Source organism: Uloborus diversus, chromosome 3, assembly GCF_026930045.1.
Source record: "Uloborus diversus isolate 005 chromosome 3, Udiv.v.3.1, whole genome shotgun sequence".
Lineage (NCBI taxonomy): Eukaryota > Metazoa > Arthropoda > Arachnida > Araneae > Uloboridae > Uloborus > Uloborus diversus.
The window spans coordinates 212,283,129-212,427,307 of NC_072733.1; the positions used below are offsets into that span (position 1 = coordinate 212,283,129).

Sequence of the window (144,179 nt, forward strand, 5' to 3'; positions counted from 1 at the left end):
TCCGTGAAACGGAATGTTTACGCCTATTAATTACAATAACCGGATTTTCGAAATTAAAAAAAAAAAAAAAAGTCCACCGCGAATTTAAATTTTGAGTCATAAAATTGTTCTTTTTTATACGTTGACGGGAAATTTTATATTATTTCCTTTTTAAACCTGATTGTTGAACATGCGTCACTTGACACAACTTTTATTTTCGAGGTAGATCGTGCAACTCAACTAGTATAAACATTGAATATAAAAAAGACTTCCCCCATTAACAATTTTGAACTTTCGTATAAATGCTTTTAATGCATCAAAACGAGTAAAAAAATATATATATATATGACAGATGTCAAAGTTCTGTAACACTATTAATTACAAAGTCGATCTCAATTGACAGTACAACATCCTCTACCCTGATTACTTCATTTGCGCAATCTGAGCCATGAATCCCTAGCCCCTGTCGTGGCCACCTCTGATTCGACAACAAAAAAGTTAAAACTAAATCTCTAAAGTCACGGATATTTAATAACAAAAGTTATTAAAAATATAACTAGGACGAGACTTTCCCGCACGAAACAATAAATGCCCCCCCCCCCCTCCAAAAAAAATGATTTTAAAGTATCAACAGTATTGTTCGGATAGCGAGACTACAGAAATTGGACGAGTTTGTTTTTGATCATGGAGAAAAGGGAGGGGTTGTTACATTGACACAGGGGCAATAACTGTCGCAGTACGTTTTTGACGAAGGAAACAGACTTTCGATACTCACCCCTATTTTAATTAATGAAATCGTTTAATCCCTCGATCACCGGAGCTCAATTTTTTTATTTCATTTCACAAATACCGGGTTAATTGGCCATTAGGTCATTAAACCACGGGCTCTCCAATATTTCTCAACAACGCAATTTAAAGTGAAATCTCAAGGAGAACGGTAGACGCTGTAGCAGATTTAGCTTTATCCAGGGTGCACCACGAGGAGGCCTGCTACGTTACACTCCTAGAGCTCAAAAAATCAGAGCTAAACTTTTCATTCAATTATCATATAGACGTCTTTAAAAACAACATGGCTTACAAGGCATTGATTATTTCTTTTTATTTTTTTATTTATTTCTTTTCCTTTTTTTAGAATCCACAGTAGCGAAAGAATCATCTCGATATTGAGTGGGCTAGCAGCATTTTCTAATATTTTTCACCGTAGAAATAATCATAACTTTATCAGTCTTAACTTTATCAGTCTAAACTTTTAAATCCTTAAACCAAGGGGGATACAATAATCTCAAAAGTTTGCTTTCTATAATTTTGCATCGCCATTTTTGAAGTCAAAATCAAACGCGTAAGCAGAAACAGTTGATGGATTTCGCGTCATTTACTCAGTTTCCTCTGTAATTCTTGACCCTGGCGAACACGCGTTTTCGGTTTCTTATTATTTCATATAATCTATTTTTAATCTATGAAAATAATTACTTGAAAGCAGCACATATTTAAAAAGAAACTGCTAGTAGTTGTGTAAATGCGTTATCAAATCTATTTTTCACCTCGTTACGCGTCATATTTCAGGATGTAACTTTTATCAGAGAGAGACTATGTTACTATTTTTGAATATACAATGTATTTATTCTGAAAACGCCAAAAAGATTTCTTAACTTAGTATGAATAAAAAACAGCGATTGCGTCCAATAATTTTTTTAATTACTTTGTTGTGTGTGTGTGTGTGTGTGAGAGTGTTTTACTTTTATTTATTTATTTACATAAAACAATATTCGCTCCTAACCTTTTCGAATAAGCATGTGATTCCATGCCGCATTTGCCGCAGCGATTTTCATACTGAAGTAATAATTCAATTCTTTGCGTTCATCTGTATATAGCTAGCAATACATATATTTCTTTTTGAATATTTCCTCCTGTGAATACGTACGTCAAAGTATACAGCGGAAAATGATCTTAATATGATTCTTAAATACGTAAGGTAACAATAGAATGCAGCTTTGAAATGGATTAAATACGAATGTAAAATGCATGAAGGCAAAAGCTCATGTTCTTCTAGATTTGTTGTACAATATGTTTCATTTATTTTTTTCCGATTACTAGAAATAATTTACATCTCAGTATAAAAATATCTCTAGCAATGATACTGAAAGAAACCTTATATATAATAATTCATCGGATGGGGGTTCATAGATTCATAGAGATTTTACTTAATGTTAGACGCCCCAACGATGAAATAAAACCAATAAAAACATAAATCCTTTGGATCGGTTTTTAACAGATTAAAGTTTGGTAATCAAATTGTAATTAGGATTATTTATTTGTCCATTAAAAGTCCATTGATGTAAGCGATGCCGTATGTAGCGAATAGGGATTGCAATACCGGACCAAAAATGCAATACCCGTATGCGGTATTTTTAAAACGTGATACCGGAATACCGGTATTAATACCGGAATAAAAAAATTCTCAAAGAAAGGACAGAAAACATAATGTTTCGTTTCCATTGTCTCTAATTTTGTGCTAAAATTGTATTACTTATGAAAACGTATTGCGAACAAACATAAAATGAATGAACAGATGTCATAATAAAAATTAATTAATAATAATAAGATTCTTAATGCATCTATTAAATTGTCTCTAAAGCTGGAACTCATTTTAGGACACAAAGTTTCTGCAGTTGGAAATAGTTTTTCTATATTTACGCAGGCCGGTGGTACTGTTAACAATGCGCGATACGCCTCCTCTAACTGCCTCAAGTTCTTCATCTTCAAATAAGGTCTCTCTTGCTAGTTATTTTTCTTTAAATCCTTGTGTGTGAGTGTGTGTTTCTTTTGCATTGAGTGTAGTGTTAAAATTGTTATTATTATTATTTGAATTTATTTCCTGTTGACCAGGACAAGTTTGTGTGCGTGTGTGTGTGTGTTTTTAGCCCTTGGGTTTGTAATTTAAGATGAACATAACTAAATTTGATCCTGTTAGTGTTTTCTATTCGTTTTCGTTTCAAAATTCTTTACAATTATTGTGATGTAAATAGTTGAAAATATGTTGCAGTTGATTATGCACCACCTCTGTGCAGATTTTCAATGCACTATATAATTTCTATATAGTATCTTGCTAAATATAAAACTAAATACCGAGACAGGAGAACAAACCGATACTGGCGTCAACAAATTACTATTTGTTATACTAACAATAGGGCTCCTCCGACTTCACTGTAAACTCTCGATACTGCATATTCAGGAGTGCCCACCTAGGAAGAGTCACGGCGCAGACTGCGCCATTGAAATTTTTAGGGAGAGGGTGTTTTGAGGGGTATTTTTCTCATTTTTTGGGGGGGGGGGGCTCTTTTGGAGGGATCTCCACGATATTGAAGGGGGTGCGCCCTTGCCCTTATGGGGGGCACCCCTGGCATAGTTTTTAAATAGAAATTTGCTAAGATTGCACCCAGAGCAGCGTTTCTTTTCTGGCGAAGAAGGCTGGCTACTGATGAAACTTCCGATTTCTCCTACGATATTAACACTTGCAAAACTCCTCTCCTTGAAAAAGTGAAACTGTCTAAAAAAACTTATATTTCAATACAAATAATGGTGTGATATAAATGTAAGATCTTTAAAAAATACTAATATTTCATTTTGAAAAACTCTATGGAAGTATCGAAGCAGGTAAGGCAAGCCCGGATCTATAAATTTTGGGCCCCCTGCAACAGAATCTGTTGGGTCTCAGAGGCCAGCAGTGTATATTTGCAACGTTAATAAGTCTTAGCGCTAGTTTTTTTCATTTTTCTAAAATTTCTTGGACCGTTGGGTGATTTAAGGACGTGCCCCCCCCCCCCCTGCACTGCGGATATGCAAATCCGGGCCTGAGGTAAGGTGAGAAGATCATAAGGGATTTAATCAAGTTTTTTTGATGATAATAACTTAAGAGTTGAGTTGAGTAGCTATGGTAACTTGATGCTTTTCTTTTTCATACCTGCTGTAATGTAAACTCGATAAATTTAGGGCAGCAAAAAATAAAACTGACATTATCTGTATCTTAATTAGGAATTTTAAAAATAAAGAAGGAAACAAATCAAGCTCACAAATAAAACAAATACACTCCTGTTTGTGAAAATTGCAACACCATGGAGGAAGCATCATAGTTGAATGAAATTTAATACACAGTTGAGTGGTAATGGTACAAATAAATGATTACATTTCCAAACCAAACAAACAATAAAAAGAGATAGAAATTAGTATTTTGTGTGGCCACCACGCGCCGCAATAGCAGCTGCTACACGACTCGGCATGGAGTGAAACAAAGTTTGAATTTCTGTCTGCGGAAGTGTATTCCATATTGTTCGTAAGCGCAACCAAAGTTCGTCTGTCGAAGCAGCAGGACGAGGATCACGAGCGAGACGTCGCCCAACGAAATCCCACACATGTTCAGTCGGTGACGTATCAGGGGAATATGCAAGCCAAGGAAGAAGCTGTACCTGCTGCGAACCAAGGTAGGATTTGACAGTCCTGGCGACATGTGGACGGGCATTATCCTGCTGGAATACAGCCCCTGGCAATCCTTCCAGGAAAGGAATAGCTTGGGGCTGCGAAACTTCGTTTATGTATCGGGTACTGTTCAAATTGCACACAATTCGTAGCAATTGTGATCATCCATGATATGCTATGGCACCCCAGACCATAACTTCGGGCATTCGTCCACTGTGGCATTCGATAATGCACTCCGGAATGTGTCGTTCACCGGCATAGGGCCTGACACGAACTCGGCCATCATAGTGCCACAAATTGCAGCTGGATTCGTCAAAAAAGACGACCTGCTGCCAATCAGCACGCCAGCTCTTATGCGCATTTGGCTATGCAAGGAATCCGTGCGCGCAGCCCACACTGCAGCAGACGTCTCAGAATTGATGAAGCACACAATGAAACACCTGTAGCTGTTGACCACTGTGCTGCCAATTATCTAGAAGAAGCTGTGTGGTCCGTCAGCGCCATACGCACCAGGTGTCTGTCATCGCGAGCTGACGTCACATTTCGGGTTCCACTAAGGATTTCTGAGCTGTCTGACTCTCGTCCGTCCACTGCTTCCAAACACACATGATTGTGCTGCTGTTACGCTGCACATGAGCGGCTACTGCACGATAAGACAATCCAGCCTCACGAAGGCCGACGATTCTGCCCCGTTCCAACTCCGAAATTTGCTCAAATTTCGCTTTCTTTCGTCGAAGAAGCATAGTAAAGATCCAGTTAACATTTACTCTAGCATATAACCACCGATAATCATACACGCCTTGCTACAGCCGTCTATTTATATTCGGTTCGATCCACCGTTCCGAGGGCGCTGCTCAGCATACGCATGCGCTACCGGTCTGCAATTCTAATCATTTGCATTTCATGCCCTACTTTACATTTACTGCAATTTTCAGCTCACTCGCGTAAGTCCTTCGTGGTGTTGCAATTTTCACAAACAGGAGTGTAAGTTTGTTGCTTTTCTATGTATGTATATATATTTTTTAATTATGCCTAAAAATTTAGAATGGAAACCCACACACATAGGGGAAAGGGGGGCACATGGTGAACAATGTTTTTCATTTTTTTTATTTTTCCAAAAAATTATCAATTTCTCAGAGCAGTCCTCACTCAATTCGTCTCTGCTCCTGAAAAGGGGTCAATAGAAGATACTAACAAAATTGTTTTTCAGGAACCTCCTGTAAAATATATGGAGTCTGAAATACCTGACCCATCCGGTACCTCCATGAAGCTTACCAGCCGGCAGCGTTGGAATCGCCAGTGTGCTGTCAAGTTCCAGCAGAGCAAGGAACAGGGTCTGCAAGGCACCCCTCCTTCAAAGAGTGTCATATCGGAATGTTCAACCCCTTCTCCATCATCTGCAGCCCAAGGAAAGAGGCCTAGAGTCTCCTACAACCAGGCTGCATCAGCCATTAAGTTGACCATTACCAAAAAAGGCTACCCGGTGGATCAACTTTCTCCGGATGATGCCATTGATATTCAAAGGGACATCGATGCTATCATTCATGACATCCCCCCCCCCCAATGACAATGTACCCCAATTTGCAGCTGTCAGTCTATCAAATGGTGCGCTGGTTATCCATTGCACCAAAGACTACACTACAGAATGGGTACACCCCACAATGGGAAAATCACACTTCAATGGGCGCACTATGGGTGACTCTTAACTTGCAGTGTTGCCCTTTAAGGATCTCCTAAAACCGGTGAAGATTGCCTTCAAAACTACGGACGTCTACACTTTAGAACAGGACAAAATCCTTAAACGACTCGCTCGTTTAAATCCTATGTCAGGTGAATCTTTGGGGTGGACTCCGGTTCAGCTGAGTTCATCAAGAAGTCTAACCTTGAATTGTTTGTTGGGGGCTTTGTCAAGATCTGTGTAAGATCCTGCACGATCCCAACACTCAAACAACACCTTGCGCTAAAGCTACCTCATCCAAGGACCCCGATGTTTCATTGGAGCCCAAGGATAATGAAGAGGCAACTAAAACTCCTGCTGGCGGCAATGATCCGGATCCCGGAGCGATGGAAAGGGTGGAAACATCGGTTGGAACAACATCCGAATCCACTCCTGCTGTAAGTATTGAGAGAAAAGAATGTTCTTAACTCTCCTAAATCCACTACCAGTTCGATTTCGAACTTTTTGGAAAACCTTGACGTTTCAGATGTAGATTCCGAAGTCACGCTAACTTATTAGACCACCTTTCAGGATACTCATCCAAACAAGGAAGCTGCCCCTTAGCGGGTCCCCGCTCTCTGTGATTGCGGTGCCTGGCATTATTGTTGCGCAACTGAACTTCATAATTGCTAGTCTGCTACTGCTCTTCTCAGTAAAGACTTGACCGAAGAAAGGATTGATATTGCCCTAGTACAAGAACCCTGGGTCAACTATGGGAAAATCCCCGGTCTAGGTAGCTGTGGAAATCTTTCCTACGATCTAACTTGTAGGAGACTGAGAGACTTCTTAATAGTTAACAAGCGTTTGAATGCTATCTGCCAACCGGAGTTTCTTGATAGGGACAATGTCACCATCAGAGTCTTTAATGAAGAAGGTACTTCGGTATGTTTCATGTCGGCTTATCTACCCTGTGAGGATGAGATTCCTTTAGCTACCTCAGCCAGGAATTTTGTGAAATTTTCTGTGCATGCCAGGCTGAAGTTCATTATTGGCTGTGACGCTAACGCTCACCACATTGTGTGAGGAGGCAGTGATTGCAGCAAGAGAGGTGAGGACCTTTTAGAGCACTTGTTGTGTAACAACCTAAATATCCTCAACAGAGGTAATAAACCTACCTGTATTACCCGTAACCGGTGTGAAGTTATTGATATAACAATCTGTAATGACAGAGTACTAAACTGCGTAAGTGACTGGCAGGTGTCGAACCGGACTACCCTATGTGACCATAAACTAATCTTTATGAATTTTTCAGGTCCTGCACTAGGCAAACTGACGGAGGAACGGAATCTCAAACGAACATATTGGGATTCCTATCGAGAGGATCTGAGGGTATCCCTCGCAGGTAAGAAATTTAAACTTACTTTGTTGATAGACTTGTAACTAGCTGTTAATTCACTTCAACATCCTATACTCCAATCTTATCAACATAATTGCAATGCAATCACCACTAGTTTAATAAGACGAGTTTCTTGGTGATGTAAAAATCTTAGTGGATTAAGAAAGAATTGCAGAAGACTTTTTAATAAGGCCAAGAAAACGGGCGATTGGTCTTTGTACCATGAAGCTCGCAATAATTACAATAAGGCTATAAGAACCAGTAAACAGGAAACCTGGAGACAGTTCTTTAGCCATTTGTACAGTGTTTCTAGTGTAGCTAAACTCACGAAAATACTCTATAGAGACAATTTTTGTCAACTGGGTGCCATCGAAAAGGAAGATGGTTCTTTTGCAGAAGACAGAGAAAGCACATTAACAGAAATGTTTAAGGTACACTTTCCTGGTTTTATTATTAAAGATGAAGAAAATCATCCCGATATTCCTCTATACTCCTTACATGGAAGTAAGGAAAGGTGGAAACTGGCGGGTGAAATGTGACTCCTGGCAGGATTGCGTGAGTCATTAATTCATTCAATTTAAATTCATTTAATATTAATTATATTTCACATATTTTCTCCTAAAAACTCTAGAAAAACTAATTGATGGGCACATCAGGGATAGTGTTTTGAAAATCAATCCTCTTTCTAAGTGCCAGCATGCTTATCAGCCTGGAAAGTCCATAGAGACTGCACTCTATGAGCTGAAAACAGCTCTGGATAGTGCAGTAAATGGACAGGAAGTGGCATTTGCTGCTTTCTTCGACATTGAAGGAGCCTTTGATAAGATTCCCACTGAGACTATAAGTAACTCACTCGCACGCTAGGGAATTAATCCCATGGTTTTTACCTGGGTTAATAATTTGTTAACTACCCGTATGGCAAAAGCTTGTATGCTGGGTAAAACCATGATGGTGGGTAATTGCCGTGGGTGCTCCTTTCTCCTCTCTTTTGGAGCCTGGTGGTGGATGAACTTCTGAAAAGAATTCGTCGAAAAGGTCTGCACTTTATTGGATATGCAGACGACATAGCTCTGGTTGTGAGGGGCAGTTCCATGATACTGTTACAAATCTCATGAAGTCTGCCTTTAAAGAAATTGAAAAATGTTGTATGGAGGCAGGTCTTACTGACAATTCAAATAAGACCGCTTTGGTTCTCTTCACTCGGAAACGTCTAAAAGTCTTGTAGATAATTGAGTTCTTCAATTTTCCTCATGCCTACTCTATGAGGTCAAATACCTGGGTGTGATATTTGACAAAATTTGACATGGAATCCTCCCCCTAAGCTTATTACCGATAAGGCCAATAGGATCTTATGGTCTTGCTGGCGTGCCATTGGTAATAACTGAGGTTTTTCACAAAAAATCGCTCACTGGGTTTATACTAGAGTAATTGTACCTACGGTTAAGTATGGGGCAGATGCGTGGTGGGGTAAAACCTGTACTGTAACTGCTGAAGGTTGCCTCCCCAAAGTACAAAGGATGGCCACTATTGCAATCACTAGTGCCATGAGAATGCCTCCTTCCCATAGCCTTGAACTTCTTCTAGCCCTTCTCCCTCTACATAACAAGTGGAAAGGGAGGCGATCCTGTGTGCCTCAAGCTCATGGGTGTTTAGAAGTCCCCTCATTACCTGTCTCTGTATGATAAACATTGTGCAAAGACTATTAAGCATCCTTACTTCATGATGCCTTCAGACTTGCCCTTCAGTTTTAATGCCAATTATAACATTGTGTCTCCGTCCAGAGAGCAACGGCAGGATGTGCAAGAAATCATTGGCAAACCACATGAAATCTGGTTTACAGATGGTTCCAAGACAGCATCTATAACTGGTTCTAGTGCATACTGCAGCAGCAACAACATAAATCTGTGCTTATCATTAGGGAAGCTTGCTACTGCTTACCAGGCGGAAACTTTAGATATATTGGCATCTGTAAATAACTGCCTAGAGCGAGGCATAAGCGGTAAAGTTATTAGAATTTCCTCTGATAGCCAAGTTGTATTAAAAGCTCTCAATCGAGACTGCCTCTCTACCAAGAATGTTTGGGGGTGCCATAATGCAATGGTAAGACTAGTTGGCAGTAATAAGGTTTCCCTAATATACTGGGTTCCTGGTCACCGTGGCATTGTAGGCAATGAATTGGCTGATCAATTAGCTAAGCAGGGTTCCAATGTACCATTTGTGGGACCCGAGCCTGTCTTCTGTCTGCCCTACAATGCAGTAAGGATTACTGCAAAAAACCTACTAACGGGTGAATCCAGTAGCGGATTTTAAGGGGGGCCTAGGGGGCCCGTGCCCCCCTAAAAGGATGAATTAATTTCACTACTTTATTTATTACTTTTTGATTGACTTTTCTTTTCCATTTTTTTAAGTAGTTATTTGAAAAGAACACAAAACACAGACAGCATATTTTGAATAAAAGCATTTCCGTTTGCTAAAGAAGTATTACTGGAGTCAGAGGCCCAGAATTGCAGAATACATTTAACTTTTTGGTTTCGAATACAAGGGACCGTATTATCGCGATTCGTCCACTAATTCTTCTTTGATTGAATCAATAATAAACATTTTTTTTATAAAAGATTCATTTTGATTCAAGAACCTATTTGCGAAATAATATATTTCTTTTTCAGCTTATAAAAAATTGCAAATGATTATATGGTAGTTTCTTGGTAAAACCATGATTTTTAATGGAAACGGCGTGTAGTATCAATATGTTATCTCAACTGTATCATTTCTTTGAGAACAAATCAGCAACTGTTTTGAAATTCACACAGAAATAGTTTCTGAATTTTTCAGTAAAACTTATATGTTATGAAGTGTTATGATTTTCTTTATAAATTAATTAAAAAAATTCAAGTGAAGTACGAATTTATTTAATAACCTTGTCCTCGTGTTATAATCCTTATGACAATGTTCCTATGTAAAGCCGTGCATTGTCTAGCATCTCGGTGACATTATATTGGGTTTAGTATTTAAATGATTTGAAACGTTAAAGATGTTTTCCGTCCACGTTAAAAGTGCATAATATTCATGTACTTAGAAGTAGATTCATAGACCTGAAAGAATCCTTTAAAAAAAGTTAAAAAACACGCGCATTTAAAAATAAAGTCATTAAAACTTTGTTATGAAACACCGAAGGCGGGTGGGGGGAGAGCTATTCAATTTCCCGTGCCCCCTCCAAAAGATTTTTCTGTATCCGCCCCTGGGTGAATCGTATAGTCAGTGGCTTTAGTCCGACTCTAAAAACAAGCCAAGACTCTCAGCCAGCAGCCTCCCTGGTTTAGATCCAGGGAACTGCTCAATTTGAGTAGGAATGAGATCAAAACGTCTGTTGGGTTACTAACTGGACACTGCTCTCTTAATAGCCATCTTAATCTGATGGGTGTTACTGACGATCCATCGTGTAGAGGATGCCATATGGTAGATCAAGGCTCAATGTGATGAGCTGTGTGATTGCGACTTCTACTAGAATACCAGTACGTTGATTCCTGGGAACTGCCTAAAATATCGGTCAGGCAACTGCTGAAATTTGTTTCCGTTATTAGGCTGTATTAGTGGTCGGAGCGAGGACAGTACAATAGACCAGTGGTCTCTGTGCTCGCGCTCGTTTCAAGCACCCCCCCCCCCCCTTTTCTCTTCATAGTTCAACGTTTGGTCAATGAATTCCCATCTTTGTCCCTATCAGCAAAAATATACTCAAGGTAAAGTCACGTTATTGTTATTTTTTTAGCCCCATTTAAATCACTCACTGTCCGATAAAAGATTTTGAAAGAAAAGATTTTTTTTTTCTCCAGTTGAAACGTTTTCAACTTCCATGTAAAATAATTCGTTGTCAAAAAATAGTCAAAATTTTGAAATGTAGCCTGTTTCAAAAATATTAAACTGATTCATTTTTTTTTCTTTTCCATGAGGCAACAAAACAGTGTTTCGTTTAAGCATAATTTTTTATTGATGAAAGGAAAAATGTATATTTGAAGAGAAAAATTATATTTTTACAGATTTTGTATGAATATTTTCTCTTTGATTTTTTTTTTTTTTTTTTTTTTTTTTGTGAAAATGATCGTAACGGCTATCTTAAGCCCTTTCATGAATGATTCATGAACAATTTCATTGTGAACCAAAAATAAACGAAATCTTAAAAACATAAATTTTCAATTTGATTTTTTTTTTCTAATTTCCACTTTTGAAGTGTGATAGCTCAAAATTATTGTTATTATGTTTTTATATCTGAAATACGTGCTAACTTAAATACCTTTCTTGCTCACAAAAAACTGCCTCTTAAATTTTGCTGCGAAGATTTTACAAAATTTTCTAAAAGAGACCATGACTCTACGCACACACATATAAAGTGAAATATATTTCAGATTTCGTACGTTTTGTACTCAGTTGGAATCATTTCTTCAGATACTTCTAGTTTCAGTCAGACGGACAGAATGGATTCAATTAGAAAATCAAATAACAATGACAGATAAATAATAATTGAACAAACTGTAGCTTGTTACAGCTTATGTTTTTAGTTTTCTTTTCTGCTTCGACCACTTTGTTTTGAATAACTTCAACGCTCGGTGAGAATAATTTAAATTGAATTCATGTAAGTTTTTTTTTTCATTCAAGAAGTTTATGTTTCAATTTTGAACATGAAGATATTTTAAATATTATCAAACACAATTAGATTTGCTTATAAGCGTTTACTACATTAAATCTTATTGTATTAAATCCCAACGTTCGTTTAAAATTAACTATTTGTAAAAGCTCATGCAGTAGTTCAATGGGTGAGTATTAAGTATCTTATTTAAAGGGTGTTTAATGGAAAATTACCAAATGTTTTGCGTTTTGATACGAATGAAAAAAAAACATCTTCAAGGCATTTAAAAATGTTTATCATTGCAAAATGGTATCTATCTGGAAAAAAAAAAGAAAAAAAAAGATATACTATGTTGTTTTATTCTATTAGTGATACGTAGCAATAAAGCGACGAAATTTTCCATTAAATTAGTTCAAATTCTAGTCCTGCGGCTACCGAGGCGCCCCGATGGGAGGTCACGGGAGATTAACGTGACCTCCGAAAAATATCCTTATTCGGCAAATTTTGTCTGACAGTTCGTTAAAAATATCATCATTCGGCCAAATTTGGAGTTCCATTCGGCAAATTGAGAATTTCCGCCCTCTCAAATTTTTGAGTTCGGAGCGCCCCAGCCTGGCTAATGTGGCGACATTATAATGTTTTTAATGTGATAGCTCGTTACTTTTTGCTTTGAATAATGCTTCAAGCCCGCATTGTGCCGATGTAGCAGTATCAGCGTTGCCTAGGAAACCGCTTGGCATTAACGAAAAGGCAAAGCAGAACGCTAACAAAATAAAAACTCCAGCATATTGCGTGGCATTCAAAGGTCTGTTTTCCATCGCTAGGCAGTTTCTCTCGTCGTTGGGTGTTCACGAGTGTCACACCCAATGTGCGTGGAAGGGGGGGGGGGTCTTAGAAGTTCTTCCGAAACTCTTCGTGGTCATTTCTTTCCCGTTATATTCTCCAGCTATAAAGTAAACAAGAAGAATTTTTTTTTGCAAGTGTTGCTTTTTTTTTTTTTTAATTAAAATATTCTATTTTAAAAAGATATTTTTGTGGTTTTTCAGAGATAAATAAATAACAAAAAATAATAAATAAATAAATAAATAAGAAAGAAAGAAAGATGTCTTGCCACTCAAAACAAATCTACGCAATGACATGCCATAGCATTTTACTCTGGTTTCAGAGTTTTTCTTCCCTTTTGAATCATGAGATGAATCAGAGTCAATCAAAAAAGTGCTTTTTATTGATAATTTCTAACGATTGGATTCGACTTCAGTGGCGTAAAGATATAAAAGTACGCACGTAACACTAAGATTTTTCTTCTTGAAATGTGTCCGGGTAATTCTTTAATTGTACTGTTATAGACAGCTGTGCTAAATTGTGGAGATCAGTGAAAATGCTAAGAAGCTGCAAACGTGGGAAAGAGGGTTAAATTTCAGAAAGTAACCCTCATGAAACTGCGCTCCAGGCACGGAAGTAACCAGGATTCCCGCTAGGGAGGGGCAAGAATAGATAGTGCCCCCCCCCCCCTCGTGATGGATTTTTCCGAGGAGGGGCATTTACTGATGCTGCATTTACTGATCTTCTTTCAAATTCCAAAAACTACATTTTTTTTAAATAGTACCTTAAAAAAACTAATACGAGTTCAGTGCAGGAAAATTATTTATGTACAATTTATTGCTTTGAAAAAAATATGGATACCAAACAGGGCCGTCGCTAGGTCAAAAAACTTGGGGGGGGGGGACGCATTTGGCTGCCCCTTAATTCTTTGAAACGCATGTTCCAATATGCAGAGAGGGAGAGAAAAGGTTTAGCTTCTGGTTAAGCAGGGACAGTCATATTACTAGACCTTAGTACTACAGTATAAATTAATAAGAAGGATAATATTCAGTCAGAAGGAGGGATATCGGAGGGCTTCCTCCTCGCATTTTTTCGTAATTTAAGATATAAAAACGCATTTTTAGACTATATCTGAGTTTGAGGAGGAAGGTGAGAGGAGGTCCGGTAGCCTCTCCCGATAATCCCGCACCCCCCACCCCCCGGTCAAATTTAAGTTCCCAAAACACAATCATACGTTACGTTTGATTATGTATTAAAGGGGGGGGGGGGTCCCCAGACCTAGTTAGCCTGTGCGGTAATCCGGCCCTATATAACAAGTATAAATTAAAATTCATATCAAAATTCGCAGTTTTTGGCAGTTATAGTACAGTTAAGGAAAAGGCGGGTTGGGGTTTCTTGTCCGATATTTTGTTTAAATTAATGTCAATTTGGGTTTTCTTGTGCAGCATCAAAGAGTCTACCCTATTCACGGTTTGGCAACGGTGCAACGGTTGGCAATCAGCTGTTAGTCTGCGGGTATTTTGACCAACTACGCAGTGTTAGTAGTGCTAAAAAACTAGTTTTATTTAAGGATTACTGGACTTCATACGCATCATGAACATGATTAGGGCTTATACAGATTTATCACTGTATGAAAAATGCCTAGAAAAAGGAAAAGTAAAAAGGGAATTCGAGATTTCACCATGTTTCTGACGAGGAACCAAAAAAGGCTTAAACCCATGAAAATACGATAATAAAGAGAGTATTTCGATTTAAATGATTCGTTCATCATTCTTTTACAACGTTTCTTAGTTAAAAACCTCTCATTTTTAAATAGAAAGAAGAGTTTATAAGCCGCATAAATGCAAGAGTTATTATACGCTGTAGTACCGGATTTTCGTCTGCTGCAGTTCCCACAATCTCCCCGAAGATTTTCCAAAACTGAAGTTTCATAAACGTATTATCTTTGGTGACGTTACACAAAGGAAGTGGGGGAGGTGTTCTGACCCAGGAAATCGTTTGCAATTAAAGTCTCAAAACCCACCGCTTTAGGCTATTTTTAATCAAGAGGGAGAAATGCAGTTAAGCGGCGCTCTGCAGAAATTTTTTGAAATTGAAGTCCTAAAAATGCAGTTTAAACTTCTCCTTGGTGACAGTAAGGCGGAGTTGTCCCTCCCTTCCCCTCTCTGGCTATGTCCATGGCTTCAGGTATTTTGTAGTGAGAAATACTTGATGGAAACTTTCAAATATTGTAATATTCGGTGCATTTTTTACAGTACTGACTGAGCACGAAAAAAAAAAAAAAAAAAGAACGAAAGAAAACATCCCCACATAAAGCAGCATTGTTTTCTAATCTGGAAATTGTTGGTTTCTTCTCAGCACCCCATAAGGGTCATTCCAAGTCAACTGAATCATCCAGCAAAAACATCATTTGACACCAAAGGTTCTCAGATCTCGATGAAACTTTGTGAGGTTCTTCTATACTTTGATATAAGAATAATTGGAAAATTTTACCTTAATACATCAATTACGTTTTGAATGTCAGCACTTTAATTTTTTTCCAAAAACTTGTCGTTTAGCAAAAGCCGCATATCCAACAACCGTATGTAATTATACAGTTTTCACTAGAAGAGATTTATTTTTCGAGATAGAAAATGTTTTTTTTTTTTTTTTTGCATTTTGATCGGTATTATATTGTACAGTCAGATTTAAAGATTTAAGTCTATTAAAAAATAGCTAAAAAAAAACACGAAAACAGCAAAGTTGCGTTGAATTTCAGATGTTAACTTGTGCTAAGGAAGTGCTAAATAGGATTTTTATCCCCCCCAAAACCCAATATATTCCCAAAAACTAGATTCAAAATAGTACAAACTTATGCAATAAAATTGGAGGGATTTTGAGCTTTAATCAAGTTAGAGATGATCAAAATTGTACTTATGAAATGTGCAAAAATCAACCAAAGGTGTCCTCTACTAGATCAAAGAAAGCTCTAATAAATAAAATCGGACTTTTAGCACCATTATAGCATGTTTATTAGATAAACTAAAATGAAGAAAAAAATATTAATTTTAATATGAGCTTTTTTTTTTCTTTCTTCCTTTTTTTTTATTTGTTAATGTTTAGAACAACTGCTGAATTTGAGAACTCTCAACTTCTAAACAAGACGAATGTTCTTATGAAAAAGTTTGAAATGGTAGCATTCGGAAGAGTATATAGAAACATTTTTCGACCCATAAATTATGTGCCCTCGTCCCTCTGTTTTCGAGATATAGGGTCTCAAAGTCTGTGAACTCTTAAGGAAAGTCGCCAAATTTAAAGACTTGGAAAGAAATTGAAATCGTCTGCATCTTTCAAGGCGTCTCATTTCCATATTTGATCATCTGCAAAGCATTTGAAAGATGTTTTGGATAAATCCTTTGTTTGTGTGTGTTAAATTAAAGAATCTCAATCAAGTCTACGAAGTGAAAAGTAGAAAGCTTTATCATCCAGGGGAACGAAAACTTTACAACAAAATTTAACGTACATTTTATCATTTCATTCGTGATGATAATACGTTTCAGAATTTTGCCATATTTCAAGTGTGTTTTTCTTAACAAATTTAAGTGAAGTATCTTATTAATGAAATATGTTGTAAGTATTTCTTAATAATCTAGGAGAATTAATATGAATAAGTACAAGAAGCAGGCTAATATGAGCTCATAAATAGAAAATAAAATGGATAGTATTTGATGTTGAAATAAAGTAGTCTTTAATTATGGTATCAGTTCTTATTTCTTAAAAAAAGTTATTATCTATACATGTAGTTTTATTGTCTGACCACTGTTTGGATAAATATTTAGTTTTAATTTAAAATCGCAAAAAAAAAAAAAAAAAAAAAACACATTTTAAAAAGAAAACAACGGATTGTAAATGTCAATAATTTGCACTTCAAAGTTATGTATAGCGGGAATTACATCATGGATAGAGGAAAGTAGCTATTTTCATTTTTAAAAAATATTAATACAGTTGAAGTTCGTTTTAATAAACCTTACCGTCCGAACAAAATCGGTCACTACAGCTAAAAATGACTATGCGCAATGGAGTAAATGCACAACGTATTGCATGATTTTTTTTTATTCATTTTTAAAAATACTGGAATTATGTTTAAAAGTTGTGCTTCAATAAAACTACAATTACATATTCATTTCCAGGTTAGTGCACCACAATGGGACACACTCGGACATGATACAACATGCCTGGTACAAGTCTGGGTTATTGCAAACTCGGCCACCTCCATCTGATACGCCTTTGCAATTTTGTTTTTCCCAGGAGGTAAACCGTTGCAATATCTGTAAAAGGTTTAAGTTCATAAAATGTACCTGGTGCCACAATATTTTAATTACTCTTTTGTTCAGTATTATATTTGTCAGAGTTAGCATATGCAGGGTCTGTTCAATTAGTATCGGGACTAATTCCAAAAGATCAAAATGTATTGCAGGTATCATTACAATCACTTAATAATATTCAAAATACATTCCTCCTGCATCGATACACTTGTTCGGCGCGTCTGCCACTCGTCAAAAGCCCACTGGAAGTTTGCTTCCGGAGTACTGTTGAAAACCTTTGTCATCACCTCTTGAACCGTCTCGATGGAGTCAAACTGATGTCCTCTGAGCTCCATTTTCATCCACGGAAACAAGGAAAAGTCTGGTGGAACCTGGTCTTGGCTGTAGGAGAGGTGAGGCGAAATTTTCAACTGCAAGAGTTTTTGTTCCTCGCTCTATACTTTCGGCACCAGCTTCGCGCACACTTTCCTCATCGAAAGATCCTTTACTACAATGGTGTGGACAGTTCCGACTGAAAGGCCGGTCTCCTCACTATTGCGGGCAATGGTTAAATGTCTGTCAGAGTGCAAGACGTTTTTCACTTTGGCCACCTGAGCATCGGTTCGAACGGTTGACGGGCGTCCGACGGGGTGATCGTCTTCGACGAGCTCTCGGCCTTCCTTAAACCTTTTATGCCACTCAAAAACTCTTGTGCGTTTTAAGGCACCATCCTCATAAGCCTGTTTAATGAGCTCAAGGGTCTGCTGGCGTAATGACACCATAAAAATCACACGTCACAAAAATCCACATCCTGTCTTTACGCATGCCCACAGGCGACTGAATTCAAGTGCGCCTGAATGGTGGAGGGCCCCTCTACCGGGAGGCCGACCTGTCAAAGCGCCCTCTACCGCTCCGCTGAGGATACAGAGAACCAGTCCCGATACTTATTGAACAAACCCTGAATATCGTCGCCTCAGAGCAACAGGAAGATATCTTAGTGTTATACACGGCAGGGAGGCTAAAAGGAAGGAGGCTCATCTCCTTTGGCAGCGGGACGAAAAAGTGACCGGATTATTCCATCGCCACTGGTGGCGCTAGTGTTCAATCTCTCGCAGTTCGCTCGCCTGATTTAAAGGGAAAGGAGATTTCGCTTGATCGACCCCGAGTATTCGACTGGGTGGATGCCGGCAGTTAGCTAGTTTGGGGCCATTGATGCGAAAAATTTGTTGGAACTCAATAACATCGCGCGGTCATCACGATGGACCTAAAATTACTTTCTTTCTTATATTTGTTCTAGAATTTAGACATTAATTCTGTGTTTTAGCAATTAGAATTATTTTTTTTTTAATTTTATGAATTTCATTAAGTTAGATTTCACGTACCATAGTTGCTTAGTTCTTTTACTCCAATTACTTTATTGTGTTACCTCGATCTTCTTTCTCCTTAGTTCTTTTACTCCAATAAATTTATTCTGTTACTTCGATCAACCTTCTCCCCCTCCCCATAAATTTTGCGTGATATAAGCTCATTTAAAATTAAATATTTTACAGTAATATGTGCAACAATATTTAGTTTCTTTTTTTGTTTACTTCTGCTGAAAAATAAGTTTTTTTTTCCTTTTTTTCTGTTGGATTTATTTTTTAAAAGCGATAAGAAAAAAAATCATTAATACTTTGAACATTGAAAAAAACTGCTTTTTCGTTAGTTAATTGTGAACAATTAAAAAAGAATCTTACAAGAAAGTGCTATTCAATTCAAGCGCTAATCTAGTTTATTGCTTATATTTATCAAGCTAAAATTCGTTTTCACTTACCATAATTACTTGCTTCTTTTATTCCAATATTTTGTTCTGTTTCACCGAGTTTCTTTATCCTGCACCTCCCCCCCCCACACACACACAAATTTCGTGCGATATTAGCTCATATAACTTAATATATTTCACCGTATTATGTGCACCAATATTTAGTTTCGTTTTTGTTTAATTAATTACTTTTGCTGAAATAACCTTTTTTTTTCTTTTTTATTTCGTTGGATTTATCTTTAAAAACGATTAGAAAAAATATTAATACTCTGTATGTTGAAAAAAAAATTGTTTATCGTTAGTTATTAGTGAACAGTTACAAATAATGTTACAAGAAAGTGCTATTTATTACAAGCGTTGATCTAGTTTTTTTAGCTTATATTTATCACATTGTGTTTCGTTTTCACTTACCATAGATACTTTCTTTCTCCTCCTCCCATACATAAATTTCGTGTGATATAAGCTTACATAAAACTTTATGTATTACATTTAGTTTGGAATTGTTGCTCTGCGCTCGATTTAAGTGAAATTTGAAGAAAAAAAAAGCAAAACATAAATATTTTGATGAAAATTATATGTTAAACAGTTCAATCTTAATTTCAATTGAATTCTCTACATGAGTGCGTTCCTGAGTTTTTCTACTACAGTGGAGTTTCTATTATTCAAGTTAAGCATATGTGAAATTTAATAAATAAGAAGAAAAAGGACATGGAAATATAACTAGAAGAAAACAAAATTAGTGATTTAAATTCCAAAACTTTAGTTGTTCATTGCTACTCTCTTTCTATTTTTTTTAAATGAATAACTTTAAAATCAAGTCCTCTCATTTAATCTTAAAATTAAATGCATAGTACTCAGAGAAATTACGAAAACCGGATCGTAATTTACGGGTTTTATTGGGAGAAAATGTTTTTAAAAACCAGCTAAAATCATTTTTAGTTTCATGGCAAATGAGCAGAACAGCCATATCAAAAACAATATACAAAATAGAACACAAATTGCACAACACATAACAAGAATGAATGCTCGCTAAAGTCGTAGCAGAAACACAAATTAAACACATCGAATGCAAAATATGCCAAAAACCTAGGGTGGAGTAAAGTATTCTATGCTTCTCTGAACAGCTTTCATGGCGAAAGTAGTTTAATACTTCCAAATATACAGGTGATAGTTTTTAAAACACACTTGTTTACAATGCTTCGCTACGAGCGAAAAGATATAAACAGTGCGAGAGATGACACTGTAGCGGCCTCTGGCGGAAGTGGAATTTTGTTGCCAAACTGCTAACATGGAGATTCGTCTCCTTCCTTTTACTCCCTGATACACGGAGTAGGAAGAAGGAGAGAAATGTCCTACGGGTTTGCTAGTGTAAAAGTGGCAACGATTGTTCACTTTTTCCAGAGCGCGCTGTCGGCGAACCGCTCCCGTCAATCGCAGCAGATCAATGTAAATGATGCTAAGTTTCTCATTTTTTTAGAGGCAGCTATTAAAGCAAAAAAAGAAAAAAACTTCTGAAAATTGGTTGTAATAAGGGGCCAATACAGTGGACGATGTACGGCTTTCGTACACAGGAAGTTAGCGCAGTATTTTGATGGAAAAATTTATTTTGTTTTTCATCACCAACTTGCCGAATTCGTCTGCTATTAATATTGCGCTGTGCGATGTTTTATTTATTACGAGTTAGAATTTTTCTTTTCCTGTAAATGATTGCTAAAATGAGAATTCAGTACAATTATTTACGTAAATACATTTTTTTAAATTAGTTGTAAATTTCGTGACATGTTTCGAGAACTAATTAAAGCGAAATAATTTTTTGCTTTCACGACCTTTAACAGATAAAAATAAATGTTAATGTTCTATTTACTTAACTTCAAGCTGATATTGATTATAAAAATTTTATTCATGTATTTACTCACTGCTTAGACATAATTATTATCATTGCTTTTTTTTATTATTGCATTTTTTTCGACAACCAAATGAAAAAAAATCGAGAAACCTTATTCATTTAGAAAATACATGTAAAATAAGAGTAAATCTTAATTTTTGAAAACTTGATTAATTTCAACAGAAAATCCCACAAATATCTCAAAAAAGCGTTCCAAGGTATAATTTTTTTAATGAATAAGGTTTCTCGATTTTTTTTTCCATTTGGTTGTCGAAATAAATGCAATAATAATAAAAAGCAATGATAATAACTATGTCTAAGCAGTGAGTAAATACATGAATAAAATTTTTATAATCAATATCAGCTTGAAGTTAAGTAAATAGAACATTAACATTAATTTTTATCTGTTAAAGGTCGTAAAAGCAAAAAATTATTTCGTTTTAATTAGTTCTCAAAACATGTTACGAAATTTACAAATAATTAAAAAAAATGTATTTACGTAAATAATTGTACTACATTCTCATTTTGTTGATTATTTACATTAATAGAAAAATTCCAACTCGTAATAAATAAAACATCGCACAGCGCAATATTAATAGCAGACGAATTCGGCAAGTTGGTGATGAAAAATAAAATTAATTTTTCCATCAAAATACTGTGCAAACTTCCTGTGGACGAAAGCCGTACATCGTCCACTATGTTAGCCCCTTACTACAACAAATTTCCAGTAGTATTTTTCTGTTTTTGCTTTAATAGCTGCCTCTAAAAAAATGAGAAACTTAGCATCATTTACATTGATCTGCTGCGATTGTCGGGAGCGGTGCACATACAGCGCCCTCTGGAAAAAGTGAACGATCGTTGCCACTTCTACATAGTAAAGATTTATCTCCTCCCCTTTAACCTCCCTGGTGTTATATCTGGGATTAGATATCTTACTCTCCCCCTGAGGTGAAGATATATATACATATTAGTAGCATATATCTTCTTTTTCGACAGGCTTCTTTCATTTTGATTTTACTATGTCTCTCATTTGTATTTAATAATAATCTGCTAATTAAAATTTCTGAATTAGAGGGTTTTTTGTTAAATTTATGTAGCCTAAAAAGTAAACAAATTGACTTTGCACAGAAAATAAAGAAATACTCAAAATTAATACTTTTTCAGAACTATATTAAGAAATATGTAAAATATATATTCCATTATTAATAACACTTAAAGTAGTGAAGTAAAATCTACTTAAAATTCACTAAAATGCTTACTTTTATCCTTTTCGTCCTTCAACATTTTAGAGCAGAAAATGTCAAATTTTTGTGGGAAGTTAAAGCGCAGTATCTGCAGAGAGAAATGAATTTTTGGGATACTTGAAGAAACGCGGTTTGGATTCTATAGAGGGAAACGTAGGACTTTCTCTTCGTGATTAAATTTCAACAGAAACCAAATAGTCAAGCCTGTACACTAAAGCTAAAATACAAGGGAGAGAGGATGTCAAAATAGCAAAAAAAAAGGAAAATTTGCAGATACTTACGCTTTACCTTTTCGCGGCGGAATTATACTTACTGCTTATTAAACCGAAAAGCAACAAAAACCACACCTACATACACATTGCTGTAGTTGGAGAATAAGTTTGAGGGAATTCATTTCAGGGTTTAGGGAACTTGCCAAAAAAGAAAAAGAAAATGGTGATTTGAAATCAATTTACGTCATGTTTGCATTGTTTTTACTTTTACAATAAAAAACCAAGCATTTCGAGTAACGGTTCCCGCGTCCCCCTCCTCTACCATTCTTCACCATTGCATGTAAATGTGAATACTCTTTTTTAAATACCAGGTGGGATCAATTGCGACCTCCTGACCCCCTTAAGTAGTGGGCTTGCTTTTATCACTAATAATAAGGTACCATTTAAGTTTAATCTCGTTTTTGAAATTGTCGTTCCTCTGGAGAAAGTCTTCTTCTTTCCACTTCTTGAGCTTGATTGTGGTTCTTACATTTAGCACACACAAGTAAAGCAGGGATGGCTACTTCGTCCTAGTCTGATAACGCAACCCCCTTCCCCACTCCCAATACTACAAAGCCGATACAAAAATGAAAGCCCCCACCCCAGGAGAGAGAAAAGTGCCCCTGAAAACAACCACCTAAAAATTTCAATGGCGCAGTCTGTGCCACGACTCCCTATCACCCTGGTAGTCACCCTCGAGTAAGAATTAACGTGAAAAATCTTTCACGCGCTTTCGTGACGACTAAAAATGGCAATGTGTTGTCCTGTCAGATGCAGATGTTGAATTCGCGCCGTATCTCCCATTTCTCAACGAAACTCGCTAAATTTGACGATTTTACATAAAATTTCGCCATATTTCGATAATGGGGCCACGAGGGCACATAATACGAGGCCCGTAAACGTGGATTACTATGCTCTTTCAAATGCACCTATTTGGATTTTTTTTTTTCCAAATTTCTTTGATCGTGTGGTTTCCTGGTGAGAAACTTTTGTTTACTTGCTGCCGTAGCTGCTGCATAACTTTGACATAAATAAAACGAGTATCCAAAAATCAGGATTAAAAGCCCTAAATCATTGGCGGCTCATTTAGGACGGGGGGAGGGGGTAAGGGGGGGACTGCCCCCTCACTCCCAAAAGTAAAGGACCCTATTAGCAAAATTTCTTGCTTCAACCTTGACAGATCTTGATATTATACTGACGGCGTCAATATGAGCGTGTTTCATATATTGCACAAAGGTTGCATAAATATTAAGAAACAATATTGCAATAACAACACTTATGCAACATTTTATTCATCTTAAAATATCAATATTGATTAATTCCTTACATTTTTAGCATAGCATCTATGCTGACGCCGTTAGGATAGTTACTGATTTCATACTGTCGCCGTCGGGGTAATTAGTAGACAATAGGAAGAGGTGAACTTTCGTTAATAGTCGCGCACGCGCAGAGTTCATTATACCCAGTGTCCCTTGTATTGCTGGTCTGTTACCTTCCTTCTTCGACAGCAGTCGGTCGAGTTCCGCATGCTGCACGTGGCAATGCAATTTTTAGGCTTCGCCATTACTCGGTTGCTTAACTATTAGTGCGGAACATTGTAGTTTTACGAATTATTTATGAATGACTCATAACTGCATTTATTTATCAATATAGTACTAGTCAAGTCATATCGCAGACGATATGCAATCAATGATGGAAATGGCCGAAAAAAAAAACGTTTTTCGTTGCTAGACTTGACTACAACAAAGGACATGCAGCACATAATGTCTAATAATCACTTCAAGCTCACGAGTAAGATTAAATTTATTCAATTACTTATGCTTTCTTAAAGATTAATTCATGCTTTGTCCATGTGATATTTTCAAAGCTGACATCTACTCAGAAATGGTCTTTAATTAATTAATTTTTTTTTGTTGCCTTTACTCTTTAATTGTTACTTAATTAATAAAAACTTGCTTAATAATTCTTAATAACCCATTTTATGTCTTGATAATACAATGAGAAGCATGAATTTAAAAATAAATGAAGTATCCCGCAATTAACGAAGACATTTTCATTCTATACAAATAAATCGTGAGTACTACAAACAAAATATCTTTATATGAATTTCCGATCAATTATATGAATTTCCGATCAATATTCTTAGGCTAGAAAATTAATCAGTCTTGAAGAATAACATGAATAATCAAGGAATGAAATTTAATTCTTGAGTTTGAAATGAAAATAACACAAATAAATAAATAAAACATCTTGCCTAGGTGCTGATTTCATACTGTCACGACAATATATCTTGTCCTTTTCCTGGCATGACAATATGTATATAACATTACAAAAGCAAGCTCATCTTGCATAGAGATTGATTTCACACTATCTTCAATATTCTGACATTTTCTTATCATAAAAATATGTGTGCAGCATTACAAACGCAGCCTACCTTGATATTTTCCTGACATTATGCTGCATACACCTTGACAGTCAGTATTGTGGCAGTTCGCTGACAGCATAAAATACTGAGACAGCATTGAGGATAGATGATTTTTTCTGATATGTCAACCTTATGCAGGCCCGGATCCACGGGAGGGGTACTGGGGGAACGTCCCCCCCCAAACCCAAGTGTACCGAAAAATTTTCAGAAATGTATACAGCAAAATTCTTCCGTTTTTTAAAACTTGAACTTCAAGAAAGGCATCAGGAAAAGCGAAGAGAGAGAGTTGCAAAAGCAGATACAAAGAGGGAACTGTGGGAATGCCTCCCCCCCCCCTCCTCAAAAAATCCAAAGTGTACCTAAAACCGTTCAGAAAACAGGAGTACAGGATTTTTTTTTTTTTTTTCCCATTTTTTAGCACGTGAACTAAGGCATCAGGAAAAGAAATTAGACAATAGCGAAAGCAGATTCAAGGAGGGAAAATGAGGAAATGTCCTCCCCCCCCCGAATCCCATACATACCTAAAACAGAGAGATTTAACATTTTTCTATTTATAGAACTTGAACTTGAAGAAAAGATCCAGGAAAAGCGATTAGAAAATAGCAGAAGCGGATCCACCGCAGGTGAACTGTAAGAACGCTCACCTCCCCCCAAAACATCATGTGTACCTAAAAATTTTATAACAGAGAGCAGGAAAATTCTGCTTTATAGAACTTGAACTTGAAAATAGGCTCCAGGAAAAGCGATCAGGCAAATAGCAGAGGCGGATCCAGGCCCGGATCTTCGTACCCGCAGACATCGCTGTGCAGGGGGCCCCACCTCTTTAAGAGGCCCAACGTCCCAAAAAATTGAAAAAAAAAAAAAAAAAACTAGCACTAAGACTTATTAACGTTGCAAATATACACTGTTGGCCTCTGGTGAGAGGCAATACAGATTTTGCCCCTCAGGCTCATACAGGCTCAAAATTTATACATCCGGGCCTGGGCGGACTCGTGGAGGGGAACTGGAGGAATGGTTCCCTCCCCCTAAAATCTCACGTGTACCTCAAAAATTTCACAAGAGAGTACAGCAAAATTCTTCTGTTATATAGAACTTGAACTTGAAGAAAGGCGCAGGGAAAAGCGAAGAGAGAATTGCAAAAGCGGATCCAAGGAGGGGAACTGGGGAATGTTCTCCTCTACCGTCAAAAAAAAAATAAATAAATAAATAAATAAATAAATAAATAAAATAAAATGAAATAAAATAAAATAAAATAAATAAACAAATAAAAATAAAATAAAACAAGTGATGTTAAAACTGTTCAGAAAATAAAGTACAGGATTTTTTTTCTTCTGATTTTTAGAACTTGACGAAAGCTCCAGGAAAAGCGATCAAACAATAGCAAAAGCGGATCCACGGAGGGGAACTGGATGAATATTCCCCTCCCCCCAAAATCTCATGTGTACCTAAAAAGTTTTAGAACAAGAGAGCAGGAAAATTCTGTTTTATACAACTTGCACTTGAAAAAAAGGCTCCAGGAAAGCGATCAGACAAATAGCAGAGGCGGATTCATAGAGGGGGACTGGGGGAATGTTTTCCCTCCAAAAATACCACGTATACCTAAAAACTTTTAGAACAGAACAGAGTGCGGGAAAATTCTTTTGTTTTATTGAACTTGAACTTGAAGAAAGACGCAGTGAAAAGCGAGGAGAGAATTGCAAAAGCGGAGTCGAAGAGGGGAACTGGGAAATGTCCTTTTCCAAAACACAAAATCCCAAGTAAACCAAAACCTGTTCTGAAAATAGGGTAAGGTAAAACCACCAGTAGTTGGCACTTTAAAGATTAATTTTTTTATATTTCTTAACATAGATTGGAAGGAATTTATCTTAGGAGAAACTTTTAATAAGTGATAGCTGTACGAATTAGTCCCCTATTATAATGCAACAAAAAAATTAGATTTTATTTGAATGCACATTTTTTTAAATAAAAAAAGACATTGGGTTTTGGAGTTGACAATAAACTGAAACAAGAACATCTAATTGTTGACACACTTTATTTTGAATAGTGGATACATGCTTTGATATAGAAAAACAGGAATTGCTTAATAAATGAATTCGTGCCTACTTGTGTGAATATAAGAATCACACTGCCGGATCTAGGCAGCTGCAAGCCAATACCCTTGACTTACCTTTTGTACATAGTCGATACACTTTGCCCTCCCCCCCCCCCAGTTGCCCGGCCGGATAGCAACTTCTAAGAGGAAGCAAATTTACACTATTTCTGTTGTGTTTTCGTTGAACCTCGATATAAAATTTCAAGGAAGGGGGTGGGGTAAGGATGACAGGATTTATTTTTTGCTCCGGTTCTGAAAAATTGAAGATCCGGCATACAGGAATGTAAAGATTGTAAGAGTAAAATATAAAAATTAAATGCTTCCGTCATAGGTTATAAGTTATGCTAAGTTATAGGACTATGAGAAGTTCACATAAAAATTCGATTACGGGGACTGAGTAAATATTTTTCATCGTACTAAAAGGCTCATCGAAATGGCACGATACAGCTTCTCAGTAGTAGTTCAATTTATCCACTATAGGGCCATTTTCAGTCTTCCAAATTTTTACAATTGCTTTTTGCATCTGTTTTTCAGTAATCTTTCAAAATAAGTCTTTTTGAACACAAAACTGTTTACGCTGTCTTTTGTAGTCATTTGGTGTAGAGTTGGTTATAAAATTTAAAGCTTCTGCAATTCAGTGGCGCAACCAGAGGGGGTGCGGGGAGGGGAGCACAGGACCCGTGCCCTGTGCCCTTCACCCCAAAATGCTGATTAGAATGTTTCTTAAAAACATTTCTTATAATTAAAGAGAATAATAGAACGAACCTTGGAAAAACGAAGTAATAAATTGAAAAAAAAGAATGTCGCGAAAAAAATCTAAATTTCTTTTGAAAAGAACCTTGAAATAAAATTTTTCAATCGTGGTGGTTTATTTATCAGTTAATTACATCCCCTCCAATTTTTTTCTTTACCCTAGTAGGTCTAAAAATAAGAAAGTCTTCATAATGCTACGCTTTGGAAGCTACCTTTTCCCCACCGAAACCTTTGAAGAATGTCTCAAATCTCGTTTTCAGGGCTTGAATTTCGAAAATATTCCTGGGGAGAACTACCAAACACCTCGCATTCTAAAAACATCAAGAATCGTTTGCTATCGAGAATATTGCTTTTTTGGAGCTTGAAATTTGAAAAATTACCGAAACTCTAACGTTACTAAATACAGTCTACAGTCACGTTTTTAAGAAGTCCATTACTAAAAATTTCCGAACAAGGGCCCGAATGCTCTAGTAGGAAATCTAATACTGAAAAAATTAGAATTTCGAAAAATTTAAGGGGGAGAGCATTTAAATCCTTCGTCACTGAATATCGTTTAAAAACTTCGTTTCCTAGGATTTCAATTTCGAAAAATTTTTTTGCGAAGAGCCCCAGAACCCCACCGCTCGTTAACATCAAAGTCTGTACCTGCGTTTTAGGAACTTCAACTTCGAAAGATTGGGCGGAGGGCTGATCGATTTAGATCTATTCTACAAAAAATTCGGTCCGGGGCAGCACCCAAAAGTCTCGTCTTTTACCTTACCGTCAAGAAATATCGCCTATAATCGCGTTTTTAAAACTTTAATTTCTATAAATTTCCCCAGAAAACCCCTCGAACCTTTCCTCCCCGTAACATCATCATAGACCGTCTAAAACTACGTTCTTAGGGCTATAATTTCAAAAAAATTTCGGGGGAGAACCGCCGGACCCCCCGTTATCAGTTGTCGAAAATTTTAGGATTCAAATCTATAATTACAACAATAAAAATACAAAAATGAACAACACAGTTTTTAATTTTTTTTCTGAGAACTATACTTGCAGAATATGTGAAGGAAAAAAAAAATGTTTATAAGAAGCGTTAAGATGCAGAAGATAAGTTGTAAAACTCAATTTTCATAGTAACTTTTTTGATAAGTAATTTCATATCCCCCCCTCCCCATAAACATAAATGTTTATGGGGAGGGGTTACAATAACAGTTCCCCTCTCAAATTCATAGTCTGGATCCGCCTCTGACCTTATGCAATACGGCACAGCATATTTTGCTTATTAGGGGGTCTTGCCCCATCAATTTTCAGTGTTAAAAATTAAAAATTGATTAAAAAAGGATTTTTTTATAGAATGGAATGATTCACTTCACGGGAGTAAAAACTAAAAATTCCAAATAAATGAACTTTTCTCATCATATTTCTTAAGAATAGAACTTTTAAATGGAGAAGGGGAAAGTGCTGTAGCCATCCGTCCCGTCTTTTGATGTCATTTTCCACATTTTAGAAGTTATTATGCCAGTAATATTAAAAGACAATAATCTAGCCCAATTTTACAAAAAAAAAAAAAAAAAAATCATCCTCAGGGACTACGCTCCTTAACCCCCTCACTTCTTTTGACCTACTACTTTTTTATGAAGCAGCAAAAAACATACAACAATCCCCACAAATTAGTTATTAGGGGCCCGTTTGATTTTGAACTGGGGTGCTCAACATTTATAGATCCGGACCTGCATGAAAATATACAATTTAAGCAGAATGTAAACAGAAATTTTCGAAAGAATTCCCAATTTATTCATTACCAGAAATCCATAACGTTATCTAAAATTCAATTCAATCCGATTTCAGGCTCACGTAAAATTAAACAACCATCACACGAAGAGCAGCGGCAAATCACCCCTCCAGTATTAGGGCTTGTTCTGTGGAAAATAGGAATTAGCTGATTTCCTGTTGTATAGCTGTGTTTGGTGACTGCCATTTCACAAAATTAAATGACGCTCGACATACAAGGACTTGGGGAAACGGCCTTTGGGATAAATTTTTGAATTAAAAATTGCAGGTAATAGCAGTTTTTTTTAAACCAGCGGTAGATTAACTGTAACTTCAAGTTGTGACTCTAGACGTGGCCCGGCATATGAAAGATGGCGGCACCCAGTGCGAAAGCAAACACGAGAGTTTCTTCTCAAATTTCTGTCTGGCATTCTTTAGGAGGGGCCAGTTTATTAAAATTTACAATTTTAGCTTTAGCGTGGGTGCTAGCTTTTAGCTCAAGACTCTTTGCAGTGATCCGTTTTGAAAGTATCATACATGAGTTCGACCCATGGTTAGTAGTTTCGGTTTGTTTAATTTTTGTTATTTCTGGGGGAAAATAAATGTATATTGTGTAAAAATCAATTTTTTTGACAGTAATGTGTTGTTCCGAAACCGTTGTTTTCTTAATTCTTGTGTCTTTTCTGTTCTCTACATGATTTGTTTTGTAATATTCCTTCTGAACTGAAGTAATATCAGTAACCAAATTTGCTTTCAATGTTGAATTTTTGGTTGATTTTACGCTGTTGCATTAATTAGTAAAAAAGATAAATGGAGAAAAGATTTAATTCTTATGTATGTATTATTTCCGATATTCATTTATTTACATTGTAATTATTATTTACACAACATTTTGACTTGGAGAATAATTCTCCATTAATTATTGAAGTTGTCCTCCCCATTTTTTTATGTAGTTTTTAAAACTTATCTGATGCTATCAGTATTCAAGATTTTCCCCCAAGTCCAACAAATTGGAGTCCAACCAACAACCCAAGTCCAAGTCCAACAAGATTGTTCCCCAAGTTAGAGGGGGGGGGGTCACGAAGGGGAAATTGAACTCTCCCCCCCCCTTTTCCGCAGCTTTGAGAAATTAAGGTACTTACTTAAATGTGGTTTTGGTTATTTTTTGGTATAATTGGCATTGGGTATACACCCACCAACATTCCCCCTTGGAAAACATCAGAATGACGGGCCTTATTGTACCCTCTACCTTATGGTTCTTACTTACAGCCATAGGATGATTTAAGGCATCACACTTCTCCAATTGGAAAACACAAAGAACACTCTGAATTTTATTTTACGAAATAGCTTTTGGATTTGTCTCAATGCTCATTTAAAGTTGTCGTGTTTGACATTTTCTTGCATTTAAAGTATTTCCTTTGGTTTGATGGCTAATGATTGTTGCCGTTGGCCTGCCCATAGTTAGAGTGCACCGATTCATCCCATTTTCTAAAGTAACAGAATTTAATAACTGAATGTTTTGACGAACAGTCGTTGGGGAGTATTATTCTAGCATTTTCTTTCCAACTGAATTATGCACATTTTTCGTTAATATTAAATATAAGTATTTGATGTTTGCATGACCCCAATTAGTGGATGTTTCAAAATATCGTTGTATATTAAAAACATACATGGTATCAAAACATTGACCAAATATCATCAATGTTTTGAAACATCAAGTTTGTTACACATAACACTAGTAACATCTAGCAAGTAATTTTATGACAAGAATGAATAAATGGCATTGTCTATTTATTAATTTGTAATTGAAGCACGTGAGCTGTCAAATCAACTTCAGTAGAAATTTAAATTATATTTTCTGATGAATTAAAAGTTTATGCTGTCAAGTATTGCAAAAAGGTTCTGTATTTCTAAAAGTTTTCATTCTGCATTCATTTGAGTATCTTTTTAGATTCGTACTAAATGTCATCCTCAAAGAACAATCATTCGTAACTCGGGGCTTCCCCCTCCCCCCTCACTATTCTAAACAACAGCCCCCCAAGGCAGAATACTACTGAATTTGAGACTTACGTCGCAGAACAGATGCCAGAACTGCAGAACAATTCTATTCAAATTAGGGGGAACCTGGACAAATTTTCTGCAGAAATTCAGCAAATTTTCTATAAATATCTTCGGACCAATTATAAGACTGAGTACTGAAGAAATAAATAAAATGCTCCTTTCATACTCCAGAATGAAACAGATTTTAATTTTGGAGTCGCGATTTTTAAAAATACAATCGGACCCCGATTTAACAAATCTCTTTTTAACGAATTTCGCGATTTAGCGAACTTTTCTTTTCCTCCAACTAAAATAAAGACAAAAACCCATATTTATCGAATATTAAACAACGAATTAACGAATTATTTTAACAGCCCCAAAAAAACTACTTTTTTAATTTAAGTTAGGAAATGTTGGATTGTTTTCCAGTTGACTAAACTCATATTGTCCGAAGCAGAAAAAGTCTCGGAATCAGCCATTTTTGACGGGCGAAGGGGAAATCAAAGAATAGCGATTCTGATGCAGAAAGCGATAATGAAACTCCCATTAAGAGTTGAAAGTCTACACTTTCTAATTATGGATATTTTTGCGCAGTTGCTTATTAGCGCTTTTAGATAAGCTAAGTGTAATTTTTAAATTTTTTTTTCACACCCCGATATTATGAATAATCCCAAATAACGCATAAAAGTTTCGGTCCCGATGAAATCTTTAAACCGGGGTCCAACTGTAGTCATGTTTCTCTGTATAATTATGTTTTTCATTAATGGTTAAATTTTATAATGTTCTGAAGGCAAATTTATAAGGTATGAATTTATCTTGCAGAACAATTGTGGTTTATTGCTTTTACGTTGCAGAACATCATAAAGTACTCTGCTTCGGGGCAACAGCCAACAGCACCCACATTGGCGCAATGCCACTGCGGCTGGTGAAGTTATTATTTAGAGGGGGTGTAACAGAGCATAGTGGCTTGCCCGGGATGTGCTGAATCCAATGGTACTGGTATTAACCTTGTAGACCTTCAGAATCAGGAGACATAGGGTCATATCACACACACACACGTAGACAAATATACACAGGTTTTGATAATAGACATTTTAAATGTATTATACATGCAATGATCAAAAAGTAAATTATCAATGCAATCGGAAATGTACGTACAGGGCGGTCATTCCAAACTCGTCAGCTTGCGAGATCGAGATTCTCGCTCACGTGATTGGTTGTGGACCTAGCTTGCGGTTAGGTTCGAGTAGATTAGACTTCTAGTTTGTGGCATTTCTACATCACAACCAATCACGTCGGCTAGGTTCGAGTAGATTAGACTACTAGTTTGTGGCATTTCTAAATCACAACCAATCACGTCGGCTAGGTTCGAGTAGATTAGACTACTAGTTTGTGGCATTTCTACATCACAACCAATCACGTGAGCGAGAATCTCGATCTCGCAAGCTGACGAGCTTGAAATGACCCTCCAGGTGTATCCCTCGTATAACACGGTTAATTCGTTCCGTGCCGTTTCAAAATCGTGTTATACAAGACCTTTTTAGTTTTAGTTTTTTATTTATTTTTTAAATTTAATGAATCATTTATGTATCATAAATCATATTAATATGTTTTGTGTTATATCAAAACCATGTTTTGTGTTATATAGAAACTGTTAACGAAACTTTGAAATAATGTGAATCGAGGAATGTGTACCGTCTTATATCGAAACCAAGTCTTAAGGTACAAATTTTATAACAGCTGATATTTCGACTCGATAGAACATACAAATGAAAACTAGCAACCAGAACATATAACCGCCCTCTAATCTAAAATTAAGAGTCGTTATAACTGATACAACTTAATTATTCTACATACCTCAAATTAAAACTATTATGTACAACAAGAAAAACCTTTTTCAACTTTCTGTACTAAGTACAAAAGGCATTCTATCGAAAAAAAATCTGAGCTTTTCTGCAGCAATAAAGTTCGTCTGAGCAACAACAATAAAACAAAATAAAAAATAAAATATTTAAATAGAAATGTTAGAATACAAATTGAAATCTAGGGCTCATTTAAAAGAAAGGCTATAAGAGTTTTAATAACATTTTATTGATTTTAATTTGTAAAAGCAATACTTAACAAAAATTGGGAATCGGGAAAACAAACCCTTCATAAAAGTAATGTTCGCTAAAATGAAATGTTTTCGCATACAAATATAAAAATCTCAAATTCCCCCTCTTACAAATAATGCGTACATTCTTTTCTTTTTTTTAATTTGTGAAATATTTATTACCGAAAAGAATTCGGTGAAAAACATCTTTATTGATCATATGTGAATGTTTTAAACTTATAGGCTTTTAATAGTTTTTTTTATTTTTTAATGCTGAATTTTAGAGTTTATAATTTTGCTCGCACAGTGGTATTTGTCGACAAACTGTTGGCAAGACAGCGGAAAAAATTTGACAAAACCGGCAAATATGGTCACAACTGGAAAATTGCTGGATTTTTCAAAAATGTACAAAAGAACAATATACTTTTGTGCACAATCCAATTGAGACTTAAAACAAAGCAGACAATTAAAATTCAATTATGTTTTTCATCCTAACATTTCTTTGATGATTAAAATAATTTTAAGTAATATTCGAGCAAAATTTGAAAAACGTTAGAAATATACATAAAACATAAAATGTGTTAGATATAAAGAACTTCAATTAAGTATGAATCAGCTTGAACTATTTTATGTGTAATTTTAATCTACAATATTATGAGTTTTTCTTTTTGATATTTGTGTTACGTATTAACAGGGGCATGTAGGGGGAGGATAACACCTGTTGGCCCGGGCCTGAGATTTTCAAAATGAGGGGGGAAGTATATGTAGAGACGTAGGGGTAAGCAATATGGAGGGAGGTGGAGGCGTAAAAGTCATTTGTGATGGGCTCCAAAATTTCTGCGCACAAACAGCTTCCAATCGCATCCCACACGTGTTTCATTGGTGATGGATAAAGAGGGTACAGTGGCCACAGAAGCATCTGAGGACCTAGTAGAGCATGTTAGGAGATACGAGCACTGTGTGGTTGGGCGTTATTGTGCTGAAAAATGCATTGGGCACTCCTTGAAGGTAAGGGATTGCCACCGGCCGCAGCACATTCTGCATATACTGTTCTGCCATCATAGTGCCTTGAATATCAACTAGAGGTTATGTGCAATAGCGCCTCAAACCATGATGCTGCGTTGTCTAGAGGTGGGCGCTCCACAGTTTCTGTTATATTAGACCTGTTTCCATGTCGTCTCCAGTGATAATCACTGGAGAAATAGGAACAGGATTCATCTGAGAATATGACATTATGCCATTTAGTCATCCAAGTCGATTTAGCACAGCACCATTCCAAGCGTTGACGATTTTGCTTGGAGGTCAGCGGCAATCTTCTTAATGGACGCCGCGAGTGCAGGCTGCTTGCAACCAATCTACGGGAAATTGTTCTGGTCGATATGGGAACATCCAGAGTGTCTTGCTCATGCGTCAGAATGGAGGTTCATGTGGCTTGCTTGACTGCCATCGATTGTTGGCGGATGTGTCGATCTATGCATGCTGACGTCACTCTGGCTAGCCCTCGGTTCGAAAATATCCAATATTTTTATACATGGATGCCCCCTCAAACTTCCCATATTTCCTTGCTCTAACCATCTTTGCCATAGGAGATGCACCATGGATGCATCCATGCTGGTATCAGTCTGTGAATTGAGGTAAGGACCAACCTGCCCTTCTCGGCCCAATCACCATACCCCTTGTAAAATCATCTGTCTGCTGGAAGTGCCCCTGTTAATGGAGGCCTGTCATTCCCCTCCGTTTAACGTATCCTTCTAGACAAAAACGACATTTCTTTAATGAATCGTCTGGCAGAAAAATTGGCACGAATATTGCCCATTCTACAAGTTTCTTCTTTTATCTTACTTCATATGCGTTGGAGAGCTGTGCATTTCACATCATTTGCATAACTCAGTGACGTGCGTCCAGGGTTTGAAAATATTCGATATTTTGATACATGGATGCCTCAGTTTCCAAATCGATTAACTCCACTTTTGAAAAAAATCCTTATTTCTGCTTTAATAGTGCTTAAATCAATGCTTAGAACGTGAATTTATATTAAAGTTTTGGTTCAGTACATTTCTGATCCTGCGATGACCGAAAATGTAACACAAGTGACTATTCACTCCTATGGATAACACTTATCTTCTTCATCACTTTTCTCGACTTTTTGTTTTATGGAGTTAATCGATTTGTCAAGTAAAGCATCCATATATCGGATATTTTGATATGTATCCGATGTTTTCAATCAGCTCAAACTAAAGTCTTGAATGTAGTAATCTTAAATGTAGCAAATTGCTCTTTATTTTCTTGTACTGTCATTACAACATGTCGACTTAAAATTAAAGCTTCTTTCATTATTTATACCTAATATTTCATTTAACATTTTTATCGATTTTAGTGGAGTTGATTTGGCATTAGTTGTTTTACTTATTTTTCTTCTGTTAGCTGCTTTTACACAGAAAAAGTGATTCAGAAATAAAAAATATACATTAGTTGGTGCTCAATCATAAGACATTTTCTTTTTTTCTGACCGATGTTTAATATTTTTTAGGCACTTTTAATATTAATTAAAATTGTTACATTACTAATAATTTTATTAATATAAAATACAAAAAGGAATATTAATTACTTTGTTATATTAATGATGTATTAATACATCATAAAAATATGGTACATTACTTTTGGGTTAATTTTAATAATAAATGAACAATATTACTATGATTCATATACTTTTTATCCAGTCAATGCTCTTTAGACCGACCTCCTATTACTGACACCCTTCAGTTGCAGCGTCCAATCCGAACTGAATATAACGCCCAAAATTAAGTTTCTTTTCTTTTTTTTTCGTTATCCTGAGGTCTAACTATTCGAAAACTAATATTTAAACATTTTATATTTTTTAATTCAAAATATTTCAGATAAATATAATTACAGGTAGGGTGAAAGAAAAAATAAATGATGAAAATCGTACACAAAGAGCAGACGTTACGAATTAGATTTTTTATAAAAAGTCCGGGAAGTGGAAAGCTTGTATAATATCTATGTAATAGGAGAAAATATATAGCCTTAAGTTCTCCTGGGTGTGCCTTATTTTGTTCTGATTATAAGCAAATCTTGGAACAAATCTCAAAAAAAAAAAAAACCCCGTAATATCCAATTGTTTAAATAACTGATTTTCAATGTATTTTGTCATTAAACGTATTACCTTTAAGTTATGGATGTAATTTATGAATAGTATTTCAGCATAAAATTTAAAACGAGAAAGAAACACGTAAAATATTTTTTTAATATAGTTATTTTATTATTTTGTTAGTTTTTTGATTATCTTTCGAGACAAAGCATAACTTTGAAAAACTCTTCCTACATTAAAAAAAAAAACTAAATAACATGCAATACATTATAATGACCTCTCATTACATTGACCAATTTCGTGTGGACCACAGAGGTCTTTATAACGAGCGTTGACTGTATTGAAAATACCGTAGTTGGAAAAATAAATATCGAAAATATCATATTTTCAAAAGAAATATCCGATATAAATCATGATATATATCGGCGAACCCTGCGTGCATCTACCCTGAAATTGCCGTAAATTTCTGACCAAGCCTTCTTGGTGTTGCATTTTCAATGTCAAACAGTGCATAGTTTTATAATTATCAGATTCAAGATAAAATTGCTAAAAATGAAGACGGCTGCATTCGATGGCCGGAAATAAAGCACATCCATTTTTGCCGTGACAATTTTTATTCTTTTTTTCCTCCCTAACAAATATATGCCAAACCTACCAAATATTTAAAGTGCTTCTTTATTGTTTCTTCTAAGTAGAGACGTACCGAGTACTCGGTAACTACTCGGTACTCGGCCTACTCGGCCAATTTGCCGAGTACTCGGTACTCGGCCAATACCGAGTAGTTGCAAAAAATTGAATATTGTCCAAGGCAGATACTAAAATTTATAGAAAAAGAGCTAACACTATATTCTGCAAACATTTACAATTAAAATTTATAAGTCAAATTTTAAATTTTGAGAATAATGAAGTTTGTAATGCTTCAATGGAATAAATCTTTATTTTAATGTCCCCAAAGTTGATAAAAATTATTTATGTAAAATTATGCAAAAAAAAAAAGTATAGAAAATATGGAATTTTTATGTTAAAAATGGATTTTTGTTACAAACAAAATTAATTATGAAAAATTATGAAAATACCTTTGCTTAAAAAATAAAAGGAAATAAAACAACATTAAAAGCACAGTGCAGGAACACTGCAGACATGTGTTTTGGCATTGCAAGGAATTCCTTTTTCAATGCACAACATGGGAGCTCGTGGATTTAAAGGCATCCGACAAAAGTCAGATTTTTTTGTCGAATGTCTTAACATTCTTTAGCTCACATGTTATGCACTGAAAAAGACGTTCCTTGTAACGGGGGGGGGGGGGGGGGGGGGGGGAGGGGGAGCAGAAACACATGTCTGCAGTGTTCCTGCACATTTGTTGTATTAAAATTATTTATGTTTTGCAGACTAAAACTATAATTGATTGGTATAAATTTATTTTAGTTCCAACTTGATTAATCATACCTTTTATTTATTTATTTTTAATTTTAAAAATAATTTTTTTGTAAAATTTTTGACACAAACAAAATTGTTTATATAATGCGTAAATTGAATTTCAGCAGGAATTTAGTTTTAAAACTATTATATGGACAAGGAGGTCTATACTACTATTCCAATAAGTTCAAAATTCATCACATGTGTGTCGGTGGTTCTTCATAAAACATAATTGGTACTTGGTAACTCGGCCGAGTAGTAAAAGGCCGAGTAGTAAAAGGCCGAGTACTCGGTACTCGGCTACTCGGCGAAAGTGCTACTCGGTACGTCTCTACTTCTAAGTTTGAATTGCGTTACTATTTATTATTAAGTTTAATAAACTATCAGAAAACTATGGGATAGCAATAGTCTAAAATATTCCGCAGCTGATCAGTTTTCTACTGTACTCTCCTTCCTAGCTAATATTCCTCACCGAACAGTGAGCTATAATAGGAAGTGGAGAGAGAACTTCTCACCCTTCAGCAATGAAGCGTGTGGTCTGCTTTTCGTACGAGTAATGGAAAACATTTTGCATTATAAAATATACTGTTCAATGGGAAAAGGTTGCTTCTTTTGCTACCTGGACTTACAAGTGAAGGATCCAAAAAGTGCACAGTAAAAAGCTCAGCACGCCACAAGGAAACCTGGGGAAAAACAGGAAAATATGGGAAATGCAAAAATTAAAAAAAAAAAAAAAATGTCAAATGCAGGAAATTTTGAAGATTTCTTTAAGTTCCTTTTTTTTTCAGTTGAAGTTGTAAAAGTGGGCTAAATATATAAAATATTAAAATAATAATAATAGAAGTTAAAGTAACACAAAATAAAAAAATGGGAATTTTACTTTATTTGTTTTTAGTTTAAGTGAAAATTAAATATGTCATAAAAGTAAAAACTATTTATTGTTTATTTGACGTGCATCTTGAATTATATGATAATTTAATTTTGAGCATGAAATTAGTGATCAACATTTATTATTCTGTTTAACTTTTGCATTTATATCTTTTAAGGGCCAAGTAATGTGTGGTAAAGAGAAGTTTTTTTTTTTAACCCGTAACAGGGGAAGTGCAGTCTCACGGTCTGCTTAAAAGTTAATCCTACCACCCCTATTCTGTTTTTAGTCCAATTGAAAGGTTTTCCCAATAGCTTTTTGTTTTGTGTCCTTGAACACATCCCCTTGCTTATCAGTATCTTTTGGGGAGTGCGTCTAGTTTAAATTTCAGTGCATTCTTTAGGAGCGGTCTGTGAGACCTCCCTTTCAGTATTACAATTTTCGGCAGTAGTAGACATGACTCTTTACCTTAGCACCGCAGAGATGGATTTATTTATCTTATCCGCGTTATGCGGAAGAGATGCAATTATATTCTGTATGATGTCAAGAGTTGTGTAAAGTGTTCGCAAACGTTGCGGGATGAATGTTCTAGGGATAATGAGGGTTGTATTATTCTCAGAAATACGGCAATATATATAACAAATACAAATACAAATACAAATGTGACGACCAGCAACAGGCTCTGGGCCCAGCTAGGCTGGTCCTAGTCAATTAATTAGACCCCAATGAAGATCAATGGCCCTCTTAAAGCTATCCACCCCCTTGCTCATTACCGTCTCTTCCGGTAAGCTATTCCAAGTGCCCACGACCCTGCTAAAGTAGTAGTTTTTCCTGATTTCCAAGTTAGCCTGAGATTTAAATAGCTTAAAACAATGACCCCTTGTCCTGCTTTCCCCACAAAAATTTAATCCATTTACATCTTTCATTTTGATAAATTTAAATAACTGAATCATGTCCCCTCTGACTCTCCTTTGCTCCAGGCTATACATGTTAAGCCTATTAAGTCTGGTATCATAATCTAAATCTGAGAGTCCCCTTACTAATTTAGTTACCCTTCTTTGAACCCTTTCCAATACAAAAATATCTTTCTTCAGATAAGGCGACCAAAACTGAACAGCGTACTCCAAATGAGGTCTTACTAAACTCCTATATAAAGGCAGAAGAACTTTCTTAGATTTGTTTGAAATAGATCTATTGATAAACCCAAGCATTCTGTTGGCTTTGTTACTAGCAATACTGCACTGTTGACTAAACTTGAAGTCCTGATTTATTAAGATACCTAGATCCATAACATTTTCTGCCTGATTTATGACTGAACCCTGTAAATTATATCTCATACACTTATTTCCATGACCTAAGTGTAGCACTTGACATTTCCCTACATTAACTGCCATACCCCATTTATCTGCCCACTTCGTAATATGATTTAAATCCTCTTGAAGCTGATTTACTTGTTCTTCATTTTCGACAATCCCCATAACTTTTACATCATCAGCAAAACAATTCATGCTTCCAGAAATATTTTCATTGATGTCATTCATAAATATAATAAACAAAAGAGGCCCTAAAACTGATCCCTGAGGAACCCCACTTAAAACATCACTCCAATTAGAATGATTTCCTCTCACAACTACTCTTTGCTTCCTACCAGTGAGCCAATTTCTAACCCAAAGTAAAGTTTTTCCTCCTATTCCTATGTCAGCTAACTTGCTGAGAAGAGCAACATGCGGTACCTTGTCAAAAGCTTTTTGAAAATCAATATAAACAACATCCACACATTTTTTGTTATCTAAAGCTGAGGTAACCTTGTCGTAGAAATGCAATAAATTAGTAGTACAGGATTTACCTTTCCTGAAACCATACTGCAAACTAGTCAACAGACTATTAGTCTCTAAGAACTTCATGATCTTAATTTTGATCAAAGTTTCGAAAATCTTACAAATCACCGAAGTCAAACTTACAGGTCTATAATTCCCAGCAATACCTTTAGACCCCTTCCTTGAAGAGTGGCGTTATGTTAGCCAGCTTCCAGTCCTCTGGCACCGTCCCCGAGTTATAAGAAGCATTGAAAATAATCAAAATCACATCCACTAATTCATCTGCACATTCAACTAAAATTTTTGGATAAATATTATCTGGTCCCGGAGCTTTAGTTGCTTTAATCTTTTTCAAATGAAATAAGACCCCCCTCCCTGGAAAATACAAAATCCTCAAGCTGTATAATAGCTTGTGTCTTGTTAGTGTCAACTGTTGAGATACAGTTATCGTTAAACACACTGGAAAAAAAAGTTATTTAGAACATTTGCAATATCCCTATCGTTTTGGATTAAATTTCCATACTCATCAACCAAAGGCCCAATTTGACTGTTTCGAGCTTTCCCAGATATTAGCGTAAGCAAAAAACCTCTTAGGGTTCCCATCAATGTCATCTGCCAGCCTTTGCTCCAATTCCCTTTTCTGAATCCGTACCAAATACTTAAAATTTCGCCTTGCCTTACCATACTGGAGCCTCTCTGCACTCTGACCAGTTTCTTTAAACTTACGAAAAGTGGCTTGCTTATAATTAAGTCTATATACTAATAGTCAAAATTTTCCTGTAATGTGATATAATCAATTTTCTGGTATTAAAATGTCCTCTATATATATTGAATAACTAAAATCATTTATAAATAATAGATTCGTTTTTATTACAAGTAGTAAATTATTTACTGCAGCATATGAATTTTCTTGAAAAAATCTTATGGTTTTAGTAAAATATCCCCAGAAAAGGGATATTTCAATTAAAAATTAAAAACTATATTTTTTCTGTGCTAAGAAAAGTTCAAAGAACATCTAAGGGAAATTACAAGAATGTAGCTTAAATACTGATTTAAAAAAAAAAACAGAGTGGTCTCTGAGACCTCACGTCCCCTGTAACGTCCTGGTTTTTCACCTTCTTTGTTACGGGTTAATTAAATAAATTTAATCACCGTGCTGTTATTTCAGTTATGATGAATTATTTATTTCTTATTATGTTTTCATAATTCTCCCTGCCCCCCTTGCCCAGCGATAAAACTGTTAGAATATTAATGTTCTTTTTCAATGTCAGTGTTCGCTCCTTTAGTTTCTGCAAATTCAAACAGGAAAACACAGGCATTTTCCCCCCAAGAATTGAGTAGCAACCCTGGTGCCACCAAGTTCTCTTTCCTCTTAGTAGTATAGCTCCATGTTGTCAAATAATCAGAAACATACGACATCTCATGCAGAAGAATCGTTGATGTGTCAAATTTTCAATCATTGTGTCAGATTTTCAATGGCAATTTTTATAGGGGGGGGGGGGTGTTGTAATTTTTTTTGAATTGTACATTGTTACAGCTTTACTTTTTAATTTCTTGGAGAGCTACAGTGGCTTCCAAAAGTGTTTATGGGTGGAGTTGGACATTTGCAACTGGGGGCTAAGCCCCCAACCAACCAAAAAAAAAAAAAGCCAAAATTACAAGATGAAATGTGTTTTCTGAGCAGTTCAAAAACCTTCGATAAAAACAACTTGACTGTGGACTCATCTTCTGATATTGATGAAAATACAGAAGATATAACTCTTGGACCTTCAATTTCTACTCTAAAGGCAGAAATCAATGTTAATACCAATGTCGATGATTTGAACATTTTTTTTTAAACTGAAGTTATATAGATCAACATGTTAAGGATTTGTTTGCAGAAGTTGGCTAAAAAATTGGCTAAATGCATAAAAAATTCATAGAAATGATTAAAAATTGAAGTCCCAAAGTGAAGTTTAAGACCTTCAGCGACATTGATTGTGGTGGAGATTCAGGACGTGTTCCTGAATCTGAAAATCTGAATGAATCTTCCTGAATCTTCCAAAATTGAAGTCTTAAAAGTGCAATTATAGTCTTGCTTGATTGTAGACCCAGCTCTATAGTGAAAGAAGAAGCAGTTTTAGGTACTTGAAGTTCTAGAAACACTGTTTTAGAATATTTTTGATGGTAAGGTCAGACGGGGCAATTATGGGTCAAAATACCATAACATCTTAATATTTTCTTAACTATAAAAGATAAAATGATTTGATTTGGCATGCAGTAAGCTTGCACAATTTAAAAATTATTCAAATAATCCCTTTACCTAAAATTACATTATTATTTATTTTATTTAAATTAAATGAGTGACCAGGAATTACCTCGGATCGGGGCAATTATGGGTCACACATGACGCAAATATGGGTCACCCTCTTTTTTCAAAGTAATCCATGTCAAAAGTAACTAACTACTCTCAATTATCATTTCTTAGCCCACTAAGAGACTTTTTATGACAAAAAGTTTTATGTTTAAGAAATAACACATTATAATTGAAATGATTTGATGTTACTCTTATTAGTCGACTACAATTGGCTATTGCTCTTTGTTCTAAGCTCACAATTCGATGAAGAATTTTCTTTAATAGTTGTATGCTATCTTCACCATTCATGTTTCTATCAATTGCAAGGATTTTCTTTTCAATTTCAACTAACTAGACTGAAAAAAATACTTATTTCAAATTACTTCTAGAAATGTCTCGCTTGAACAAACTAAAATTTTCGACATCTTGTTCCAGAAAATTCATTTCTGCTTTTTTTTTGTCTGAAATTTAAGTTACTTTCCCATTGTAGAATATGTTGCTTATCATCATACACAACAAAGTATATCTGATTTTCATGTACAGAATGAATTCGGTTATAGCGTTCATCTTTTTAACATTTTTAAAACATTATTGTTTTTGCAATTGTGTTATTGCAAATTCTTCCCTCTTTTTTGTCGTTGTCATAAACAATTCCAAAATAAGCTCATTTTGTGCTTAAATGCCATCTATATCAGCTTGTTGAGGTACTTTTATTTTTTTGCAAGCAGGGTTTATCTCATTGGCTACATTTGTGAATTCGATTTCTCTTGCAGTTACAAGATAGATAAGCGAGTTTGATTTGTTATAACTATCGAACTTGTTTCCTTATTTGATATTAAAATGATTTGCATTAATTTGTTGCTTATTTTGCTTCTTTATTATTCTTTGCATTCTTAATTGCATGCTGACATAAATTATCTTCAAAGCTGAAATTGATTTGCTAGCCAAAAGGGCATGATACTTAAGCAGCAATTGAAGATGATAAAATATCTAATGTTGCACTTGGAGCACTAAAATTTTCTTTTAAGAGAGAATTTGGCATAGAAAAGGATAAGTTGAAGTTAATACTTGTATTATTCACTTAGAAATAAATAAGAAAAACATTTAAAATATCAGAAAATATACTGACCCAGAATTAACCCGTTAAACTGGGGTATAAATCAGCATAATTTTATGCTATCTTTTTAAAAAAAAAAAAAAGAAAAATTGTATGTAGGTGTGAAAAGCAGTGGCGGATCCAGAGGCCTGTTTTGGGGGGGGGGGGGGGCGATTTTATCCATGGGCGATTGGTCCATAAAAAATTTGGGGGGGGGGGGGTCAGAGAAGTCACGGGAGGGGGGATGTGGGCAGCGCCCTTATTTATTTATTTATTATTTTATTTTAAATTTTATAAAATTGGGCTATGGTATTTTTGTTGTTGGTTAAATGATCGTCTCAAAAAAAAAAAAAAAAAACCTAGGGACACAACTTGAAATCTCGAGACAAATATCAACAGTAGACTTCCTTCTTTCGATTCAAAGCTCCAATTTAATCTTCATCAAAAAACGTGACAAACATTTAAAGTACCCTTATTAAGTCAATTCTTCTTTCTTTAAACACGTGAATCGATCAGCACCAGCATTTTCCAGTCGATCTATAACTTTGAAGTTAGAAAAACGGAGGGGCAGTGCCCCTTTGTTTTTGAAAAGGAGGGGCAGTTGCCCCCACGAGCCGCCTATGATTCCATCCCATCCGTTCTCACATGCGCTCAAAAGTATCGGACGCACAAAAGCTATTTCGTTGCGAAGATCATTCATGAGCTTTTAAATTGAGTCTTACAAATAAAGGAAATACATTCCCTTATATCGCCATTTTTTATATATTTTCTCTCATCCTATTATGGAATGAAAAAAAATACCATTCTAATGTAACGTGGGATTTTCAGAGATCGATATGACATGGATTTATGAGGCATTTCTATGAATCTCCTCGGTAATACATTTTTGAATAAAAATAATGTCTAATGATTGCAGAAAAAATGAAAACAAGCAACTACCAAAGTTCACTATAACTACAAATAGCGGCAGTAAAAAACGCGAAACAAAAGTTTAAATAAAGATATATCGAAATAAATCTTGTAACAAAAATTGCTTTTATGATAGAACCAGAAGCAAATAAAGCGGTTAATTTTCGTTATACAAAACATAATTTTCCACTACTTAACCAGTATTAAAATAAATTTAGGATCAAAATAAAACGTTTTAAGTGTAGTTTACTTTTGTTTGAATAAGATTTTACTAGGAAATGCGAAATACAAGAGACAGAAAAGATCTTTTAACAATTAAAAAAAAATTGATCTGTTAAAAAACCATATTCTGTTACAGCATTGTTAAATTACACTTAATCAGTGGCGTAGCAAACTTGGATGTCAACCGGGATGGTAATCTGGGCTATCACCCCTCACCCCTCCCCATCAACCGAAGGCGTAAAAAAAACTTATTCAATGTTCGATGAAAGAAACGAAGTTCATACAATATTCATAAACAAAACGAAATTGTGTCCCCCCCCCCCCCCCGAGAGGGATATCATCCGAAATAAACGTTTCCCTCGTATTGATACCAATGCATTTGCGAGATTATAAAACATATGCGAATTTCTGTTGGTATTTACATTTTTCCGGAACTCTTACATGCGTTTTGGTTGCCTCCGACCCCCCCCCCCCCGCCCCACTCCATATGAGTACCAGCCGCCTCAAATGCCCTTCTAGTGAGACCAATATGTTTGATAGAAAAAATATATTTTTTTTTCATGTTGGCAATAAAATTCAGAATTGAAACATCGAAATTTCTCATATTCATTTTAGTGTCACACTCTAGGGGGTGTCACCCGGCTTAGCCCCGCCCTGCAAAATAATTTTTAATATAAATTGAAATGTTGGGGAATTTTTTTTAGAATTGAAGCATTTAAATTTTTCAAAAAAAGTTGAAGATCAATTTCAGGTGCCACCTGGGGCAAACCCATCCGCGCCACCGTAGCAATGCTAATGACTTCATCAACTCACATTTATATATAAAATAATTAAATTTATCAAATAGATAAAGGAGAAAAAAAACCCGTATTTTCATATCAATCAACTAAAAAACCGCAAATTAAGGGAATATGTAATACCCCCCCCCCCCTGGAGCAAAAATAAAACGTATGTATGGCACCAGTTATAAATATGCAGGAATGATTACACCTTCGAACGATATAAAACAAACGCTGAGAAGGAAATACGCTTTCAATTTTTAACATTTATCATTTAAATTTTGAGCATAAATGGAAAAAATTTAATGTATAAATTTTGAATTTGAAAAAAATTAGATTATTCTTCAGAAAGTGTTCAAACAAAAACGATTTATTTTGGTATGCAACCTAATAGTAAAAAAAAAAAAAAACACGAAGTCTGTTGGGGGGGGGGGGCGATCGCCCCAATCGCCCCCCCCTGTGGATCCGCCACTGGTGAAAAGCTTAGACCATTTGCTATTAAATCACGGCATCAACAAAATTATTCCTTCAACAGTGTTTCACCAACACAAATCCTGAAAAAAAATCATGATTTTCCGAGGCTATCTTTTTTGAAGATGTTTTAAAAGAAGTGAGAAAACTATTTTTTCTCTCTTATTTATTTCACTGTTGCATTGTTTTTGACCTTGGTATAAGAAAATTGAATGTATAAGGATGACTTAGCATAATTTAGTTTTTTTGCAAAAACATTTTTTTAACAGTAAAAAGTTGGTGACCATTATTTTCCCCAGAAAGAGAGTGACCCATAATTCCCCCGTGTGACCCTATTAGTAATTCTCTCCCTCCACAGGATGTTTTTCAAAATACAGTAGAACCTTTATTATCTGGGCTAAGGACTGCTAGCACCTCGGAAATTCTACTTCTTGGCTATTAGAAACTTTCTATGAAAGCTTAACGGGATCAGAAATGTAAAAAATCAGTTAATTAAAAATACAAAGGAATATTTTTAAAAGATGAAAATTAGCACATAAAAAGTAATGTTTTACAGTAAAAAAAACTAAAATATTAAAATAAATTGTACGTCGTAAGCTTAAAAAAGTCAATTGAATTTTTTTTTTTTTACAATGCTAAGTTAAATATTGAAGATTCATTTAGCACTAGAATTACAGGAGGTGTGATTTTTATCTGAAACATACTTATTTTGATGGCTTTTCCTTGGTATTTTCGTAAAAAGCTTAAGCCTTCCTTCACTTTTCCTAAATCATTATACTGTGTATAAACTGAACTGTAGGATTATGTCTAGAAGCGTGGGAAGGTGTCATTTGTACCACTTTAGGCAAAAAAAGATTTCCAAATACTGATGGATTGATGGGGCATTTCACAGTATTTAGCTGTTACGGACTCGACTCTTCAGAAGGATGTTTTAGTCTCCTGCTTATGATTAGTGCAGATAGTAAAATTAAATTTTCAGTTAATGTATCGTTCTATGTGTACTTAAGTCATAGCATTGAAAAAAGTTTAGATTTGTTTTTAAATCCTAAAATTATAGGAAGATATATAGCATGTTACAGACTCTTCACTCAAAAGACAAAGACATTTTGCTTAAACAACCTTTGTTTAAATTTTCTGTGAAAGTAATAACTATTTTTACCTATTGAAGGTATTTTACTGTGTCCCAGTTTATCTATAATACATTTACACACCAAAATAGTTATTAAAAAGGCAAGAGATATTTTTTAAGGAATTATTTACTAAAGAACTGCACATTTATAAACATGTTACGGACTCTACATATTTGTCACGTTTGAGTTTTGTTTGAATCATTGTTAACAGAGTCTAAACAACAGCAATACTACCTCATTGTTCAATAGTTTCAATAATAGAATCAACTATTATGTCTATTTCTTCATAATATATGTGAGGGTTGCTCACCTGGGGGGGGGGGGGAGTGAGTCATGGCAGACTATGCCATTGAAGTTTTTTAGGGGGATTGGTTTGAGGGGTAATTTTTTCATTTTTTGGGGCCAGGGGAAGCTTTTGTTATTAGGGGGGAGGGGTCTTTGGGATATTTAGAGGGATGCACCCTTCCTTTTACAGAGGGTGGGTACACCTGCATATGTAAAAAAACCAGATTGAACAGGTAGCTCTCCTGTTGGAACAGACCAAGTGATATGTTCATTTCTTCAGTCTGCTTTTTGTATTGTCTTGAATTTGTTATAAGAAATAATAGGTTTTAATTAAAAATTTTACTAGCAATTTAACTTTTACAGTAGAACCTTGATTATCTAGTGATAAATACCAGACCATCTTTGAAATCAAAATTTCTGGATAAACTTTAACCGGGATGGGATATGTTAGGAAAAAAATGTTTTTAAGCCAAAACTTTGAAAAATGCATTTTTAAAGGTAACTTAGATTTTCTGTTAATTCAATTAAAAAGGCAACATTTTTTGCTTCAGAAATCACCGGGGGTCTGTTCAGGGTTTTTTACAGGGTCTTTTTTTGTGAAAAATCAATTAATTTTGTGAAAATCAAATAATTTTGCAAAAAATAGAATTATAAAAAAAATTTCAGAGTTCTGATGGCGCAAATACTGCATCATTGGAACTTAAAGTTGAGTATTTTACTCTTTTCTGTTGAGAATATATTGAGTGTTTTTCTAGTATTTGGGGGTGGGGGTGGGGGATGCAGCATTGCTTTCTTGGAGATGGGCAACCCTCAAGTATCAATATTTATTTACCATTCTACATTGTGTTAAATTGTACTAGAAGTGTTTTTTGTATAGTATTTAAAATAATAATTACAAAAAAAAAAAAAAAAAAACAAATTCAGGCAGCTGTGCAACATTTGACTTTTTTGCCCAAGACACTTCTAAGAGCACAGAATTTTGTTTAAAGCTTATAAGTTCCGTGATTTTAACGAAAATAAAAAATGATTTTGTTTACCTTTTAACAAAGTGTACTAAACATCAAAAATTTGAAAAATCCGATTTCCAGAGCGGATGCAGAGAGGTTGCAATCCTCAAAGTGAAGGCATCAAAAGTATAAAAAAAAGTCTTGTAAAAGAAATATTTCGAAATTATTTCCGAATCCCATTTCAGAGGCCGATGATAAGCATATCATTAATATCTATCGACACAGTTGAAGCAAAAATGAAATTAAACCACGCTTCAGCATTTAAATTTTTGACGTTGTGACAAAAGTAAAGACTGTTCATTTATTGTATCCTAATAAAGCGAAGTTAGCTTGAAAAAAGAATAAAATATGATTCTCATATCGGATGTAAAAAGATTGCGCCTTTCAAAATGTAGGCATCTAAAGGAAAAAACGGTAAATAAAAGAGTTGATTTAAAGTTAAACGTCCGTGTTAGGATCAAAAAATCAAACCCATATAATTGTCTCCCAAAATAACCGTTACACATTGCACTGTAGAAACGTATTGCCAAGCTGGTAAAACACTAAGTGGCGATAATTTTGAAGTTGGTAACCTTATCTGAAGCTATCACATTTTTTCTCAACCCCTTTAATCCTTTTGGAGTTCTAAGTTCATTTATTGTTTATTAATTCATGGGAGCGGGGAGAAAAGTGCTTACTAGGCAAAGTGCTTACCAAGCCTTTTCAACGAATAAGAGGGCAACAGAATGCTCACTCTTGTCTCCTGGTAGCTAAGAAAGATCATCTTCACTCACCACTTGATGTTTGTATCTTTCTGATGCTGAAATTTTATTTCAATTTTAATACGTGTGATACTACATTCGTGAATTATATCGAAATTTTTGAAAATCATGTCAAAAAGAACAAATATTAGTTTATTTGTATGTTGGATGGATAACTATTTTTAATGACCTCGGCTATATCACACTCCTTCTTTGTACCCCGAAAGCGCAAAAAATGATGGATTACTGTACTATATTTCTCTTGTGTGCTGTCAAGTTTTTGGAAGTTTGGTACTTTTTGTCGGGAAAATTCTGCATTATGAGCCAAAAACCTGCTGATAAAACTAATATGTTTGAAAGAGATGTGCTGGTTCTACCCAAGTTTTTTTACTTTTGGGCTTTTTCTACTTATAATTTATTCAATTGAAAACAATCATTTTAATTAGATTTATATACATAATTTCATTTAATTTTAAGTATTTTAGTGCCAAAACTTATAAACTTCTTTGTATTTATGTATTATTTAAATGAATATTACCAATTTTGTTAATGTAATTATTTTGTAGGTTCAACTATAGAGCTACACACTACATGGTAGAACATGGATTTTACAACTTTCTAAATTGGTTCGATGAACGAGCTTGGTATCCGTTGGGGCGCATAGTCGGAGGAACTGTAAGTTTTTTACTTCTATGTTCATCAATTTTTAGAAATATTTTTGGTGGAATAAAAGCTTTAAAAAAATCTTTTTACTGCCACAAATAAATCTTTATTTCTCAAAATCAGAAGCATTTCGCTAAGGACTTTAATACATCTATATTAAAATCATCCACATTTTTAAAAGAAATTTGTAAAGGTCAAAACTTTATTTGGAACCCTTTTAAAGTTTATAAATCATTTGTAATGCATTTAAAAAATAATTTGTTTATTAATTACATTTATAATACAAATTAGGAATAGTGGTATCATTTTTTGTTGAATCTGTATCTCTAAAACCCAACATTGGTGAATTTCTATGCAACCTCTCTTGTCTGAAATTTTAAATTCTCTGACATTAACAATTACACAAAATAATTGAGTTTTTACTGTAGCTTATATTTGAAGTAGTTTATTTTCAATAAATTGGTGATTCTATTAATGTAATTCTCATGTTTTGATGATTATATAACTGTTTTCCCAAAGGTGTATCCAGGGTTGATGATCACATCTGGAACTATCCATTATATTTTGAGTTTATTGAACATCACAGTTCACATTAGAGATATTTGTGTGTTCCTTGCTCCTGTGATTAGGTAAACAAAATAATTTTTTCTATCTATTTTTGAAGGGGATAAACTTGCATCACTTATATTTAAAAAAAAATGATCTTTCATGCCCTTGAATATAAGAACATAGTAGTGTGAATGCAGCATTATTAAGGGTCTGTCCAGGTTTTTTCCAAGGGCCCTTTTTTTGTAAAAAAAATAATTTTGTAAAAAATAAAATCTTGCAAAAAAAAAAAAAAAAATTGTAAAAATGAAAATTTAATATTTATACATATTCATAGTAATGTATTGGGGAGGGGGGAGGTCATGGCACAAACTGAGCCATTGACATTTTTGTGGCATTTTTCTTTTTGGGGAAGAAGATCGTTCTTGAGAGTTTTCTATATATATATATATATATATATATATATATATATATATAATTAAGCAAACAGAATTACAAATATTAAACAAATTATAAATAACAAATGATGATAAAAAGGAAAAATGCAAACAGCTATTAAGTAGGAATGGAAAAAGAGTGAATCCAGAGCTCATCAGCCGTGGAGGATTCATTAATTATGGTCAAAAGACCAAAATTTTAACTATAAACTAGAAGAGAATGCTTAAGCTCCAGTACATGTAATATAGAGTAACAATGGGCAAACGCACCACTTGCTAAGCTAAAAACAATAAACTAGAGCTCAAACCTAAAACTAAAAGCAAGGGGTTTCGCCTCGACTAATTAGGAAAACAAGTTCCGATAATTAGGAAGTTTATTGTTTTTAGCTTAGCAAGTGGTGCGTTTGCCCATTGTTACTCTATATTACATGTACTGGAGCTTAAGCATTCTCTTCTAGTTTATAGTTAAAATTTTGGTCTTTTGACCATAATTAATGAATCCTCCACGGCTGATGAGCTCTGGATTCACTCTTTTTCTATTCCTACTTAATAGCTGTTTTGCATTTTTCCTTTTTATCATCATTTGTTATTTATAATTTGTTTAATATTTGTAATTCTGTTTGCTTAATTTTATATTTACTTGGCTTTTTAGTTTTGCTGCGTTGCGCATCTATGGGCTCTTGGTGTGGTCTTTTCAATATTTTTCACTTTTATTATTATATATATATATATATATATATATATATTCTTTTTGCTTTTTGGAAGGACATTGCTCTCTGGGAGGTGGGCGCTTCCGATGTATCACAATCTGTATACTATTTTGTGTTGCATTAAATTATACTAGAAAAGTAAAAACTTAAAATAATTGAAACAAAAATAAAATTTAGGTAGCTGCTCAGTATTTTAACTTAGTATTTAACCCACAACACTCGTAAAGAGCACAGAACTTCCTTTAAAACTTTTAAATTTTGTAATTTTATCAAAAAATAAAGAAAAATTTTATTTGTTTTTCTCTTAACAAAGCGTAGTAGAGTGATTTTCAAATCCATTGGCATATTAGGTTCAAAACAATTTGAAAATTTGTGTTGTTATAAACATTAAAACTTCCATAGGGATAAATTCCTTACAATTTATAGCTTTCTAACCAGGTGATTATTTTTGAGTTAATTTGCTTAGATTTTAGAAATTCCAAAAAACTTCTTGGGAAGTCACTGTTTTTCTCATGAGTTTTACCTTTATAAAGCATTCTGTAATTTATTTTCTAAAAATAAATAATCTAACAAATCTTGATTAAAATATCTTAAGTGCTCAGTAATAAGTAAAAATGGCAAAAATATTTACTTATTTAAGAAATTTTAAGAACAGTAAAACCCCTCCCAACACCCCTCTTATGCGAACAATTTTTAATTCCCCGATTCCTAGCAAATAACATTATTAAACCCCTGTCCAGTGTATACCCTTCTTTTGTGGACAAAAAAAAAAAAAAATGTCCCATTAGTGTCTGCATTAGAGGGGTTTTACTGTATTTGTATAACTGTTTTTCTCATGAGTGTTACTTTGTTTCCTAAATAAAGGGAATATTTATGATAAAAACATATTAAATTAAATGTGAAATGTTTTCATTGCTAATAACATGAATAGCTAAATATTTCAATATTGAAACCAATTTTTAAAGACTAAAAAGTTGATTAATACAAATGCTGAATTTTGACTCGAGTAACACTCACAAGAGACAGTAACACTCATGAAAGTTGGACTCATACAATAATTTATTGTACAGTTTTGGCTGTAATTCCTCTAAAATGTGTAGTTATTTGAATACCATATCTTCAGAATTAGTTTTTCCTAAACATCACACACAAATTTCATTTTTGGAAACATTAGCTTTGTATCAGTGTTCACTCTACAATTTTTAATAAATGTGAATTTATTATACATAAGCTCCGTCTCCGACTTTAGCGATGTCCGAAAATGTGCCGCGAATTTTTTCTTTCTTTTTTTAGGAAGAGGCTAATTAAAACTATAGAAATAAATTCCTGCTACTGCAAAGCTGGATTTTATGCAATGTTGCTATTAATGCCTTATCTAACCACATTATCTTAGGGTAGCCATGGCCATACTGAAGTGGTATCATTTTTTGCTGCGACTTTGGCAGTGATTGTTGTTTTTAAGGGGGACAATTCCCGCACTGCATTTTAAACTGTGCAGGATTTAACAACTTTGGGCATGATTCGTTCAATCCTGCGCCCTATTTCAAACCCTGGTAGTAAATTAATATGAATTTGTAAAAAGCATGCATTCACTGTCCTTTGAATTTAGTGCTGATGAATGTGATAATCTATGCATTATTGTCTGGCGAAATTTTAATGCAGCATTTAATGCTTTGTAATTATGTCTCTTTTTTTTAAGTAACTGTTTCTTCCAATAAATCATGAAATGCACTCAAAACCTTTGTTGTATGTTATAAAAAATATTTTAAAGTGTCCTATAGATATGTTATGTTTACTTGCATTATGACAGCCAATTTTATGATCTTCATTATAGTGGGTTAACTGCATTGTCAACTTATTTCTTAACAAAAGAACTATGGAATGCTGCAGCCGGACTCTTTGCTGCATGCTTTATTGCCATTGGTATGCTTTATGTTTGTCTTCTTCATATCTAATTTACTTTACATTGTTTTAAACTGAAAGCAGTTATGTAATGAATTTTTTTTTTTCATATTTTACACAGAAGTTTGATATTTTTAGTATGCTGTAAAGCTTTGGTCTTGTATCTTAAGAAAACTGTTAATTTATTTTATCCTTTGCAGTTCTTGGTCTTACTCTATCAAGCATTAAGAATTTACTCTTGTAGTCCTATGTTGGGCAGTGCCTGACACATGTTTAAACTGCTGTATAATGAATATTTGCTGCCTCGAAATGGCAAAATCTCCAAACAGGATCCTAGGATACTTGTACCATTTATAACACTATCTAGTTATTTTATAATGTCTTTAGATTTACCAGGAGGAAAATTAAAAAAAAAGGACCCCAACGAGTTAAATGTGGTTCAAAGGAGGAGTAGTAAATTAGCAAATGAATTTTCAGGTTTAAATTATGATTCTTTGTTTTAAATGTTTAATATGTATTTAATGAGCAAAGGTAATTTTCGAGGGGCATGATCCAATTATATAATTTAATTAAAGTGGCTGATGTTGATTGACTATATTTCTCAAAGATGGCTTTACCAGGGTTCATTTTTTAAGCTTTTCAAATTCCAAGCTAATCTTAAAATTAGGAAAAAATTACAACTTCAACATGGTTGAAAGCATTTGGAGTAGATTACCGAAAGCAACTGTTGCTAGCAATGGGGTGAATAGTCATAAGTAGACCCAGACTGACCAGATCGGCTAGGGGGTGATTGCTGAGGGCCTCTGAGCTAGAAGGCCCCCCAAGAAGAGGAGAAAAAAAGTTAATTTTTCTACAGATTTTTTTTTACAAATCTTTGGTTTCTTTGGTTTGTAACTATTTCAGCCTGCTTTATTGTACTTTTTTCAAGGATGCTTTAAATCAGTCTTTATATTTACTAATAGCACAAAGAGGCATAATTAAAGGGAGGTGGGACCCTGGAGCAAGCATTACTATTGAGGCCCCTCTTATCCTGTTTCTATCTCTCTGAATTTGATCCATACACTTTGTGTCAGTGAATTTTATTATAGGTAGACGATATATATTTGGGGGGGGGGGAGGTTGCGTAGCACATCCTAATAACCCACATAATAGTGAATTAAAAAACAATGGTTTATCTAAAGTTATATGTTTGAAACTTGTATGCAAAGTGTGTAGAAGACTAAAGCAGTCTGTGCTAAATATTTTGTGTGCGGAACATTTAGAGCTGGATTATTAAAGAGGAAAAGTTGGCAATTGTCTCCAAGGCTCTCAGGAGCCCCAGAGAAACCTTGGAAGTTTAAAATGTCTGAAAGAAGTTATCTTTTCCAGCAAAAAAATAATAAATAAACAATTAAAGGAGGCTCCTTCTGTTTTCTTTCTTTCTTTTTTTTTTTTTTTTTTTTTGTCCCATATTTTACAGCTGTCAAACAGGGACTGATCTAGACATGTGGACTTGAGCACAGATAACAACTATAGTGCGCATACCGAAAAGAGGTTTTGTGGTTACTTTTTTTCAAATTTCATGGAAGCCATTTTATTTTAGCTGTTAGAGGGCCCAGCATCGTTCAGATTATTATTTGTTGGTTAACAATAAACTACTTGACTACATGCACACTGTAATGAGACAAACAGTTAAAAAATGATCTTTCAATCAATGTGAGCGAAGATTAGTACAGTCGATCTCACTTATAACGAGTGTGAAGGGACTGCGATATTTGCTTGTTATAACAGAGTGCTCATAAAAAAACAGGTTTGTGAAAAAAATCATAAAAGTGAATCCTTGCATCCTTAAAGTATACCTTCTGCTTGCTTTGTTACTTTTATATTTCTATACAGAACCAAAGAATTTAGTTATCTGATTTGAACTGTCTTATTTTCACTTTCTTGTTTTTGCTTTTGAAGAAATTGGGGTCCAAAAAACATTCTCATTTACACAAGTGACTTCAAAATAGTTTGAACTTTTCTGCACTTTAGGAGCTAAGTATGTCAAGGACTGTTTAACTTCAAATTCTTCACATTTGTCGTCATAGTGGTTTCTTTCCTTGTTTCTTCTTTCTTGACTTTCAGCTACAATATCCTCAGACGTATGTCTCATAAATGATAACATTCTCTTCAACATATATATAATTTTTAAATACTCCTTTACTCCATGAATTTAAAAAAAAGGGCCGTGTCATCACATGTTCTCATAATTTATGTATCATCTTTAACTTTCGGTTGAATTCAAAATGTTAGAATTTTTTCTATATTAGAGTAATCTTTTCTGAGGAGGTAATAGCCGATATTTTATGAATTACAAAAATATTGCTCTCTTTAAGCGAGGTTTGTTCGGTAAAAATGAGTTTTGTTCCCATAGACTTAACATTGTACCAACCAAATCTATTTGATTTATCAGACTTCTCGTTAAAACAGGGCTCTCTATAAGCGAGTTGGACTGTATTAGTTGTGACAATTAAATGGTGAAAACTATTGTATACCAACATAACTAATATGAAAACAAAATGCGTAGGCGTTACTTCGTCTATTTTTTAGTTTATAATGTATGAAATTAAAATGCTGAATTCTTTACCCCCATTCTAATAGAAGATATTAATTACTTCAGTTAGTTTTTTAAGGAGCAAAACTTTTGGAAAAAACTAAATGCATAACATATGATGAGAAAATGATAAAATAATGAAAATATAAACTCTAATTGATGGGGCAACTTGATTACAAGTTGTCCAATTTGGAGTCTCTTTTTTAAAGACGGGGCTCAGGCAGTCACCATATTCACATCCCTAAATCAGTCTCTGCTGTCAAATATGTTTTTACTAAACCAAACATAAACGTCTTAACATCCTCAGGTTATGGGTCATTCCATACAGCATCAACAGATGGGCGCCCTCGACCATTTCTGGTTCTTTTGAAACTTATTTCCCCAAAAATTGCATATGAATGTTCAAAACCATTTTTAATTTTTCTCTAACCTTGACCTATGATTTTTTTATAGGTCATCAAAAGTCATTTTTGTAGTCAAAAATGGAACTTTTAGACCTTTGCATTTTGGCCCAAATCTAATTGAATATAAATCATGGCAGTAAATTTTACATTTTGATGTTAAAGTACATAAGATAAGTCTTGCACACTGAGTTATGTCGCAATAACTTAATAATTAAAGTAATAGCAGCAGGCCAAAGTTCAAGGTCAAATGTAATATTTTTACTCATATCAAAGTGTCATAACTCGCTTAGGAGATAAAAACACAAAGTGAAATATGATAAAAACTTATCACTGGAATAACACTAATGAGAAAATCTAACTGTAATTGTGTGTTTGTGTACCCTTTAATAAATTACAGCCCCTCAAAGATCAGAAAATTGACAAAAATGACATTTTTAGAACCCTGTAAATAAAATTTCTTAGCCAATTATATATTCTATTCAAGTACTATGCATGTTATATATATATTGTTTTGTGTATTTGGTTTAAAAAAGGTACATGTCTTTGAAATTTAGTAATTTTGCTAGTTAATTAACACACTGCAACAGAAATAAAAAGTGAAAATTTCATTCCACTTTCTTAAATTACGTTTAATATATACAAAATTTAAATTAAAAAAATTGTGTTTATTTCTTGTTTGAGTGTAGTTTTGAGAAAATGAACTCGCCTTTCACCTAGTAGTACTATAGTTATAATGGTGACACAGTATATGACGCATTGAAATGCTTTACCAAGACACATTCACAATTTGATTTTTTGAAATTGTGCCAGGACTAAGACAATGAGAGGAGTTCTAAATTTAGTGTTCAACACAAGCTATGTAATACCTTTTTTTTGGCAATAATGGACATTTTCTTTTGATAATCTTTTTAGTAACACATTATTCTTCATAACTATTGCTAGTTGACAATAATTTTACTATGAGAATATTTAAATAGGATGGCATAAAGCAGTGATTTGCTCTTGTATTGTGAATTTTATTTGCAGAGTCAACTTTCTTGCAGCATTTTTTCAGCTAGTTTAATATACTGAATGCTCACAAGGATACATGCTGTGTTTAATAGCAAAAAGACAGAAGGTATACATTTCTGTAGGCTGTACGAGTTTAAATACGACTTCTAGTAGTTCTTTGCAAACTGGTCTTAGAATCAATTCTTTTTTACGGTTCCTCTAATTCCGTCATTGTCCATTACCATGTGATATTGCATAGAAATGCCATTCAGCTCTCAAGTAGACATCCGTTTCGTGATTACATGTATTAACATCGTTCTTTCTATTTTTGTAGTGCATTTAAGTAAAGTATTTCAGTATGCCACATACTGTGTCACCACTAGAACTATAGTACTACTGTGTCTGTATGAGTTCATTTTCTCAAAACTACACTCAAGCAAGAAATGAAAAATGCACCTCCCCCCCCAATTATGTAGATAATGTTTTTGCATATGTTTAAGGCAAGTTACATAAGTTAATGGACAGAGAGTATGTTTGTATGTATTGAACATTTTTGTGTGTACCTTATCAGTATAGAAGCTGTCAATCAAGTATGAACTACTCATTCATGTCCAAATTTTTCTAAGTTATGAAATTAAAATAATTATTTTCATACTTACAGCATGTTTTTATATTATATACAGCACAATTTATGTATTTTAAGAAGGTCTAACGAAGTTTTCACACTTTTTACTTCTATTTAAGTGTGAATTAACTAGCAAAATTACCCAATTTCAAAGACCTGTATCTTTTTTACAAACAGAGTACACTAAACAATATACATAACATGCATAGTACTTGATTCAAATAGTCAATTGCCTAAGAAATTTTATTTTTAACTCCATCCCGTTTTGGTTTACAGGGGTTTAAAAATGTCATTTTTGTCAATTTTCTTTTTGCCGTTATTTTAACTATTAAGTTAAAGCTACATAACTCAAGTGTGTGAAACTATTATCTTATGTACTTTAACATCAAAATGTAAAAGTTACTTCAATGATTGTTACTCAATTAGATTTTGACCAAAATGCAAAGGTCTAAAAGTTCATTTTTGACTGCAAAAATGACTTTTGATGACCTCTGAAAAATCAAAGGTCAAGGTTAGGGAAAAAATGAAAGTTTTTTAAAATATAATTCATATGCAACTTTTTGGGACATGAGTTTAAAAAAAAAATAAAAACGGTCGAACGCACCCATCAGTCTAACTTGTATGGATTTACCCTTATTTGACATGGGACCAAGTCATCGCAAGTGAGAAAAAAGGTTGGAGATAATCAATCACACATTTCGTGGCCTTTAACTCTTTTATCTTGCTAAAAACCATTGGCGACACTCAATATAAGAGGTGTTATTGAGGATCAATTGATCGCACTGATGGTCAAGATGCCAGACATTTCATTACTTCTTCTGTCAACTTGGCTTAACTAAGGTTAGCTATAATTAATTCCTTCCAAAACAAGATTATTTTATGTTTTGACATTTCATAGTAGCGAGTTGGGTCTGCTTCTGTGAAACACCGTACACCAGATGAATAACAGCACTGCTGCATTTAAAATTATGTTTGTTTACGATAATATAGAACTCTATATAGCCATAAATTTTCTTCTTCGAAGAGGTATATCTAATGTCCATTATATGAACATTTGAATCGCCATTTATGAATATAATTTTGATTTTTACCACTAACTTTTTCACTTAGCACATTTTTAGCATTGCTATAATGACATTTGATTGTTATTTTTCAATGTATTGTTCTTTACATTTACAGTGAAGCACTGTTTAAACGTTTTTTAAGGGACTGTATGAAAAAAGCTTATAAATGAAAAAACATAGAATAGGTTTATGTTAACATATATTAGACTCCAAAGGGACAAATTAAAAAAAAAACGTATAATTGATTGAAACGTATAAATGGTGCTTCACTGTATTTACTTTCATTTTTATATGGTGGGGTATTAAATTCATTAATGCATTTTTATCTTTTAATTTTTAGTGCCTGGTTATATTTCCCGCTCAGTTGCTGGGTCCTATGATAATGAAGGAATTGCTATTTTTGCATTGATGCTGACATACTATTTATGGGTTTGTTTGTTTTTTCCATTATTTTTTAGTGTACAGAAATTTTTTTAACTAGACATTTTATGAACTAAAACTGTTAAGATGTAAAACTTTAACAGTTGCCTTAGACTACTTCTCATCTCTTGATTATCTGTTTTTCATTTTCTTTTCTTTTTTGAGTATTAGTAAATGAAGACAAATAATTAGAGCACAGGTCAGTGAGAAATGCACGCATCATTAGAATTACAGGAAGTGTTAAAGTAACCTCAAAATCAAGCTTATTATCCGTGCACATTTCTTTAAATGCACCTAAAATTATTCGCTTTCAGTTTTTACTTTATCAATCTGGCAGTAGCATATTTGGGGGGGGGGGCAAAGGGCCGTGCCACTCCCAAAAGGATAAATTAACCATTTCATTTATTTTTAATTGACTTCTCTATATCATTTTTAAAAAAGTTATTTAAAAAGAACACAAAACACACACACACACACACACAATATTTTGAATACTGGAGTCAAAGGCCGGAACTGAAAAATGCATTCAACTCACTAGTTTCTTCACTAGTTTCTTTGCTAAACCATAATATTAATGTAAATGGAAAATGGCATGTAGTATCAAATGTCACATCAACTGTGTCATGACTTTAAAAACAAATCTGTAACTGCTTTGAAATTCACAAAAAAATAATTTCTGAATTCTTCAGTAAAACTTGTGTTATGAAGCTATGATTTTCTTAAATACATACTATTTTATAATTAAAATATAAATTGGTTTATAAAAGCTCAAATGAGGTATGGATTTATTTAATAACCTCATGTCCCATGTTACAGTCATTAAGACACTGTTCTTAATTAAAACATTTCGCTTTATGGCTTCTTGGTGATATTATATTGGAATTAGTATTTAATACGATTGAATTGTTAAAGATATTTTACGTTCACATACGAACATATTAGTGCATAGTATTTATGTACCTAAAAGTAGATTAATTGGCTTCAAGTAATTCTTAAAAAAACACTTAAACATGAAGTCGTTAAAACTTTGGTATGAAACATTGTATGGGGGGAGGTTGCACAATTCAACTTCCTGACTTTCTTCAAAAGTTATTTCTGTATCCGACCCTGGCTACGGGTAGACAGCATGTAATATATAGGGTGAGCACAAATGTTGGACTCGGTTTCAAAGTCATATTTTCAAAACTACTACGCATATAGTACAGTAAAATTAGGCCAAAAAATGGCCAAACCCAAACATCCAAAAAAAAAAAGTTTAAACCTTTTGCAAATTACTTCTTACCCTACTGGCAAGAAGGGGTAAAAAAGTCCCAGCAGTTTGCGCGTCAGGTTTGGGGAAAAGGGGGGGGGGGGGGGGGGGACAAAATAATCCTCTTTTTAAAAAAAAAATTTCTTTTACTTAAAATAATTGCCCTTTTGAGAATTTGCAGCACTTTACCTGAGTTTTAGCTTGTCTCGTATTTAAAAACATTACCCTGCAAAATAATATTATTTTGCTATTAATAATTTTAAAAAAAGATCTTATTTTTCTGCAGTTGTTTTATGCGGTATTTTTACTTAAGTAATATACACAGTTTTAAACATAGCTCCCCCCCCCCTCCCTTAAATGGTAGAGGGTTAGGGAGAGTAAATTGAACCGTAGTAGAAAACTACATATTAACACTTGAAACTACACATTTTTTTGCTTCTTCCTACACATTTCTAACCTAAATAAGTTGGAAGCCCTGAATGTGGGAAATCTAGTGTCGTTTTTGATCAGTACTAAGAAGAAGAAAGCACCACAGAAATATCATCTGCGTCCTATTACAACTGCCAAGCCTTCTGCTCTAGAAGTTTTTCTGTGCCTCCTATGTTGTGCTTGCTGTGAGGGGTTCATTGGATATAGTGAATGTTTCATAAATCTGAAAGTAGACTGAAGTGCTCAACTATATGCACAAACTGTGTTTGACATAGCTGCAACAATAACGATTTCGCCGAATACCAAGAAAGATCATGATAACGAAGACTTTTTGTTACAAGTTTAGGAGAAATAATTTGAAAACTCCAGTTCGATGAAGAGTTAATCTCAATCAGATGAAGTATTTGAGGCATGCATGTATATATATAATGTAAACTAAAAACTTTATTTTAATACTTCACAAAAGCAATATAGTATAAATAAATTTAAAAAAAAAAGTTCAGCTTAATTTTTCTGACCATTTAACCAAATGTATAATAAATTTTTTAGGAAGCTATTGGAAAACGTTGATCTTTCAATGTAAAAGCTGGAGCTTTTTTTTAATGGAGAAAACAACCAACTCTAAAGCATCAATGGCTAAAATTATTATTAAAAATGGCCTTTTTCTGCATTTTAATATTCCTTTTCTACTGCAAAGGCGAAAATTTGCATTGGCAAAACAGTTAAGATTATTGCAAACAACTGTGTCATGTCATGACCAAAGTAAAATTAAGCATAGTTGTTAAAATAATTGCTGATGCAGAGTTGCCAACTGCTCTGCATTTTGTGGAGTTGCTTTGTAAATATAGCGAAACTCCGCCAAGAAAGCATTTCTTGCATCTACTATGCCATCGCTTTAGATATTAATTCTATTTTGTAGACTTATTTTCAACCCTTCTTTTATTTGATTTCATTGCTGAAGACTGCCATACACATTTAAAAATTGCTTATCCATTTCCATCTGAGTTAATTTAAGCCAACACCATTCGAGTTAATTTAAGCCAGCATCATTCACATTCACCAAATTTAGTCTTAATGCTTCCCAGACTTACTAAAGATATAGCTCATAACGATTTAGTACAATAAAATTCATTTTTATCATATTTTGGTATTAATGTATTGCAGACATGTAAATATGGGAAATTAAAGATGCTTATGCTCAAAGCATGACAACATAGTGTTTAAAGCTGTTTTACTAATTTATAAATGTTAATTTCTATTGCTAGTTCTTAAAAAATGATCATCCAAGCCTAAAAACAATTGAAGATAAATGTTTTTAGGTTCTTTTAAAATTGATTTTTATATAAAATACTGAGCTACTCCGCAAAATTTCAAAATGCTCCTCAAATTGTTTCTCCAAGGTTGATAACCCTGCTGATATTTTTTATTTGAACAAAATGTTCTGACAATCTACCAGAAATGTGAAACGAAATATATTGCCCAGCAGACAGTTTTGTATGTTTAAACAGGATTTAGATCATGTCATGTATAAGTTTCCTCTTTTTATTACATAATTCAATATCAATAAAATTTTGATTGAAATATTGAAATCAGTTTCAGCATATTTTAGAGAATCTGCCTCAGAAACTGGTATACTTACCATGTTATGTTTATTTAATCATAATTTGTACATTATCTATTTTATGATTGATCATTAAAAAAATAATTTCGAGTTGCCCATTTGTTTAAATGATGTTAACAACAATTTTCTGTTACAGGTAAAAGCTGTAAAAACAGGAGCAATATTTTGGTCACTGCTATCAGCACTATCTTATTTCTATATGGTAAGTAAATGTTCATAAATCTAGCAACAATAATAAATGTATATTTCTTTTAATGCAAAACTTTTTATTGTTTAGGTTTCAGCCTGGGGTGGATATGTGTTTATTATTAATCTCATTCCCTTACATGTTTTTGTGCTCATTTTGATGGGAAGGTTTTCTAATAGAATATATGTAGGTGAGTAAATTTTTATGTAAAATTTAAAATCCTGGAATTTCTGATGCTTTGAAATGTAATGTTCAATATACATTGGTTTTTTCTTTTCAATTTCAAGGATTGCTTTACATAATGATAAAATGATAGAGCTTTTGAATATAAAGAAATCAGCAGGATTAAAAAAAAAAAAGGAAAAACATTAGCTTATACAACTACATTGTTCATCATAAATTCAGAGAAAATCGCAAAAATGACGATTACTGAAAAAGTTACATGTAGAATTTTATGAAACTTACCCTCAATATACAACACGTAGAATGATATAAAATAACATAAAAAAAATTAGCCGACAATTATGGAAGTATAGGAATTAGCACATGTATAAAATGAACCAATTGAAAGTGTCAGTTTGCTTTTTGGAAGAGTGCCTTCAATATGGAATATGATCCACCTTAGAAACAATAGAACACATACATATATACACTCCCTGAGACCCCCCCATTACCGGTCACAGTTCAGACTTATACGGTTTGATGAGTTTTTGAGGAGATAACATACAGTGATAGAATACACACAGTGCTGTCAATTATGCAGACTATTGGTTTCATAGGAAACAGAGTTGTTACTCTTGCAGAGCAGTTGTTAGTGTGGCAAGGGTCTGAGAGGAGGCAGATTGAGATCAGCTATTCATCTCCCTAAAGCATCCCAAACATGCTTGCTAAGGATCAAGGCATCCTCGCACCTAGAAAGTCAAAGCTATGGATTTTTAACCATGATCAAAATTGATCATGGTGAGTCATAATTTTCAGCAAAAAATTCTCAAAAATCATGGAAATTAACAATTGGTCATAGATTTCGAGTTCTAGAACATTACGGTAGATATTAAAAGCCACAGTTTTTTTTTTCCAAATTTTTGCATCTTGCCCTTTAATTTTGTTCCATTTGCTTTTAGAATGTTACTTAAAAAAATCGTATCCTTTGAATCATGGAAAGGTAAAAGCAGAAGTCATGGAAAATCATAGAAAGTCATTTATTTGAAAACTCTAAATGTAGCAGATAGTCCAGATACACTATAGTATTCAAGTCTGGGGGGTCAAACTGGCCACACCAAGCTCATAATTGTTGCCTGTTAAAGATAATCATCTACAATGTAAGCCCTGTGTGTTCTTGTGTTGTTATCATATAATAAAAAAGCATCACCTATTGCCCCTGCATATGGGTGCACATAAGCATCAAGGATCTCATCTCTATAAGCTTGAGCATTCCGGGTTCCACTTGGAAGGACATGGAGGTATGTGCGTCCACCCAAAGAGGTGCCACCCCAAACACATACACTGCTTCTTCCGTATGCATCTGTTTACGGATGTTTGACTGATGATAATGTGTTCCGGGTTCTTTCCATATCAAATAACACCGACTATTGCTTTTTTGGCTAAACCTAGACTCATCTGTAAAGAGAAGTCTTCCACTGAATAGGCATCTAGTGGACATGCTGTTGTGGCCACTGCAAATAATTCCTCTCATGGGTGATGTGAGTGGCACACAAATGGCTGGTCGCCTTACATTCAATCTACCTTTGATTGGCGCAGCTCGCAGCATAGCCTATTAAGGCTCTTGTGGTAAAAAACCAATCAATCCAACTAGCCAACCACCTTTGTGAAACTTTCTATTCACAGTTGACGTCGACACCAACCTTCCGGTGGCTGCAGCAAGGGAGGATCAGAGATGAGTTGGCAATTCTATTCCTGCATGCACATAATGTCAAATGTCGGTCATTGACGCTCAACATAGCCGTTGGCCATCATCAGCTGAGTCTCTAATGAATCTGTGGTTTGAATTTCATTGAAAAGTCTATGAACTACAGAAAGGCTCACATTTAGCCGTCTTTGACTTTGTTCTTCCTCTAGTCTCCCAATTGCTCTTCTTCGTATTTCTGCTAGCAAATAGTGCCTGGTGGTCATTCTTATGAACTGGCTGTCTCAGATTTCTTATGTCAGTATCACAGTAAAATATGTAGTCTTGCTCTTAAAATGTCCTCCTCTAGCTTGAATGAGATCGTGTCTACACTTTGGCATGGTTGTCACTAAATTAAAGCATAAATTTTAAATCTTGTCCTCACCAAACAAAACTTTTATAGCATTATTAATCTTTATTTTCTTAGTTGAGCAGTCCATTTTACTCACACATCTCTTTGCAATGTTCACCCAAAACCGGTAATTTCTTGTTTCGATTTTTTTTTTGGAAGATCTTGTTGAGAGATTACATCCCCAGCTGCGATTATTTGCATCATACACAAAATTTTCTTTCTATTATTAAAAATGAGTTTTTTAGAGTTCATCTGCCCTACAGCTAGTACTTAGCTGCTACATCCTCCAGAAGTAAAATAACTCCAAACATCTCTTCCTCAGCATGCTTACCTGTGTGAGTAAGATGTTTTCTCCTCATGTTTTTCTCCATCAATTTGCTTGACAAATCTTGGTCAAAACCCTTGCATAATAAAATGCGTTTTGTCACTGAATACAACCTGCTTCTGGTCTGGTGCAGTCCAGGATTGATATTTCCTAACCCAATCAAAACATTTTCTCTTCATAGCAGGTGTTTACAGCTGTTTTTTGATTGGTGGTCTTGCAAATATTTCAGATTCAATAAATCTTCGTGGAATTGTCGATGAACCCATGCTCACACCAGTAGCTAATAATTCACTCTGAAGTTTGTACTTGTTTTTCAAGGATGCTATTTACTATTTCGTACAAAAAATTTGTTTGCTGGAGGTGTAGTCTTGCTTTGCGTTCACATTTACCCTTCTATTTTGGAGACACTGTCCCAAAATTCTTTTGCTGATTAATAATTCTAGAAATGCTGAATTTTCAAACTCCAACTACTTCAGCAATATCCCTTGCTGTTATAAAAGTAGTATATGCTAACTAAGGGTAACAATTCTAGTCCTTTTCCTTAAAGTGATATCAATTTTTTAAATACATGTCAGAAGCAGACAATTCCCACAATAGACCACTTCTAACAGTAACTAAAAGGAAATGTTTCGAAATGTCATGATAATGTAGTCAAGTAGGTTTAGATGAGTCAAGAGCAGTTACGCAGTCTAAGAAAAGGCAATTAAAACTGGTTTGAGGCAGAAAGCCCTTGAGAAAGGAACACTTTTCTTTAAAAAATTGTTTGTCCTAATTAATTTGCACAGTACTGTAGAGAAAAAATACAGATAAAACTATGATACAGGGATGCTTTTTTACTATTGATTATGTATTAGTTTGCCTTTCTCGGTAGTTTAAACCATAAAAACTCTTCATGTATTCATTCATGATGTCTACCAGCAAATGTTGTTCGAAAATTAACTTCTGAAACATGCTTTAAACTGAGAAGATAACAGTAAGAAACTAAGAAGTGACTCTTCTTTTTATTCCTCCTTCTATTCAATGTATCCATCTATTTTGTTCTCTCTTGTTCAATGTAATTTTAACTGAATTATTTTATTTGAATGTACTTTGAACTTAACATGCTAAATTTTAGCAGCTGCTTTTTTTTAAAAATAAAAGTTTTTTTAAAATGTTTGTTCATTTATATATTGTTTGAATTTCAATTGCAGTAATACATTTTGCTTCATATTATACAATGAAAAATAATTAATTATTTCTCTTTTGTGGTCTTATTTATAAATGTTAAAGTTACAGTAGTAATTCATATGTAAGACTTTTTGAAAGTTCTGTATCAATTGGCATTTTTTACAAAGTCTTAAAATTTTTAATGGAACTTGAGAAGTACCATTTATTTTATTATTTTCTATTTAGCATACTCAACATTTTTTATCTTGGGGCTCTTATTTTCCATGCAAGTTCCATTTGTTGGCTTTCAACCTGTAAGAACAAGTGAGCACATGGCTTCTGCGGGTATGTTGAGTGTCATTTTTTCTAAACAGTTTAGTTCCTCATTTGTAAAATAGCTGTTTTTTTTCTGACATAATATGCTTTTCTTATGAGGGTTGGCAAGATTTTGAACACTATGGTAAATCCCTTGTCTCCAAAAGTGTCCAAAACTAGTTTTAGAGAAACTATTTTGTGAAAAAATATCAAAAACAGAACAGAATGGGTCACATTTATGTTTTATATTGAATATTTATTCAATATGAACATTCAAGTATTATATATATATATATATATATATATATATATATATATATATATATATATATATATATATATATATATATATATATATATGTAACTTATTTATACAGATAGTATTACTGTATAGATTAGATTTACTATATTATACTAATCTAGTTATGTAGAAGTTGAATTCTTTCATTCTTTTTTTCTAGTATTATATTATATTTAGAACATAATATAGTAATACTAAATTAGTATTACTATATTGTACGAATTTAGTTACGTAGAAGTTGAATTCTTCATTAAAAATTTCAATTTGTATGCATGAGGTTTTTCCCCATAATACAATGAAATCCCATTGCAACGCATACCAATACAACGAAATTTTCATTTCATCGAAACAAATTTTCAGTTTTAATGTAATTGCTGTTACATTGTTTGAATTCCGTTACAATGAAATTCCCGTTACAGCGAACAAAATTTGTGATGCCTTGAAGTTCTTTGTAATGAGATTTCACTGTAGTAACAAAAATTTTCGACATTTAAATGCATGTATGCAGTGATGTGGATTGGGTAAATATACAGTAGGTAGGAAACCAGGTAATTACCCTAGGCCTGGTAAATACCTTAGAGCAGGAATTAAAAAGGGAGGAGGAGAGCAAGTCCAATCATTAGCTTAGCAAAAGCTGACCCAAAGACCCCAAGTCACGTGACTCAGCATTGATGGATGGTTGGCACGTCTTACATAAAATAAGTGAAAGAAATCTGATTACTTCCAATGCTTTGCTTTAAAATCTACCCTCTGACTTGGGGTTGTGGTTTCATTAATGAAAGTCTTTACTCCCTCCATTTTATTTCTCAATGGTAAATACCCAAAAACTGGGTACTTTGGAAAAAAAGTTAAAGGTGAATAAATGATAAATTTTATCTAAATATGAAACAAAATGTGTAAAATTGATGTATACATTGCAGTAAATATGCATTGATTAGATTACTCCCCTTTAGCTTTAGCATACTTTTAGACAGTTTAAGACATTTTTGGACAGTCCAAAATCCAACCCTGTTTCTTACATGTGTTGGTAGAGTTTCATATTATGACATCTCTCTCTCTCTCTCAGTATGATACATAAATAGGGAAGCTGCCTGTGTCTTTAGAAATACATTAGCCACTATGTAAAAAAGATTTTAATTTGCAGCCAAATACAGAAATTTGATTTTTTAAAAAAAATACAGAACAAACAGCATTACTATAGTTTGTCATAGGTAATGGTTAGATTTTTATTTGATATGTTGGTGCAGTTTTTTGCAGTGTTGTCAATAATTATAAAATGCATAATGCAGAAGGAAACAAGCATATGGGTGATTTTCCCAAATCCTAACAATATTATGTCCCTGGAGCCTTAAGCAAAAATTGTTTGACTAGATTTTTTTTTCCTTTTTTAATAGTTAGAAATAACTTTTCTGATGTTATTCCATCCTTATTAAAACAATAACGCACTCATTTTTTCCATCAAAATTTTTTGAATAACCAGAAAGTTGCTCTTTTGACGTGTCTCCATTAGTTTCTCAAATATACATAAATTATTTAAAAATTGTATGTCAACATTCCACAAATTTAATTTGTAGTACTAAATTACGCATACTTAAAGGTGTAAAATGACATCCTTTAAATAAATTTAATTATTTAAATAATCAAGGTACATCATTTTAAAGTTTGTCTCCAGTTTTCATGTCATTCTCCTGTCCGAGGAATGAGTTCAATAATTATAGATTAAAAAAGGAATTTTTAATTTGCTGTTCTACAACACTCTTTATTATCACCATTTTGTTGGATTCTTTGAGGGTTTTGTTAATATGATTTCTAGGCTGTGTTCTTGCTAAAACTTTGAACTTTAAAAATGGGTATGTAATATTTTTGCTATCATTCTCTTAGTCAATATTTTTGAGTTAAATAAAAGAAAAAAAATAATAATACTCATATAGTGTGTAGTTAAAATAAGAAGTTAGAATAGAAAAATAATTCTTTTACCTCAATTATATTCCTGAGCTTACCCAACAGCCAAATTACAAGGAAAATATCGTACTCCTATTGAAAAAAAAGTCCTACTCCTGGAGCAAAATGTCATACTCCCAACTCAAAAAAAGTCGATTCTCCTAGCATTATTTATTACACACTGGTAATACATTTAGTAGAATAGAATTTATTTTGAAAACAACTGTTAGAAAATTAGATTATGATTTTAAAAAAATGGAATTTGGCAAAAAATAAATAAAAAATGTTGCAGTAGAAAAAATTCTATATTTATCTTTTTTTTTTTTTTTTACATTTTTTTCTCGTTCAGACGAATCTTTCAAAAAGAGATTTGTTGGTTATTCATTTTGTTGTGCATTTAGTGTTAGTTGAAGTTACGCTGCTTGAGTTTAGTTTTGTAGTAAAATGAATATTGATGCACAGACTTTTTATTTTTAAATCATGCATCTTCTATCGTTTATTGCGTTCTTGATAAAGAAGACACTGAATGAAAGAAGCATGACATTTAACGACAGCAGAGGACTTAGGACTCCTTATTCAAAGCTTTAGAAGAAAGGTTTGAAAATGAGTAATAGTAGAAACGCATGTAAATTCAATTGTTAATAAAAATATTCATGCCCTTAAAATACTCAAATATGACAAAAATGGCTTGAGTCATGTTTTAATTTTAATGTTGCTCAAATAGGTAAATGAAGTTGCTTTAAATTTCTAACTTTTAGAGCCCAACTTTCTAGAACTAGGTAAATACTTTTTTAAATTAAAGAATTAGATATAACAAACAATAAAACTTAATGTGAAAATGTTTTTTTTTTTTTTGGTTTAGAATTTTACTATAGCAATTGAAAACATTTTTTTTTTTCGGAGTGTAAGATATTCAAAGTGAATAATGTGGAAAAACCTGTATAAAGAGATGGGGACTCGAAGAAATGTTTGTTATTTGGCAGTGTCGGTTAGGGAAGTTTTACATAGATTTTGTTTCGTCATGCAGTAACGTACATTTTGATTTAGGTTACAGTTATTTCTTTATTACCAGTGGGCACGATTCGGGGGCAAGCCGCACTTTTTACGGGAATTTTTTTCCCAAATAATTAACCAAAATTAGAAATTACAAAAACAGCAGAAATGTCGAAATTTTTTTAACATAATTATTTTTTTTACTTTGTACATCTGTTTACAAAAAATTTTGCCTCCCCCCCCCCAATTTTTATGGGAAATTTATTTTATTTTCCAATTAAGGAACCAAAACTAAAAAGTACAAAAAGCAGAAATTTCAAAATTTCAGAACATTATTTGTTTTATTTGTATATCTGTTTACAAAACATTATTTATTACAAGCAGTAACTTTATACTTTATGTATTCATTGTTTAGATATTAGCAAATCAATTTTTTTTATTTAAACAAGTTATACTTGGTTTAATGAAGGTATTACCAAGTGTTTGTCACATCTCAAATACTTCAGAATAAATAATGTAAGACTAATTCATGTCTTCGAGGGAAGTTATTGTGTATATAATTCTTCACAAAATCTTAGGAAAAGCGTGAGTTAGGTCGTTAGATTTACATCAATTTCAACTTATCTGCTCTGAAAACCAGCCCTAAAAAAATGTACTTTTATCTTTAAAAAAAAATTTTTTTGCTGCCCTTTTTTTTTCATTTTCCCCCATTTTTTGCCTTCCCCCTCGCCTCTGTTTATTACCATAACTAAATTTTTGATCACCTTTGATGAAACCCATTTTGTCACTCTCCTGGTGAGTGAAAATTTGACCCCCTGTGTTGAGGGGTGTAGCATAGTTAAAGTGAGTTCTCTCTATTTTTCCCTTAATAAGTTCCTAACAAACAGCAAAAACAATTTTTTTCAGATTTTTTCAAGCCTTTTTATTTAAAAAAAAATTGTGAGTGGAAAATGTCAGGTTTTTTAGAAAATCACCCATATGTTATTTCCTTAATGGAATGTTAAAAATAAAATCAGAGACACACATGGCTGCTGGTTAGGGTGGTTCAAAAATACATGTAAAAAAAGTTTCTCCTAGATAACGGGACAACCCTCAATATTTTTACACTTGTGGATAGTAATATACTGGAAGAATTTGAGCTTCCTATTTCAACCGAAAGAGGGTGCTCAATTCCCTCCCCGAAACTTCATTAGTATAGGAAGGGGGGGTTAAAAAAATATATTGAACTGAAAAAACAATGCTACATGTTATCATATGCACTAGTAATATGCATATACACTGCAATAAAATAATTATTTACAAAAAAACAGCTGGGGAAATTGAATTTTTCTAAACTTGTGACATTTTCTGTGCTACGGCTAATGTTGAATTAAGGGGTCATTGAGCACCCTCTTAAAATTTAAGTAAGAAGCTAAAACTTTTACAGCATAGTACTATTAGTAAGTCTTTAAAAAAAGAAAAAAGGAGGGGTGTCCAGGACTCTAGCTGAAAAAAGTTTTTTGAGCCACTTTACTGCTGGTATTGTATTTTCATTTGATTACTCTGACTTTATTATAAGCTAATAGTTTGTCTAGAATTTTTTTGGGAGCTATTTTAATCCAAATTTTGTGAAGAGGGGGGAAATAAAATAAGTTTTTATTTGTGAATTTAGGATTTTTTATAACTTTTTTCTGTAAGCTTTTATGGATTATTTGAACTAACTAGTATGCATTTCTTTTTCAGGTGTTTTCATTCTTTTGAATGCCTATGCTTTCCTGAAGTATTTGCAATCGTTTATGACTCAGTCAGAGTTAAAATCAATATTTGTTTTTTGTGTAGCGAGCTGTGGCGGATTAGTCTTTTTAGGAGTAGTAGTGTTGACTTATGCAGGTGCGTTTTCAAACATTTTCTTGTTTTGGCGTCATATGTATGTGTATAATTAGTACAACCTCAAAATCTCAAATCTCTTGGTAAGATGGAAAAAATTGAGATATTGAGTTTTCGAATTATCAAGGTTTTGAAAAAGTTACTCCATTATCTCACAATTGTACATACCCATGAGATATTTAAAAACAGTAAAGTCTCAAAAATCCAAGTTAATTGAGGCTCACCTCACCTCGGATTATCCGAAAAATTCATCCATATTTAAAATTTACTCTACTGGTACGGCGTAAGTAAGTTATTTCCTTGCATAAAGAAAAGTAACTATTGTCCTCATGAAAAATTTCACTCCATTTTCAACATAAATTTCCTTTTAATTGCGTCAAAACGAATTTTGACATGATTTTTTATCGATATTCGTACAGAATTGTATACAAAGCAACCAAAACACTGCACGAATCCATTTTGACGAGTTTTGTCATGCTGTCTGTAACAATACGTCAATGCATTTATTTGTACCTTGGATTACACAAAAAAAGTTTAGTTGTTCGAAGGTTTCAACTTATTTTTAACTTGCAACTTATATAGCGTAATGTTATGCACCTCTTTTTTTTATTACAAACGGATATTCCAAAGGGATGTTAACATGTTCTTTGTGGCAATCAATGTCAATTTTTCGTATCAAAGTTATGATCTCCGTGGCATGTCTTAATATATACCTTGTAGTCTATGAAAGTTTCGCGTTACTTAAGGAGTATTGTTGAAACCAACTTCTCAATGCATTTTAATTGTTTACTGCACGTAGATAATAAGTTTTGCAGTAACAACAGATTTCTATTTTCAGATTTTAATGAAAGTCGAATTTTTTTGCTACTAAAAAATATAACTAAAATATAAATGATGCACCTTGGATTAAGCGGAACCTCCAACTTTCAAGACTTGGATTTTCGATTCTCGACTGTATGTAATAAGCAACCATTTTGCATAACAGTTAACAAGTTATTCTTCAACATTTTACATACCAGATTTGGAATTTATTTGCTTCCCTGTTTTGATGTAACAATATCTAGTATTCAATATTTTGAATGGTTCATGTTTCAACAATTATTCGTAGTGTTTTAAAGAAAAAGGATGAAAAACTACAAGCAAATGCGTCCAGAATTCTTGTTATTATAAAAATTGCTAAGATAAATTGCAATTGAAACTTGCTTCAGTGCAAAAATTTCAACATGTCAAGGGTTTTGAAAAATAAATTTCGAGATAACTGTGGAAAATACATAGGAATTTTTATAGAAAATGCAGGAGAATTTCCTTTTTTCCTGAATCATCAAGGTTTTTGAGATAAAGAGTTCAAGATATCAAGTTTTGACTGTGTATGGAGACACATAATTATTGAGTTATATGAAGAAAAAAAAACTTAACTACTTTGAAGGATAAGCGAGATTCATTAAAAACTTGGTGTTTGAGTTCAAGGCATGTGGAGGGTTTTTTTTCAGCATGCAATGTTAATTTTTTTGTGAAAATGTTGAAATATAGTGTTTTTGTGCTTACTTTGGTTGACAGTTCCGTGCCTATTATGCAAGCAATAGCAGCCTCATAGTGACTCAAAGACTGCTGATCAAAGTGTGATACAAATAAAAAATTTGTTAAATGATAAGTCAAAATTGAAGAAAAAAAGTCATCTGCAGTTTTTCAAAGTGAAAGGATTTCAAAAGATGTGATTCATGTAGGATGTATTATGACCGCATCACACTGATAGTGTTATCAAAGGCCTGGGAAATTATTTTGGAGGGCCCAGTCTAGCTGTGAACCCTGATACTTCTGGAATGAAAAGCTCTTGGCTACCCTATTCATCTGTTCTCAACTTTTTTGTCTTATTTTTTTGAGCCATATTAAAGACTAATTTTTCTCAAAGGCAGAATTTTGCTTTTCATCTGCTACTCTTATAGTAAGTCATTGATGGTAAGCATATGAAACATGTTATAAATCAAATCCAAATATCTGTAGTTTTCATAATTGCATAAAATTTTTGAAAACGTACAGGGTGTGGCAAAAAAATTCGGACAAAGTTTGCATCATCTAATGGAAGTAAACTGATTTCTTTTTAATAAGTGTGTTTATTTCTTTTCTCTCTTTAACTAGAAAATAATGTATAATCTTATCTCCTAGTTTTTTTTTTTGTTTTTGTTTTTGACAATGTTCAGTAAAATATGTTATTTTAAAGTTGTTTAATGAAGGAGAAAGACTGTTTGCTTGATGTGACTCGGCAAACAGTGTTTGTTGCTTGGAAACTTGGAAATGATAGTCGATGTCCTGGAAGTGTACAAAAACATACAGTGAACACTTCTGTTAATTGTAAGGCCATCAAAAGGGAAGTTCAATGAAATTCTCGGGTTTCCATGCAAGATGCTGTTCATAAAAAGGGGGCATTATTTGACCAATCGGTGCAGCTAAGGGCAAACACAGAGCTGGGACAGAAGCTTTTCACGCTCCAAAAAGTTCAGCCTTTCTCAAAAGAAAACAAACTCCCGCGGCTCCATAGATGCTGAAAAAATTTTGAGACAGACAGCAAGTTAATGCTAGGAGAGATTCCTTTCACTGATGAGTTTCTCTTTACTGTTCAACCAGCTCATAACTCCCACAATGATAGGATTTGGTCTGTGAACATTCCAAGCACATTATCACATGTTGAACATCGCCAAAATTCAAAGTCGATCTTTGTCTGTGGAAGAATTTGCACAAGTAACAAAAAAACTCTTGCTTTTGATGATGAAGGTGTTAAAATGAATAAAATATTGTACCAGTGGGATATTTTAGAAGCTGTTGTTCTTCCATGGGGCAATAAGCTTTTCTGCAATGTAGACTGGATGTTTGAGTTAGACTCTGTACCACCCCACTTGGCTAAAAAGACAAGGGTGGTGTATAAGGTACATTTTCCTGTCCTGATTCCATCTGCAGATTAGACAGCCTACTTGCTAGACCTCAGTCCCATGGATTACTACGTGTGGCCTAATTTAGAGTCTCAAATCTGTCGTAAACTACTGTCTTAAAAGTTTGGACTCTCTAAAGAAATTGCTTTAGTGGGAATCAAATAGGTCAAAGGTAAAAGACTTGCAGCCCACTGCTGAAAATTTCAATAAGCGTTTCTGCATCTGTGTCACTGGAAAGGCACCAAATTGAAACCAATTACATTTTTTGATACTAAAGGTATTCTCATATTATTTGTTGTGTTTTGTTAATTTATTTAATTTCAATTAAGTTAATGAAAAATTGCTTGTCCGGTTTTTTTTGACGCATGTAGTATTTTTGAAAATCAAATTTTTATTTTATCTAGTCAAATAATTGTCTCTGTATGTATGTGTGTATGTTGATCAATTTACACTGTTTGACATTGAAACTGCAACACCAAGAAGGTTTGGTCAGAAATTTCATTACGCAAATTTCAGAGTTATGCAAATGATGTGAAATGCACAAATCTGCAACGCAGGTGATGTAAGATATAAAAGAAGGAACTTGTCAAATGGGCAATATGCATGCCATTATTTCTGCCAGACGAATCATAAAAGAAATTTTGTTTTTGTCTCTGAGCATATGTGTAATAAGAGAGAATACGAGGGTGTTGTCAACACAGGCACTCCCAGCAGACAGACAATTCCACAAGGAATATGTATGGTGATCGCGCTGTGAGGGGCAGGTTGGTCCTTACATGAAATTGCAACCGATACCAACATGGATGCATCCACGGGGCATTGGCTGTGGTGGAGATGGTTGGAGCAATTAAATGTGGCAAGCTTGAGGGGTGTAGGTGCAGTCAGAGTGACTTCAGCATGCGTGAATCAACGGTTCCGTCGACAAGCTGTGGTAGCTCCGCAAGCCACTTGTAGCTCCATTCTAATGCATGTGCAAAACACCCTGGATGTTCCCATACCAACCCTAACCATATCCTGTCGATTGGCTGTGAGTGGTCTGCACTCAAGTCTTCCGTTAAGAAGACATTGAACCCACAGCATAGGCATCAATGTTTGGAATGGTGCCATGCTAGAGTGACTTGGGTGACAGAATGGTAGAAAGTTGTGTTCTCAGATGAGCCGCTTTTCTATTTTTCCAGTGTTAGTAGCCACATACAAGTGTGGCATCAACATGGAAACATGTCTAATCTGGAAGCTGCTGTGGAACGCCCCACTGCTCGACAACATGGCATTATTGTTTTGGGGTGCTATTGCTTATGATACCAACTCACCTCTGGATTGTATTCGAGGCACTATAATGAACGAATGATAGGTACAGAATGTGCTGCGGCCTGTAGCAATATTTTACCTTCAGGGGTGCCTAATGCAATTTTTCAGCAAGATAGTGCCCGACCACACAGTGCTTGCTTCTCCCAACCTTCAAGGTGTACAGATGCTTCCATGACTATTGTACTCTCCTGAGCTGCCATCAATCAAACACACGTATGGGATGTGATGGGATGCCATTTGCAAACTATGTCCCCTTTATTCAGAGGAGAAACTTTGGCAAATGGCCGACATGGAATGGAGAGCCATCCTTCAAGACACCATCCTCCCTCTTATTGACTTTATACCTAGACGTGTTTCTCTGTGCATTGCCGTTCACGGTGGTCCTACTTCCTACTGAGTTCACTCCACTCGTTCTGTAATCTTAATATCGGTTCAAAATGAAGATCACTTATTGTTCCTTGCTGTCTTTGTCTTTTTGTCAAATTTCATGTAGCACTCCTTGGTGTTGCGTTTTCAATGTCAAGCAGTGTATTTTGTTTCTTATACATGTTTCTCTTTTTCAGGTTACATTGCCCCATGGTCAGGCCGATTTTATTCTTTATGGGATACTGGTTATGCTAAGATTCACATTCCTATTATTGCCTCTGTGTCAGAACATCAGCCAACAACTTGGTTTTCATTCTTTTTTGATTTGCATATTCTTGTAACTATTTTTCCTGTGGGTCTATGGAACTGCATTCAGAACATAAATGATGAACGTGTTTTTAGTATGTATTGGATGTACTTTGTTTTAAATTTGCTAGAAAATTAATTTAGTTTTTCTCTTATTTTGCTTGAAGAAACTGTTAACTTATTAAAAATATGCCATATAATTAATTTGCTTGTTTTTACCCTAATGATAAAAATGTTTTTCCTCTTCATTAATCTGAAAAAATTTACAGTATAAAAGTAAAATCCTAATCCAGTAACAACAGGACCTGCACCATTCTAAAATTTGGAAGTTGCTAAATTTGAAATTCTTTGACAAGTGTAACCAAACAGATATTAAATAAGGATGTATTATTATTTAATAATACATATATTTTTTTTAAATAAAGATTTTTATTTTCTATCTCAAATTATTTTAAACTCCTTTTAGAGAGGTAAGCTTATTGTAAGAAACTGTATTATTTTCTTTGTGTAGTTGTAAAATATTTTAATGTTACGGCTACAAATATTTGCTGCATTTTAATTAATTTTCCATACAATTATTCATAATCAATTATATTTTTCTTATTAGAATGATAAAAATGGTAGTTAATAGCTTAATGAAATTAAATCACTTATTAACTTTAATAAGATAATACCCTTTAACCCTGATTTTATGTTGTCCATTCCATACATTATTTCGCTTTTGATGTTATTTTCCACTAGTTTCTGAAAAGGCTGTACTGATAGTGGTATAATATTCCAAAAGTTACATTACTTTTTTTCAGATAGTCTGCTTAATCAAAATAATTTTTCATCCACAAGACTTGCACAAGCTTTTTTTTTTAGATTTTTATCTTTTCAAGATAAATTTGTTTTATAGCTCTTCAAAGCTACTCTGGCATTCTTTTTATTCTGTCTAATTGTGCTTTGTCTGTGAGAGGCATTTCCTGTGATCGTCCAATCTTCCTTAATGACTATTGAGGACTGGAGCCAGGGTTGGCATTTTTTCGGCAGTTGGTGTTTTCATTCAGTTTTTACCTTGATGTTTACTGGCATATCTAAAACCTCTTTTTAATGTGGTTTTTAACATTGTCATAAACCTAAAGTTCTGTCCAAAACCTGACTAAAATTTAGATTAACAATAAAATTTCCCAAACAAAGGATGTTTAATCTCATAAATTTAGATTCTATACACTGAAAGAAACTTTTCGACTGCTTTAGATTTTTAAATATTGCACAGTGAAAATCCCCAAACGTAATGTTGATTCAACAAGTTGCTTGTCTGTAGAATGAAAGATATAAGTAAAAGATTTGCTATCAGTGCAGAATAAGAAGTATAATATATAGGAGTATGTAAAATAATAATGACTTCTTTCTAAAATTTTTCAAAGCTGAAAGTGCAAGACATACATTTGTCTGGTTTAATTTGCAAACTAACATACTTAGCATTTTGTACACTAAGTCCATTTTTACGTTAGAAATGGATCAATCCAAAACTAGAGAAAGTTCTGTCATTGATGCTAAGCAGCATAACTGTTTTTTTATAATCCTTTCCACCATATTCTTACTGACAAACCCTGAACTGAGACATAACTTCCAGGCTATGGACATATTCGGCTTCAAAACCTATAAGAAACATGTGTAAATTTGGTTGCATTTCAAGCTAATAGTTCATTTATGAACAAGGAATTTTTATATTAGCTCCTAGAAAGAGTTAATCACAAAAGATAAAAAAATATAGTGTCATCTAAAGTATTTAGATAATTGATAATTAAACATTGAGTGCTGATCAACTTATTTTTACTTTTACTCAAAAAAAAAAAAAAAAAAGACAGTTTCTGATCTGACGTAGGAGGATTTTTAGGTTGAAAAAGTTACTTGTAACTAATTGTTTTAGTTATGTAAATGTTTGAACAGAACTACTTTGAAAACCAGACTTATCAGTTTTAATACCCGTAACTTTTTATAGCATAACAAATTAATGTATGGGAAAGTTTATAAATTTATTTTAGTTAAAATTAATAATTTAATTTTTATTTAATAATATTGATTTGATGTATAAATAATGGTTGAACAATTTTTCAGCATCAGTAAATCTTAAACAAGTACACAAATACAATACAAATATAGAATGTGACATCCAGCTACAGGCTCTGGACCTAGCTAGGCTGGTCCTAGTCAGTTTATTTGCCCCCAATGAAGGTCAATGGCCCTCCTAAAGCTATCCATCCCATTGCTCATTACAGCCTCTTCCGGTAAGCTGTTCGAAGTGACCCTACTAAAGTAGTAATTTTTCCTAATTTTCTGATTAGCCTGAGATTTGAATAGAATAAAACAATCACTCCTTGTCCTGCTTTCTGTGCAAAAATTTAAGCCATTAATGTCTTTCATTTTGATAAATTTAAACAACGGAATCATGTCTGCTCTGACTTTCCTTTGCTGCAGGCTATAAGTATTAAGCTTTTTAAGTCTAGTATCATAATCTAAATATGAAAGTCCCTTTACTAGTTTAGTAGCCCTTCTTCAAACCATTAGTAATATCTTCCTTGAGATAAGGAGATCAAAACTGAACAGCAAACTCCAAATGAGGTCTTACCAAACTTCTATATAGAGGCAGAACCTTCTTAGATTTGTTTGAAATAGATGTAGTGATAAACCAAGCATTCTGTTGGCTTTATTACCTGCAATGCTGCACTGTTGACTAAACTTGAAATCCTGATATATTAAGACGCCCAGATCAAGAAAATTTCCTGCCTAACTAATGACCCAACATTGTAAATGATAACTTGTACGCTTATTTCCATGACCTAAGTGTAGCGCTTGACATTTCCCTACATTAACTGCCATACCCCACTTATCCACCTGCTTAGTAATATGATCTAAATCTTCTTGAAGCTGTTTTACTTGTTCTTCATTTTGTACAATGCCCATAACTTTTACATCAGCATAACAATTCATGTTTCCAGAAACATTTTCATAAAAATCAACAAAAGAGGCTCTTAAACTGATCCCTGAAGAACCCCACTCAAAATATCACTTTATTTAGAACTAGCAGTACCCGCACAGCGCTAAGAATTTAAAGGAAGTCCGTTGAGTTAAAAAAATCCACGCCTCCACTATTTTTGTGCCAAGTTCGCCACCTACAGCGGCTGTTTAGATAAATTTGGCAGCGGTATTAATCAATCAAAATTATCTTTTTTGTATTTTCTATACCTATTTTCAGTTGCGTTTTGTGTCATTCTTCTTTTTACGTAAAAACTGCTGCCTTCTGCGGCTATCTACATATATGATGTATCGCTAATTATCTTATCCGTCTCGATTCATTATAACTCCCCGCCTATTTCCTAATCTAAACAAATATCATTCAAAAATGTGCTCTTTATTTATTTAACTAAATAGTGCAAAAAAACCTTCTCTCCATATTCCCCATAGTGTGCAAAAAAGAGCGTTTGCAAAAAAAAAAACGAGAGAAACACTACACTTTTAATTAAATTAAGTATGTAAATATGTAAGGTAAAATAGGTACAGCGAAACGTCCCATGCTAAGAATTTAAAGGAAGTCTGTTGAATTTATAAAATCCACCATCCTCCCCCCATGTGAAATGATCATTTTTCTCAAACTAAAATGCGTACTTAACAAAAAATCTTTTCAAGTTTTTTTTGAAATTTAAAACTCTTCGCCAAAACTTTAAGATTTACATTAGCGAGTGAAGCGGTTTGTTCTGCAATTTAAAATGTTTTGCCAAACAAACAAAAAAGACACCAAATAGTACCTTTCAAGTGTAAAATAATTCCTCAACTCTACTATTGTTTATCAATGAAAACAATCTGGGCATCAAATTGGAGAAGACACTTTATTCTTTTTAATATTTCATGGTTTACATAATTATTTTGGAAATTTTACCAAAAACAACGCTGAGACTTTCTTTTCATAGCAGACAAAAGCAAGCTTTAACACATAAGTTAAATGTCGCCGCAAGAGGATTAAACTACACCAGAGTCTTCTTTCTGCTCATGTGTACTGCCCAAGATGGCGAACACTTTAGCATACAAAAGTTAAAATTCAAAGAGTTGAGTTCCGACATAGACTTCTTTCAAAAGTTTCTAAGCATTGTTAAAAAGTCAATCTCAGCTTTAACTTAAAGGAAACATTTTATCTTTCTGTCTTTCATCATTTCGTAATTATTTTGAGAGGTTTTACCAAAAAAGTTAGGATAGTTGCATTTATTGCTGACAAATCGCAAGTGGTTACATCAAGCCGTAGTCTCCTTTTTGCAATGTTTCTAAGCGTGATAATTCATTGCACGAATTGAAGATTATATTTTTTACCTCCATAAGAATTCCCTGCGGTTTGCGAGTCGATTTGATTTTTTAAGCTGTTTGTTTCTGATTTAAAGCTAGAATTTGTTTGTCAGGGCTTCTGCACGGGAATTGATGGACATTTTCAACGATGTGTTTAAAAATTCATTTAAAGTATTCTAGTCCAAAATTCAGATTTTTGGATTCGGCGTTCAGACCCCCGGGGTTCCGTATGATTTTTGTATATCGCTGCAGAAATTTATTTCATCCGTTTTCCGTTAATGACGGCATAGCAGAAACACAAATCAAGTTTAGCCTTAAAAGTGGCTCAGTTAGAATCAATTATATTTCCCGTTCTAATTAATTGAGATAAATGGAACTAACATCTTGTTCGGAAAGAAAAACCCTTTCTAAGGATATGTAATGTTAGGAGGTGGTTTTTTTACCCCCTAATTGGGCGAAAAACGTGAAAAAAAAACTTGAAATTTGAGCTTAATTAGTCAATTGTGAAAAACTAATTAAAAATTTAGAATTTAGACTTCAAAGTGAACATCCCCAGGATACCAATGAATTTTGGGCCAAGTTTCAGGGCTGTAGGTGCTATGGGGTCTTCTGACCATTGGGTACAAACAGACAAAGAAAGAAGCAAAGAAACACCATAACCTTTATATATTTAAATGATTTCCCCTTACAACTACTCTCTGTTTTCTTCCAGTCAGCCAATTCCTAATCCAAAGTAAAATTTTCCTCCTATTCCTGTATCAGCTAGTTCTCGGAGAAGAGTAACATGCGGTACCTTATCGAAAGCTTTTTGAAAATCAATGTAAACATCCACACACTTTTTTGTTATCTAAAACACAGGTAACCTTGTCAAAGAAATGATATAAATTAGTAGCACACAATTTACCTTTCCTTAAACCATACTGCAAACTGGTTGACAAATTATTGTTCTCTAAGAAATTCAAAATATTGATTTTGATCAAAGCTTCAAAAATCCTACAAACCACTGAAATCAGACTTACAGGTCTATGATTCCCTGCATTACCTTTAGACCCTTTCTTAAAGAACAGAATTATGTCAGTCAGCTTCCAGTCCTTCGGCACTGTCCTTGAGTTATAAACAGCATTGAAAATATTTAAAATAACAACCACTAATTCCTCTGCTCATTCAACCTCCTCCCTGGAAAACATAAAATCCTCAAACTGTATAGGGTCTGGTGGGGGAAAGTGGTCAATGGGGTAAAGTGGTCATTCGTCAGATAAATGGCTATAGCTTGGAAATAAATGTTCGAATGAACGTGAAAATTTTATTTTAGGATAGGGCAGTTAGAAACTACATTTTGAATACAAAGTTTCACATCTGGCAAAATTTTATTTGATAAAATAAAATACTTTGTGTGAATATGAAAAATTTCAAAATCTGAACACCTCTTTTAACTTTCTTGGAAAATTTTGTTTCTTAGAATTATGAACATATTGACTGCACAGGGAACTTCCTACATATCTCAAGAACTCTTACTCATTAGCAGTTAACTGAATCTATTTTGGTTAATTTTTCAGAACAATTTAAGTAAGATGGGGTAAAGTGGTCATAATATTAGGCTTAACGAATATTGTCCTTCTAACGTCACGTAATCTTAAAATATGAGGCAGACACAAATGAAATATTAATTTTACTTAATATGTATTGTTTTTTCAGTAAACAGGGTTAAATATACGAGTATATGCGTATGCATGCGCATATACTCGTGTAGGCACGTATACATACGGTTTCACATAAATGCACCAATAAACGCGTAGTATATGGGTATCTGCAAGTATTTTTTGTCTATAAAGGTATACGTTCGACTATACACGTATATACTCGCTTATACTCGTATATATATACAAACACTTATTTTCTCAGGTAGACACGTATATCTGCGTACGTACTCGTAACTCGAGTAGACACTTACACACAAGCATATGATATACACGTACACATGGTAAGATTAAACTCTTGGGCATATTCTTAAAAGATGTAAGAAAGGAGTAGAAGAAACAAGAATCATAAGAAACATATGGTCACAAACAAAACGCTGACGCGCTACATGCACGCAAAGCCAGAAACTGAGGGATGCAAAACAGGTCACAAATTTATTACACAAAGACAATTTTACACAACATTTTAGATCTTAAGAAAGTGTTAAAGTGATTGATGAACTTTGTGGCCGGTTGCTGTAATACATGCGTCGTAATCACAAAGCACTCTCTGTTGCAATAATGAGACTTTTGAAAAACTTTTATCAGTCGCTGTGCCTTTGTTGCGATGCGTGGATTAGAGCTACTACAGGCCGTAACTTTAACATCTGCTCTAAATATTTCTTAAAAACTAAAATGTTGGTTAAAATCATCTTTTTTTTCTTTTTTTTCCAATTGGGCTGTACAAGAGACCCACCTGAAGAGGCGTCTGGGCCATAACCAGACCTAGTGCGCTCCCCTACAATGCATCAGTTTTTCATGTGTCACCATTAAGGCGCTGATGCATATGACACAGTAGTTTTTTTGACGCCCAGTTTCCACCAGGTGGAGGCACTTGGGCTCTCTTTGATGCGACATTGCACTAGGAATTTAATTTTTTCCTAGGGAGTTCTAAGCCAAACGTCCAAAAGTTCTAACTCTAGGGATCTTCTACATGCCGCATAATCATACGACATGTGCGCTGATGATTTTCTTCATGTCGAAAATCCACCGACGGGCATCCCCAGTTCAGAACCCGGGTCCACAGACCTGCAAGGCGAGCGTCTGACCATCACGCCACCAGCCGGTCAGGTAAATCATGCTTGTGTAACAAATTTTTGGCCTGTTTTGCATCCATCAGTTTCTGGCTCAGTGTGCATGTAGCGCGTCAGCGACCATAATTTCATTATGATTCTTTGCTTCGTATCCTCTCCTCTCCCACACCCCTTTGCTTTTTGCCCCAGACCTTGGATTCACTCTTTAAGCATATATGTATATTAGGGGATATACCTTTGTATACATACATGTACTTTTCTCCGCACACACCCCACCTCTTAGCCGTAAGCCTTAGGTTCCACCGCCCGGGGGGTCCGCGTAGCGGGCCCCCCGCACGGCTGGGTGCGGCGGTCGATAGTCGTATCATGCTACGGACGCGCTTGATGCTTATTGCGCCGGGGAAGGTCCCTGTGCTGGGCGTCAACCCAGCTGGGAGTTTACCCCTTAATGTTTGAACCTTGCTCACCATGAGATACGGTATGTCTCCCCGTACCTCGTTGGTGTGCCATGGTTCCCTATACATACATGTACTGATATAAACGTAAATGTACGTATATACGTCTATACTGGTACATAATCGTGTTTGCACGTAAACATACGTATATACTCGTTGCTTCCATATATATGTACGTGAGTAGACATGTACAAACACGCACTGGATATATCCACGAAATAACTGGTGTATACCCGTAAATGTATGTATGTATACCTATATATGCGTATATATGTCTACTATATACGCATATACTCAGGTATGCATGTATATACTCGAGAAAGAAGTGCATACACGCATATGATGTTCGTTTATACGCGTATATACTTGTATATACACGTGACAAGTATGTACTCGTTTAAACACGTATACTGTAGGTAATCACGTATAAATGCTTATGTATACCCGCATATACTCGTGCATATACTTGTAACTGTAATCGACTATAATCGAAATATACAAATATTACAGTTATTTATAACGGTTTTGCATCTATTTTAAACTGTGACCACTTTACCCCATGCTATGACCACTTTCCCCCACCCCATGGGGTAAAGTAGTCATAAATACATAGGGAAATGAAAGTGTTATAAAACTACTTAAAACAATATTTTTTTCCCTGAAATTCTATGTACCGTGTTCTTTAATAATGCAATGTAAAATAACAACAAAAAAATTTGAAGTGTTTAAAGAATTTATAGTATTTATTATCCACGTAAGTTGAAAACCTACGATTTTATGACCACTTTACCCCACCAGACCCTACCTAATAGCTTGTCTTGCTAATGTCAGCTGTTGCAATAGTTATCGTTAAACACACTGGGGAAAAAAATTATTAAGAAAATTCGAAGAATCTCTATCGTTTTGAATCAAATTTCAATGCTCATCAACCAGTGGCCCAATTTGACTGTTTCGAATTTTCCCAGAATTAGTGTAAGCAAAATACTTTTTAGGATTCCTGTCAATGTTACCTGCTAGTCTTTGTTCCAATTCCCTTTTCTGAATCCGTACTTAATACTTAAAATTACACCTTTCCTTACATGAACTTGGAACAGTTTCTTTGAAGCGAAAAAAAGCAGCTTACTTATAATTTAAAGCATATTTAATATCCCTGGCAAACCACATGGGCCAAATTTTAGTATTAACACCTTTTCTTTTAAAAGGAATATAATCCCTAACTGTTTTTGCTAGTTTTTCCTTAAATTCCGTCGATTGCAGATCTACATCGCTATTTACAAATTCTGAAGAAAATACCTCTTTAAAACCTTTCTAAGTGCAACAAAATCAGTATTTCTAAAACTGGGCACAAACCTAAAATTTTCATCTTTGTATGAATCAAACTTAATCCAGAACCTAATACTGTTATGACCACCATCTCCAATTGATTCCCTACACACAACTCCTGAACTAAACCATCATAGAAAACTAGATTCAAAATTGGATCCTCTCGAGTTCCCTGAGTTACAGCTTGATCTAAGAAACAGTCACTAGTTACTTAAAAAAATCCTCTTCTCTGCCATTACCAGGGTAAAAATTATTCCAATCAATGCCTGGAAAATTGAAATCCCATGATATGATGACGGATCCTTTACTGGACATTTGGGTGGTTCAAAAAAACTTTTTTTCAGCTAGAGTCCAGGACACCATCTAATTTTTTTTAGACTTACTAATAGTATTGTGCTGTAAGAGTTTTAGCTTCTCACGCAAATTTTAAGAGGGTGCTCCATGACACCTCAATTTAACATTAGCCATACCATAGAAAATGTAATGAATTTAGAAACTTTAATTTCCCTATACTAATGAAGTTTGGAAGAGGGGGTTCAGCACCATCTTTCAGTTGAAATAGGAAGCCAAAATTCTTCCAGTGTATTACTATCCACAAGTCTAAAAATATTGAGGGGTGTCCTGTTATCTAGGAGAAACTTTTTTTTTTGCATATATTTTGAACCACCTTACTGGAGATGTCCCTAATAATACAATACATCTGTTCATCTTGTCTCTGGTTTGAATTAGGTGGCCTATAAATGTTTCCTGAACGAAATTTTTTGCCTTTATTGCTCATCAACTCCAGCCAAACCATATCCAGATAAGTTAGGTTTATCATTTATGGACCAATTCATTGCAAATGAAAGTGTCTCTAACTTAAAATGAAACCCCACCACCTCTTTTGCCTACTCTATCTTGTCAAAACAAATTATACCCAGCAATACATAATAAATCTGCATCAAATTCTGTAGCCCATGCCTCTGCAATTCCAATAACATCCAGCTTCTCGTCTATAATTAGCTTTGTAAATCTGGTTGTAACTACTTCAAACAATAGTTTTACACTTAAAATTATCTATAAAAATCAAAACATTGGAAGACAATGCATCAGATGGAAAAAAATTGTTGTTTTGGCTCTTCTGGAAAGTGCCAATTTTCACATTCGTTAGTTTAGCATGGTGCCGAGGAATTATCTGTTAGGAAATGTATTTTTTAATAGTAAGAACAAGATTTAATTTTTATCTTCAAAAAATGAATAAGTCATACCTGCCAACTCTACTGGATTTTTCCGGAGACTCCCGGATTTTTGACATTTCTCCCGGCCTCCCGATTTTTATTGAAAATCACCCGGTTTTTATTAATCTCTAAAAAAAATCCTTCCATTTAGGGATTTTCTTGAAAATGAAAAAAATAAACCCTTTAAAATGAATTTTTACATCATTTTAGTGCTTTTACTCCATGGTTTGAAAGTTTCCTACTCAGTTTCAAACTTTAGCTCATTGGAATCTGGCAACATCAGTTCTTGTTTGCGTTTGCGATCTCTCTTTGCTCACTCATCGCTCAGCCTATGCTGCACAACATTTCTTCATTCACAAAACGACCTCTATTATCGAGCACTTTGTGGCCGAAAAAAGTGGATTAAATCTTGTTGAAGACCTGAAAAAACTTGTCTATGATTGAATTATCTTGACAGATAATTGAAATTCTTCTTTCCCCTAAATAACTTTTCATTGAAAAAGTATTACTTTAACTTTTATTCTTCCATTTAATACTTTCATTAATTAAACTCTGTGTATATGACTCAAGGAACTTGCATATGATTGTACTTTAAGAGATAATAAAAAATCCCTATTTTCCCCTCAATAACATGAAAAAAAGCGATATTGCGCTACATTGAAAAAATCTACTGGATTTTTTTCTTTGAATGTTGGCAGGTATGATAAGTAAATAAATAAAAAATTTAAAAAGTAAAACTAAATAATTTAGAAAATTACTACATTTTGACTCTAGACAAATTTTGGAGCGCAAAATATGGGTCCTGTATTTTGTTGATTTGAATAATAATTAAAACCTTTATCAACATTAAAATTCCAATTTAAGCAAAATTAGTTTTAATCATTTGTCATTTCAATCTTTTACTTTATAATTGCATTAAAATTCCAAAAAGTTATTTTTAAATTATGCTTGAACATATTCTTTTTTATTTCAGTTATTTTGTATGCTATTACTGCTGTATATTTTGCTGGAGTAATGGTTAGATTAATGCTGACTTTAACTCCTGTGGTATGTGTCCTAAGCGCAATAGCATTTTCAAAAACTATTGCAACATATCTTGAAGATGATGAGTGTCCTAAAACATCATTGAGTCCTATTGATAGTGATTCAGAAGAAAGTGACGGTACTGATAAGAAAGGAAACAAGAATCTTTATGACAAGGCTGGAAAAATTAGGAAAATCAAAACAGATCAATCAAGAGAAAATCATGGTTTAGGAACAAACATACGTAGCATCACTGTCGTTGTTATGATGATGACTCTAATGTTGTTTGCCGTCCATTGCACATGGGTAACCAGCAATGCATATTCCAGCCCTAGTATTGTGCTAGCTAGTTATAGCTCTGATGGGTATGTATAATTTCTATATGGACTTTTTTGTTTGTTACACTTATTTTCCAAAAGTATATGCTAATTAGAATTAAAAAGTTTTGCCTTTTGTGCAAATTGAAAAATAAATAGCAATTTTTCGCTTGTTCCAATTGCAGTGAATTCACTATTTTAATTAACTTCAATATATTTTTTTTTAATAAATGCTGATAATGTTTTCTAAAATTATATGCTAATTAGTTGTAAAAAGTTATGACTTTTGTTTGATTTATAAAATAAATAACAAGTTTTGACTTGTTTCGATTACAGTGAAGTGTCGCTATACTGAGTCATTTACATGAAGATCAAAAATATTGTGTATCAGCAGATTACGATAGGTGCAAGAGCATTGAAGTGCACTAAATATAACAACTAAAAAAGTTTCAGTCACTCATAGACAAGCTGTTATTTCCGTGGAGACAATGGTGCACACAAGGGGGTGTTCAGGGGTCCAGACGCTCTCGCCCTTCTTGATCGTTTTTTTCCTGATTGATTATAATAATATTTGTACAGCAGTCATCTCACTTACTGCATTGGTAAGCTGTAATCCTACGTGACGACAAAGTTAAAATTTTCTTTCATTACATATGCAGTAGATCCTCGATAACTCAGCACCCCAAGGGAACATGGAAACATGTTGACTTACTGAGGTTCCTTTATCTTAATTTCTAACAAGTTTCTGTATTACTTAGTTACTAATGCTTGGCATTCACATTGTTGGAAAAATAATCTGTTTTTGGTTCTTTTGAAGACAATTCCTAAAGCTGTTGAAGGGTTTTTAAAAGTTTTATTACTTACTTCCTTTTTTTTTGAATTTTGGAAAAGTTATCCCATTAGTTAACCGGTGCGCAAATTGTTCCCCTGAGTTAAAATTCCAACAGATTCGCGTGATGTTTGCCATGGTGATGGGTTGACGTAATGGGCATAAGTGCTGAGTAACTTTTTTCTGAATGCATGTTGAAAATTATTTTTAAAGTTTTACAGCTTAAAATGTTAACTGTGAGTTGTTCTGACAACTAATTTATTCATATAGAGTTGTGTTGCATCATGCCATTGCATAGTTGGAAGGTACACATACAGAAAGAAGAGTTGATGAATCAATCCCTCTCTTTTCTTGTTTTTTTTCCCTCTCAGCTGTTAGCTGTTTCTGGCGGCGGCTGTTGGCGGGTTGTTTTTGTGCTGAGATTTTGTGCCTGGGAGTTAATGGCTCTGATTTGAGTTTTCCACGCTGAGGACGTGATTGTATTTAAGAGAAGTTTGTTTTGCCCTGCTAAAAGAGCGGGCTTGTTCTAAATGTTGCCTTGATGGTTTTTCAAAGTTGTATTTTTTTGAAGTTGATTTTTGCCAATGATAGGCTTAAAAGGGCTGTTTGAAGGTTCGTGCTAGTCGAACCGGATGTTTTTCCAAAACGGAGGCATCCACCTGAGGGCAAAACAGCGTCCGGGAGCCTGGCCAGACTGGATGTTCATACGGATGGTTTCTTCTGTGGACAGAAGGGTACCTAATGTCTGAGATTGATAGGTCTACTGAGAACAAGGTATCATAGTCATCCATGTGGGGAATGGACTATGTCAACTGTTCTGGATATCCGACATGTGGATTGTGCCTTCTTGTTTTGGTGTGCCGTTGTTGAAGAGTGGAAGATCCTGTGGTATGGACCTTTTAAGTTTTACCACAGGGTTGGCAAAAACCTTTTTTTTTTTAAATAAAGCCCATGGACCCAGGGTTTTTCGAATTTTTTTAAAAATAAAACTCATTTAAAGATTGGTTTAAAAAAAAATATGGATTTTTTTTTTTTTTTTGTCTTTTTTAATGGAAAAGGTGGGGCATTTGTAGCAGCGTATGCATATGGACAAAGCGTAGAAATTGTCTTAGGGTGGAAAAAGCTGGAAAACTAGTTAAAGCTCAGTCTTTTCTAAAGAAAAGTATAAAAGATGATGAAACCAAAGAATGGTGAAGTTTCAGATTTTGTACTTCCTATGGTTATCAACAGCTTTGACTAAGTTACTTCTCAACTGATAAAATCTATTGTTCTTTTTTAATTACTACATTTTTTTTTTTCACATTTTACTTTATTGTATTTCAATTCCAGCTTAATCGAGACATTATCATTATTATTATTATTTTTTTTTTTTTTTTGATTAATATGTTGCCTGTTTTTTCTACTTCATTGTACAGAGTTCTTACTCTGTACTTTTAATATTAAACTTTTTTGTAAGATATTAAAAATGATGTTCATCCTATTCTGTTTTCTGTCTGATCGCTTGTAAATCCTGTTAATTTCTAAAAAAAAATATGTCTTGTTTGTTTGAAATATGTGACATGTGTTGGTTTGCAGAAAATAATTCACATGAGAAAGCTCTTTGGCTAGTGTAGTTTTCTCAGTGCAATGTACAAAACTTGAGAAAATCAGACCTGACAGGACTTAATCAAGATATTTGGAATTATTTCTTGATGTATTAAAGTAAAAGCAAAATAGGTTTATATATTTAAAAATGTTGAAATATTTTTTTCAATGCTGTTAAAACTTAAGAAAGTAAGTACGTACATTGGTTTATTTAAGATTGACTAAAAGTGAAGTATAATGCATTTATAAAGGCTATTAAAATTCAAAATTCATTTTTTTAAATGTCCATTGTCTGTAGTGAAGTACGAATAAATGATTGTGTAAAAGTATTTGAATTAATTTTATCAAAATTCCTCAAAAACCCAAAAGTGGTCTAAATTATGAGGTTTTTTAATGTTTTTTTTTTTTTTTCAAAAAACCCCAGTAGGTCCAACCCGGCCAACCCTGTTTCACCAGGACTTTTCTGTATTTTTGGCATGAACTCAAGGTGGAACTAGATTGACTAGTCTTTTTGATAATATTTAGATTTTTAACGAAACTTGTTTTTGAATTTTCCTATGAATATTTCGGGGATTTTTTTCTAGTCAAAATTGTTATAGGAATATGTATTGTTACCCATACAATTGTTATTTTTCCATACTTATTGCTTAATAAAATTGTTTTTGAATCTTTCCAAACTGATTTTACCACCAACCAAAGATTGACTAAAACTGTTTTTAAGGCTTCAGTATATTTTAAAAAAAAGCTAAGAGACATTTCACAATTTCACTACCCGAGTGTTTCCGATAACGTACATAAACTGCTTAAAATTGCTTTTTATGACTTGTTACTTTTGTTATCTATTCTTCCTCCTAAGCAAGATTTCACAGCATTGAATTACTTTTATGTTTGATAAATTCTTATTTCTGATTTGTTTAAAAAAATTAAAAAAAAAAACTTGATGTAGGAACATTAAGGGAAATGGGAATGGTGATTGTGTCAAGTTTTTGCCCCACCTCAGAAATGATGATCCATGCTTACCCTTCCTGTAACTTTATAGTGCAAACAGAGAGACCCCAAGAGAGAGTATTCCTATCTCACCTTAAAAAATATCTTTCAGAGGCTCTGCATGTGTGTGTTTTTGAACATTGAACCCCTTTTCCAGTACAAAAAGGTGAAACTTTACTATTGAAAAGAGGTCCGATCTAAGGTTGTTTTTTTTCATGATTTTGTTTCGAAGTAGGAGATTTTAATTCCAGAAATAAAAAACCAATGATAATGATTGCTTGTATGTTTTTCAAAAACTTTTTAGTTTTGACTGTTTAGCTGAAGTTTTCTTCCCTATCACCTTCAGTTTGATTCCAAAACATATTTAATATGGTGCTAAATTGATATAATTTTACTATCAGCTGTTTATCAATAAACATTCTTAAGAAAAGTTTTTTTTTTTTGTAGGTCCAGGTTGATTTTGGATGATTTTCGAGAAGCTTACCATTGGCTTGCTCAAAACACAGCAGATGATGCTAAAGTCATGTCATGGTGGGATTATGGATATCAAATTGCGGGAATGGCTAATAGAAGCACGCTGGTTGATAACAATACCTGGAACAACAGTCATATTGCACTCGTAAGTAGTGTCACTTTTTTTCTTATCACTGCATAGATTTTGTGGTATAAATGTTTCAGTCTCAATTGTAACATCCATTTCCATGCTTAAAGTGAATTGCAGTAAATAAAATAGCATTTCTGTTACATAAAGTAACTATCAAAGTAGGGTAGACCAACCAGTGAGTGAACAGTTAAGCACAATTTCATTTTTTAAAAATCCTAGTAATTTTAAATTCTATACTATACAGATCATAATAGTTAAAACATTTTAATTGATCTATGTAAATATCTCTAAAAAATCGCCGGAACTTAAATGGTACCGCTTCTGACTTTTTTAGGTGTTTAAAGAAAAAATGGTACAATAACCCAATGAATGAACATGATAAATTTTGATTCAAAAAGAAACTAAGTTTCTTTGAGATCTATCTATCTATATAACTATTTATATCTATCTATTTATATAACTATCTATCTATATCCATCTATCAATATACCTTTCTATTTTTCTATGTACAGATCTATCGGTCTATCTCTATGTCTACTTACCTATTTATCAATGTACTTATCTTTTTTTATCTAGTTACTTATCTATCTGTATATATATACTTATATATATATATATATACTTATCTATCTATCTGTCTATTTACCTAACTGTCTACCTATTTATCTGTCTGTACATCTAAATATCTACCAATCCATTATCCTAATCAATCTATTTATCAATCTATCTACCTATCTATTCTATCAAGAGAGATAAAGATATAGGAAGAAAGATGTTGGTAGGTAGGTTAATATACAGATTGAGATATAGATAGATAAAAAATAAAACTCAGTAAAAAGTGCATTGTTTGCAAAGACAAAAATAAAGAAATTATAAAATATATAATGAAATACATAAATAAATAAGCATATAAAACTGTCTACATTACAAAAAAATACAAAAATGAAAATATCTCAAAGAAACTTAAAATTCTTTTTAAATCAAAAGAAATTTTGCCATTGTTCATTCACTGGGTTTTTGCAATTTTTTCGTACCCAGTGACTGAACACCCCTGTACCTGAAAATCTACGCATGCTGCATTGACTGAAACAATTTAAATCCATAGCCTAAATCTGTATACTTAATTCTTCTTTCGTAGAGTTAAAACATAATTTTATCAATAAAAATAATATGTATCAAAATAATTGCTAGCATGAAACCAGCCTTATTATTTTGAAAAAGAGAAAGAACGATTCACGGCAGTAAAAATTTCAATTTTTTTCCAGGAAAAAATATGTATCCAAAGTAACGAATCAGGTGTCAGATAGCTTAGAATATCAATAAAATACGCTTTTGTAGTGAATTTATTCAGAAAAAAATTTTTGGAAGCTTTTTTTTTATTTTTTTTAAAATGACGTGCTATTCATTCACTGGTCGGTCTACCCTAACCCTGCACAAGGGTGAAAACCCGATTGGTACATATCCAATTTTGTACATCCATAGAACACTTAAAAATATTGAACCCATGTTTATTTTTTATTGGTAACAAACACTTTTAACACGGTGAAATTTGCCCCTAAATATTGGATAATTTGGAATTAAAGGGTACAATATAATCTTTTATTTTAAATTTAATCACAAAAATTCAAATAATGATTGAAAATTTGAATAGAGAGAAACGGAACAAACTAAAGTTGATGTGTTTCAGGATTTTTTTGAAAATATTATTAATAGGGGTAAACCATTCTTCACAATATTCCTCCACAACTGTGAATGTTGCTAAAACTTAAATCTATCATAAGAAGGTTATGTTATATATCAATTGAAAGCTCTATCATTTTAGCTTTACAATATTTTTCATTCTGCTATAATTAGGAGTCTTTTGTAAGAACACACTTTTCTTTTTTTACTCACGTTTTCAGTATATTTACTGGCTTATATTTTGAACAATTTAATAGGGGTAAACCATTCTTCACAATATTCCTCCACGACTGTGAATGTTGCTAAAACTTAAATCTATCATAAGAAGGGTATGTTATATATCAATTGAAAGCTCTATCATTTTAGCTTTACAATATTTTTCATTCTGCTATAATTAGGAGTCTTTTGTAAGAACACACTTTTCTTTTTTTACTCACGTTTTCAGTATATTTACTGGCTTATATTTCGAACAATTTTGAAAACAGAAATCTAAAAATTGGCAGGATTACTTATCTTATCATATGTGTTCTTCGTGTCTAATTTTATTAAAATCAAAAATGGTGAGGTCAAGAAGGTGATTCTTCTCACATGCTCATAGGCAACTAGCCACGGGACGGGGTTAGATTGCGAGGGCTGGTTTATCCCTATAAATAGTATTTTCAGAAGAATCCTGAAACACATCAACTTTAGTTTGTTGAGTTTTTTCAAATTGTCAATCATTATTTAAATTTTTCTAATTAAAATTTAAAATAAAAGATCATATTGTACCCTCTAATTCCCAATTATCCAATATTTAGGGGTAAATTTTGCCCCGTTAAAGGCGTTTGAAGCCCATAAAAAACACTGGTAAAAGGTCAACCCCCGCACAAGCTCCCTGTATGAGTGCAAGGCTAATTACAACAAGATTTCGCCCGGTTCTTTGAGGGGACCGTTTAAGATATTATGCAACCCAGATGCCATCCATCCATCAGCATGGTGCCTCACACCTCTGATCGGTAAATCAATATGTAAATGAATTGGTGACTAGTAGTTAGTAAGTGAAATTGTTTGGTTTCAAGCTCTGCCAATTCGAGAAATGTTGCAAAGGTCCCTTTATGCATTCTTCAACCATGAGACCAACAAAAGTTTTAAAATTTTAACCTCGAGGAATATTCAAGACATCAAACAAATTACTTTACGAAGTTTATAGTAAAATTCAGTGCGACATGGCTTTTGAAGTGTTCTTATTATGAAAAAACTAGTAGCCACGGTATTCATTTGTCCTTATGTATTTGTCAGACTCTATATATATACATTGATACAATAAATGTGTATGTGTGAGAGTCCAAAGCCCTCCAAATAATTAGATTTACTTTTACATCTTTTAAAAATGCATCTTCTTCAATGCTGCTTTAATTGCATTTTCTGTGACTATCTTTAGGTTGGAAAAGCAATGGCATCCAATGAATCTGCTGCATATGAAATTATGAAAACACTTGATGTTGATTATGTTCTTGTCATATTTGGTGGTGTTATAGGATACTCAGGCGATGATATAAATAAATTTCTTTGGATGGTTCGAATTGCTGAAGGAGAGCATCCAAGAGACATAAAAGTATGATATTATATAGTTTAAAATAAATGTGTATGCTTTTTTAGAATTAGATATCAACTCATTATGTGTAGGATATGGGTCATTCTCTAGATAACTTTTGAACTAAATACTTTTCAATATCAAAACTTTGTTTTCTTTTTAAAAAAATTTTACATGAAACTTACTTACACATTGTACAGTAACCATAAACAATGACCCAACTGAATTCCAATTATTTAACTTATAAAATAAAAATAAAATAAAAATAGCCTTGTTCGTGGAATTAAAAAATTTGAAAAAGTAAAAATAAGAACTTTCAGTGTTTGAAAATAGAGGCTTATTTACTATCAAGGAAGTAATTATGTTTATTGTGCAAACAATGAGCTAGTTTAATGATTAGTGTGAATCTAATATCAAGCTCTCTTGAGAAAAGTGCAGCTTAAATTTGTTATTTTAGTTACCTTTAAATTTGTGTTTAAAAATAGTACAGTATTATCATGTTTTTAAAGTAGTAAATTTATAATCTTTTGTACAATGTCTAAAAATTGATGTATTTCACAACTATTATTTATTCCTACCTTCGTGACAATGACATTCATGGAGGTGAAGAATTTCCTATTAATATACTAGAGGCCTGATGGGTGAATTTTTCAGGAAAAGAATTTTTTTTTTCTTTTTACAATCTGCACATGCTAAACATGTTAAACCTGCAAACTTCTTTTTTTTTTTACAATTTAAATGCCTGAATTTCAAGTTCAGAGTTGAGAATGAACCACGCTTCGTTTTTAAAACAAAATCTGTGTTCTTGTTTTTCAACGGAAATCTCACAACTTCTTTAAGGCTGAAAATAAACAAGGTTGCTCTCTTGTACCACAGGAAATAAAATGTGATGCCATTACTAGCATCTGTCAATGGCATTTTGTGTTTGGGTAATGATTTGAGACAGTTGTGGAAGAAATAACAGATAAATAAATATATACTTTTAATTAAACAAGCTATTAAGTAACATTACAGCCATGGGAAAAATTGTAAGGACACGTTGAAACATGAGTGTTATGTATGAAAGTGATCATCAATTGTAAACAAAATCGAACATAATTTACTGTTTGTAAAGAGGAAACGTTAGAAACCTATTAGTATAAAATTAAATTACAATATAATTGTTAAACCACAAATTAACACCAATGTTTTAGCTGAAACATGGAAAAAATATAAAGATATTAACAAATATGTCCCAAAAAAATTAATATTCTACAAAATTACTTTTTTATTTTCAATTACCCTCATCAATCGTCCAATCGTTGACTCGGAAAGTTTAGTTAAATTTTATATATAAATGTTTTTACGTCATCCAATTCAATGGATGATGTCTGTTCGTCTTTATTTGCGTATTGTGTGCCATTCTTTAGTCAAAATGATGCCCCACAGATTTTCTATGGAGTTTAAATAAAGCCTTCTTATGGGTCAGTCCAGAATTTTCACTGAATGGACCTTGAACCATAGATGTGATCCACAAGACACTTGACAACTTTCATTGTCTTGTTGAAACAAATAATCACCACCTGTGATAAGGGGTGCTTCAGGTAATACATTTTCAGCTAGTATATCAACATATGATTCTGAATTCAAGGGATCTCAAATGGACACAATTGGTGGTGCTCCATTAGCTGCAAAACCTGCCCACACCCATCACAAAACCGCCTCCGATTTGTTGTTTGGTAAAATATAAGTTTCACTTTGCAAATCATGCCAGTAATGGTGAAAATCATCTGGTCCTCCAAATAAAAGCTTTTTTCCATCAGAAAATGCGACAGATTTCCACTGAGACTCGAAAGAAACCTGTTTCTTAGCGAATTCCAATCAAAACTTCTTTTGAAGCTTTGTAAATTATGAATGTGATCGTGGTTTAGCATAAGTAACATTGGATGTCTTTTGCAAAATATTATGCACTGTTAGGAGAGTGCAAGGTACATATCATTTATTATGAACAATTGCTCGTTTCTGTCGCTTAGTAAGAGTGAGAAGTTAGCCATACTCTTTTGGATTCTTCAAAAAAAAATTATAAATTACTGTTTTAAATCTGTTTACCTTCCTTGCAATTTCACGTTCACTCATTCTGCTTTTTTTGTAAGCAACAGTTAGTGACTTTTCATGTTCAGAGAATTTTGTGCTGTTCGGCCTGATGAAGAAAGAGAGTAAACAATCTTACTGCGTAACAGTTTTGGGTTAGTGTAAATAATCATATGACTCTCAAAATATATGTTTGTCCTTATGATTTTTTCCAAGTGGCGAACTAGTAAAACCTGAAAAATTCATGCATTTTAATAATTTACAAATTTTTTAAACCAAAGTTTGAAAGTGTTTTGTTTCATGTATTTTTTCCTTAAAATATTTGCATACTTTTCCAACCAAATGTGGCACCTAGAATCGACGACTTTTTGCTTGTCCTTATAATGTTTTCCATGGCTGTAACAGTCACACCAGGTATATGGCATGCCACCGAGGTGAGAATTCACATGCGGTGACCCAAAAAGATATTAAAATTATTATTAAAAACTTTTGGTAGATTTTTAAATTGATATATTTTTAATGAAATTTAAAAATATTTTAAAATGCATTATTCCTTAATTTTTAACTGATAAAGGCATGTGACAGCAGTGTTACACTTTTTGAAGAATGACCCATATGCAATGTTTTAATGTGTAAGAAAATATGTGAAGCATTTATTTAAAAAAATCTCGATTGATTTCAGCAAGACAACATTAGTTAAAGTAATTAATTTAGGATGTATGAATTGATTTCCTTCATTGGTTAACCCAGCCTTTTCATCATGTTATTACATTCTTGAAAACCATGCATTATCTACCTAAATTTCAAAAACAAAACAAATTTAATTCACTATTTACATGCTTCTTTTTTTTTATTTTAATTTTCCCTCCTGCTCTTTAGGAGAGTGATTATTACACTAGCAGAGGAGAGTTTAGAGTTGATGAGAATGGATCTCAAACCCTTCTGAACTGTTTAATGTACAAGCTGAGTTATTACCGCTTTGGTGAACTTCAGGTTTGTAAATAATTTTTTATGTTTTGCTGAGAATTTGCTTTAGGTAATAAAAGCATTCTATTTTATTCAACGAAGTTGGTAAAAAGTGTGTCTTTTGTTATGCATAGATTCAAATATTTTCAATGTTAGCTCATTTTTTATACTTTTATTTTATGTTTTTGTGGTTTAAGTTGAAGGTTGTAGCAAAGTTTATAAGTGTGCAATCTTCATTCACAATGGATCTTGTTTCAGAAGACCAAAAGACAAAATTTTCTTTTGTTCCCCCTGCTTTTCTTAAATTTATTTTAACATGAGGAATATCATCTTAAAATTGATAAGAATTAAGTTAAATTTGGAAAAATGAAGTAACAGAAGCTTTTAACAATATTAAACAAGCATTGCTAAATCTTAATGGTAATCAAATGAAATGTAGGCATTTGCTACACTATAAACCTTTTTCTTGAAATGTTATATGAAACTGCCGTCTATGTTGCCTGTACTTTTTACTGAAAAATCCTATTTTACTGTAAAATTTTATGGGTGAAAAAAAAGTGAATGCCGTGACTTGTTGCACTGAGTAAAAAGAATGAGATGTAGACAGCGGGGTTTGAACTTGCACCCTTTGTAATCACATTCGGGTTCACTATACCCTATACCAAATGGGAAGCAACAAGTGAGTAGAGATAGAGACAAATCTGCTTTGCACCATTAAGCCGCATGGTGTACAAATTTGTGACTTTTCCGGTACAATTTACTGAAAAAAATTTGTTTTGTAATCACTCTATTTTACAGCAATATTTACCTTAACAATTTCCTAAATTTTTAACTGTAGACGATTTCAAAACTTAACATTATCACCATTCAAATGTTTTGTGTAAAAAGTGTTGATTGGTTTGATCTTTTATGTCTCACTTATAAGTGATTGAGAGAAGTTTTAGGTAGTACAGTAGGATCCCGCTACAACGTGATCCGACTTACGCGAAATGGCTATAACGCGAGTTTTTCATGAGTAATGAATTTTTTAATGCGGACACAAATTACGCGCCTGCAACATGAAATTTTTCGGAAAAGAGCGGCAGAGCATTAGAATGGGCTTCGTTGACACTAAATATTGGTTTTGTGAATGGACTTTCATCCCTTTAGCATCACTGAAAACAGAAGTTCACCCACTGTATTAGTCTAAACAACGCTTTGTTTTAGTTTATACTAATAACCATGCCGATTCTTAACTTTTTTTTTTTTCATTTTACATGTGAACGTTGATAAAATACATTGAACGTTGATAACAGTCTGATCGCGCTGCATAAACCTTCTTCATTTTTTAAATTACAAATATATTTACTATATCGATATTGTTAAGTGCTATAATAATGCTGTAGTGTACATACTGTAAGTACCATACTACTTTATTTTAAGTTTCTCTCCCCCATTACACATTGATTTTGTGCTAAATTACAGAATTTTATGCCAAATAATAACGCTTTTTCTAAAATACAGAAAAAGTTGGTTCTTTGTCAAAGATACTGCAATATATAGTAAATAAATGGTTTGAAACAATATGAGGGGTTTTTACAAACGTCTCAAACAATTGGGTATGCTTATAAAAAATTACTAAACATACCTTGTTTCACAACGCGAAATTCAGACTTACGCGAGGTGTCTTGGAACGCGTCCCTCTCGTAAGTCGGGACTCGACTGTAGATTGAATTATTTTTATAGATTGCATTTATTATTTTTTTTATGAATGTAAATTTACTTAGCTTTTAAAGGTCTTTCAAATGTTTTGTTTTGTTGTACAAAAACATTAACTTTTTAACTGTCATGTACTGGTGATCTAAAATGTCTCACCCGAGTATTACTTGAAAACTGTTTTTGAGTGCATTGTATTATTGCACTGAAATATATATGGGGAGAAGTTTCTTTTGGGGGGGGGGGCTAAACTCTTTGTTAAATGCAAATCTATCATGGGAAAAGTTTTGCACTCAAATCATTAGCTGACAGTTTTTCACTGAAGGTTTCAAAGGATAAAGGTTTACGTTCAAAGTCTACATTTATTTCAATGAATTTATTTTTTTTCTTTTCAAAAAATTCAGATTTTTTTTTTTTCTTTTTATGCTCCACTAGAAGTGAACTCCACTGCCATGTTAAATGACAGCTGTTTTAACAGCGTAGGCAGTGTCCATAAATAGTTTAAAAAATTTATGCATGTATTCAAAATATTAATTTTTAACCTTTAACTTTCTTTTATTTTGTACTAAACATTTGATATTTGCAATAAAAAATTGACAATTTATGTACCTAAATCATTAAAATTACTCGACAGGTAAGAGGTCAATAACTGCCTGTAGGAAAGGTACAACCTTCTAAACAAGTATAATCAATCTGAGTAAAGATAAAATTGAGTTCCTTAGGGATGATAATACTTCAGTTTTAATTCCCTTTTCAAGCCAGTCTTTACTTTTTTGTGTGTGTTTGTGTGCATGTGACTAGTACAATCTGATTGCATCTTCAAAACTGTAATTTACTGTTTTATGTAGTGTTTCTTGAGAGATATATGATTGCTTAATATTCTGTTTTTATTCAAAGAAGTGTAATTCCAGAACATTGTGCACTCTATAGTGTGTATAAATGAATTTTTTTTTTTTTTTTTTGTAAATTTATCTTCACTCATAATTTATATGAAATTGAACTTATTTCTCACGTCATTGCTCTGTTAAAAAATAAAAAAAAAAAAAAAATAAAAAAAAAATTGCGTACATTTTTACATGCAAAACAAAGTTTTAAGATTAATGTATCTATTGGTTTATAATGCTTAAATTTAATCTTAATTGTTTAGAGGGTGAAATATTCTACTCATGAATAAGTTTGTTAATTTTACTTTTACTTGTTTTTTTTTTTTTTTTTTGACTTTAAAAAAAATATTGTACATTAAAATTTGATTAAGAAGTCAAAATGAAACAAACTGTTAAACATTTATAATATATATTATAAAAGCATTGTCAAATTAGATGATAAAGGACTTTAAAACTTTAAAATGTTAGCCAGCTTTGATCTTTTATTATGCTCCCGAGAGCCCATTTTCAGTCTGTATACTATTAGTATGCTTGAATGTGTAGAAAACTAGTGAATCCACCAGCATCAAGATAACTCATAGTTAGCTTGCTCTCTTGGCCAAGTTCACCTATAAAAATTGTCTTTAATTTTATGTGTAAACTTTATGTTTAAGTTTTTTTTAAATATGTGTCAAGTACATTTATTCATTAAAAGTTTTCCTTAAAAAATCAATTCACTTGAAATTTATTTTCTTGTTTTTTTAGTTGGATTTCCGTACTCCATCTGGTTTTGACAGAACTCGAAATATGGAAATAGGAAACAAAAATTTTGAATTGGAACATTTAGAGGAAGCATATACCACTGAACATTGGCTTGTCCGAATATATCATGTAAAAAAAGATATCAACCGCCCACGCATTCCATATAGTCAAAGAAAGATTAAATCTAACAACATATTTCTTTCTAAAAAGGTAACAGTCAAAAGTTGATTTTTTTAATTGTTACTTGTACATACTGTATTTGTCAGTAAAGAATAATTTAAAATTTGTAGTTTTGTCTTTTTAGATTTTAACTTATTTTAATGTTTGCTGTTGTACAGCAGTTTTTAGTTTGATTTAAACTTGTTCAAGTTTTGTAAAAATTATGTGTAATGTTATCTTTATTTTATTCTTTTTTCATTTTTTTGCATTAAGCACATTCATTGCAAATCCATTCTTCATCAAAGTCAGAAATTGGTTGACATAGAATTCTAGCCTACTGTATTATCAACATGTGAAAAGCATTTCAGAAAGCTTATTTGAAATAAAGATGCAAACTTTTTTGAATGAATTTGTCAAGCAGCGTATTTTATTCTTAAATTCTTGTTAATGTATTGAAATTGAATACTTTTATGTGTATCGAAGAAATAACCAGTGATATATTACTGTAGTAAATATGCTTTTTTACTGGGTGTCTACAGGTTGTGAAAATCTTCACAACTTTATAAAGTCAGTATATTGTTTCATGGAGGCAAAAGTAAAATGCTAGTTTTGACTTAAAATAATTGATTACTTAGCTAATATTGTTCCTTGGGTTTTATTCTGACTTATTTGTGGAATTGAACTGGGTTCGCTTTTGCACTAATACAGTGTAAAATAATTTCAAAAGTTTAGAAAAATATATCTTCAGCAATTTAGTTCATTTTATGCAGTCTGTTTTGCAACATAGTGACTTATTTAACTTTTTGATAAACTTAGAAAGATTTGGTTTTATGCATTTTTGTTTGCCTTTTTTTATGTACAGAAGAAAGCATTTTTTCCCCCCTAGAAATACCCATCATTTCAACAGTATAACTCTTTAATACTGTCCTGATAATGAAGTGAGGAAGAGCCTATTGCTTGTTTTTTAGAATTGTTTTGCCGGATATAGTAGAAAATTTTACAAAAACTGAAAAGGCACATTTCCCGAATCCCAAACATATTTCTAGACTGTTTTAGTTTCTTGCTAATTTGTTGTCATATGTAATACACTGTACATTTATTTAAAAAAAGAAATAGATCTCTGCAATGAAATTATATTTCATGCTTCAGATGTTTTGACACATTTTTACAAAAATTCACGGGTGCAAAAATTAAATAGCTCTGATTAAAATTCATTCATAACCTTTTATTTTTGTTCTTTTCAAAAATTTTATTTAAACTTCCACACTATTTTTAAAATTTGAGTGGATAAATGAATTTTTACTGTGTATGATTCAATACAATAAAAACAAAGTAACATTTTCATTAAATGATAGTATTAAAGTTTCTACCTGTCATGCCTATAGTCATAGGTATTATGTAAATAATAAACAGCATAGAAAATCCTCATTCAGTAAAATGTATAGATTTGTTTTTTATATATGTATCTTTTAATTTTTCAAAATAATGCAATTATTACAGTACTTTTGTTACAACTGACATATGGGACATTTAGTTCTATAATATTTTATTGGCAAAATGTTCCAAATCATTTTTGGATGCATTTCTAAATTACAAAGTTAAATTACAATTATTAAACGTATGTACTGCACTATTATAATTTAACAAGCTGCAAACAAACACACATGCCAAAAAGTGTTTTAGTTGTTCTCAAGTGACATGTTATCCATTTAACCAAGTAGGTACAACATCAAATTTAATTGGCAACATTACCTAGTTAATAAAAATATCAAACCTGTACACTTTTTGTACTGATGATTCTCTTTACATGCTGCTTTAAAAAGTGTAGATTTTAATTTTTTGTGTATGTCTTTTTTTTTTTTTTTTTTTTTTTTTTGTTATCAATGTGGTTTGTTATTTTTCTTTCCCTAAAAGCTTCTTTTTTATTTAAAAGTCAATGATTGAAAATGCTTTGTTCACTTTTGAGCTCTGAGGCATCTTTTTTCTTTCTTGGTATCCCAAAAAGAAACATAATTTTGTTTTATCTTTTTTTCCTTTTTTGGAAATCCAGGGAAAAAAATTGCATTCCTAGTGAGTGGGATCTATTGAGGGGTTACTGTATATATGAAACGTTCGATTCAATTTTTATGTTTCGTTTTCCATTCAAGTAATCTTTACCACCTTGTGTTAGCAACATATGTGAAAAACCAAATTTAACATTTAATATTATTTGAAATTTTTAACGCTTATTTGATTAAACATGCATTTTTCTGGCCAAGTAGAAAATGCTTGAAAAAGAATATTTCTTTCAATGTCCTGTAGGCACCCTCTGTTTTTCGATATGAAATAAAGATACCTTCCTTTTTGAAATGAAACCTTTTGTTTCAACTTTAAAAAAAAATCGTTTAGCAATAGTAGAAGAATATAATTTGATATGAGTATGTTCAATCTTGCATCTTTTATACTTGTTGAAGATCATCACTAGTTTTAGGTTTGTAGATTGAAATTGAATTCTCAGACACACATTTCGGAAATTTGCCCTGCCATATGAATGTATTTGCACTGCTGCAAACAGCCAGTCATCTTTATCAGTCTGAAGACTGTCTTTAATATTTTAAGGTCAGTTGCCAAGTTTGAATCATGTTATACTAGCTATATGCATGTTTTTGAATTATACATTTTGTTTTCCTTGTACATATGGCTTATCTTTAGATATGTTTACTGCAGAATATTGAGGTCTTTAACAGCGTGATTATGGTTCTAAAGTATTGATGCATTTTGTGCATGTTTCAAAGAATCTGCATGGTGTAGTCAACACTGCAAGTCATTACACATTTTACTGATAACAAACTAAATATTGGTTACAACTACTAATTGTTTTTTGACATTAATCATAAGTCTATATATATATATATATAAATGTATATTACCTATGTGCATAACCATGTTTATATATCACATCTAAGAATAAATAAAGCATGCATATTATTCAATGCTGTTTCAACTTTTAGTTTATTATTAGATTTTATATTGAATAACTTTTTTTTCCTTTTTAGACTTCCAAACGGAAAAAGGGAACAATAAAAAATCGCCCTGTGGTTGTAAAAGGAAAGAAAATTAGCAAAACTTTGAAAAAGTAATGGACATCAACTATTGTATGGACTATGCCTTCCCCTAAGGGATGGGGATTGATGGCTATTACATTAAGAACAGTGCCTCCCTGACTGATATCTGATGACTCTTAATGAGTTGTGATTCCATTTGTATAAAAGGACCACAAAAAGCAACTCTTTTGTATTTGAAAAGGGTAAAATTGCAAGGTGCTTTAATTATGCTCATGTCATTCAGCATCCTGAAGATCTGGTAGTCATTACCATTCACCAGCATTATGTTCCTTTTCATTTTAATTGTATGAAACGTTTATGCTTAATAAGTTGTTTCTATTAAATTTGCTATACTAATTTAGTCCAAAAATGTAAGCCATTGTGCTCATAACCAAAAAGAATAAATAAATAAACAAGTCAGTACATGTAAAATCTTTGAACTTGCAACTGAGCTGTTGATTTGTTAGTTGAACTTCAGAATTTTTATTCACTTGTTTTTTTAAAAAAGTTTTTGTTTTGTTTTTTTTTTTTTTTTTTTTTTTTAATTTCTTGTTTTCATTATTTAAAGAAATGTATCATAAGACATTTTGAAAATAAAATTCTTAAATTTGTAAAATTGTCATTCCTTTTGAGTTATAACTTCTTTTTTTTACTTCAGTTTCCGCTACAAGCTTTTGATTTTCATACTAAATTTTCCTATGCAATATTTTGATTTTTACTGGATAAGGGTCTCAGTGGGTTTGGGGATGACTGAAACCTTCGATTATAAGTCATATTGCTAATCCTAGAATGGTAACATAGAAACATGTAAACACTTATCATCAACACCTTTTTCCTCAAGAGAAAAGTTATGTCGGCACTAGTGTTCTGGAGTATGCTTATTTTTTTGAATGTTTGTGTTTGACTGCATAGTATACATTCTAATAACTATATCGTATGGTACTTTTCAGTTTTGTAAGTTTGTAAAATGATATGGCTATAGGTTGAGTACTGCATTTTTGTAACTACAAATTTGATGAAATAGAATGTTTCACTTTTATTGAACATTTTTATTCAAAAGAAGATGTAAAATTACTCTTTTATTTTACCCTAAATAATGTTTAATTTAATATCACATAAGAAGTATGGATTGAAGAAAAAATTCCTTTTATGACTTTTAATAATTTAAGGTGAACAACAATTGGCCAGTTTTTAAAATTTGTATTGTTAATAATTTTGAAAAGTCTCTTTTTTTTTTTAACTTAAACCCTAGAAATCTTCTAGAAAATTTTAAATCTTAGTATTTCCATATTTTACTTAGTCAGTTCAGTAAACTCTCAATAATCCACAGTCATTCTCAACTTTAAAAAAAAGTTTCCCTGCGGTGATTTATCAAATGTAGATGTATGCACTCATTTTTTTTTTTAACTTAACAAGTGAACAATCTCTTTTTTGACATGCATATTCCTTTCTTACCCTGCCTTCCAATGACATCAAACCTACCAAAGTCACTGAAACCTGACAAGTTGAAATTTGGTTTTTAGCTCTGTATTGCTAAATGATTTTTAGATTTACTCTACTGGTAACACCTGAATTTTAGATTTACATTACTTATCAGCGAGATGAGTGACCAGACCAGTTTTGCAGGAAAAAAAAATCCTCACCCTTCCCTTATACGTTTTGATATAAGATAGCCTCATCTGCTTCAGTTAATATGTTTGTATGATTTGGTCGCATATTTTTACATACCCTTATTGTTTCTAGCTGTAGTTTTAATGCATGCAAGGGTTATTAATATTTTTTAGCTATTGTATTCATTAATATAGTCTTTTACATATTTTACCAATTATCCGTAGAATTCACCTATCCACGGATACCGTGACAACCTATTCAGCAGATAATCGAGAATTTACTGTATATATTTTTTTTCCTTGTGTTGATTTTGTCACTAGGGTGTTTTTGCACTTGAGCATTTTTATCTTTTCAGATCCTTTCTTCTTACTCAAACTAAAACTCAAATTTTTGTATGTGGAGGTTTATTTGCTCTATTTTTATTAGTAACCACTGTATTCAGACCTTTTTTATTAATGGAAACAGTGATGTAATTTACGGCACTATGCTAAAAGATGGGTGTGCAGAAAAGTCGTGTAAAATCAATCCTGTTGCTGTATTTAGTAGATATTTGCACAAATTGGAAAAAGTAAATTTAAAATTAATATTGCTTCAACCATGATTTATTGTAAAAAAATAATAATAAATCATGTAGGTACTTATAAATTAAAAAAACAAAAAAGATATCTCGAAAATATTCATATAATGAAAAGGTTAATGTACCACTACTGGCGGCAAGAAGGGGGAGAAGCCCCAAAGTAGGTTACCAAAGACTTTGCACCAACTCACTGCAGATATGGGCGCCACGGTCCATGGAACTCGATATTTGGTGTTATAGGTTGCCTATTCAATGTAAAGATCCAACTCAGTTTTATTCTTGTTAACCTTTTTTCTCTTTTGTTGGCCTGAAAGGTCCCATTTATTCAATGCAGTGTCTCATTTAGACAGTCTTGCAGGGGCATCCCGAAGAGAGGTCACTGTGACCTCCCAAAATTTTCCTTATTCGGCAAACTTTGTATGAGGATTTGACAAATTGGAAGATAGTAGTGCAATCTTGAGGGTCATTTCATTTTTTAACGATACCTGATGTATCTTCACATTAATTGTAAGTAGGAGTGCATGCTAATATTTTATTCTGTAAAATTTGGAGTTTCATTGGGTAAAATGCGAACTCTCTAAAATGTAAGTTATTGGCTCCCCTGCAGTCTTGTTTTATTTTCTTATCCTAAAGATCTATTTTATCTTTAGAAACGAGCTGAATTGTTCAAGGTACTGTTGAGGGTGTTGCATACCTGCCAACTTTTCCGGATTTCCCGGAAGTTTTACGGATTTTTATATTCTTTTCTCTTTTTCCGGTTATGATCAAAATCTTCTGGATTTTTCATGCTTTCTAGGAAAAAACTATCTCGCTAATTTTGGCGCTAGGTAACGATACTTTTGCGGAATGCAACACCATGTTAGATGCCAAATAGCCAAGGAGAGGTTGCTGTCGGAAGATCGTACAAGAAGATGTTAGACAAGATTATGACCTTATTGGTATCCAATTGAAGCGAGCGTTGTGGCGGGCAACTAGGGAATTTTGCTTTTGCTTCATTCTTTTTTAGATGGGTAAATGTTATTTCCAAACGTTTAAAGAAAGCTATATGAGTAATTTTTACTAAACGAAAGTAAGTTCAAATAAAATGAAATTCATAACTAATTTTATGTTATATGTAAGGAGGTTAAGCTAATGTTTGAAAACTGTCTTGTTTGATTTTATTTTGCATTGAAAATATTCTGGAATAAAAAAAATCTTCTGTTTTTTTTTTTTCTCAGAGGTTGGCAGGTTTGGTGTTGATTTAGCATAATCATTTACCGAAGATAGAACAAGAATATTGAAATTAGCAATAATTCGTTATCTTTTAGAGCAAATCGTTTTGTGATTTGCATGCAAAGTTAACAAGAAATTTTTGTCTATTGCATTTAGCCCTAGCTTCATCTCCACTAAGTGGTGTCCACTTACACAAATCCATATAATGGCCTCCAAATAAATGTCATAATGTCAACATAACGGATAAATAGCTGCAATGTGTTTTCCGTGAATAATCGGGAGTTTACTGTGCCATAATACCATTCATATTACAGGGTTCCCACAGGCCCTCAAAAGGCCCTATTTTCAAGTATTTTTTGTAGGGTCCCCTCTAAAGGCCATATTTAGTCGTCATTTGCCCCTTATTAAACGGCGAAGACATTTGCTAAAAAACTACTACCTAATAAACTAATAATTGTACGATTAACAAAGTAGAATTAACAAAGAATTTTGCTATTTATATAGATGCTCATTGTTATAAAAAAGCATATGATTTGGTTATAAGGACACAGGTCACTTTCATGAAGTTTCAAAGAGTGAACTTATAGTAAGGTCCAACTGTATACCTGTATGTTACTATGTATGTGTTTATAAGCAAAATTCTTTCCACCTTGAAAAGTTTCTTGCTGCGACACTGGCATGAAACAGTCCTTCCCCGTGTAAATATTTGCCTTATAAATGCCCTATTTTTTAATCTGCTAGAAGAGTGAGAACCCTGTATTTAATATTTTATAATCTGAGCTGGTAGGTTGATCAGGCAGAAATTGACCCTGGAGCCAAAGGAGTTTGTGTTCAGAAATTTCCAAAAATTTTGGGTTGCTGTTTCCGAAAATTTTGAGCTGACAACACATTCTAAAACTGAAATATTATTTTTAAAAAAAAAAAGCATTTAAAATGGTTTTCTTCAAAGATTTTTGTATGCATATTTGAAGAGTTTTGTATGCATATTTGAAAGTATAGAAGAGGTCCGCATAGTTTCCGAAAATTTCAGTCTTTAGGAAATTTTACTCGAGTCCACTATCATCCCTGCCTGGAGCACAAAAATGTTAAAAGCAAGAATAAATATGTAAATTTCAGGGATCGAAAATCTGCTCCAAACTGTGTTAATTTTTTATCTCTGATACAAAAAGGCCAAATTCGCGATTTTTGCGCAAAACTGCGATTTTATTATCCAAAAACGCTTACTAAAAATATATAGCAGTTGCATATTCAATTTTGTCAACCAAAAATTAACAAATAAGTAAAATTCAGGAACGAAGAATTCTTCATATTTCTATTATTTGTCTTAAATTGCATGTCATGCTTTAAGTAATCCTTTTGCATCCTGTAATTTTATCAATTATTTGGAAAATGGATGTTATTTTCACCTAAGCTACTTTACATTAGCCTATTTATTTATTTTTTGTAATATTTCATTTTTTAATTAAAGTTTAGAGGAACTAATACTTTAAAAGTAGGTGTAGAAAAATGTGTCTTAATTCACAAAAATTCAAAATTTATTTTGAAAAATGATGCGTTTAAGAGGTATAACTTCTATCATGTAAACATGTACCCATTTAACTTATATATAAAGTACATATTTAAAAAGCATCATTTATTGAACACATTATCTCCCTGTTGCTAATGTATGTATGAAAACTTCCTCTGGTACCGGATAAAATTCAAACTAGTCAAATATGGCTCTTACAACTGTATGCACACTGACATTATATGAAGTTTTATGAAGTACACAAATATGTGGTCACTGTAGGTAATGTGTTAATAGACATACAGAATAATCATATGGGGTCTGCATCTGTTTTGTTTGGGGGGGGGGGAGCTAATGATATGTTACTGCAAAAAATAAACTGATTAATGAAGTTAGAAAAGTAGTGTTCCATAAAAATCTCGATGAGCTCTTTTTTTTTAAATGTTTTTTATTGGTTATTCTCACCGAGGTTTTTTGACATACATATTTTTAAGGGGGGTTTTTTTGTGTTTGTGTTACAAGCAATTCCCTCCAAGGCCCGACTATGATTTTTGAGGACACTCGGCACAAAGTGTTTTTGGTGCCTCCCTCCTCACATAAAATTTTAAAGAGACTTTTTCTTCATTTAAAATTTACACCTCGCTTAGTGCAATATGAAATTACTCCATTTTTCAGAACTTAAGCTACAGATTCGGTGCCCCCAAAATTTTGGTGCATTGGACCTGTGCCCCATGATATCGCCAAGTTGTAATCATTTTTAGTCTCAAATTTGGTGAAAAAATACGATATGTTGCCAAGTGTGGCAACTTTCGAACCTTATGGGTCATTTCCAGCACACCCCCATCATCAAGGTCACTAATGATGAAATCATCCCCCCAACAGCCTTTCAGAAGTGACCATTAGACGTTTGTGCGTACATAAAAAAAAGTGATCAATTACTAACTGACACTGAATATTTTCTGAATGTAAGTGGTCAATTCTTCCAAAATCGTTTTTTTTTCAACTATTATTGGAATTATTTGAGTTCTAGAAAATAAAACAGAAAAAGTTAATTTGTTATCAATTCTAATCAAGTTTGATTGAAAACGCAATTTCACATTGCCATATTCCCAGAACTGTATGTTGTACTTGAATTCTGTTTTGTACATTTGAAAGAGTATTTTGTCCAGTTTTGCAGAGTCAGTTTGAGTTTCGAACTGTATCAGTTGTAAGTAATAAGACTGTCATGAAACACAGCATTATTTGGATTCTCTCCTGATCAGCTCAACTGTAGGGTCTGATTTCTGAATAGGCTGTGGCCTAGAATAGTACACAACCAGGTCAAAAAATGAGGGGGGGTCATTTGACCCACCGGGAATCTTATTGTAAGCCGTAGTGTAGCTCATAAAAATAGAGTTCAAGCACCATGCTGTACATTTTGGGTGGTACATGTGACTATACCAATAGCAGGAAGTAACGCATCGGAAAAGGGTATTTTGGGATAAAAAGTTTTTGTAAAGCATATAGTTAATTTTGAAGATGATCATTTAAAAGTCATTTTCAACTTTTTGCCAAACAAAAAAAATGGGACAGGAAAGGACCAAAATTTTGGTTGTTCCAATTATTTTACTGACTTTTTCAGTGATTTTACCTTTTACGGCATTAGCATATTTTCTTTTCATATATAATTTCATTTTTTCAATACCATACTAATATATTGGTACGGGGGTGAAATTATGGGGGTGCCAACCTCTCCTTTCAGACCGAAGGTTGCAGTTCATTTGATCCATCATAACTTTTAAGATTCTGAAACTTCTTTAAAATAACAATATGATTTGATATAATGCCGTACATTTTGGGCGCTACATGCAACGACCCCCAGAAGCAGGAAGTGACGCATCAGGAAAGGTTATTTTAAGTTAAAAAGATTTTGTACGGCATAAAGTTAATTTTATAGATAATCAATTAAAAGTCATTTGTAACTTTTTGCCATACAAAACAATGGGTCAGGAAAGGCCCAATATTTTTGGTTTTCTAACAATTTTATGGACTTTTTCAGTGATTTTACCATGTACGGCATTAGCATATTTCCTTTCCTATTCATATATAATTTCGTTTTTTTTCAATGTTGTACCAATTTATTGGTACGGGGGTGAAAAATTAGGGTATCAACCCCTCTATCCAAACCAAGGGTCGCTGGTCATTTGATCCATCATATTTTTTTAAGATTCTAAAATATGGTTTGATATAATGCCGTACATTTTTCATGGAACATATGAGTCACTGAGAAGCAAAGGGATGTAAGTGGGCATTTTCAAGTTTTAAGTAAAACACGTATAAAGATTACGTCCTAGGTAGATTTTCATTGAATTCTTTTCCTAAATCATGCTGTACAGCAGCACCTACCTGGGCTATTAGTTCTCTCTCTTGTCCCAAGACGGAGGAGAGGCATTTATACACTTTTTAGTGATGATAATAAAAATCAATAAAAACTAAATGCCACCTGAAAAAAATAGTACCTACTTGATAAGAACATTATTTTTGAACTGTTTTATTAATCACACAAATCAATCACTTAATAGATTACTGCAGATAAGTTGATACGATGTTTGCAAAATTCAATTCAAACGCTTGCATTATTTAATTTTTTTGTCTTGTCGTATATACGAGTATTTACAGGGACAAGATTGCAAACAATACCTTACATCGGTATTTTTATTCAAAATTTATTGAAGGATCTGAAACTGCTTTTGAATTAAATTGTTCTTTTCTTATAATCATCACAATAATAATAACATTTAGAATATTTATTTAAAATGTAATTGAATGAATTGAAAATTTTCAACCTATACACATAACAAAATAAAAAGTTTGTTTGTGTATCTATGTGTGTCTGTATTTTTTGTGCACTTCCAGGGTAAATGGTAAGGCCTAGAAAGATAACATTTGGTACACAGAGAAAACGGTAAGCCCTAGAAAAATAACATTTGGTACACAGGGGAAACTTTTGCCGTAAATGTGCACCTCGGAGCCCGATTTTTGCTAATTTATTTGGAAAAAATGTTATTTGAGGTTTTATGCGATTTTTGACAAATTTTAACCTTTTTTTACTTCACAGACCGAGAACTAATTGAGTCAAAGAAATGTTTTTCATATCCGAGTAGTGAAAATTTAGTTTTAATCAAGGTAAAAAAAAAACTTTGAAATGTGATTTTCGCATTTTTTAGGAATTTTTGAAAACTGCCTTTGTTTTTGGACATTTTCCGGCTTGTACCGTTTCCTAAAACCATCCCATGAAAAGTATGAAAGCTTCTGTTTTAAACGAACACTCTAAATATTTTTTTTCTTCAATATTCAATGCACTTTTCTGAAACTTAATACGATTATAAAATATGACATAAATAACGCATTTTGACTACTTATTTGTTGAAAAAAAAATGCGACAGGTTTTTTTTTCAATAAAAAGCCATATTTTTAGCAAAAAACTACCCTTCCCTTTTCACTTCCAGTGCATTCACTTTTTCATTATTTTCAAAACGTTTCGTGTCAATCTCTTCGTCAGATACCAGAGATTGATATGACCCTCCAATTTTGAAATAATTAACTAAAAGCAGATTTTATGGCGAAATGTTTGAAAATTTCCCCCGAAAAACGTGTTTTTTGCCGTCAAAGTTTAATTGATCATTATTTCAAAACCACATATTGCATGCACATTAACTTCTTGAGGTTTATATCACGGTAATGTGTTCAATTACCATGTTTGCAAAGTTTCAAATCTTTAAAGTTAATACATTTTTCGCTAGAGCTGTTCGCGTAATAAAAAACTTGAAAACGTTGTTATGAGAAAATCAAGAAAGAAAAAGTAAATTTCAGTTATAAACTGTGTAATTGAGTTTAGTAAATTTCCTCTAGTTTCCTCAAAAGTTCAGCGATTTAAAAAACAATTGCGGATTTAGAAAGTAAAACACTGGGGCTCTCTAAATTTCTCAAAATCGATTTTTTTTTATAATTTAGGGTTTTCGCCTGCCTTAAAACTAAGGTGCACTAGATCCTTCACGTTCTTTCGGGAAAAAGAGAAAACGATTTTCGCGGCTTCCAGTCATGACGTCACAGCAGTGGCGCACACAAGGGAGGGGTCCAGGGGGTCCGGACCCCTCCCATAAGTCTTGATATTTTTCCTGATTGATTACGATTTTATGTATTTTGTACGTAGAATAGTTTCAAACAAAGGAAACACTATTTTCAGTTCCAATGATGAGTGAAAAAATAAAATCCTCATGTAAAAAGATTAAAAAAATTTGGCAACTTTTCCTGTAATGAATGGTCTCTAAGAAGCAGAATGGGGATTATAAATGAATACAATGTAATAACCATATTTTTGGTTTTGTAATTACAGATTAAAATTACATTCTATGAACTTGAATCCATTTTTTAATTATAAAAAAAGTAAAAGCGTAAATTATTTTGCTTTGTGGTTATTTATTTAAGCACATTTCATTAAATAACGTTTATTATTTATTCAGTAGTTTATTTTTTATTGTTTTTCCTTCTCGAGAATCGATTAAATAAAGTCAATATGCTTGACAGCGAATTGGGGTATGATATGAGAATGAGGCTTCGATCTCGGACCCTCCCCTTGCAAAATTCTTGTGTGCGCCACTGCGTCACAGCATCGGTTGGATTCTGAATCGAATACTGCAATTTCTATTAAATTCCCACGTAAAATGTACGGCATTAGAATTTTTCATAGGAACTACATATTGTTAATAAAATAATGTTAATGCCGTGCAGAAATTTCTGACCAAAAAAATACCCTTAAGAATCGTTGAAAAACACATCAGCTACGATTAACCTTTACTAAAAAATGTACGACATTATTATTATTTTCTTTTTCAACCTTAGGTAAGCTCAAAAACCGTATAATATCATCAATTTACTGCTTCAGTCAAGCACACTGAGTTTAAACTTTTTTTTCTCATTTTATCAATTTTGCCTCATTGTTTAAAATTATTTTATTGTTGTACCACTCATTTTAAACGGCAATAATATAAAAAGATTATATATTCCGGCCTGTATTCAAAAAACTTATTGCCGTACAGAAATAAATGAAACTAATGTAAAAAATTATTATAAAATTACCTTTTTTTTATATAATATAATCATGGCCCATAATTTTTAGACGTCATTATTTTTAAAATTTATTTTGAATATTTAAGAATATTTCTCAACTAATGCCGTACATTTTCAAATGACCTGCAACACTCGTTCTGAAAGGAGGGTTTGGCACCCCCATATATTCACCCTCGTACCAATAAATTGGTACGGCATTGAAAAAAAAATGAAATTATACATAACAAGAAAAGAAAATATGCTAATGCTGTACATGGTAAAATCACTGAAAAAGCCCGTTAAATAATTGAAAAAGCAAAAATTCTGGGCCATTCCATACCATCACCCCCCCCCCCTTTTTTTTGTACGGCAATAAGTTAAAAATGACTTTGAAGTAATTACCTTGAAAATTAACTATATGCCGTACAAAATCTTTTTATCCTAAAATACCTTCTCCCGATGAGTAACTTCCTGCTGCCGGTGTAGTCACATGTACCACCCAAAATGTACGGCTTGGTGCTTGAACTCTTTTTTACGAGTTATACTACGACTTACAATGAAATTCCCGATGGGTCAAATGACCCCCGCCTTTTTTTTTTCGACCGGGCTTGCGTTCTAAACCCCCAAATTTCTAAAAATGTTATAGCCGATGGCTAAAATTGTAAGAAGTGTTTGGCCTAGGGCCTTCTGATACCTTAATTGGACCCTAGTCCCCTGATCTCATACTCTTCGAGTTTTTCTTATATAGATTCGTGAAAGCTGCTGTTTACATACCACCTGTTCCTGCAGATTTGATCAACTCACAAAACCGTATCAAAGTGGCGGTGAACTCAGTGACGTAAAAATAACAAATTTGAAAATGTGTCCATTTTTTGAATCAACCGATATATTGATTGATATGTAGCAAAAATTTCAATTTTTTCCGAGTGATTTTATCAGGAAAACTTGTGAAAACGTCTACTAAAATCGTTAGTTACTAGCAGTTCACCCTATTGCTTATGTACTTTTTTGGACATCAGCCACAAATTTGAATCATTTTTAACACACACACACACAATACTTCTTCGACAAGTACATTTTCGGTTTTATTGAGTTATACTACAGGGAAGGAGTGAGACAATACTAATTTATTTTCTGTTTGGATACTTCCAACATGGTAAAACTATTGAAAAGTCAAGTCGACATAACTCTGAAAAGTGAAACACCATAAATTCTTTGTTCACTTCCCATGGCTCTATTATATTAAAAAAAAGAAAAATAATACATTGAATTTAATTATAACTAGCCGTTTGATGCAAATAAGAATATAAGTTTGAAAGCTCTACAGCCCGAACAAAATAAGGATGCTTGAATGGAATTGTGACTTTTATAGCTATATAATATCGCATAAATATTACTGTTTCGTACTAATTCTATTTAAATTATTATTATTTTTGTTTCATTGAAATATGCTAAATATAATAATACTCATCAACACTTTAAAATTTCAACATGCATAGAAGAAAGGAAGTCAGAAGCTGTTTTTAACATTTCTAAAACAAATAGGAAAGAAGTTGTGGCAGAGTTTCTAGAGTTAGACACAAACGCTACAGTGAAAGCATTCTACCCTCATCAAATGCTATGTAAACAAGATGGCACTTGAACCAATTTACTAGAGACCAGAATCACCTAAATCAGTGTATCTCAGTCCTAAACAAATACACGGTAGCTGTCACTACTGTGGGTCAAGACAACATGAAACTTCTCTTGCCAATGGCAATAGCTCATACCAAAACCAAACAGCCGCAATCGTTCATATTTTTCTAAGTAAATTTAGATTTTTTTCAAAATTAGCTAACTCAAAAAATATGTATCTCATTGTTCTCACTAACTGGGGGAACAATGAGAAAAAAATTGCATTTCGTTTTTCTCTTACTTTTCGTTTCTAGGGATTCATAGTTTTTTCTAGATCCACTTGACAGATATAGTATAATTTGAAGTAAGTTACTTTCAGTGTTTTTTAATAATAAACGAGCTGATGTGTGCGTCACATGACTTCCTTTTACTCCAAATTAACAATAATCCTTACCTCATTTTTCCATTATTGGCAATTTTAATGTGATTCAATTGTTTACTCTCTAAATATCACCAACAGTGGACAAATTGAAACCAAATTTAAAAAAAAAAAAAAAAATAGGGCCGTGGTAGCCTGATCGGTAAGGCATTGGACTCGGGACCGGAGGGCCTCGGGTTCGATCCTTGCTGGTCGAAGACCCACCGTCGTCATTAAAGGGGACTGGGCGACGTTAAATATGCTCGTGGTCTCAATATCCTCCAAGTGAAACGATACCCCTGGGGGTGCTAGTACCAGGTAGCTATTAGCTCTTGAACTAGTTCTAAATTCTCATTAACTGCTCGATCCGGTGATGGTGCTGCCATCTATCGGTATATAAAATAATGGAGGTAAGGCACTCAGTATGCAGACCTCGACATAAATGCAGTTGAAGTCAGTTGTGACTCTGAATCGAATCGAATCGAATCGAAAAAAAAAGAAAATAATCGAGAAATTTGTCGCCAAGTTGGCGAAAAAACTTAGCGACCAAAAGACTGGCGATATATCACCAAGTGTCCGACAAATTATAAAACCACTTGAGTTTACATCGAAATTAACAATGACTTCCTCCCAAAAAGGAGCAAAAGACCCCCTTAAGAACATCCGAATGCAACCAAAACGGAAGGTGCACAACTAGACCCCACTAGGAGTCTACGTACCAAATTTCAACTTTCTAGGACATACCGCTTTTGAGTTATGCGAGATACATACACACATACGTACATACGGACGTCACGAGAAAATTCGTTGTAATTAACTAGGGGTCGTCAAAATGGATATTTTGGGTGTCTGTACGTTCCTAGACATAGATCCACGTGTGATCGGGTAGAAAAAAAAAACTCAACATTCATTCGGGGGGTGAGAAAAATGGAAATTAAGGCCGATTTTTGAGTGAATATTTTTTCGCGAATGCAATACTTCCTTTTTTGTAAAAGGAAGTAAAAATGTTATTGAATTTTCGTGTCTCACCATACCCACTCTTCCTCTGCAGCTTATTATTAAGAACATGCAAGAAATTGATGCCTTGTGAAGAAAATCTTATGTACCTATACAGTGGTGTCGAGGGATCGTGGAACGCGTCCCCCGCGTAAGTCAAAATTTCGCGTTTTGAAAAAGGGTATATAAACGATTTTTTCATAAACATGAACTATTATACGTTAGACACTTGTAAACCTTACTCAAACTGTCTTACACCAAACCTTAACTATATACTACCGTTTTCTACATAAATAATTACATTTGTACTGTATGTAAAACAGAAGCTTTTTTATTCAACAGTAAATACTGCTGCTATGACGCACAAAATCTTAGTACGAAACTTTGTTTTTATTCCCATCTTCACTAGCTTTTGATGAAACAACACGCTCTGATATTATGCTTAATTAACTTTGACAGTTAGAATGAAAAAAAAAAAACGAATGGAACATGTCCAATGGTTATTCGTACACTCTTAATTTAAAAAAACGAAAAAATAACTCTTAAAAAGAGTGAAATCTATTGCGGGTACGTTCATTTTTTGAGTGCTGGCTTTATCGAAAAAAGACGCTTTATGAAAAAACCAAGACTAAAACTTTTCTTTATTGGCGTGAAGTACGGAAACACTCCTTGGCTGCGTTCGGAAACGATCCACCGGTTACACCGCGTGGTTAGTCCGGTGTGGTTATGACGTATTTGGAATTTCTCTAGGAATTCCGGTAGAACAGCTGTGTTTCCGAACGCTCGTGGTTAAACCGCGGTAGTTCTAGTTCAGCAGCAAACGACACTCCAATCAACGCGTAACTTTCATAATGGGCAAGTCACGTGTGTTACGATCAAAACATGAAACACGACCGGATTGGCCAACACAGACTTTGTGACGTTTGTGATCTCGTTAACCGCTTCCAGACAGCGGTGCCACAGGTTGCTACCAAGTCGACCGCCAGAAAACAACCGCAGTGTTTCCGAACGCGGTTAAGTGACGTCAGCGGTTCCACCGCAAGCGTTTCCGAACGCTTGCGGTTGCACCGAGGCGACCGATCCGCGTTTCCGAATGCACCCCTTTTGTGAATTGCGAAAAATAAAAATCCTTTAAAAGAATCACTCAAAAACATTTTCATTGGCCCGATTCTGTCACGTGATTTTGTTTATGGACAAACTTCCATACCTCCATGTTCGACTTAACTAACGTCTGTACCGAGTACAAACGTGGATATCGCCATCTAAATGTCTTCATTAGATGATTAGATGAATTAAAAGTTTTTGTTGCCGAATGAGGTTTCTGAAGACAATGCACAAAAACTGCATGGTAAGTACGAAGAATTTTCTTTTTTATTAAAACTTGTAACTGTTAATATTTCTTAAACTACTCTTAAACTAATATATCCTTGAAAATCACCCACGCGCAATGCTACGGCGAACATTTGTTTTGGTAAAATAGGTCATAACAAGTAAAATACCTTAAAGTTTATCTAAATTCTAACTTCCTCTTTCAAATTAATGAAACTTTCATCAACAATTTTGTTTCGTTCATCGAATCAAAAATGTGACATTTGAAACAGTCGTTACCATCTTTGGTATGTGTGTACTGTATATATATTTTAAATTAATCAAATATTGTTTGTGTGTATAATAAACTTGTATGTGTATCATAAACTTTGTATAATAAACTCATTTATATATGTCAGGGGACATTCATTAATTACGTAAGGGTCCTGAGGGGAGGGGTCGGAAAAATCTCTACATACCCTTACTTGGAGGGATGGGGGGGGGGGGGTCAGATCTATTCTTACGTAATATTTTCCAAGTCGATATTTTATGTTAGAAATCGCGCGGTCAAGTGGCAAAGATTGTATTTCATTTGCTTCAGGAAGGTAAAAAACGTGCTGTTTTTTACTTGCGTTTCAAAGAATGAATAGTGTAAAATGTAGTAAAAGAATCGCACTGTGTTTTGCATATCTTATTTTTAAATAGTATCGCATCATATACAAAAATTATGTGTCGATAAAACATTCGGTGTAGATTCCTTACAGTAAATATTTCTTTGCTCAAAAAGTTTTTTTTTTTTTTTTAAATTAATGATAGTGAATTTAATAACGATCCCAGTGACGTAAGATTCGTTATTTTATTATTATGAAGAAAAAAAAGAATCTTACGTAAGATGGGGTGGGGGAAAGGTGAAAAATGTTATGTACCCTTACATGGGGGGGGGGAATCAAAAATTGCCAGAATTGTCCTTACGTAATTAATGAATGGCCCCGAATAAACAAAATTGAATTCAAAGGTATCTTGTCATAATTTATGAGTGATTTTTTGAATTAATTTGGATTGATGTTAACTTTTAAATCATTATTAATGGTAAAAGGCACACCGAGAATTTTAGAGTTTCAAAATTTTAAATCTATTTATTTGGAACTGTGGGTTTTTTTATTTTATTTTATTTCAGTCTTTAGATTCAGAGATGTACGTAATATTGCACGTTTGTGATTTGTAACGATATGCGAGTAGTTTAAGAAACATTAACAGTTACAAGTTTTAATAAAAAAGAAAATTATTCGTACTTACCATACAGTTTTTGTGCATCCTCTTCGGAAACACTAAAAAAAGTTCTTTTTTTTTTTGGGCTTAGATTTTGTTTAACCTAAAAATTAAAAATTTTAAATGAAATAAAAATTTTAAAAACAGTTTTAAACTCAAATACACAACATAAGCACATGAAAATATACGTTTTAAAAAAGTATTTCACCAAATGAGAGTGAAATCATTTTACCTATTTTAGTCTAAAAAGTGAAATATCGGCTTTCCAAAACGGAAAGCAGCCACTCATTTAGGATATTAGTTTAGTCTTAAAAAAGAGTGAAAATAACTTATCAAAGGGAGTGAAATTAGCTTATCCAAAAGGAGTGAAAATAACCGCTCCGCAAAAGGAATGAAATTCACTCCTATAAGGAAAGTGCGTTTTTCGAAACTGGAAGGGAGAGAAAATTTACTCAGTCTGAGTTAAAATCGCTGGAATTTTTTAAGAGAGTACACACTAACAAACCAGGGTGTAAACCATGGGCGTCCATATAGGGGGCAAGTGGGGGCTCAAGCCCCCCTTTAGAAATTATAACTTCCTTGCTTTTAGTTCTTTTTTCTTTGCAAAAATGTAAAAACATTTCTTCTCCAGCCACTAATGAACAAGTTATTAAAAATGTCAAATTTTAGTAACTCTAATCTGTACTGAAATCGGTTTCCATGGAAAAAATATATCGCTAAACCATAGGGAAAATATCTGAGCCCTCCTTAAAATTTTGCATATGGGCGCCCATAGTTTAATCTTGTTCGGTGTGGCCTGCCCTTCGGTGATGCTTAAATGAATGAATGTCCATTTGTGAAGTCGATTTATGCCCTGCACTTTGCTTCCAAAAAATCTCATGTTGCAAGTCAAGATTTCGCGTTATCTAGATTTTTTACTCTTGGAAAATCTCGCGTTCGCGACATTTCGCGTGTCAAGTCGCAGTGTAGCGACAACCACTAGTGCTCATGCTTTTTGCCTAATATTGTCGCGTAGATGAAGCTAGCGAAGACAGTGTGAAATCCAAATGAAAGGAGTACTCGTTAGTCTCAACTCGAGATCTTTATTCAGAACCACGAATGAACGCTACATCAGCTTATATACAACTTAAGGAAGTGCTGGAACTTTCCAGACTCGGAAAGATACAGAAATTAATAGAACATTCGAGAAAACACGGGAAACAGTAGAAAGGAAATTTTAGTAAAACTCACTTTGCCCTCGTTGGATTTGAACTCGCGTGACAGGCGAGATTCTACCACTGAGCCACCGTTATCCACGGATGGAAAGTACGAACTTCGCTACAATATCAACATTAAAAAGATTCATTAGTGTATACTCTCAAAATTCCCTAATTTCCTCGGAAAGTTCGGAATTATTCTCGTCAATCAAAATATGTGGGGTTTTTTGTCTCTTTGACCATTTGTACAATAGCCAAACCACCCCAGGCATAATGGTTTCACTGAAACTTAAGCTTGAGTCAGTGACATACATCAAGGGAAATTCCCGGGGATCCAGGAACCTCCCATCGCCGTTGAGTTTTTTTGATTTACTGTAATCCTATGTATGTTGTGCGTAAAATGTTTTCAAGTGAAAGGTAACAATAATTTCAGATTTAATCAATGAAAACAAAAACATACAGGGTGTTCCGTTTTAACCTGCAAAAACCTCTATTTTTGCAACCGTCAGTCCTAGATGCATACTTCCAATTGCAAAATTGTTCAAAATCAGATGCAGAGTTAAGGTATTGGAAGTTTGAAGCGAAAATAAAAATGAGTCGAAAATTACAAAATTTAACTTTTTATACGGGCCCTAGGTCCCCTAACTTACATTTAGAGAAATAATCTCCATTGGAAACTATTACTAACACATAAAACTTGACATTTGTGCGACCAAAACTCAAGGAGATTTTCCATTTCAAAGTTTTAAGGGACCATACATAACATGAGATTGGAAATTATCGCCCTTTTAGAAGAATGACAGGTCGTCAAAGTAAGAAAATCAAGGTATTTATATTTTTCATTGCTATTCAAAAATAAATGCAAAAACACACTACAAAACCTTGAAAAATTTGAAAAACGAAACTCGATTCGCACATATCATTTAAAACACTTGTTAACTGCTATATTTTCCCCCAAAAGGTGTTATTGACGGCGAGTGAAAAGTGGTCGAAGTCACAAAACGCTGCGTTTCATATCTCGGTGAATATTGGTCGTACTAATTTCAAAGTTTTTGCGTTGGAATTATTTTTCAATTGAGATTATTTCCCTAAATATAAGTTAGGGGACTCGGGGCCCGTGTAAAAAAGTTAAATTTTGTGTTTTTTGACTTATTTTAATTTTTACTTCAATTTTTCAATACCTTAACTCTGCATCTGAGTTTGAACATTTTTGGAACTGGAAGTGTACATCCACGACTAACGGTTGCGAAAATAAAGGTCTTGCAGGTTAAAACGGAATACCCTGTATATATCTCTTTTTCTTCTCCTGCAAAATTGTTGTATGAAACTGATTTTGCATCACTGTTTTTATTTTCAATAAAAGGAAAGTAAATACAGTATTGCTTCTTTAAGGGACACCTTTATTGAAGGGAAACTTTTTATGGTCCCATTCTTTTTGAATAGGTATGTATTTGCCTCTGATAAGGGACAGTCACAGAGAAAAATTGCAGTAATAAATGCATAAGAAATAAATGCACACGAATTGAATTTATTGAAATAAAAGTTCTTTTTTTGTCTAAATATTAACTGATAAAAGTAACGTTTGCCTTGACATTAACATGAAAAGCGGCATATATGTATTTTAAAATTCTTGCTGAGATTTATATTCATGCTTTTTCCTCTCAACAACTTATTCATCTGAGTTCAGCAGTACGCCGGACACTGTGCGATCGCTGAACACGCTTTTGTTTACATTGCATTGCATTGTAGATTATGTGACATGGCGTGAAATCATGAAACAAATTGTATTCCAAAATTATTTCTATAAATTACTAACTTTGTGTGATTCTAATAAATTTTTGATTACATTTTAACTTCTATTTTTTTTTTTTTTTTTGAATTTCAATAGCTCTAAATTTTATTTAGCATATATAGAACAATGGATTTAACTGTTAATAGTTTTTGGTCATTTTATAATATACTAGGTGAGCGGCATGTATCAACTCATATACCTCCGAACTAGGGACACCTCAGTTTAAGGGACAAAAAGTCCAGTCCCTTTAGTCTCTCTCATTGAGAGGTTCTACTGTAAAATCATTCTTGCGCTCGCGTTTTAATATTATATATATATATATGTAATATGAAAATTCCTTTGCTAGGCCTTTTCCATATTAAGTTCTGTTCACTTATATGTCAGCTCGTATGAGTCACAGACATTATTTATTACACACTTAAATGCTTCTCATACCATATATGGCTATGTTCTAAGCTCAGATGAGATTCCCCTTAAAGTACCTACCAGACACTTTTTTTCCCTCCAGACTTAAGCCAGCCTCTGTCTGCGGTGCAAAGCCCAATAATATTTCGTTATTGCAATCTGCTCCTCCTATATATATCACGTGAGATCACATGATCGAGGGATAATTATCTGTAATCTTTTAATGATATTCCCTATATAAAAATCGTGGCACAACTAAACAAAGGGGTTAGTTAAGAGAAGTTCCTGCTGGTATATTCTATGTAAAAATAAAGATGTTGTGAATGTAGCTTTGTCCCTCTTCCTACGTGGTAGATTATCACGGCACAACACTGCAACTTGCGAAAACCAAGATTCGTAATAAGAACCGAGCGGCGGTTCTTACATATATATATAATTATTACTTCCTTTTACAAAAAAGGAAGTATTGTATTCGCGAAAAAATTTTCACTCAAAAATCGGCCTTAATTACCATTTTGCTCACCCCGAAATGAATGTTGAGTTTTGTTTTCGACCCGACCACACTTTCATATGTACCTAAGAACATATAGACGCCCGAAATATCCATTTTGACGTTTCCCGAGTTAATAACAACGAGTTTTCTCGTGACGTCTGTATGTACGTATCAATGTGTGTATGTATGTCGCGTAACTCAAGAACGGTATGTCATAGAAAGTTGAAATTTGGTACGTAGACTCCTAGTGGGGTCTAGTTGTGCACCTCCCTTTTGGATGCATTCGGGTGTTTCTAAAGGGGTCTTTTGCATCTTTTTTGGGGATAATTCATTGTTAATTTCGATGCAAACTCAAGTGGTGTTATAATTTGGAGGACACTTGGCAATTTATCGACATTCTTTTGGTCGCAAGTTTTGTCGCCAACTTGGTGACAAATTTGGCGATTTTTTTTAAAAATCTGGTTTTCAATGTGGCCATTGTTGGTGATATTTAGAGAGTTAACTCTTGAATCACATTAAAATTGCAATAATGGGGAAATAACATTAAATTGTTGTAAAAGGAAGTCATGTGATGCACACATCAGCTCGTTTTTTTTTTCTTTCTTTTTTTTGCGAATGAAAAGTAATTATTCAATAATTTTTTTCAAGTTTTTTGTTCTTGACCATCGATAAAACCGAAAGAGTACGCCTGGATGAGTGTCGGAGTATGATATGAGAATGGTGGGCCTTCGATCCCAGATCCCCCCCCTTTTCCCCCCCCCCTTTGAAAAATTCCTGTGTTGGCCACTGGTTTTAAACAGGGGCGGACTGGCCCATCGGCCTGCAGGTTGATGCGCCCTCCCACCTGTTCGCCATTGCGCCCTTAAGTCTAAACACCTTTTTTTTTTTGCACATTTTCTTTTCTTTGCGTTCACAAACCTGTGCGATTTTGCTTTTTTTTTCTTTTCTTCAAACTCGTAAACCTAAGAACCATCATTTTTTACTTCCTTTTACAAAAAAGGAAGTATTGTATTCGCGAAAAAAATTTCGCTCAAAAATCGACATTAATTTCCATTTTGCTCACCCCCCAATGAATGTTGAGTTTTTTTTTTTTTTTTTTTCGACCCGAAGAACGCATAGACGCCCGAAATATGACGATTCCTGAGTTAATTACAACGAGTTTTCTCGTGACGTCTGTATGTACGTATGTATGTCGCATATCTCAAGAACGGTATGTCCTAGAAAGTTGAAATTTGATACGTAGACTCCTATTGGGGTCTAGTTGTGCACCTCCCCTTTTGGTTGCATTCCAGTGCTTCTAAAGGGGTCTTTTGTACCTTTTTTTTGGGCGGGAGGGAATCATTGTTAATTTCGATTTAAACTCAAGTGGTGTATAATTTGGCGGACACATGGCGATATGTCGCCAGTCGTTTTGTCGCCAACTCAGTGACAAATTTGACGATTTTTTTAAAAATCTGGTTTCAATTTGGCCACTGTTGCCAAATTTAGAAAGTTAACTATTGAACCATATTAAAATTGTCAATAATGGGGAAATAACATTAAATTGGTGTAAAAGTAAGTCATGTGATGCATCAACTCGTTTTTCTTCTTTTTTTTTTTTTTTTTTTTTGCATCTTTTTTTTCCCTAAGATTGGCGCCCTCTTGAGGGATCCAGTCCACCCCTGGTTTTAAAAATAGCTTCCAGGACACTCACCCCGTGTTTTAAAATGTCAAAAAAAAAAAAAAAAAAATCCCTGCCTTTGAACTGTCGTCATAGAAGGAATGACCAATACCAAGAAAGCTCTCAAAGCGTACATTTTTATCCTCTCTGTTGTATTTATTAGCAGGCATCTACATTGCTGAATCATCACAATCGTTATTTTGGTAAAAGCTATCTTATCAGCTGTCTCTAATGGCTGCGGGAGCATCATCATCAGTCAAGGAAAAAGAAAATTTCACTAGTGTCTTATTTACATTTGAAGGAGCCCTGTTTTGAAAGCCCCCTAAAGTGCCTCGCTCCGCCCCTCGGCCACAAAATGACAGCCAACAAAGCCACCGACTTCCTTCCGCTCTTCCAAAGGGGTTGCCGAGAGGCGTCTTTTGGCTGCCTCTTTCCTTGTTTGTCTTAGTTCGAACAGATTCAATTTAAAAGAATCTGTTCAAAACTTCGGAATAAGACAAAAAGAATGTACCGCCACCCATCTTTTGCCAAAATTTTAATGAAAGAAAAATATTATTTATGCGCTGCAACCCATTTCCATGATCGTTTTATCACTTTACGTTCAGCCTGATTTTTTTAAATTCAAAACCTATGTGAAATAACACTTAGAATTACACTACTGAAAGTAGTTATGTCAACAAAGCATATATGTATAATTTCAGAAAAGACGAAATGAACGCACTCGGGAGTTGCAAAAGATTCTTTTTGCAAGTTTCTAGTGCTTGGGTTTTTGCACTGAAAAAGAGGCTCTTAGTCCCAAAAAGACTTGTATGCGAAATTTATTGAACTATTTTTACTTTCTGAAAGATTTCCTGCATTTTACCTCTGTGAGAAGAATTCGACTTTGTTTAGCTGGTTCTGGGAGAGCCCCGGAACCTCATCCCTTCCTCTAACGTCAAGGTGTCCTACAATTGCGTATCTGGGTTTTTCATTTTGAGAATTTTCCAATGGAGAAACCAGAGCCCCCGTTCCTTTAAAATTGCTGGCAAATAATAAATAAGTCTGAAATAGCGTTTTGGGAACTCCAATATCGAAAAATCTCCGGCAGAATCTTTGGCCCCTTTCCTTAAATTTCCAAACATTGCATACAATCACGTATTTTTAAACCTTCAAATTCAGAATTCGCAATTTGTCTAAAATTAGGATTTTGGAACTTTAATATCGAAAAATTCCGTGAAAGAGTCTCGAATTCCACTTCTTCCGCAACATCATCAAAGATGGCCTGCAACTGTATTTTTATGCGTTTCATTAAAAAAAAAATTCCGTGTTAGACTCTACAGCTCTCTTTCATTTACATCATCAAAGGTCGTCCAAGATTGCGTTTTTGGAACTTAAGTATCGAGAAGTTGCCGGAAGAGTCTCTCATGTTTTTTCTTATTAAGTTACTAAAGAATGCTCATAATCGCGTGATTGCTCATAGTCACTTTGATATCGAAAAATTTACGGGTAAGCCCCCCCCCAACCGAACCTTTCCTCCATCTAACAGCACGGAAAAAACGTTTAAAATTGCTTTTTTGGAACTTCGATTTCAAAAATTTCTGAGCGGAGTTCTGAACTTTCGTCTTCCGGGCCACCAACTGGAACTTTCGGTATGCGTTTTTTTTTTTCTTTCTTTCTTTTTTCATATCTCAAAAGCTATTTACTTGCTAGCCAACTCAACGGTTACTAAATCATAGAACATACAATTACTTTTGAGAAGGTGTTTTTATTTTTGTTGCAGCTTCAATAGTTACGTATTTACGTTCAAAGTTGGTAAGCTTTTGAATAACAAGCAATATTCCGTCACCTCCTTTTTATTTTTTAGGATTCCTGGAAAAAATTTCGACACCTCTTTTCGATAAAGAACAAAATACAAAATTGGAAAGTTTTGATTTTTTGAAACTTAAAAACAAGATAACGTGGGTTCATTCTAACCAGTAACGTTCTCTTGTCATTGTTCTGAAACATCCCAAGATCAAATCATCGACCAATTTGCTATTTTCCTTTTTTTTTTAATCCACGGACCAGTAAACATTTGTAAACATATTTCGCTGACTGTCAAGTTTTACCCGGAGATCGGTGAGTTGAACTTTATAATTATGAAACGCCGACCGTTGGTTTTATATTTAGCGTACCTACAAGCGTATTTCACCCAATGAAACACAGAAGAAACCGATTCAAAAATGTAGTCGATCGTATTTTCTTCTTTGAATTTTCTACGAACATTCAACATCGTACGGTATGGGATACAACAGGAGCTTCACCAAACATTTTCAATTCTTAAAAAACACAAAAGAAAACCTATTAGCTGTATTGATCCACACACTCAAGACAAAATGCCTTTTTTTTTCTTTGTCTACACATGAGCCCGTGTATTTTTCAAGCTTAGTAAACTTTTTTAAACATTTTTCGGTGCTCATTTAGATTTTATGATTAACCCAACATCAGTTTATAGCTGACCACGAAAAGAAGGCGGATGACCTTGAAGCAAAAACATCATTTGTATCATTTGTAATAGGTTTTTTGGTATTATTGTGGAATAGATAGGATTAGCGAGACCGTACCTCTTACTATTCGGTACTTTCTGGCAGATTCTACCTATTACGAATGACACAAATGATATTTCGCTTCAGGGTCATCCGCCATCTATCCGTAGTCAAGCTTTACCTCGCAGACTATTTTATTTATTTGTGGGATTTTAGACGTATCGAAGATTGCTGAAAGAAATTCTTTTGACGAGTTTTTATATATAAGTGGGAGTGTTTTATTTGTTGTTTTCCCAATAAAATATATGTACTCCCGTTAATCCATTATGCACAATATGTGTATGCTATCGCAAGGCGTTCAAAAGGCGTTGATTTATTAAGAGTTAAGAAATATAAAGGAATAAGATTACTTACGGGAAAATGAGGTTAATTTAAATATGTCATTTTTGTTTTAGGAAAATTTCAAAATGTGATGATAGAATCTGAGTTATAAATGATAATTTTTAAACATCAGGGTATATACGCTTTTATTCAAAAAAATGTTTGAGAGTATGCGGCGCATACCCATGCACTGTTATAACCAGGGGTTCCAGACGAGTGAATATATTCCCTCTAAGGTGAAAGCATGGTGCCCTAAGGTGCAATACTGGCCAGGAAATAGAGCAGATGAGCTAAAACAACATGCAATCACAGAAAGACTCGCTGCGCATGCGCTTTTGCCTTAGACATGCATTCAACCACTTCAACATGGCGGACAAATGATGGTTGCATCTGTGTCTTTCACATTGAATGAAGTACACTATTGGATTAAAACACAACTTTTCTAGGATTAATTATCCAAAATAACAAGTAAGTACAGCTTTTGATCACTTTGTAGCTTTTAGGGCTTTCAAACATAGTTAAAAGTATTTAAAAGTGCATTTACTGCTTTTCAGTTAGCGTTACTGTCGTTTAGTTTCAGTTTATTGTTACTGTCGTGTTATTTCCGTCATTCAAAACGCTACCAAAGATATCTATCATTATTTTGTTGAGTACTCGATAAGTAGAATTTAATCACCAAAATAAGCAGCTAAGATTATCAATAATCAACAAGTGAGGACCAGAACAAAAATGATTCTTGTACTTCGTAGGATATAACAGAATAGCATGCGAAAACGTAAAGAGCAAAAAAAAAAAAAAAAGAAATCTTTCTCCGTCTGGCTTTTTTTTTTTCCTTTCCTTTTTCATTCAAGTGTTTGAATCATTTCCTGTTAGCGGTTAATGTCTCGATAGCGTTAGAAGTTTCTGTTGGTTTTTAAACTATGGAAAAACTTTATGTGCATTTTATTTTGTTACTCTTGATTAACGTTTATGAAACGATTTTGTTTTCCCGTAACTGTAACATCCCAGATTATTTTTGGCTCTTCATGTAAATAATCCATAAGTACCTCTATACTTCATTTTCTACACGGGTCATGTTTTATTAAATGTATAATTTCTCACATTATTTAAATAATTACTCGTCTTTAAATAATAACATATTTGTGAAGCTCTTTGATACCAAGTGAAGGGTGGATATTTATTGTTTTATTAACTTTTAACGTTACTTTGTAAAAAAAAAAAAAAAAAAAAAACTCATCAGAACGCCGAATTTTTTCACAAGTTTTTCACGCCCCCCGAGTTACTATTATTTATTTTATGAATTTTTAAGAAAACGATTAAGATTTCACTGGTCCGAAAAGTTTTTCATTTGCTTTTACCGGCCCGTGGGTTAAAAGAGGTTGAGAAACACTGAGTTAGAGCACGATCAGATGAATTAAAGCAATGAGCACTTCTTAACTATGTTGAAAACTCTGAAACATGATCAAATGCTGTAATTGCAAATTTTAATCATTTCCAGTACTGAGTTCAATGTGAAAAATGTCCAAAACGTAGAATATCATGAATCAAAAGAAAACTATTAAAAACACACACACACACACACACACGCACAAAACTGTATTCAAAAACGCACACAATACAGGGAAGGGGGAGGAGGATCTACAGTAAGGGTGCCATTTCCCTCTCTGAAGGTTCCTTTTTTTTCACCCTGGCTGCCTATTTTTTAAAAGGTGCCTGTTTTTCATCCTATTTAGAGGTGCCAATTCGACTCCGTATTGGGTGCCGCTGGTGAACAAGCGTTTCTCCCCTGAAAGGTGCCGAATGCATCCTGTAGTTTTAACATTGTCGAAATTCTCCTGACCTTATCCTTCGAGTTCTTCTCTCAGGTATGGACAGTTACTTTCAATTCAAGTAACTAATGTTTACTAATGTAACACATTAAAATATCTTTGTAAAATGTCATGGTCGGGGGGGGGAATGTTATGTAAATGTCCTTGTAAAATGCCATGAAGGATGTAGTATTACAATGCAAAATGTCGGGGGGGGGGAGTCAAAATTGATTCCGGCTGCTAAATATGGTATTAGGTCCCATAAAAGTGTCAGTTCTACACTCTTAAAACCGTGCCTCAGGGGTAAAGAATTTCACCCTAGGGTGAAAAAAACGGTGCTTCAGGGTGCAACAGAGGCTAGGAAGCGTCCTTAGGGTGCTTTTAGTTCCTCAGTGGGTGAACGACGTTAACAAAAGTGCTAAAAGACCTTTCAATAGGAGGGCGACTCGTTGCGCATGCGCACTGACAACAACTCCAACGACAACTTCAATGGCGGACGAAGGAAGTTGCAACGAAATTTACTTTCACATTGAATGAAGTAGAAGACTAAAAATTTCGTGGAAATCTCGCGTAAATAAAGACATTTGATCATATTGTAGCTCTTAGGGCTTTCGAACGTATTTAAAAGTGTTTGAAATATGTTGACAACTGCTTATTGTTCCGTTTACCTTTTTAAACATTTAATGTCTTGATATTTATATCCTGCAAAACTGTTACCTAGAACTATCTATCAGTACTATCTTGAACAACAACAACATTAAAAATAAAAACGTTTAAATCAGCTGATAATTGAATAGCTAATTCCGGAATAAAAACGCTTTGATGTGAGCAGATATACCAAATGTCTATTTCTTCTCAATGAAGTAACTACGTAGAGGAAACGAACAGAGAAGCAAAAGCGGAAAAAAAAAAAGCGTGTGAAAAGAAATCTCTTTCAGTGTTCGCATCACGACTTTCGCATCGTGTTTTGGTTAAAATATCTTTCTTTGGCGTTATTGCATGAAGCAAATGTAGTTATCTACTCGTTTTTACTTTTAATTTGACGATAAACTTCACATTGAAAAGAACTGCTTTTAGATTAATTATCTTGTACGCATAAAGATACTCAAATGCCGAATTTTATAATAAGTATTGATATGTTACGCTCGATTAAAATTTTAAACGTTAATGAAACGCTTTTATTTTCCCATGATTCTAATCTAATGTTACCTAATATTTCTAATTGTTCCGGCAAATGATTGATAAATACCTTCCCTGTTCATTTTCAGTACGGATCATGCAGCAAAAATGGTCAACAACACATTAATTACTGAAAAATCCAAGTGGGGATATAAGAAAGTTAGTGCACCAACAGACAAATTAACGTCATGAACACTTCTAAACTATGTTCGAAAGTTGAAATGTGATCAAATGCCTTCGTATATATAAATCAAAATAAATAAATCAAGATTGTATTCAAAAATGCACACAACACGGGGGGGGGGGGGGGGGATCGCTATAAGAAGCAATAAAGGTGCCATTTTTTTCGCTGGTGAATAAGCGTTTCACCCCTGAAAGATAACAAATACAACCTGTAGTTTTAACAGTGTAGTTCACGGATTAACGCATACTTGGGCCTATTCATTAAAAAACATGACTGTTATTTTTTTGAGATAATACTACTGAGAGATACATGAAAGATCACAATCGTTGCAGTTATATCTGATTTAGGTGCCGAAAACAAAACTGAGGGAAAACAAATGGAAATGAGTATAGAAAAGGCATATTTTAAAAATTTGGCAGGAAGCCAAATCGTAACATTTCTTGATCACGGATTTTTGATCGGTAATAATTTCAAAAAAATTATTGGAAAATTTTTCTTGAAAGACATTAATGGCTTTTATCTTTGCTCAAAACTACTAACTTAATATTTCATTATGCTCTAACGAAAGGTAGCAACAGATGCCCTAACGAATGTTCAACATCAATCTAGTATACATGTATATTAAACAGACTAGAAAACGTAAGTTTTAAGTTTTTTAATTCCAAACAAAAAATATGTTCTTCCGCTTCATTCACAGGTTTGTAAGACTTAATAATAGTTTTCAGTTTTCAAAGGAAGGCGTTTTTTACATGAGGCAGTGAAAATCAAAGAAATGTAAGTGACAAAATTTTAAAATTTCAGATAATGGTAGATGAACCTCTCCTCTGTCTTAAGGCAAGATATAGTACAAGTAGCTCTGGTAGTTGCTTCTGTACAACATTATTTAGAGAAAAATAAAATCGATGAAAGCCTATTTAGGACCTTATCTTAGTGGCATACCCAAAACTTGAAAATGTCCACTTACATCCGTTTTGCTTCTCACTGACTCATATGATGACTAGTCGTTTAATCCAAGATTGATTGGAAAATCGTTTTTCGCAAATTTGTAGATGAGGTTTATTTTGCTATTTATCTCCTTTCCCCCCGAAACAAGATCGAGTTAAGACATGAATGCTGTTGTCCGTTACCAGTTACAATAAATGAGAAATGCAGTGCAAGGACAAGCTAGTATTTTAAAATAGCTGTAGTGCTGAATAATTTTGATTTGTTAAAAAAATGTCTAAAATATCTCTGCATCCATTTAAAAAATAAAAAATAAAGTTTCGGTCGCACGCTCACATTCGTAACTGGATGCTCAATCCATTTCCACAAATGATATATTTTTAAGCACATGTTTGGCATTTTATTCCCGGGATTTTGGCCATTCATTTCGATATATTCGAACATAATGAACGTGCACTAACATTCGTGCACTAACTTTCTTATATCTACAACTTCTCATATCCATTATGTATAAAATATCAAGTATCAACTTTCTACAAACTTTTCTTGTAATTAAAAGAATAATAATGATTTGTAAGTCTTCACACCCGCAGCACGCGCAAATCATTATTTTTCAAGAGCAACATTTTTTTTTAACAGAAAGTTGATACTTCATGTTATGAAGCCTTATACTCGAAAATATAACAATGGAAAGCCAAAGCTAAAAATTTCGGAAATAAAGTGCAAACATATTGTTACAAATTCTGTAAATAGTAATTATTGTAGTAACGTAACCTGTAAATAGTTTCCCGTAATGAATATACAACCCCTTAACATATGGCTTAAGTATACAACCCCCTATTCTTTTTTTCTTATTTCATTCACTGATTTTATCAATGAAAGTGTAGTTGTAGAACGTTGTAGCATTTTCTGGAATCTTTGAGAGATTTCTTTTCGGTGTGTATATAAGCCGTTAGCGATGGATAAAAAGTTGAGTTTCGATTGAGATTTCGAACTGAGAGCGTATTTGCTCTGTTTATAGCGAGGCATTTCGCTGTGTTGTTTTCGTATTTGGAAGTAAATACGTGTGTAACCGTTAAGTTTACGGTGTTGAGTGATATTTGCTTAATTGCTGATGATTAATTTAGCAGTTGTTAACGATTTCTCCTGTACATAGTGTAAATAAAGCTCCTGTGTTTTTATCAAGAACTGTGTCTTCATTTCAAGAAAGTGGAAGTCGCACCGAATCCGTTACAATATGTACAATGGCTCCCAAATGTATTCGTACACCTACGACTTTCAACGAAATAGGCCCCTATCCATTGGTTAAAATGAATGTTTCGGAATTATTTAGTTATAAGATCTATGATCTATTTTTAACAAAACTACATGAACTATTTTAATAACATAATGAAACTTAATTTTTTTAAAATAAAAAACCAAAAAGTGCCGGAAATTTTATCTCACAAAAGTCTTCGTACACTTAAAAAATGTCTATATATTATTGAATAATCAACTTTTTATTAAGTTATTATTTAGTAGAATATCATTCACAACATCCATAACAACATTCGAACGTCTGCAAATAGATTTCTATTTTTTTTCTTTCTTTTGTGCAATTTCTGAGTAAGTGTTCAACCATACTTCGAGTCTTACTGTTGATATCTCTTTTTAACCGACTTCAAAAAGGAGGCGGTTATCAGTTCATACCGTATGTATGTTTTTTTTTTTTGTTTGTCCACTCATAGCGTCTCACCTAGTGAACCGATTTTGATGATTCTTTTTTTAATGGATAGAGGATGGCTCAACTTAGGTCCCATTACTTTGTTTGACCATATTTGTTCTTTAGAAAAAAAGTTATGGGCAAAAAACAGTAAATTTCCCTATTAAATGATTAAAATGATATTGTAGCAAAGTTCGCACTTTTCATACGTGGATAACGGTGGCTCAGTGGTAGAATTCTCGTCTCCCGCACGAGCAACCTGGGTTCAAATCCCGAGTAGGACAAAGTGAATTTTACTAAAATTTCGTTTCGACTGTTTCCCGTATTTTCTCGAATGTTCTATTAATTTCTGTATCTTTTCAAGTCTGGAAAGTTCCAGCACTTTTTCAATTTGTATATAAGGAGATGTAACGTTCATTCGTGGTTCTGAATTAAGATCTCGAGTTGAGACTAACGAGTATTCGCTTCATTTGGCTTTCACATTGTCTTCGCTATCTTCTACGCGACTATGTCTACGCGACAATATGAAACTCATTGTTATAAAAGTTTGGTGCCATATAACTGTAACATTAATAGTAATTGTAATGATAATTTTGAATAAAGGCTTTTCTAAAGCAATACAGTGATATAGAGCCGCACTTCTTACTAGGTAACTTTTTACTTTTACTGAAATATCTACATTTACACTAAAAAGAATGAAATAAAAAAATTTTGAAAAAAAAAATAGAACCGACTTCAAAATTGCTCTAAAAAGTGAAAAATAATTTTATTCTTTAAACACCATCGATAATACTTTTAAACATAATTTTTGAAGTTGGCGCAAAAACAAAAAGTAAAATCCATTGTAACCATGCTTCGTTCATATTTTTATCAAAAAATCATCCAAACTTAAGAACGAAACATTTATATCGTTACTCAAATATGCTGTCATCAATGCGTAATGCATGTGGTAGTGAAGAAACTGGACGTGGTTAAATTTATACTTGTAGTTGAGTTATGGCTGTGAATGGCTTTATCGATCGTTTTTGCGCCAACTTCAAAAATTATGTTTAAAAGTATTATCGATGGTGTTTAAAGAATAAAATTATTTTTCACTTTTTAGAGCAATTTTGAAGTCGGTTCTATTTTTTTTTTTCAAAATTTTTTTATTTCGTTTCAAAGCCGCATTTTCGTAATCTAGCCTCCAGACATCTCTAAATATGTTATATTAAGTTTAAATCTGGCGATTGAGGAGATATTTCTAAGCTTAAGGACAATTTTTGAGGCACCAGACGCAAACGTTGAAAACCGTGTGCTTCTTATCGTTATCTTGATGAAAAACAAAGTTGCTTCCGATAACCAAATTTTGGGCTAATAGTTTAAAATTGTTTCTAAAAATATTTAAATGAGCAACGTGGTAACGTGATTTAATATTTTATCAAGAAATTCCAAACTACCAAGTCCTGATGCTGATATGCACTCTCAGACAGAAATACCTTCACCGTCCTGATTAACAGATCCATCTAAGTTCTTAAGATTAAGTTCCTAATTTTTCTCAAAGTTCCTAAAGTTTTTTAAATGTTGAATTAATTTTCGTGTGTAAGTAAGACGTTATTCCAAAACGTTTTGAGCTTATTTATCATTGATTTTGCGACGAAAAGCGTAAGCTTTCTGTTTTTCGCAAGAACAAGAAAATTTCTGCGGGAGGAAGTCAAATTTAATCCAGCTAATCAGAGAACTTGGAGAACAATTTTAAGGTGAAAATTAAACGTAAAATGTTTCATTAAATTCTGAAGAAACTTTTACAGCACTCAAATGTATATTTTTCAATTTTTTTTAATTGTAAATCTCCGATCCCGCTTTGTTAACTTTGCCGGGTGACCGTTTCTTACCTTGTTTTCGGTCCTATTCTTTTCTTTAAAGCATTTTATCAAGCACTATACTATAGAATGGAATAAATTAACTAATTTTGAGACATTTCAAACCAATTTACCACTACTGTGAGGAAAAAAATCAAATTTCGAATGGTGTTTGTTGTTTTTTACGAGTACCAGCCATTTTAAAGTAATAAGCAAAATATTAGGGAATAAATAAACAAAAAATTGAAGCCAAATGACTTTTAAGGGTCAGCACAACGCAAAAACAATAAAAAAAACGGCATATGATAATTTTAATCATGAATTGATTCGAAAATATTTGAGTGTACGATGACTTTTGTGGCGTATTATTTCTCTGCCTCTTCGTTTTTTGACAAATTTTAAAAAGAAGATCCGTCAATATTTTGAAAAAAACTACTGGGTTTTATTTAGAATGACATAGGAATGATGTGAAAAAATATTGGACTTCATATTCGAATTCAGTTTCGCGTTATTTTGGTTTCACTGAAAAATTTCGAAGAGTACGAACACTTTTGGGAGCCACTGTACGTAAAAACGCCCGAATGGATTGGAGCAAACTTAAATAAAGTTAACTGACTTAGTAGCAAAATATTTCTCCAAAAAGGCGCGATACCGCCAATGCTGGCACCCCCTACAGGCGTTGACGGATCCGAAAGAGGAATGCGTTTTTGCATTTGCCACTCCGCTGCTCCTTTGCATCTTGTGCGGAGCAATCCATCAGGGGCGTGGTCCTCCGGGAAGCCCACTCCGCCCCATGAAGCCCCTCACTGCGCTTATCTAGACTTCCTTCAAGAATCATATCATCCTCTCTCGTTTTTTTTTCATCTCCAAGTAACGCGACTAAAACCGACCAGTGAGTGAACAAACACTAAGGCGCAATTTCAATTTCAAAAATTCATAACTCCTTAATGCCCAGCATTTGGCGAATGACAGTAAAAGGATTTTAATTGAAACGGGAAATTATTTTTTAAAAATTGAGAGCTCTTTTACGATTTTGCGTCTCATTTGTTTTGGGTGTCAGTGCCAAAGCCCAATGAAGGAGCACCTTCAACCGGTGGACAAATACTGTGTTTTGTCTGCGTTTTCCTTTTGGAAATGTATTGAACGTAGTACTGCCTTTTCATCTTCGAAAAAAACTTTTTAAATCTTATACTCTCTTATACAAAATCACGGCTGAAACGTATATTTTGTTAGGAAAGTTTGGTTTGCTATTTCATCATGATCAAGGATTAAGCTAAACGCCTTCTTGGTCCAACCACGGTTTATAGTCAGTAAGTTACCGCCCTATAGCCATGGCTAAGGCGGAAATAAATGAAATACACCGCCAGCTCAGTCCATTCCAGCCGAGGACAGCAGTTTCGTGCTTATTAGCACTCATCAGCCCGGCATAGGAGTGACTGAGCTGGAGGTGGCGGTAACTTACTGAATGTACCTGCCTTGCCTTCAATATTCGAGTTGAACTGAACCATTGCTTCGGTCACTCGTCTGGTCAGTGCTAATTCTGTATTGGCTACCAGTTTGTTTGGCACTCTTGGCTTCCTTAAGAGGTTTTCCACCGCCAGCTCAGTCACTCCTATGCCGGGCTGATGAGTGCTAATAAGCACGAAACTGCAGTCCTCGGCTGGAATTGACTGAGCTGGCGGTGTATTTCACGGTTTATAGGTCTGCCACGGTCTCACTCGCCTTTTGGCCTCTAGTAGAAGGTAGAGATCCTAAATACGGAGAGATTGGACAACTTCAAAGCGACGGCCATCTTATGTCCAAAATGCTCACTCCCGTAGACCGTAATGCATCTTCTGCCCCAAATATCACTGTACATTGTATCGAAAATATTAGAAGCTAGTTATGATATTATGAAATGAAATGTGGAGATCACAAATATATGTTTGTTTTCTACCTTTATGAACAAACTTTTGAGAAAAAAATGATTCTTTGTAAGCGCTATGACGATACGAAACGATTGGCACCAGATTGCCAGACTTGGCGCTCACTCCGTTTGATGAAAATACAAGGAGAAGAAAAATCAGTCTATTTTTCAAAGATTTCATGTCCTATATTCCGTGAGAAATCTAGAAATTCACACAGCGCAGCATTTCGAGCTAACAACACTTGGACTAAACATGGCGGACAGCGGCGCTTAGTTGTCCAATCTCTCCGTATTAGGATCTCTAGTAGAAGGTAGCTTTCTAGAGCTACCTAGAGCTACCCTTCCTAGTTCTAGGAAGTCTCCCTCGTTTCTTACGTCGGATATGATCTTTCCAATCAATGCGATGTTAGTTAATTTTTCCACAGAGGTTAAATATCAATAATTATCTTCTAATGCCTTCATTTCTTATTTTTTCCATAAGTAGTGTGGATTGATGATGTGCTATGCACATTTTTTTCTATGCTGCACTCTCGAATAGGCTGCACCACGAGAAGGTGCGATTTATACCAGGGCTGCGAAGTCGGAATAGGACTGATTCTGGGGTAAAGGAGGCAGAGTCGGGAAATGAAATCTTTAAAACTCCAACAGTTAGAGTCAGTCCCCCCCCCCCGGAGTCTGCATTCCTGCCATAGCTGATACGAAATCAGAGTCGGAGTTGGAATGATTTCGGGGTAAAAAAGTCGATGTCGATAGTTCAAAAATTCCAGGAGTCGGAGTCGATCCTTTTGCTTCCGACTCAGCAGTCCTGCTTTGTACATAAAGTTTAGACTCCAAATTCATTTTCTTGGGTTTCTTTCGACAGTACTTTCCTTCTAGTGCAAAAATATTTTTAAATAAAAAAAAAACCGCCTTCAAAAAATACGCAGGAACTAAAAAGCAAAAAATAACTGATTACACTAACATTCTATTTCCTACCCAAACATAGAACTGAAATTTATTTTACAATTCCAGTACAAAAATCAACAAAACTAAACACCGAATTATAAAATAAACACTGGTTTAAATTACTATACGATGAATTATTTTAAATACCTAACTAATTATATACGATCTCTTAATTTTTAATAACCTTTTGAAGTCGGGGCCTCCTATAAACAGCTACATAACGTAACTGACAACCTACCGAATCCTGAATTAAACACTAATTTAACTATACGCGAAATTAGTCTTTAAAACTAAACCTACTCAGTTACGTTAGGTAGTAGTTTATAGGAGACCCCGACTTCAAAAGGTTATTAAAAATTAAGAGATCGTATATAATTAGTTAGGTATTTAAAATAATTCATCGTATAGTAATTTAAATCAGTGTTTATTTTATAATTCGGTGTTTAGTTTAGTTGATTTTTGTACTGGAATTGTAAAATAAATTTCAGTTCTATGTTTGGGTAGGAAATAGAATGTAAGTGTAATCTCATCAAAAACAACCCTGTTGTAAAAATTTCTCCGCCAAGAAAACCTTTAACTTTTCCGCACAAAAAAGAAAACCTGCATCCTAAATCCAAAAACCTCAGCCATAAAAAGTTATGATATCTAGTTTGCCCGCCAAGTATCTGCCAAACTATCATCCTCCCTCTTCTCCTTTTTCATCACAGCTACTTCCATTAGAACCTCCTCCCACCTTCAACTCCTCAGAAATATGGATAGATCTTTTAAATTGTTTATCTTGTTTGGCGGGAAGCTTTTTGCTCACCAAGCAACCACTTCACTTTGAAAAGCTAGTAATAAATACATCAGTAACACCTATAATAAAAAATTAACAGGCGGTTCAGCGTTGCGAAAATTAATCATCCATGTGGCCGCGAGAATTAAATATCGTTCAAGAGAAAGCCAAAACCTTAGGTGTGAAAATACACCGATCACAGCAAAAGCACGTGACCGTGACGTATGAAATTTAATCTTTCTTGGATTTCTCCGGGACCTCTTATCAGATCCAGACCAAATTACAATGGGACCATCTGGGAAGTATACCCTTCCAACCAAAAAAAAATTTTTTTTTCAAATCGGTCGAGTAGTGTTGGAATAATTCGAAAACACACATAAAAAGCCGCAATACGAAATCATAACCTCCTTTTTTGAAGTCTGTTAACAAATGAGTTGGATGTCATGAGCAACAAAAAAAATATTTGAAATTAAGCAGTATATATATATCTTTCGATGCTTTGGTGTCTAAAGCGGCAAAATTAACCGGAAAGCGAGTACATTTTTACGTTTTAGTGAATTCAATTTTCTCTAGAGCGAAACAGTTGCAAAACGGAGGAAATACAGTTTGCTCTCTATTTAACGACTTTCAAAGGACCACAAAAAATCGTCCTTAAATAGTCTAAGATCCGGCTGTAGAATTCTGCACTCATCGAGTATAAAGTCAAAATCAAATTTTTATACTACATTATGAAAGGGGCAATGTGTTTTGGCTAGGTTGCCTAGCAAGAAGTTCCCGCAAGTATTTTTTATCAAATTAATATTGTTTGACATTTTGGGGTAAAAATGACGAATTTGTTATTGAATTAAACTATACTCTACTTTAAAGAAATATACCTAAAGACCTTGAAAAGTTATGGTTGCCGTTGCGCAACTGGCCGCTACCTATTCGCAGCCACATTTAAACGGGTACTATTGGTGCACATTTATGCACTCATAAAGTTTAGTCATCATTTATATATCAAATTAAAGCTAATTTTTTTCTGAACGTGATTAACTAAGGTTGGCTATGCAAAAATGGCCGCAAGTGCAAGTGGGAGTTGCCAGCTGTTAAAAGATTGCTTAGAATGAAAGAGTTAGCGCTTTGCAATATTCGTTCGACAGGGATGGCGATAGCCAGATCTACGCATGGGCGTATTCAGGGGGGGGGGGGGCAAGGTTGTGCAGCTCCCCCCCTCCCCCAACTTCGAAAATAAAAAATTATTAGAATTAAAAAAAATAATAATTGACGGTTGTTGCAATTTCTTAATTTATTAGAGATTACATGTAGTAACTTGTTCCTAAAATTGAAAGTGTATACATCTTCTTTGGGAGCTAATTGAAATGGGAAAGTAATTGGTGTTTAGTTTTGTTAGTACCGCACTCATTTTAGAATTTCATTGCTTCCAAAATCTTGAAATAAAAAAGGTGGGGGAGGGGGGGGGGGACTAAAAACCAGTCTTCTAACTTCCCAAATGATGGGACTTTTCAGGTGCGCCCCGTACTTTTTACCAAGGTGGAAACTCTCAATGGGCCGAATGGAGCTCCAAATTTCCCCGACTGATGATATGGCCTAATAGAACTCCAAATTTTGCCAAATGAAATTTTTATCATATCGTCAAGCAAAACATTCCGAATGATGATATTTTGGACCTATCGTCAAACAAAATTTGCCGAATAAGAAAATTTTTGGGAGGTCACAGTGACCTACCATCACGGCTCCCCTACAGATACCCCCCCTCCTCTTCTTTCATTGTTGAACTGGATACGCCCATGGTTGTACGAGTTTTTAAAGTCATCGCGCATGCGTCAATTGTTAGTGTTCTCAACTAACGGCGCAAACAGTTGTAGAAACAAATTTCAAACACTCCAAAGAAATAAAATTAATAAATTTTTGTGTGGTTACATTTAAAATCTCATATACGTATAACATGTATTCTTCAATAAAAGGTAAAATTAATTTGTATTGTAAAAATATTTAAATAATATTCTTGTTTTTCGGAAACATTTTCTGTATAATATAATTGTCTTATCATGAATAACTGGGGTCATATTCTTTCACAAATATTAATCTTTTATTCAAATTTTATAGATGAAAGACATTTTACCTTTTATATTGAGGGATACATGTTATATGTATATGGGATTTCAAATGTGACCAACAAAAATTTATCAATTTTATTTCTTTTGGAGCCTTTGAAATTTGTTTCTACTACTGTTTGCACCGTTGGTTGAGAACACTAACAATTGACGCATGCACGATGACTTTAAAAACTCGTACAACCAAGGGCGTATCCAGCTCAACCAGGAAAGGAGAGGGGGGGGGGGGCAGCCGTAGGGAAGTCCTGATGGGCAAATTCGGCAAATTTTGTTTCACGATATGGCAAAAATTTCACCATTCGGAAATTTTTGTTTGACGATGTGATAATAATATCATTCGGCAAAATTTGGAGTTCCATTAGGCGAATTATGATCATTCGGGGAAATTTGGAATTCCATTCGGCCCATTGGGAGTTTCCACCCTGATAAAGTTTGAAGTTCGGGGCGCACCTAAAAAGTCTCATCATTTGGAAAGTTAGGAGACTGGTTTTTAAACCTCCTCCCCCCCCCCCACTTTTTTTATTCCAAGATTTTGGAAGAAATGAAATTCTAAAATGAGTACGGTATTAACCCAATTAAACACCAATTACTTTCCCTTTTCAATAATCTCCCAAAGAAGATGTATATACACGTTTAAACTCAGGAACAAGTTACTAGATCTGAACTCTTTGATAAATTTAGAAATTGAAACAACCGTCAATTAATTATTTTTTTTAAATTCTAAATATTTTTTATTTTTGAAGTTGGGGGGGGGGGAGCTGCCCAACCTTGCCCCCCTCTGAATACGCCCATGGCTGGCCATACGAGCTGGCTATCGCCATCCCTGTCGAGCGAATATTGTAAAGCGCGAACTC

The 144,179-nt window shown here is 33.7% G+C and overlaps 1 protein-coding gene across 1 annotated transcript; it reads left to right on the top strand.

Moving 5' to 3' along the window:
- Positions 1-29,795: 29,795 nt before the first annotated feature.
- LOC129218568 (dolichyl-diphosphooligosaccharide--protein glycosyltransferase subunit STT3B-like) lies at positions 29,796-106,466 on the top strand. The gene is made up of 16 exons (XM_054852878.1): positions 29,796-29,987; positions 50,317-50,425; positions 50,933-51,042; positions 53,941-54,029; positions 60,007-60,095; positions 63,522-63,587; positions 63,663-63,762; positions 67,545-67,643; positions 72,571-72,717; positions 77,510-77,713; positions 88,677-89,091; positions 92,891-93,062; positions 96,148-96,321; positions 99,250-99,363; positions 102,660-102,866; positions 105,851-106,466. The coding sequence occupies exons 1-16, from the start codon at positions 29,806-29,808 to the stop codon at positions 105,932-105,934; spliced, it is 2,361 nt and encodes a 786-aa protein (XP_054708853.1). The 5' UTR covers positions 29,796-29,805; the 3' UTR covers positions 105,935-106,466.
- Positions 106,467-144,179: the final 37,713 nt, after the last annotated feature.

Excerpts from the sequence above, each read along its gene's own strand:
- LOC129218568 (XM_054852878.1), top strand. The coding sequence starts at position 29,806 with ATGGCGGCACCCAGTGCGAAAGCAAACACGAGAGTTTCTTCTCAAATT. Across the intron at positions 54,030-60,006 it reads TGCATGCTTTATTGCCATTG|TGCCTGGTTATATTTCCCGC; the intron begins GTATGCTTTATG and ends TTTAATTTTTAG. Across the intron at positions 60,096-63,521 it reads TGCTGACATACTATTTATGG|GTAAAAGCTGTAAAAACAGG; the intron begins GTTTGTTTGTTT and ends TTTCTGTTACAG.